This window comes from Callorhinus ursinus, unplaced genomic scaffold (genome assembly GCF_003265705.2).
Source record: "Callorhinus ursinus isolate GAN/ISIS: 27379988/994484 unplaced genomic scaffold, GSC_fseal_2.0 scaffold14, whole genome shotgun sequence".
Taxonomy (NCBI): Eukaryota; Metazoa; Chordata; class Mammalia; order Carnivora; family Otariidae; genus Callorhinus; species Callorhinus ursinus.
This window is the reverse complement of record NW_027397076.1, coordinates 8,120,714-8,237,757: the sequence shown is the minus strand read 5'-3', so window position 1 is coordinate 8,237,757 and position 117,044 is coordinate 8,120,714. Positions and strand designations below refer to the sequence as shown.

At 40.1% G+C, this 117,044-nt stretch overlaps 1 protein-coding gene and 1 pseudogene across 3 annotated transcripts; one reads left to right on the top strand and one right to left on the bottom strand.

Moving 5' to 3' along the window:
* Positions 1 to 2,739: 2,739 nt before the first annotated feature.
* GNPTAB (N-acetylglucosamine-1-phosphate transferase subunits alpha and beta) lies at positions 2,740 to 82,555 on the bottom strand. 3 transcript variants are annotated; one of them, XM_073900400.1, is made up of 21 exons: positions 82,244 to 82,555; positions 57,660 to 57,745; positions 50,599 to 50,791; positions 49,389 to 49,430; positions 47,094 to 47,299; positions 40,553 to 40,617; positions 40,041 to 40,175; positions 31,517 to 31,678; positions 30,945 to 31,124; positions 30,562 to 30,732; positions 28,967 to 29,090; positions 27,669 to 27,872; positions 25,929 to 27,034; positions 23,567 to 23,766; positions 23,108 to 23,327; positions 22,348 to 22,461; positions 21,091 to 21,176; positions 20,733 to 20,831; positions 9,891 to 10,058; positions 6,479 to 6,569; positions 2,740 to 4,474 (listed from the first exon to the last, which is right to left on the bottom strand). In XM_073900400.1, the coding sequence occupies exons 1-21, from the start codon at positions 82,306 to 82,308 to the stop codon at positions 4,397 to 4,399; spliced, it is 3,795 nt and encodes a 1,264-aa protein (XP_073756501.1). In that variant the 5' UTR covers positions 82,309 to 82,555; the 3' UTR covers positions 2,740 to 4,396. The 3 variants fall into 3 exon arrangements, with proteins under 3 accessions (XP_073756501.1, XP_025738157.2, XP_073756502.1); XM_025882372.2 differs by having other exon boundaries at positions 50,599 to 50,718; positions 82,244 to 82,554; XM_073900401.1 differs by lacking the exons at positions 47,094 to 47,299; positions 49,389 to 49,430; positions 50,599 to 50,791; positions 57,660 to 57,745; positions 82,244 to 82,555 and adding an exon at positions 44,630 to 45,297.
* Positions 42,939 to 43,435, top strand: LOC112831129 (protein S100-A10 pseudogene; annotated as a pseudogene).
* Positions 82,556 to 117,044: the final 34,489 nt, after the last annotated feature.

Here is a 117,044-nt window from a genome sequence, read left to right as displayed (position 1 = left end):
TATATATATATATATATATATATATATACCACATCATCTTTATCCATCCATCCATCAGTGGACAGTTAGGTTTCCATATCTTGGCTATTATAAATAATGCTGGAATGAACTCAGTGCTAATTCTTAGAAGACCACATTAATACTCCTCCATATTTGCCCATTTACTCTAAGTAACTGGATTTCTGACATAATGTCCTCTCATTTTCTTTAGTAAGCAGTGGTGTAGAATCTTGTCAAAGTCATTTGAAAGCCTAAATATTACATTCCTTGTTTCCTTATTCATTGTTTCAAAGAACTAAGGTGATACAGTTAGTCTCTTAGAAAACTTCCTGGTAGATGAAATATAATGATGGACTCCTACCTTGAGGTATGAGTAGGAGTTTAATGGATAGGTAAGCAAGAAAAAGACAGGTCAACCAATAAGAATAGCATCTGCAAGGATACAGAGGGATAAAAGTGTATATAACATGTTTGGGAAAATTCAATGTGGCTGGCACAGTGTGTGGCCATGGGTGAGGCAGGGGAGGAAAAGCAGAAGGAAGATTAGAGAGACAACTTGGGACCAACTGTGAACCATAATAACCATAATTGTGAACCATTTATGGAGCACTTACTATGTGACAGGTACTGTAGTGATACTTTGCAAACATTTCTTTGAATCTTTTCAATAATGAAAAATTTGTAAGATTCACTGTATTCTAATCAACAAATTTGATTTTTCTAATTTTTTTCAAGTATGGCAGCTTGCCTTCAACTTAAGTATTTAACCCAGGAACTTGGTCTTTCACATTAACCCAAACTTTATTCTGTGAAGCTAGTGTTTTTGTCAGGCAAGCACCCCTCCCCTCCTCCATTTGGTAAATGTCTCCATCTCCGTGGCTATAGAAGTGGGCACAAATCATATTAACTCATCTCCACCAGGGTTTTCTATATTGGAGCCAGAGAAGAAGCTTCCTGTCTCTCTGAGAGATGTGAGCCAGGAACTGCCACAACCCCACTGTGGGAAGTAAAGCTGACATACGGAGGCCGGGATGGGCTGTGTTGAGCAACAGTCTTGGCAGGGTATGTCTCTTCCACCCTTTATTGTTTTTTTGTCCCTTGCAATCCAAGTGTGTCTTAGTGGCTAAGAGTTAATTTTGGAGACACACAAAAGCTGGCATTGCCACTTAAATAGTTATAGACCTTGGGCAAGCCGCTTAAACTAGTTAGGCCCCAGTGGTAGAATGGGAATATGGTGAGGATGAAATGGAATTATGAGCATAAGTCATTTAGCACACACAATGTGTTCACTAAGATGTAGCTGTTATTAGGGCAAGTGGAAGAAGGAGCACTGCAGTTAGACTGACAAGAAGCCCGTTCACCTCCCCTTAACAACTGGAACTTTGTACTCCTATCTCCATGAAATTGGGATTTACTTTAAAATACATCAACAAAGAGAAAGAATAGAGCAAACAAATGTGCCAAAATCTTGATAACTGTTGAACAGATTGAAGTCATTGTGCTAGACTCTACTTTAAATTTTTTATAATCTTTTTTGAAGAAAGGTTCATTGAGATTATCATGGAATTTCTCTTTTCGGTCCTGCTGATAAAAACTGCATTGATTTTCAAATATTGGGTCAACCTTGCATTCCTGGAGTAAACTCAGTTTGATCAAGAAAGAGTTGTTTCTTTGAAGGATATCGGAATGTGGCTTGTTAGTTTTCATATGGGATTCTTGAGATAGATGGCCTGTCGTTTTCCTCTCTTACAGTAATTGTGCCAGCCTTTGGTGTGGGGCTGTGTTCACCTCAATGGATGAGTTAGATGGTGTGTTCCTTTGTTTTCTACTCTCTGGAGGAATTTTTGTGGGATTGGTGCTGTTTCTTCCTTAAGTGATTTGACCTCAGTTATAATTACACTTTCCTTTTAAATCCTTGAGCTGTTATTCATTAGACTTTGTATCCTTTTTTGAATATGTAGAAATAATTTTAAAAATACTTTCAAAGAAATAAAGTAGGCAAAAAACCACTTTTTAAAAAAATGAGAATATGTGCAACTTTCTAAGCTAAGGGCAATGCAATCATTTCATCCTAATGACAACACTAAAAACCTCACCCCTGGTCTGGATAGCAATCCTTTACATACCAACTTTTATCACTACCATCATCACCACTGACATTACCAGGCAGGAGTAATTTCCCAGGCACTGTGCTAGATGTATTACATACGTCCTTTCCTTTAATCATCACTATAAGCCTATTAGGTAGACACCAGTTATTACCTCCCACATTTTAGGAGAAAACCAAATTGTAGCAAACAATGTCCAGGATCTTGGACTCAAACCCCCAAAGTCTGACTTCAGAGAGTATGCTTTTCTCCCGCTTCTGCCTGTATGTCATGGAGAGGTAGCACGGTCTGGTGGGGATGGGAAAAGAGACATAATCAGGGCTCCAACCTACCTCTGCCTCTAACTGGCTGTGAGACCTTAGACAAATCACATAATCTTCCTGGCCCTGGTGTCCTTGATGATAAAATGCAGGGTGTAGTCCAGGGAGTTATTTTGAAACTCTGCCTGTCAGGCCTGGGAGTTTGGAGGCATCACTGGCGTCAAGCAAGACAAGGAGCTTTCCTTCTTCTGTGTTACATACTGGCCTTTGATAGGATTTCATTTGAACTAATGATTCTGAGGCTTTAAAAATTTTGAAACCATCTGACTACTCATCAACTTCTGAGATTCTTCTGTTCCAATGATTCTACACTATCCTATTACCTATTAAGCTCTAAATTAGATATGGACTATATTCATCTAACCATAGAAATGTCCAGCACACCCAAATGTTAATTTTTCTATAACTTTTCTATAATAAATTCTTCACATTTAGAATGATACCCAGAAACCTCAACTTTTACCATATGATAAATCCCATTTAGAACTTATTTTCCCCCTATAACATGACATTCGCCAGTATGTTATAGTACTACTCTCCTTACATTACTTTCCATTTATGTTCAGTTGTGTTCAGCACAGACGCTGCTACACTGTACAAACCCTCAAGTGATTGTGGAATCTGGATAACAATAAACTCATTCCTTAAAGATTTAAAAATCAAAGCATCAGACAAAATGTAAGTTTTTATGAGACTTCACATTTTGAAATACATAACACTTATAGCACAAACACAGTATTTACATTACAAGTTCTTTTTACAAAATATGTGTTGAAAGAATACTGTTGAGATCATGATCTTAAAATACCTGTTAGAGTTCAAAAAGGACTTATGGAATATAATCTCCAGAAATTCACTATAATGATATAAATAAAACACAGCTGAACATCAGGGCTTACTCGTACATAAAAATACGAATTCTCTATCCCAGTGGTCAGCAAACAATGGCCTGTGGGCCAAATCCAGGTGGTGGCCTGTTTTTGTACAGCTGCAAGCTAAACATGGTTTTTGACAGTTTTAAAGGTTAAAAAAAACCAACAACACTAAAACTGAATAGTAAGGAATATGCAACAGAGACACATGTGGCCTGCAAATATTTACTATGTGGCTTTTTACAGAAAGTTTGCTGACCCCTGCATTATATGAAAGCAGTTGAAAGAGCTAGCTACTAGAATATACTGAGTATTAAAAAAAGACACCACTGTAATGTGCCAGTACCATCAGAACTACTCATTTCTAAAATGAGGCACTTCTGTTTGAGTATGTACATTTCCAAAACATAATTACATCTGGAAGGTAGCTCTGCTACTTAACTCTAGCCCTTTGTAATTAGGCCTCTGCATGAAATCACATTCTTAGGGGCTGAAGTAAACAAGCACAAAGTACTTCAGATGACAGTCATTGATCTCATCAGTGGTTTGACCACTTATGGTCTTAAATGTTAATAAAAACCATAATTTAGGTATTGCCAATAGAAGGTGAATACTGTTGCATTATTTAAATAACATCTATAAAAACGTGTTTCGATATCCCAATTCATTATTTTCAGAAGTAAGGGTAACTAGATAACTTAGTAGCTACTTATTTTAAAAATGGGAAATGGAAAAAACAAAAACAATGGCTCCCAAGCTGGCCTAGGCTTTTTATGTGAAAGTTGGCAATGGTTGCTATGGGAACTTGGTAGCTCTCTCTTGTCAGATTTTTCATTAAAAGAATGATGGGTCCATGAGCAAATGCTTTAAAAGTAAAACCAGGTCAGAGCTACTCAACACACAAGTTTTCTGTGTCTTGGTTAAACAATTCCTGGTCAGTAGGCTATATTCATACCACAAAACAAGTATTGTACTGGATGCTTTTCCTTCTTCAGGCCAGGCTGGCTAAGCATCACATCATGAAGACATCTCTATGATGCCGAGTTTCAAAATGCTCAGTGAATGCTGAGGTAGATGATTTTCAAATGAAGATCTTCTATACCCTGATTCGATCGGGACTAGCTTCTTTCTGTATCCTCCTCCTGGGAAATATCTTCCGCTTAAGTGCAATTAACTAGATAATGAAAGAAAAAAAAATTTTAATTCTCCATGTTAACAAACTTTAGAGTCCTATGACCTTAATCATTTCCATAGTCTTCTACATTAAAAAAAAACAAAAACAAAAAAAAACAGAACAAACAAGTCTCCATCATTCCTCCCCAGAATAAAACCAACCACTACTTTTGTTATAGGGTCAATATGCCTAGATATGTGCCCACAATATATTAAACCCACAAGGATTAAAATGATTTTGGCTTATGCTTCACTTTTTTAAAGACCTATAACTACAGATTTTTACACAGTGATTACCAAGCATATTTATTTTCAAAATACCTATTTGTCAAGTCTCTTTTGAAGGAAACTGGCTCTATTTAGCTATTAAAACACTGCCCTCAATTTGAAAATGGCTACATATGTAAGACAGAACTTTAAAAACAAAAACCCATATTAACATCCTATCACCACTTCTACCCTATCTTTAAACATAGCAATAATCTTTTGAAAATACAGGTAATACCTAATTTATGAAATGGGTTGTCATGCAAAAAGTTACTTTATAATTACTAGCTTAGAACTTGGACAAACACTTCTTTCTCAAAGAAATGGTTTATCCATGACACATCTGAAGTAGGAAACCTGCCTGCCATTATAATAAAGCATCAATGAGAAAAACAAATGTGTTCTTTATGGTTTCAGTTTGGGATCATACTGTCTACTCCATCTCAGGGTGGAAGCAGGGCTTTGCCCAAGTACAGGCCACCATGGTTTGAGTCATGAGCTGGGACTCTGGGGCACAGGAAGAGGCAGTGTTGGCTGGTTTGTTGCAAGCATGGTAGAGGTTAAGGAATTTGATTCAAGTAGGTAAAGAGCAACGGGACAGAGAGAAGAGAGGATTTATTCTTCCCTTCTTTTCTCCTTCCTGCCTCTCTGGTTCCCTGTTCTCTACTGGTGTAAATGACACAGATAAAAGACTGGCCCCCCTGTTCCTTCCCACTGCCGCCTGCTGCTCCCTTCAGCCAGTGTGCCTTTTCTCCCCATTGCAGGCCGGCACACTGCTGACTCCTAGTTCCTCAGTGGACCTCTGTTCTAGGGCAGGGGCAGTTTTACCAGCCAAGAATAATGGCAATAAGAAGACTGATATTTGCTGGGAAATGGATGAAGATTAAATTGCAGTCCTGCTTGTCTGCCCAATCTCCCATTTTCTTATTTCCTTCCATTATGGCAGGAAGCCCAGGCACTGTTTATTCTAAAGTTCTCAATACTTCAGCCTCTTCCTCCTTCTCAGTTTAAGTAAACTCAGTGCAAGTTTCCCATAATTGACAGGTAAAAAGGCTCCACTCAACAGTCACCTCAAATGGAGGCTGAGGTGAGGTTTGCTTGCCCCAGTAAGTCAGGTCAGCCCAGACAGCACCGTTCCCTTTCTCTTCAGACCATTTCATGCCTACACCAAATAAGAATTCTCTGATCCTTTTCTTTCTACCTCACAAACCTCCCTTCTACTTCTGGGACTTTATCTGAAGGAGGCTGTGTGTATGTGCCTGCATGGAGAGAAATTCCTGCAATTCAAAGGAAAGGTAATTGGGAGAAATGTGAGCACAATGGGCACTGTCCACAGAAGAGTAGGAGGTCTGAAGATAAGCCACTGCGGTCACTTTTAGAAAGGTTACAAGAAAAGAAAAATTGAAAACCCATACAAAATCAGTATCAGATGAGGATTCTAGGTGGGTTTTTTGGTTAGAAATACTTAAAGAGATTTTCAGTTTTAGCTTGACATCTACAATTTAATCTACTGAGTTCCAGGTAAAAAGAATACTGGTAGTACATCTAGAAGATAAATGAATAAAAGACTATTATGTTTGCTGCCTGAACATTATGAAATATGTTTGACATATCGACACCTGATTTAGAAGTCAAAAGAAGAAATTAAAATTTTCTGGTGAATTTATATCACTTTCTAAAGAATCAGATACTCATACTAAAAAATGTTTGATCCCCACATAAAATATTTAAGACTTACCTGTTCAGCAAAAAATGAGAATATAGTAAACATAATCAATGTTGCCAGTACACAGTGAGTCCAAAACTTCAATTTGTCTCGATATGCTCTCCTGTTCAGAGAAAGAAGAAAGCAAATATGTAAAAAGTTCTGTGCATAGTTCTACTATATTAGAATTATTTATATACTAGTTTAGCAAAAAGTCGTGAAACAAAAACATTGTCTGGAGGCAATTTGAAAATGTTCATACAATGTACATTTCCAACATGAGATTGGATTTTTCATTATGTCATAGTAAATATTATATTTGAATGGTAAAAGTTACCCAGGCAAGGAGAGGACTGCAAAAGAAAATTACTTTTAGCATTTAAACAAAAGTACACTTTCATTCATATCCATTTCTTCAGTCACTTAATCAACACTTTCTGTGGATACAGACGATGAGCAAGAAGTTCTTGCCCCAGGGGCGCCTGGGTGGCTCAGTCATTAAGCGTCTGCCTTCGGCTCCGGTCATGATCCCAGAGTCCTGGGATCAAGCCCCGCCTCGGGCTCCCTGCTCAACCGGAAGCCTGCTTCTCCCCCTACCGCTCCCCCCTGCTTGTGTTCCCTCTCTCACCATGTCTCTGTCAAATAAATAAATAAAATCTTTAAAAAAAAAAAAGTTCTTGCTCTAAACTGTATAAGCCTAGGAAGTCAATGACATGCAGATGACTAGTCATCACACAAGATAGACCAAAAAAGGTACTATCAAAAAAGCAAAGTCTTGTGGAAAAACAGAGAAATGAGGAAAGCACCTGAGATTTGGTAACATTTAAGCCTTGAAGCGGGATGGGGGACCTTAAATGAAAGAATTTAGCTGAGTAAGGCAGTGAGCATCAGCAAAGAGTCAGAGGAACAAGCTGAGTCCTGCAGAACTGAAGTCTGGCCTAGAAGCATCAGGGAGAGAGCTAAAGCCATGGCAAGGCAGGTGGGCATAAACTGCAGGTATTCTGGAAAAATATGCAATAGGGTTTGGACATAATACTCTAGTGGGGAAGTGTATGAAATGGCAGGTGTGAGTGTGACAACTGGGGTAAAAATGGTGGCCATCTGAAGGATGCATGTCAGGTGACCAGGCAGTCACGTTAGTCTGGGTATGAAAACATAATGAAGGCCAGTGAGAATGAAAGAAAACAAGCAACAGAAGAGATAACCTAAGAGTAGAATCAATTGGACTTGAAGACAGGATATTGGGGTTAGAGGCAGTAGAGCAGTTTCCTCATCTGTAATGTGGAAATAATTTATTATGAAGACTAAATATATGCTTAACATAAGGCTTGGAAGATATTCTAATAACTATCAATTCAGGCCTCTGTGCTGAGTTCCAGATTCTCATTTACAGCTTGTCCTGTAGTGGATAGCTCTACTTCAAGTCCCATATTGATAATGGTACCTCTATTTTCCTCCTGAATTTCCTATGTCTCTTAATAGGATCACAACCAGCTCAGTTAGTTCTAATGTCTGTGGTGTCATTCAGAATCGATGTGTAATTTAAAGAGCTAAGAAGCCACAGGCTGTAATACAGCTAAGCTGTCCCAGCAGCCAGAGAAACTTAAAAGTTGGAGGTTCCCTCAGCCATTCATCCACTGAGCACCTACTATGTGCTAGAAAGGCACTGTGGACTCAGAGAAGAGTAAGACACCATCTCTGCCCCTGAAGAGGGCTTACAGTCTTATCAGGAGAGACCAGCACACCAGACAGACTGCTGTGCAGTGTAGAAAGTGTTATACCCAAGGAAGGGAAACAGGAAGAAAGCCTACTGAGAAACCAGAGAAAGGTGACAGGGGACTCAAGCACAGTGTCATGAAAGGAAAGAGAAAAAGTAAAGTTTCTGGAAGATAGGGTGGTGGTGGTGGTGGCCCAGCAGTGAGAGAGGGCACAGAAGCTGAGCAGGATGGAGAAAATGAAGCCTCCCAGTCAGGGAGTTATACCTGATTTATCTTATTTGTATAACACAGAAATCAAAGTCCTCTCAAACTACTCTTAAGCCCACTCCTTTCTTATTCAATTGGGCCCTTGAAGATAAATTTAGTCACAAACTGGATTTGGGGAGTTAACAACTGAAACCACCCAGGGCGCCTGGGTGGCTCAGTTGGTTAAGCGACTGCCTTCGGCTCAGGTCGTGGTCCTGGAGTCCCGGGATCGAGTCCCGCGTCGGGCTCCCTGCTTGGCAGGGAGTCCGCTTCTCCCTCTGACCCTCTGACCCTCTCGTGCTCTCTATCTCATTCTCTCTCAAATAAATAAAATCTTAAAAAAAAAAAAAAAAAAAGAAGAAACCACCCAAAGATCTTTTTCCTCTGAGCTAAAGGAAAGTGAAAATGATGAGAAACCATTTCTAGAAAATAACACCCATAATTTAATAACTTCCTTCTGAAAATAAAAATACATAGCTATTAGCAATATAAATGTTAACTGGCTCATTTACCCAACTCCAAGACACCAAAGAGTTCTAGTTGCCAAGGTTGTTAATTTCCTCTCTACAATCTCTCCCAATTCTGTCTACTGCTTTCTCTTTATTCCTTGAGCTGTGTCCTTGGCTCACACCCTGTTTCAGAGCTACTGAAATGCTTAGTACTTGTCTCCCTTGCCTCTAGTTACCAGACAACACTGTCTCACCAGTCCAACTCCATACTGTTAGTTATCTTTCCAAATCATTAAGTCTGATCACTACAAACATCTAAAAAAAATTTCTCTTGGGGAACCCCATTCTCTAAAGAAAAAAGTCTAATTCAGATACAGCCCTTCACAATCTCTCCTTTCTCTCTCCACACACTCTCTTTTATACCCCGTGCCTTGTACATGCCATTTCTTCTACCAGGAATGCTCTTTCCTACCTGGAAAAGTCCTTTTCATAATTCGAAACCAAGTCCAAATGTTGCCGTCCCCTAACAGAATTTAGCTGCTCCCTCATTCATACTCCAGTAGCATTAAACCCTGCCAGAGCACTTGATATCATAACTGTTTGCCTGCAGCTTGTTTCTCTGAAGAGACTGAGTGCCTCAGAGCCTGGTACCATACTCCTTTCATCTATATATTCCCAGCACCTGGCATGGGGTAAATAGTAGTAAAATAAGACATGAAGGAAACACTGTAAAGCAGCTTTGGATTACAGTGGAACATAGGGAAGGATGGAAATCAGGCTGGATTTACCACTTACCAGGTACTTCACCTTGAGCAAATCATGCAGCTTCTGTTACCATGTTCTCCGGCCATATATGTAACAGGTACTCAAGAAACAAGGTAGCTATTCTGATGGCAATGAATAAGACTCAATGGATGTGCTTGGCCAGTAAGTGCAATAAAAACTTCTAAGTATATTTTTACAAAGTAATTATTAAATAACACATTAAAGGAATTTCATCACTTTTAAACACACGTGAACATGAGACCTTACCACTCCTGCAGCTCATGCATGTGAAGGAAACGGTTTCGATATTCTCTTGGCAGCTCAAACTGGGATGGTATGGGGAACATGGATTCATAGAAGTCCCTGAGAACAGCTTTCACTGTCTGGGCATCTTTATGATTGTGGTCTATGTTGTCATTCAGGCAAACAAACTTCCTAGAAAAATAGAGATCCAGGGTTATTGGTTATCGTGAAAATGATCTTGACCCAATAAACAAGAAATGTAGATTCCAAATATATTTTAAATGGGCTCATGTTCCAAGTTGTTGTATGTGCTGATATGATTCTCTGGGGGAAGAATGTTCTGTAAAATTTTTCTCACCTGTAAAGCAAAGAGAACTTAGGGAAGATAATCTTAAAAGTGCCTTCTAGCTGTTGGAATAAATTAATGATTTCTGTTTAGCATGTCCCCAATTAAGAGTTTAATAAATACAGTTCACTGACTAGAGTATTTTGCTGGCAGCCAGGGGAGAAACTGATAAACACCTAAAACCAAGTTCTATCCTATTACTAAGAATAGTGGTGTGGATAAGTGAGATAGAGATGGTGCCTTACAGCTATAGATTCTATGAGTTTGATGACTTTTCTTTAATATGTCTCCAACCAAGGTGCTAGAGTTCTGGCAAAAAGCAGATGACAGTCATGCTTCCCTACTGTTTCAAGTTCCCTTCAAGGCAAAGTCACTAAACTGAGGGCCCATTAAAACAGGCAGGGCGGGGGGGGCGGAGCAAGATGGCGGAGGAGTAAGAGACCTAGATTTCGTCTGGTCTCAGGAATTCAGCTGAATAGGGATCAAACCATTCTGAACACCTACGAACTCAACAGGAGATCGAACAGGAGAGTAGCAACAACTCTCTGAACAGAAAAGTGACCACTTTCTGGAAGGTAGGACGTGCGGAGAAGTGAATCCGAGGCGATATTCGGGAGGATAGACGGCGGGGGAGGGGCCTCCGCCGGCCGCTTCTGGCAAGTGATAGAGCCGCGGAGCACAAAATCGGACCTTTTAGAAGTTGGCTCGGCGGAGGGACGTCGCTGCAGTGGCTAAGCGGGGGGTGGAATCCTCCCGGGACAGTGTGGTCTCAGGACCCTTGGGGTCACGGAGAGACCGGGGGGTGCCTGAGTGCGCCAGAGCTCCCAGGTATCAGAGCGGGGAAGCCGGCTGCAGAGATGGAGCAGAGTAGCGGGCTCTCAGCTCGGGGTTGCCATAAACTGTGATCTGCGGCCCAGTCGGGGCACGGCTCCCCCAGCAGGGACCCAACAAGCGGCAGATCCGGGGAGACTCCCCTTCCTTCCCGGGGAGGAGCGGTGCGGGAACGCACTGCAAGGATCTGCTGGGTTTGGAGACTCCGTGCGGGGTCGGGTGCCAGAGAGAGCAACGCTCGATCACAGGCCGGGTGAGCACGGAGTGCGGCCGGAGACCGGGGAGACGGGAGTGACTGCTTTTCTCTGGGGGCACAGTGAGGAGCGGGGCCCCGAGTTCTCAGCTCCTCCGGGTGGAGATTGGGAGGCCACCATTTCTGCCCTGGTCCTCCAAAGCTGTACCGAGAGCTTGCAGGGAACAAAAGCTCCTGAGAACAAACCGGAGCAGCTTCCTTAGCCCGGACCAACAAGGGCGGGGCAATTCTGCCTCTGGCAAAGACATTTGGAAACCACAGCAACAGGCCCCTCCCCCAGAAGATCAGCACAAAAAGCCAGCAAGCCAAGACCAAGTTGATCGATCAAGAAGAATGGGAGAACTCCAGCGCTAGGGGAATACTGCACATAGATTCATGGCTTTTTTTTTTTTTTTTTTTTACCATGATCCATTATTTCATCAAAGTTAATTTTTGTTGACTGTTTTTTTTTATTTTTCTTTTTCCCTTTTTCAACCAACATCTTATCAATCCCTTTTTAAAAAAAAAAAAATTTTTATTTTTCATTTTTAGAGTCATATTTTATCCCTTCATAGTAGTTACCCTTATTTTTGGCATATATATATAAGTTGTTCTCTCTTTAAAATTTTGGGGTACAGTTTCTTCTAACAGATCAAAATATACCCTGAATCACTAGTGTATGGCTTTGTTCTAGTCTCCTGCCTGATCACATTCTCTCCCTTTTTCCTTTTTTTTTTTCTTAAATCTTCCTTCTTTTTTCAAACAACTTATCTTACCAAGTCCTTTTATAAAATCTTTTATAATTTTCATCTTTACAGTCATCTTCCATCCCTTCATTGTATCAACCCTTATTTTGTACATATATGTCTTTCTTCCTTTAAAATTTTAGGAGGCACTTTTTTCTAACAGACCAAAATACGCCCAAAATCTAGTGTGTGGAACTGATCTATGCACTAGCCTGATCATATTTGATCACATTCTGCTTTTTTTTGTATTGTTCTGTTTTTGTTTTTATCCTTTTTTTTTTTTTCTCTTTCTTTTTTCTTTCTTTCCCTTTCTTTTCCCTTGGTTTCAGGTCTTTTCTGATTTGTATACAGTATATTTGCTGGGGACGTTGTAAACCTGTTAGCATTTTGTTCTCTCATTCATCTATTCTCCTCTGGACAAAATGACAAGACGAAAGAAATCACCTCAGCAAAAAGAACAAGAGGTAGTACCGTCAGCCAGGGACTTACTCAATACGGACATTAGTACGATGTCGGACCTAGAGTTCAGAATCATGACTTTAAAGATACTAGCTGGGCTTGAAAAAAGCGTGGAAGTTATTAGAGAAACCCTTTCTGGAGAAATAAAAGAACGAAAATCTAACCAAATCGAAATCAAAAAGGCTATTGATGAGGTGCAATCCAAAATGGGGGGCACTAACTGCTAGGATAAATGAGGCAGAAGAGAGAATCAGCGATATAGAAGACCAAATGATGGAAAATAAAGAGGCTGAGAAAAAGAGAGAGAAACAATTACAGGATCACGAGGGCAGAATTCGAGAGATAAGTGATACAATAAGACGAAACAACATTAGAATAATTGGGATCCCAGAAGAAGAAGAGAGAGAGAGAGGGGCAGAAGGTATATTGGAGCAAATTATAGCAGAGAACTTCCCTAATGTGAGGAAGGAAACAGGCATTAAAATCCAGGAGGCACAGAGAACCCCTCTCAAAATCAATAATAGGTCAACACCCCGACATCTAATAGTAAAACTTACGAGTCTCAGAGACAAAGAGAAAATCCTGAAAGCAGCTCGGGAGAAGAGATATGTAACCTACAATGGTAGAAACATTAGATTGGCAACAGACCTATCCACAGAGACCTGGCAGGCCAGAAAGGACTGGCAAGATATCTTCAGAGCACTAAACGAGAAAAATATGCAGCCAAGAATACTATATCCAGCTAGGCTATCATTGAAAATAGAAGGAGAGATAAAAAGCTTCCAGAACAAACAAAAACTAAAGGAATTTGCAAACACGAAACCAGCCCTCCAAGAAATATTGAGAGGGGTCCTCTAAGCAAAGAGAGAACCTAAAAGCAGCAAAGAGCAGAAACGAACACAGACAACAGACAGTTAACAGTCACCTTACAGGTAATACAATGGCACTAAATTCATACCTTTCAATAGTTACCCTGAATGTAAATGGGCTCAATGCCCCAATCAAAAGACACAGGCTATCAGATTGGATTAAAAAACAAGACCCATCAATATGCTGTCTGCAAGAGACTCATTTTAGACGCAAAGACACCCCCAGATTGAAAGTGAGGGGGTGGAAAACCATTTACCATGCTAATGGACACCAAAAGAAAGCTGGGGTGGCAATCCTTATATCAGACAAACTAGATTTTAAAACAAAGACTGTAATAAGAGATGAGGAAGGACACTATATCCTACTTAAAGGGTCTATCCAACAAGAAGATCTAACAATTGTAAATATCTATGCCCCGAACATGGGAGCAGCCAATTATATAAGGCAATTAATAACAAAAGCAAAGAAACACATTGACAACAATACAATAATAGTGGGGGACTTTAACACCCCCCTGACTGAAATGGACAGATCATCTAAGCAAAAGATCAACAAGGAAATAAAGACTTTAAATGACACACTGGACCAAATGGACTTCACAGACATATTCAGAACATTCCATCCCAAAGCAACGGAATACACATTCTTCTCTAGTGCCCATGGAACATTCTCCAGAATTGATCACATTCTAGGTCACAAATCAGGTCTCCACCGGTACCAAAAGATTGGGATCATTCCCTGCATATTTTCAGACCACAATGCTTTGAAACTAGAACTCAACCACAAGAGGAAAGTCGGAAAGAACTCAAATACATGGAGGCTAAAGAGCATCCTACTAAAGAATGAATGGGTCAACCAAGAAATTAAAGAAGAATTAAAAAAATTCATGGAAACCAATGAAAATGAAAACACAACTGTTCAAAATCTTTGGGATACAGCAAAGGCAGTCCCGAGAGGAAAGTATATAGCAATACAAGCCTTTCTCAAGAAACAAGAAAGGTCTCAAATACACAACCTAACCCTACACCTAAAGGAGCTGGAGAAAGAACAGCAAATAAAGCCTAAACCCAGCAGGAGAAGAGAAATCATAAAGATCAGAGCAGAAATCAATGAACTAGAAACCAAAAGAACAGTAGAACAGATCAACGAAACTAGGAGCTGGTTCTTTGAAAGAAGTAACAAGATTGATAAACCCCTGGCCAGACTGATCAAAAAGAAAAGAGAAAGGACCCAAATCAACAAAATCATGAATGAAAGAGGAGAGATCACAACCAACACCAAAGAAATACAAACAATTATAAGAACATATTATGAGCAACTCTATGCCAGCAAATTAGATAACCTGGAAGAAATGGGTGCATTCCTAGAGATGTATCAACTACCAAAATTGAACCAGGAAGAAATAGAAAACCTGAACAGACCTATAACCACTAAGGAAATTGAAACAGTCATCAAAAATCTCCCAAGAAACAAAAGCCCAGGGCCAGACGGCTTCCCAGGGGAATTCTATCAGACATTTCAAGAAGAATGAATACCTATTCTCCTGAAACTGTTCCAAAAAATAGAAATGGAAGGGAAACTTCCAAACTCATTTTATGAGGCCAGCATTACCTTGATCCCAAAACCAGACAAAGACCCCATCAAAAAAGAGAATTACAGACCAATATCCTTGATGAACATGGATGCAAAAATTCTCACCAAAATACTAGCCAATAGGATCCAACAGTACATTAAAAGAATTATTCACCATGACCAAGTGGGATTTATTCCTGGGCTGCAAGGCTGGTTCAACATCCGCAAATCAATCAACGTGATACAATACATTAACAAAAGAAAGAGCAAGAATCATATGATCCTCTCAATAGATGCAGAAAAAGCATTTGACAAAGTACAACATCCTTTCTTGATCAAAACTCTTCAGAGTATAGGGATAGAGGGTACATACCTCAATATCATAAAAGCCATCTATGAAAAACCTACAGTGAATATCATTCTCAATGGGGAAAGACTGAGAGCTTTTCCCCTAAGGTCAGGAATGCGGCAGGGATGTCCACTCTCACCACTGCTATTCAACATAGTATTAGAAGTCCTAGCCACAGCAATCAGACAACAAAAAGAAATCAAAGGCATCCAAATCGGCAAAGAGGAAGTCAAACTCTCACTCTTTGCAGATGATATGATACTGTATGTGGAAAACCCAAAAGACTCCACCCCAAAACTGCTAGAACTCATACAGGAATTCAGTAAAGTAGCAGGATATAAAATCAATGCACAGAAATCAGTGGCATTCCTATACACCAACAACAAGACAGAAGAGAGACAAATCAAGGAGTCGATCCCATTCACAATTGCACCCAAAACCATTAGATACCTAGGAATAAATCTAACCAAAGAGGCAAAGGATCTGTACTCAGAAAACTATAAAATACTCAGGAAAGAAATTGAAGAAGACACAAAGAAATGGAAAAACGTTCCATGCTCATGGATTGGGAGAATCAACATTGTGAAGATGTCAATGCTACCTAGAGCAATCTACACATTCAATGCAATCCCCATCAAAATACCATCCACTTTTTTCAAAGAAATGGAACAAATAATCTTAAAATTTGTATGGAACCAGAAGAGACCCAGAATAGCCAGAGGAATACTGAAAAAGAAAAGCAAAGCTGGCGGCATCACAATTCCGGACTTCCAGCTCTATTACAAAGCTGTCATCATCAAGACAGTTTGGTACTGGCACAAAAACAGACACATAGATCAATGGAACAGAACAGAGAGCCCAGAAATGGACCCTCAACTCTATGGTCAACTTATTTTTGACAAAGCAGGAAAGAATGTCCAATGGCAAAAAGACAGTCTCTTCAACAAATGGTGTTGGGAAAATTGGACAACCACATGCAGAAGAATGAAACTGGACCATTTCCTTACACCACACACAAAAATAGACTCCAAATGGTTGAAAGACCTAAACGTGAGACAGGAGTCCATCAAAATCCTAAAGGAGAACACAGGTAGCAACCTTTTCGACCTTAGCCGCAGCAACTTCTTCCTAGAAACATCGCCAAAGGCACAGGAAGCCCGGGCAAAAATGAACTATTGGGATTTCATCAAGATAAAAAGCTTTTGCACAGCAAAAGAAACAGTCCACAAAACCAAAAGACAACCGACAGAATGGGAGAAAATATTTGCAAATGACATATCAGATAAAGGGCTAGTATCCAAAATCTATAAAGAACTTATCAAACTCAACACCCAAAGAACAAATAATCCAATCAAGAAATGGGCAGAAGACATGAACAGACATTTCTCCAAAGAAGACATCCAAATGGCCAACAGGCACATGAAAAAGTGCTCAACATCTCTCGGCATCAGGGAAATCCAAATCAAAACCTCAATGAGATACCACCTCACACCCGTCAGAATGGCTAAAATTAACAAGTCAGGGAACAACAGATGTTGGCGGGGATGTGGAGAAAGGGGAACCCTTCTACACTGTTGGTGGGAATGCAAGCTGGTGCAACCCCTCTGGAAAACAGTATGGAGGTTCCTCAAACAGTTGAAATTAGAGCTACCGTTCGATCCAGCAATTGCACTACTGGGTATTTACCCCAAAGATACAAATGTAGGGACCCGAAGGGGTATGTGTACCCCAATGTTTATAGCAGCAATGTCCACAATAGCCAAACTGTGGAAAGAGCCAAGATGCCCATCGACAGATGAATGGATAAAGAAGATGTGGTATATATACACAATGGAATATTATGCAGCCATCAAAAGGAATGAGATCTTGCCATTTGCAACGACGTGGATGGAACTGGAGGGTGTTATGCTGAGTGAAATAAGTCAATCAGAGAAAGACATGTATCACATGACCTCACTGATATGAGGAATTCTTAATCTCAGGAAACAAACTGAATGTTACTGGAGTGGTTGGGGGTGGGAGGGATGGGGTGGCTGGGTGATAGACATTGGGGAGGGTATGTGCTATGGTGAGCGCTGTGAATTGTGCAAGACTGTTGAATCACAGATCTATACTTCTGAAACAAATAACGCAACATATTTTAAGAAAAAAGAAAAAGAAGAAGATAACAGGAGAGGAAGAAAAGGGGAGTATGTCAGAGGGGGAGACAAACCATGAGAGATGATGGACTCTGAAAAACAAACTGAGGGTTCTAGAGGGGAGGGGGGGAGGGGGATGGGTTATCCTGGTGATGGGTATTGAGGAGGGCACGTTTTGCATGGAGCACTGGGTGTTATGAACAAACAATGAATCATGGAACACTGCACCAAAAACTAATGATGTAATATATGGTGATTAACATAACAATAAAAAAAAGAATTAAAACAGGCAGGGCTAACACCACTTTTAAAGTACATGGCTAAAATTTAAAACAAACAGACAAAAACTCACCAAACTTAAATCTAATAAAGCCCTCAGATCCAGCTACCAATTTATAGGAAATAGACATGGGAACATGTTAAACAACTGAGACACAATCAAAGTAGTCCAAAGTATAGGGAATATACAGAATATATAATTTAATTTCTTCATACACATACAAAATTATATGGTTAAAAAAGGGAGGTTGAGGGAAAACCTATAGACATAATTGCAGTGAATTTACTTGATACCACTTCAAACCAATAAACGTAAAAAACATAAATGTTTAGAAAAGACAACTGGGGAAATGTGTACACTGACCAGATGGTTTATCATATTAAGGAATAAATAATGATATGGTGGTTATTTTGAAAGAGTTGTTATAACTTAGAGAAATCTATTTTAAAAAATCTAGAGATAAAATCATACAATTTTACATAAAAAAATGAGGAAGTGGTAGTAAAGGAGTGGATGTGTTTAGATGAAAGAACAACCATTTTAAATCACTTCTTATTGAAGATGAGTGATGGGTGAAAATTCATTATCCTCTCTACTCTCTAAACTTGGGGACTGCTTTAATTAAAGAATACTAAAGAGATATATCAACCAAATAGACTGCATGAGACTTGACTGTATCCTACATTAAAAAAAAAAAAAAAAGCTATAAAGGGCATTTGGAGGCAACTAAGGAAATTTGAATATAGATTATCTATTAGATGGTATTAATCAATGTTAAGGTTCTCAGATATGTGTTAACTGTCTTCAGTATAAAGAAGAATGATTTTGTTTTAGAAGATATGTACTAGAATAATTAGGGGTAAAATGTATGGATGTCTGGAACTAATTTTCAAATGGTTCGGCAAACAACAACAACAAAATAACGAAAACAAAACCCGTGTGTGTGTGTGTGTGTGTGTGTCTGTGTGTGTGTGTGAATCAAGCACATATGATCAAACACTGACATTTTAAAATCTGGGTTTTTATGGGATTTACTGTACTATTTTTTTCAATTTTTCTGTATCTTCAAAATTTTTCATAATGTTGGGAAAAATTAAAGAAGAAAGTAGATGCATGAGACAAAGGGTGCGTGTGGACAATAGCTAAATTACACCCTGCTGGGTGCCTAGCAGGGTTTCGCCCGTTTCTTCCAGAGAGAATTTGCATTTTGCTCAGTATTTGTCTCCCAAAGAGCTGACTCAATGGGAGGCAAGCCACCCCAGAGACAGCTTCTGACTGTGTATGTGAATCCTCTTCACAGTAACTGATGTAAGAATGAGGGGACAGGGGCACCTGGGTGGCTCAGTTGGTTAAGTGTCTGACTCTTGATTTCTGCTCAGGTCATGATCCCAGGGTCCGGGGATCGAGTCCCACATTGGGCTCCTTGCTTGGCAGGGAGCCTGCTTCTCCCTCTGCCTGCCACTCCCCTTTCTTGTGCTCTCTGACAAATAAATAAATAAAATTAAAAAAAAAAAAAAGGTTAATCATAACGGCTTACTGTTTACTTGGCTTGTGGGAAATATTTGTTATTCTATAGGAAGTAAAGTATTTTACTGAATACACTAAATAAGCATTAAAGATGTTTCCGTTTATCTTAAATTTCTAATTTCCGCCTCCCCCCCCGCCACAACAGGAATGATATTTTTAGAAAAAAATACCACGGCTTTACCTGTCTAGAAATTTTACATCTCTGCTCATTTATAATTAAAATCATAATTTAAACGAGGTGAAACTGAAGACTTACGAAAGCATTTAAAGACTGAGATGAGGGGCGCCTAAGTGGCTCAGTCGGTTAAGCGTCTGCCTTTGGTTCAGGTCCCTGTCCCGGAGTCCCGCGATCGAGCCCTGCACGGGGCTCCCTACTCAGCAGGGAGTCTGCTTCTACCTCTGCCCCTCACCCTGCTCGTGCTCTCTCTCACTCAAATAAATTTTTTTAAAAAATCTTTAAAAGACTCAGATGAAAAACATTCAATTTTTATATTCCAAGGTCTTTTTTTTTTTTAGATTTTATTTTTTTGAGAGAGAAAGAATGAGAGAGACAGCATGAGAGGGAAGAGGGTCAGCGGGAGAAGCAGACCCCCCAACGAGCAGGGAGCCCGATGCGGGGCTTGATCCAGGGACTCCAGGATCATGACCTGAGCCGAAGGCAGTCGCTTAACCAACTGAGCCACCCAGGCGGCCGCCAAGGTCTTTTTTTCCAGGAAACTGATGAAATATCATTTTCCCACTAAAGTTCAAAACTCAAAAATGCAGATTTTGACTAATTTTATCAAACTATCCAAGGCAACTGTTAGGGGACCAGGCTGGAAGTTTTCATGACTTATATAAACCTGAACATTATCAGTCCCAAGGCTGGGATCAATTTTCACATTTGTGAGAGCATTTTTTTTTCCTGAGAAGCTAATCTGAACTTTGAACTGCAAAGTCTAACCACCAAAACAACTTTTCTGGAAGCATCTTCTTAGAAATGCTATGGGAATCTCAGCTGTCTGGCCCCACTCCCCGTGATGGAGTCCACCCCTTGGCCTCACTGAATAGCTCATGTCACCAGATTCTCAGAAGTCTGTGCTAGTCCCTGTGCATAGGGGAACCCTATCTAAACTCACAACTCCTATCTCTAGCTCAAACACTACCTCACCATTAGGCACTCCACCTGCTCCAAACAAAATAAGCCACTTTCTTGAGTCTCACTGCCTTTTTTCATGTGTGCCTGGGTGGCTCAGTCAGTTAAGTGTCAGCCTTCAGCTCAGGTCATGATCCCAGGACCCTGGGATCGAGCCCTGCATCGGACTCCCTACTCAGGGGGGAGTCTGCTTCTCCCTCTGCCTCTCCCCCTCCCCCACTGGCTTGTGTGCTTGCGCTTTCTCTCTCTCAAATAAGTAAAATCTTTAAAAAAAAAGATCATTTTTTAAAGTAATGGGAATTCTCTGTATTTTCTGTTCAATTTTGCCGTGAACCTAAAAGTACTCAAAAAAGTAAAGTTTATTGATTAAGAAAAAAGTACCTGGGGTTTTTTCTTATATCATCCAACTGGCCAACCACATGAGAAACATTGGTACGAATCATTTTAAAAGCAATTTCTTCTTCTCCCATGATTTCAAACCTAATTATCAAAACATATTTAAGGAGTGTAAATATTTATGTGGAAATAAAAACAGAATTTCAATAAGAAAAGTATTTTATAAAACTTTAACAAGTCAATATCCTGAGAATGACTTACTCTTTTGGTATTACTAAAGAAAACAATCTCACATAAATTTTAAAAGAAGGCTTAAGAGATAAACTAGTGTAAAATTATGAAAATGCCAGACTATCCTACAATTATTCTTAAACTAAACAGAGAAAATGTATGTACTACTTACCTATATTTGTTTTTGTCCTTATATGCTTTGTGGATTTTATCAGTTACTGGTTTACAGTTGGTTACTAGACTCTTAGTGACTGGTGGCTATGAGAAAATACAAACATTGCATCAGGCCAAGACTAGGGTGGGACAGGTGAAGCATTGACCTCTGTGCAAAATTTAAGGGGGGACCAAAGAATCCGTGATCAAGACAAATACTTTAATGTAGTATTTGAAAAAATCAAACTGGCATGGTATGGCCTGCAGGCTAATTGCCTGTTTTTGTAAATAAATTTTTATTTTAATCACACATTACACTGTCTGTTAAAATAGTCTCAAAAGTTACCGGTAGAATTTTTTTCAGAAAGAAAATAAATTTCTAACATAAACTGTAATGAACTAGTCTATAAGCTAACTTGTCATTCTTAATCTAATTAGGAAATACTTTATCCTAGGTATAATCACAGTTAATTATAGTAATGAAGCCAACACCTTGCTAAGAGTTCACTTGAGTAATGTTAACTAATGTTGTTAGTATAATTTGTACTCATGCTCCAAGTAGTTTATTTGTATGAGCCTCAAGACTAACTTACTACCATTAGCAAGCAGCCTTTACTTACTTAATTCTTAACAAAGGATATTTGCTGATTCTAAATCTCATGCCAGAAACCTGGCAAATACTAAAATACTTTGCTAATGAAGGAAAATGTATGCATTTCAAAAGAAAACTAAAATCTCAATAATCTTTCATCATGCCTATAAGGGCAAGAAGAATAACTGTTTTCTATGTGTAAATCACCTTCCTTAGGAAAGAACACACTGCAGTTCTAATGTAAATGCAGGGGCTTGGTAACTGTAAAGTCTTACTAGGAACCAAAGTTTATAAGAAAGATACAAAAGGAGAAGAGAAAAGACAGTGAAGGACAGATATGGAAGTACAGATGAGGGGAAAGAGAAGTCTTGAGTAAGAGTGAACATAGGCCGTGCCACCAGCAAAACTCTCTGAAGTATTCTCATTGGCTATTCTCTGCTATCCTTAGTGAACAGATGTCTGGTTATAGAATATTAGCAACTAATCTCAATATTAGCTTAACATCCACTAGATAGGAGAAAAGAAAAGATATAAATGATTCTGGATTATCTGGACTTCTGCTGTCTACCAAAGATATAAATATAGAACCTGCTTCTGCTGTTTGAAATGCTATACAAAACTGGTATAAATAATACCTGATAAGGATATACTTCCTTTTTACACAAAGGAACTCATGCCACTTACCAGATTGGGATCATAGTATGCTTCCTGAGTTGGTGGAACACTGTTCAGCTGAGTGATATTAGCAGGGAGCATTTTTGAGCAATTTATTAGCATGTGTTCCAGACCTGTTAAATCCTAACAAAGCAAAATAAAAGGATAAACCTTATATGTGTAAGTAATAACTGTGGTTTTAAAAATAAAAATTATGTAAAAGTCTCCAAAATTTCTTTAAATGCTATCTTCAAAAGGAGTTTGACTATATGATTCTTAAAAACACCCCAAAAAGCACAGAATGAGATAATACACAAATATTTCATCTTCATCTCAAGTAAAACATACTGGACTATGAGGCACTATTTTACAAGAGATGGTCAGGGGGTCCCCAGATGGGAGGTCCTGCAGTTAGATTTATCTTGGCACTCTCCATTAATGAGTCTCCTACTCCTGGGACTATAGGATGCTGTGACCGAGGTTGTGCAACAACCCAGGCCTGGCTGAGACACAGCTCCAGTGGGCCACCTGAAGCTCCTGAATGAACTTGTCACGAGAATCTGATATGCAGGGATGGTTTGGCTCTTCTCCAGATAATATAATAGCAATGCCTACTTAAAGTCTAAAATGTAATCTCATAAAATATGAACCTCAAATTTGGTTTTAATTCTGGCACTAAAAATGGACTAGTTGTGAATACCTCCATTAAATATTAAGAATTATTTTTACTTGCATTACAATGAAAGATGTGAAAGAAAAGAGAAGGTTTAGGAGAAAAAAAATACAACACCTGCAAACTTAAAGGCAGGTCGTGAATTCTGGTAGCCAGTGTTCGGATTTCTCTGTCAGATAAGACACCAGATTGGTCTGTATCAACTTCATCAAAAACTTGAGATATATTCAGTGGCTGAACGGCACTCATGAGATAATAAAAATACGAAAAGGCAAACTGCATATCCTCAGAATGGCGCACTTTGTGAAATGACGTCTTGTCAAATTCTTCAGGGAACCTGTCCAAACATAACATATAGTGAACTCTGGATATTTAAAATATAGACATTAATCTACATTCAAATATATTCCAACATTTGTGGAGTTAGAATCTTTTTCTTTCCCACTTATTTAGCCGATACCTTCAACATATCAGTTGCCAAGTGTTAGAGCCATACATCAAGCACAGCAAAGATGTCCATTTAAAGCAGACAGCTCTGAGCATGTGCAAGCAACTCAAACAATAAGAAAGACTTACATATCTTGAAGTTCTTGCATAACGATTCGGTCAATCATGTGAGGCATGTGTGCAGGGACTTTCCGAGATGTGAATCCAAACTTGCTGTTTAGAATTTTATTTACATATCGAAGGGAATCTGCAAATGTATCTTTCAGTTGCCTTCCAGTGTGTTTGCTATCAGTGTAGTATGCCAGTTGTGTCTTCAATGACTCTTCTTCCTGGAAGGAGAATTCCATGTAACACAGCATTATGTTTAGTGCACAAGTGTTCTTCGTTAACAAGAAATAAGTACTATTTTATATAACTAGCCACTAACTGTGGCAAATGAAATGAGCGCTAACAGGTCACTTTAAGAATCCTAAGAGCAGGACTAAACTGGACTTCAGTGAAAGTATCACCAACATAGGCTTGTGAACAACAGTTGTGTAATGGAGGTCTATTTATAGGGTATTCTTCAAGGACTAGTCACCGAGCATGAAATTTCATAGCCAATTCAATGCAATATTTAGAAAATTTATTTAAAAAGTTTGATAGAGGGGCGCCTCGGTGGTTCAATTGGTTGAACATCTGACTCTTGATCTTGATCTCAGCGTTGTAAGTTCAGGCCCCGCATTGGAGCTTACTTTAAAAATAAAAATAAATAAATGAATTAATTAATTTGATAGCACTTTCAATTTCAAGTTATTTCTACTGGTGACATCAAAGCAGTAAGCACTTAAGTTCTGAACAAGGACCAAAAAATAGTGTTAATATTATAAAATGTAAAGAACCCTGTCAAAACTAATAAGAGGCAAAACTGAGTGAATGGGCAAAGAATATTAGCAGAATATATGAACACACTTTACAAAGATGAATTATTTTTACTTTTCAATCTGGTGAAAAAATACAGATTGATACTATTGTTGGTTAGCCTGTGGAGAAACAAGCACTCTTCTACACTGTGTAAGTGTGAAGTGGTATGGCATTCTAGAAGGACACAGTTAAATTTAACTTTAACCTAGCAATTCTACCTACAGAAGTAAAAACTTCTCAAGAGTAAGCTATATGTACAGGAATATTTATTGCAACACTATCTGTAATTGCAAAACAAACACAGCTCTTAAAAAACACAGTAACACTAGCATGGGTTTGCTTACATACTACTAGATCAAGAGGCAACCACAGAGCAGTATGTATAGTGCAATTTACCTCTTGCAAAACACATATTTATATAGTTTGTATGTTTGCATATCTATATAAAAATACTGGAAAAATACCCACCAAACTATATTCATAGTGATTATTTCAAGTAGGAAGATGAAGGAAGGAAGGGAGGGAGATCTTTCCTTTTTTATTGTATATTTTTTGGATTGCTTGCAATATCTGCCACTAATCTATAACACTTTTGTAATTTAAAGTAAGTAATGAAAGGGGGAAGAGAGGAAATCATCACAGGCAAGAACTTTGCAATCCCTCACTCAACAATTAGTAAATGACTACTGTATCAGGGATAAGATACTTTCCGAAGACAATGCGATCAGTAAGTTTCCCTCATCAACCTCTTTTTTCCCAGCCTGACACCTACTCATGGCTGCACTCTGTTCATGATCCAGCCTCACCCACAGGGTTTTTCTTGGTCTGTCAACTCCTACAAACCCTTCAAAGTCAGCTCACAGGATACTTCTTCATGGATGCCTTCCCCAATACCCCTAGGCAAAGTTAAGAAATTTTCCTTTTGGACTCTGTGCTCATACGTCAGGAGACACCTATCACGTTGCTACAATTATTTACCCACAAATCCGTCCTCCCAGCTTGCCCTTTGAGTTTCCAAAAGCTGTGTTCTAACAGTTTTGTGCTCCCTGCAGTGAACACAGTGATAGCACTTGGCAGATGTACAGATGACACCATGGCACCATGGAGACCGTGGTACAGGAGGGTGAGTGAGCACTTGAACCCTGAGGCTTGGCTCACACTGGAAGCTAATTACTTTATTTGCACCTTGGGGTTTTTTTCATCAGTAAAATTGGAAAAATAATCAGATCTGACTCACACAGCATATGCAAAAGCATTTTTTGAAATCCCAAAATGCCAAGTGAAGATAAGATACCATCCCTGTTCTATTACTTACTCAGGGCATGCCCCTGTCTAACTCCCTTACTTATTCACACTAAGGCTGTTTCCTAAACTGTGACATGGGGATCATGATAGTAGAAAACCTTATAAGGTATTTTTATTGTTAGGGGTATTAGGGCAATAAACCATGTAAGAAAAAGCATTTAGTTTAATGATTGACACAGAAAGTCCTGAATAAATGGTACCTATTATTATATAATTATCACTTACTTATAAGGTTATTTACTTTCCCAGAGCATGGGAAAGAATAAAGCTGGATGTAACTTACATCAAGAAGATCTTGGAAATACTTCTTTTTCTCCCATGGCAAAAAGCCCAGGTAACTGTCTGTATAATGCTGCAGTTTTCTTCCAGGTAGTATTTCATTATTATCTATGTAGTTGTTTGCATTTTCCTCCATTCTGTTTTTCTCTTGTTCTTTCCCTGTGATTTTCTTTTCTTTTGTAATCTGCTTTTCCAGTGGAACAATCCGAGATGAGAGTTTTTCTATTGACACGCTTCCACCTCTTACTTTTTGGGTCAGAATTTCAGATTTAAATTTTTCTTCGATTTCTAAGTCCGGGGGTGGATTCTGACTCCGGTAGTGACCATTCGCTTTCATTGTCACTGCTGGAAAAGTCGACCTCTGCAATCTTTCAGATGTTCCCAAGCTGTTCGGCAAGATGCTTTTGTGAACCTGTTTTTCCAGTGGGGCCTCTACACTGTCATTTCTTTCATCTGTTATTACAGCTTGATTTATTTTTACTTCAGTATCTGGTAAGTTACTCAGAAATGATCTCAGCAAGGCTGACTTGGACAGGTTGTATCCTTTCACAGTGATGTCTCCACGTTCTAGTTGCAAATCCAAGTTACTGAGACTCAGTTGGGCCTCTTTGGGAAGGAGTGAAATATTTACCAGGGGAATTTTCACCTCCACTTGGAATCTTCCTGTCGTGTTAATATCATGTCTCTTGAACTTTGGAAAGCGTTTTTCTTCAGGAATATCCTCAAACAGTATTTCCGCCTCTGGAAGAAGTGTTGTGGGGCTAACCAAATTTTGGTAAGACTTCTGGGTCGTAGAATTCACTTTGGGTTCCTCTCTTGTGTCAACCTCTACTGTTATCTGGATTTTGAAGTCTTCATCGTTTGTATTTTGAAATGTGAGATTAAAATGTATTGTGGTTGCATTCATTCCACTGTGCATTATGAGGTGGATGGTTTTCCACTTATTGGCAATAGAGGCATGTCGAATTATTGGATTGTCACTATAGGTGCCTTCGATTCCTCTTTTGGCTATTTCTGCAAAGCTGAAATAAGGCAGGCATTCACCTTTTGGAATAACATAGTGAGTCTGGTTTGGGAGAAGAGTTACTTTATACAATTCATGAAAATGATCTAGAGGAAAAAAGACAAACATGACTTTAAAAATGAGGCATTTTCCCCTCCTTTTCCTTTAATTCTTAGGGTTTGAGTTTTCACTTTCTAAGAATGACTTTAAATTGACTTAGGAATAAAACATTCTAATATAAGAGCTGCTGGTATAGGGCTCATTTTATTATCTGAAGCAATCACAATTATCAACATGGAATGCTGACTCTCACTACAGAGGTATGGCAAATTCCATTGATCAACTCTCATCTTTGTGTCCATTTGAAAAAATACAACCATCTGCCAAAATGACCTCCAGAGATAAGCGATCGACAAGATCTAGCATTTAAACCATTCTTACTTAGTGTATCACTGGTCTCCTTTTATTGTTTCTAAATTAAACCTTTGCCATATATTTTCAACAAAGGTATATCCACCTAGTACAAAGTCAGTGAGACTGGAATAACACGAAAAGATGCAGCTCTAGTGTCTACTGTTTTTTAAAGATCTGTGTCCTCTCTTTTCACTTACAGCTAGTTTAGATGCAAAGATGGGCAAGGGATTCATAGAGAATAATTAATAACAACAATACAAACCTCCCTCTACTTATCAAGGACTTTGATCCCCTTATTCTAAATATCTTTTTACGTGATAAATATACCTTGCCCACAGTCGCCAGCATCAAACCCACAGGACAAGACATTGCAAGCTTGGTCACAGAACTTATCAGCAAGCCAGGAATTCGCACATCCTTGATTACAGTAAGAGATACTATTTAGTCCTCCACCAAACTGCCAGGGCTGTCCAATTCCAATACTGCCGGTACCTCCGCCTCCTGCAGCATAGCGACTCCCACCACTGTTACCTGTAGAGGGAGGAGGAAGACAGAATCTTGCTGTGCTTATCATCTTGAAAAAGGACAGTTCCTTTTTTCTCAGTAGTGCTATCTAGAATGATGCCAGCATTTTGGTCAGAAAAGGTTCACCGCATTGTTTACCAGAAAATTTCATGTATCTTAAGAAGAAAACAAACTAAAAAGGGAGCATCACTTGACAGAGGACTGGGCATAAGATGACCACGCCTTGGCACTTACTAGCTGTGCAACCCTGAAGTACAAACTTGCCCACAGGGGCATGTAGAGGTGTGTGTGGAGCAGCCTGTCAGAACTGCCAAAACATGTTCTAATATGGGGTGCCAACCTCATCATCAAATGCTAATGTTCTATTAGGGGCTGATGTCTCTGGACAGGTCTCTGGACTGCACGGATCTTGGCATGTGTGTGTTCTCTCACTGAGGCTGCTTACATTTTCCAAAAGTACATCAGACAGAACATAACTTTTGTTTCTTCTAATACTCAGCACTTTTTCAAATCTGCTTCTACATATGGAATACGTGAATGATAATATCTGTGTACATACTCTGTCCTCCTTAGGTGACTAAGAAATTCAAGTGGATAATGGATAATGCTTTATAAATTTAAATGCTTTATAAACTGAAAGGCAATGAATAAATGTAAAAACATGCTATTATCAACAAATGCAGATAGAGATGTAAGAAAGAGAGCGGAGATGCTGAAGAGATTAAGATCTTTATTTCTCTTTGCCCACTGACAGCAAGCTGCTGCTGAAAGCCACCAGCCGTGAGCTCCTAGAAGAATCAGTTAAAGTGACTCTTGCTCTTGAGTTTACATAATTGAAGATATTCCTGATTTTCATATTTTAAATAATAAAAGGTATTTTCAAGTGCAGGGTCAGCCTGGGAATATGCCCTCAACAAGGGAGAATATGAAAAAACTGAGCCACATGGGGACAATAGTCATTACCTCCAGAATCTATGGATTACTGTATGTATTGTTTTCATACATGAGGAATGTTTAAGTCACTGTACTTATTCAGTGATGATTAAGAATGGAAAAAAAGTCCATAAACATAAATAAATTACATGTGAGCACATCCTTACCAGAGCAGTCACCGCCATCCCAATCACAGGCTGAATTATTACAAGCTTTGTCACAGTAGCCATCTTTAATCCAGGAACCTGGGCAGCCCTCAGCACAATTTGGCACAGGCCATGTCAAGTAAACCTATGATAGAGCCAGAAGGAAAATAAAATGGACAATTTTTAATCTCAAATTAGGATTCCTTTAAAAAAAAAAAGAAACTGAGCCTCCAATAAAGGTTACGATTCTCCCTCGGCTGGCTGACTACATCCACGTGGCATATTTTACATTGTTTGCTACAGTAGTTTAGATTCCTGCTCTGTCAATGATTCTTACGGAGCACGTTTACTCTTTTTCATTACTCAAGGAAAGCAGACAAGAACTCAACTCATTGATTAATCTATTTTAAAATAAAACAGCAACACGTCAGACTTAAGTACAAAAGCGTGCCAGAGCAGGTAGGAAGTATACTACACATTCACTGCTTTTCTGTGACAACTGTCATTAATTCCTGGATGTATTTACCTATAATCTTGTCTCATGGCTGAGAAAAGCAGCCTCAATATCCTTATCTCTGTGCATAAGGTCCTGTGATAAATTATTAGCACAGTGTTCTAAGTTGTGGACTCACCTGCTTTCCAAAATGAGTGACATGGTACATAGTTAAATTTTTTAATTAATTAAAAAAAAATACACTCCATGCCTCTGCATGCTCCATCTATGTGGAATGTCTTTCTTTATCTAGTTAACTCTTACTTGTTCTTCAAAGTTCACTTCAATTCAGATGGGAATTCTTCTCTAGCCCGGTCTGATTTCAACCTCCTGGGCCCCCACGCCTTCCCACCAAGGGCACACCTGCCAGCACAGAAATCACTATCCCTAGTTACTGATTTTGTGTGTCTCCCCTGCCAAGCCACAGCTCACCTTGGCAGCCCTACAAACACAGAGGAGGCAACTGAACAGGGGAAGGAGAGAGTGAGCACACTGGGATGGCATAAACAGCAAAAGGAAAAGTAGCTTTGTGCAATTTGCATTTCCAGTTGCAGGCTTCTGTAACTTAGAAGTTTATGGTGGTAATTCTCCAACTTTTCACTAAATCCTTCTAACAGGGCCACAGGAGTAGTCCTAGTTTCCTCAGTATGCAGACAGGAAACACACATCAAATCAATGCCCAGGACCATCCTCAACTGTTAGCTCCTAGGTCTGTGCTCATAACCACTCTCCATCATGCCTCTCAAAGCCACGATGAGACTGCTGCCTTACATAAAATTTCATACATGTCTGTAAGCAGAAAATTGAGCTCACTTTTTATCTTGGCCATTGCGCTGATGTTCTAACCATGATTTTGTATTTCATAGTGGTTTTGCTTTCTTTGCTATTGTCATAGTAGAAAATATAGAAGGTGGGTTCTGGGTGTCTGACAATGTAGGGAAGCAAATAACTACTAAGGAGCAGTTTTTGTCCTCCCAAATTGTTAACTCTCCTGAGCTCAGCACTCAAAAAATGCTTATTTGACCCAAACTGTATATACAGTAGTATGTATACTGTTTTCCTGATCTGTTTATAACTCCTAAGTGACTTCTAAGCTAGGCATCCCTTCCTCTTAGGCACTCACCTTCTGACCTTTGGAGTGACTATAAAAATCATCTGGCCAGACATCCTTCCCAAACATGACATCGTCGTTCAGATAAATAAACTTCTGGGACAGCCCTTCAATGCGATGAATGTGACTTTCAATAGCAGGTGAACTAAAGGTAGGTAAGTGGCTCAAATTTCGAAAAACATCCTTTTAAGAAAACAACAACAAAGGCAAGAGAGAAAGAGGGTGGATGAGAATTATTTCATTTTGTTTTCGGTTTTGGAAGGAAGGAAGGGAGATGAGTAGAAGAATCAAAGGGGATGGAGGTGGGGAGGGTGAGGTAAGGGGGAATGAAATGAGGGATAGGTGAAGGACAGAAAAGGAAACCAAAGCCTTGTGATATATGGAAAGTCATGGACCTGGTGTGTGACTATTGTCACTCGAGGGTTATCAAGGTTCAGCCAAGATGGAATCTGCCCATTGGTAACAATGAAAATATTCCGAACCCAAGGAGCATGCCTCTCAATGGATCGCAGTGAATATCTCAGTTCTTCATTATCTTCAAAACGGCTGGCAGAAACATCTTCGTCCTGCTTAGACTGAGAAGAACATTTCACACATGAAAATGTAAAACACCACTTAAGTCACACCTTTCCTCCTGGCTGTCCCCTCTGCCCAATATTCTTTCAGGGTGCTCTGGCAGACCAAGTCCTACATTTGAACATTACAAAAAACGCAAAACACTCGGCATATTTAAAACATAAATGCCCAACATTTCTTTTGCACTTTTTAAAAGAGAAGGTTCTTGGATCTGATTCTAGGTCACTTCAGTTAATATTAACCAGTGGCAATGCCTGGAAAATCAGAGAAGTTCCAATCAACTCATCTCTCTGTAAGTCTTCTTCCTTCTTCTAGTATAATGACCTATAAATAAATCCTTAACAATCTAAACCCTTGATCAGGGTTTAGAAAGAATCTCTGCATCCCTTACCTGGCTAATGGCACTCAGGTCCCATAATAAATATGCAGGACTTATAGTCAGTTCTTTTCCATCAATGGTCATGTTCTTCTTTGTCTGCTTGTTCAGTTCTTGGAAATCTTTGGGGTTATTCAGTTTTAGAAGTGCTACACTGGCCTCTGAATATAACTGTAACTGTAAAATAACAAAAGGGTTACATGTAGAAAAACTGAGCCTCAAAGAAGAGACATCTCTAAATTCCCAGTTTGATCTTTAACCTTTAAATGTATGTAATATATAATACATACTTAAATCTATATTATGTATGTGAACCATGAGAGATGATCAACTCTGAAAAACAAACTGAGGGTTCTAGAGGGGAGAGGGGTGGGAGGATGGGTTAGCCTGGTGATGGGTATTAAGGAGGGCACGTATTGAATGGAGCACTGGGTGGTATATGCAAACAATGAATCATGGAACACTACATCAAAAACTAATGATATAATGTATGGTGATTAACATAACACAATAAAATCTATATTATGTATGTTTAAAGATTAATTCTAGCTCTCTATATAGATTATCAACTAGTAAGCCTATGATCACCAAAAGGAGATGTAAACAGGCCAGACACACTTCCCAAATGAATGGAAGAACCCAGGTATGTAAAACAGAGGGAGTGGTGGAGTTGTGGTAAATGGGACATTTCAGGCCCCATCCAAAAGCCGCAGCCACTACTCAGTATCAACAAGTGCAGCAAGATCTCCTAAGAGGCCAGAATCCCCAAGTGTTCTATGAAATCTCCCCATTTTCAGTGCTGTCTCAAATGTTTTCAATTGTCCTGCTTTCAAACAAAACACAACTGGTAACCAATTGTGACCTTTTTTCTAGAATATTACCAATCTCCTTATACTGGAGGAAACCCTGGAATGTAACATTGCTGGGACTGGTAGAGAGCAAGCCTGCTAGCAGGGTCTCCAAACAGCTTTTGTGCCCCACACCTAAGAGGAGTGTCTTTGACAGGGCTGCTTGAACAGTTTCCATTAGGAAAAGCACCTTTTGGGGCAAAGCTTTCAAAGAAATCATCAGTCTAAGATGATCACAAACATCAGTATGTTTTACAAACAGGCTTTCCCACCACACTACCAGATCCAATTTCATGTTCTAACTCTGTATCATTCAATTTCCAATGAAAAGAGGCTTTCATAGCTTAAAAAGGTGGGGGAGAGGATTGAAATCTATTAATCTAGGACAGTGAACCCCTTCTGCTGAATTGACTCAATTAGGAAACAGGGCCAGTTTCTTAATTTATAAAGCAGAGCAAATGCAAATTATTTTGGGCTCATTCTGAGCTCTTATATATGCTACCTGACTAATTTACCTCATCTTTCAAAGTTTTCCTGAGTTTATGTCAAAAACTAGAGATTCAAGTTAGAATTTCATTTATATTTTTCCCCTTCTTACCACAAACTGCATGTGAGTGTATGGGTACACATGCACAGGTGTGTACTGCCTTCCTGACCACTTTCTTTCATCCTGACAGCACCTGGCATATACTGAGCACTCACCGAAGGTCAGCTCTCACTGCTGCTGTCACCCTGCCTCAGTATGTTGGGGGACAGGTGGGAGACAGGGTGGATATTCTTCTATCTGGCTATTTACTGAGTCTCACTGCCCGCCCCAGCCTCCTCTGCTCTATCCCTCCCCCCATAGTGGCTCCCACAGCACCTCTGAGGGCTCCCTGAAATATAAAAATCACTAAATTTTTATAAATGTAGTACTTCAATACTCTAAATTTTATTGGGCAAATACCCTTATCTTAATCTCTTCTATACAAACTGCTTTTCGTCTGGAAACCTATTTTGAAATTTCACAGACATTTTCCTGACTAGAAAGATGAAAAGTAAAGAGCTTAAAGGAATATTAATATGTAGAAAAAGCTTTTCTGCCACCATAATCAACCGAGTTGTGAGTGGTGAAAAGGGTGGGGAGAAGTATATTCTGCTAGCCACTAGGTGGCACCCTAATCCTGGACACCTTACTTCTGCAGAAAGAGAGCCAGGAGGTGGTAAGGAAAAGCAGGTGTAGTAAGTGCTGAAGGCTGGATTAGCTTGGGCAGCTGCTTCCACATTAGCTTCTTATATGAAATTATAAGTTTATCTAAATTTTTTTTCTATTTTTTTACACAGACCACAGTGACCTTCATGTGTGCAAAGTACAGTTGTTAAAAACCCAACATAAACTAAGAAAGGAGGCCATGGCCTCCATGGGGCAGTGCCAAGGCAGAGCCCCATACTCAGACCTGGGGAGAAAGGGCCCTGCACGCCAGCAGGTCTAGGGCTGGCAGGCAGGAAACTGGGGTCTCACATCAGTCCCTCGTGGTAAAGAACAGAGATCTGGTGGGCTAGAAGGAGCCTGATCAAGATGGGGCTGTGGCCTTGGCCCCCTCCTCTGAGTCAGTCCCACAGCTCTGACTGCAGGTAATCAGCGAAGAGAGCCTTGGCCCAGTGAAGGACGGGTCCCAGGCGGTGTTTTCACACAAAGTGGTCAAAGTGCATGGCCAGCACGTTGTAATCTAGCCTGTTGCACACGATGTGGTCACAGTGCTCCAGCAGGATGGCAAGGCAGAGAAAGAGCATAAATGGGTTCCCCTGGCCAAATACCTGGGGCAGGGGCAGGCCCAGTGGGGCTGGAGGTGGCAGGGACTTCCCAGGTTTTTGTGGGGAGCCCAACTCTGGCATCAAGGGGGATCCTGCAGCCACATCACCAGCGAGAGAGGCCTCTTGGGTGGATGGCGGAGATGGGGAGGATGGGGAATCAGGGCGCGAAGAGGAGAGTGGGTCTGAGATGTTCAACAAGGGCTCAGAGAGGGAGTTGGAGCTGATGAGGGCAGCTGTTCAGTTTATCTAAATTCTTTAAATTTTGAGTTTCTCAAAGAGAGAACAGCTTCTACACCCACCCACTGCAGGCCCACAACAAACAGATAACATGACTGAGAAATAAAGGTCTGCTACTTTTAAGCCAGAGATTTCCGAGTATTTGTTACTATAGCATTATCTAGTATAACGGATTGATACACCTATACATGGTAGCATAAGGTTAGGGAAAAAACATACCCACTATACAACTGAAAAACAAATCATTCCAGTAATCTGACAACTCAAAAAAGTTTTATAAAACTTAAATCAATTCCAGAGTTGCTTTAATCTACGGAAGTGTCTATTTTAGAAATAAAACCAAAACAAAGGGTACCATACTTTAAAAGAGGAGGTGCATAAGATAGTTTCAGGGAAGCCAATAAAAGGGGCATTAATACAGTTATTACTACAATTTATTGTTACCTTGAATTTGCCCTGAAGAGAGGTTTGAGGTGACAAAGTTCAGGTAGGACAGTATGCTGTTCCCATCCCACCAGCACTGTCCTTCCTGCCGGAGCAAACACTCTGGTCAGCCTTCAAGGATCTATGCAGCCTCCTTCTCTTTGGAAACTTCCCCCATGTCTCTGATCCACACAGACCTTTCCTGCCTCTAAATGCCAACTTGGAGGTCTGTACTACTCTCCTTGATAGCTCATACTATCTTATTTTGCTACTTGAATACTTCATATGCACACATACTGCCTCTAAAACGTAATTCTAGGTAGCTTGAGGACAAGCCCATGTCTTCTCTTTCTTTTGCATACCCACTTAGCAACCAGTAGTATTGAATTAAACTAAATGTGAGAACATACCTGAGAGCTTTGGGAAGATTTTTCCACGTGCTCTAACATATGTTAAAGAAGTAAACAAAAACAAAAATCAAAAACCATATGAAAACCCCACTATGAATGAAAATACAGAATGATTTAGAATGAGCTAAAAATAAAGACCAATGGATAATGTGATTTCCCAAAAGGTGAATTCTGTGTCTATCACACACAATTCTACAGATAAATTAAGGGGTTATTAATCAGATCAAACTAGAAAGCTTTCAATAGAAGACTGATTTGTAAGACTATAGTCCCCAGAAAAGTTTTATGAATTCAAATCTAACATTTTGCAAATGAAAATATTTTCAACCCCCACTTCCCTTCCTGGGGGTGAGGGGATTCTAGTTTTGCTCTAAACAGAATGATAAATGCAAAGTTGTAGTATATATACGACCACGGTACCAAAAACCAAAATGACTTCTTGGAATAATTACACTGCTCAAACATTGCCTTTATATTCCAGGACATGGTACATGGTGGTGTGTTCAGTCACAGCCTTTCTTCTTGCTCATGCCTTCCATAAGCATTTCTTGAGTGGCCCCCTAAGTACCAAGCCTGTGGTAATCACTAGGGGTACACAGGTGAACAGGCAGTTATCTGTCCTGGGTTGCCCATACGCGGGCAGGGTCTCCAGGGCAGACCTGAGCACTGGCTGGCTCAGAGGCCACAGGCCTAGGCTAAGGCCTTCTGGAGGACCCTGGGAGGGCAAAACAGTCCAGCCCATTGAAGTTCTGAAGTCCAGTGTCTAATAACCCTTTCCTCCCACATGCCACAAAGCACTTCTAACAACACACCCCGAACTGAGCTCTGAGTTTCCTTCCCAAAAAACTTGCTTCTCCTGAGGCTCCGAATGTGGTTTAAGCCATCACTTCCATCTTCACTAGTAACATCCACTTCCCCCTTTCATTTTTCCTTCCCTCTCCCCAACAGCTAATAAGTCACAGGGTCATGCTGAGTATTTCTTATAGATGTTTCTGGAACCATTCTCATTACTGGCACTGCTGCCAAGACAGTTGTTGAACCTGAACATCTTGCTGGGCTACGGCTGCAGTGGCTGAACTGGTTTTCTGCCCAGCCTCATCTTTTAATCTCTACCACCATACCTTCTTCAGCTACTATGTTCCTTAGAAACAGATCAAGTGCTCCTCCTAAGGATGCCTCCTGCCTCCAGGATAAAGTCCAGGCTCCTTACCAGATCTTTCTCAATCTGGCCTCAATCTCTTTTCCCAATCTCAGCACCAGCAAAATCCCTGCCTGGTTGCTGTCTTCCAGGAACAGCTGCCTTGGTTTTCTGGAAACGATGGACTTGCAAGCCTCCAGCCCTTTGCTCAGGCTGTTCCCTCTTGTTGGAATGGTCTTTCCCACTCCCTTCTCCGCTGGAAAAATGGCTGCTGTGTTCAGGGCCCAGCTAAAATGCCTTCTATTCTGCAAAGCCTTCCTTGTGCCAGTATACCTAAAGCCCAGGTGTTCTTACAACACTTTGTATAAACACTTACTTGGAAGTGATCATGCCCCAAAATTATTTAAATGCTTTTTATTCACTCAGTGATCCTTAGCACAGTCCCTGGCACACAACAGACATTTACTAAAAGCTCACACTCTAAATGGACTGGGAATCCAGTGACAGGAAACTTCATTCTCAAGGTATTCATAATAAAACTAGGAAGAGGAACCTACAGAAAGTCACTTGAAGAATTAGCTTCAAATGCTGATACACTCCCCTTATCTTCCCCTTTCTCTTTTTCTCTCTAACCTCCAAAAACCAGAAGTTCTAATCCCTGAAGTTGATTGTAGGTGTTGGCATCTTGAAAATGACCTGCAATGAAAGTTATGGATAATTAGCTTGACCCTCTGAGGAGGGTTTTGTGGAGGTCTGCTAGCCTCCACAAAAACAAGCCTGGGGATCCACATAAATCTCCAGCCGGGTGAATAACGGTAGAAGGGGGTATCATCGTGCACAGAGCCTGTTGGTACTACTTGTCCAAATCAAGTTATTACCCCACCTTACCTCTACCTGCATACACCACACTCCATACCACCCAAAAATAGTTTGCTGAAGGGTCAATCACTACTTGGATAGGCATTCTTCGGCAGCACACACCCATCCACCAACAGACACACCAAAAGCAATCAGCACCGGTGAGCAGCTGCAGCAGGCAAAGAGCAGTCAAACCTGACTGGAGAATGAAGATGTGTCATGAACCTTCTTTCCTTTAAAAACATATTGTAGTTGGAATCATATAAACAGATTCAAGAATGTCATTCTTGGGACACCTGGGTGGCTCAGTCACTTAAGCGGCTGCCTTCGGCTCGGGTCATGATCCCCGGGTCCTGGGATCGAGTCCTGCATTAAGCTCCCTGCTCAGCGGGGAGTCTGCTTCTCCTTCTCCCTCTGCTGCTCCCCCTGCTTGTGAGTGTGCTCTCTCTCTGACAAATAAATAAATAAAAATCTTAAAAAGAAATTTTCTGCATAAGGAATTTCAGGTAACAAAGTATAGACACACATGTCCATAATTCTAGAACCAATAGCTTGGAAGCCAAGAAGCTAAATAAACATTGGCTGTGGAGAAAATGGAACCCTTGTACAATATTGGTGGGGATATAAATTGGTCCAACCACTATAGAAAACAATATGGAGTCTCCTCAAAAAATTACAAATAAATCTACCATACAATCCAGCAACTTCACTTCTGGGTATATACCCAAAGGAAATGAAAACAGGATTTTGAAGCAATATCTGCACTCCCATGTTTACTACAGCATTATTCCCAATAGCCAAGATATGGTAACAACCTAAATGCCCATCAACAGATAAACAGATAAAAAGGATGTAGTATATATATACAATGGAATAGTATTCAGCCGTGAGAAAGGACATCCTATCATTTGCTACAACATAGTTGGATCTTATGCTTAGCACGTAACACTAGGTGAGAAAAGTCAGACACAGAAAGACAAATACTGTATATCACTTATATGTGGAATCCAAAAAAGTCAAAATCATAAAAAACATAAAGTAAAATGGTATTTACCATGGGGATAGGGTTTGGGGAGTAAGACTGACATTTTAGGGCGCCTGGGTGCCTCAGTCGTTAGGCGTCTGCCTTCAGCCCAGGTCATGGTCCCAGGGTCCTGGGATCGAGCCCCGCATCGGGCTCCCTGCTCCGCGGGAAGCCTGCTTCTCCCTCTCCCACTCCCCCTGCTTGTGTTCCTGCTCTCGCTATCTCTCTCTCTGTCAAATAAATAAATAAAATCTTTAAAAAAAAAAAAAGACTAACATTTTAAAAACACAAACTTTGCAATGAGTACTAAGTAAGCCAGAGAGACCTAATGCACAGTATAATGAATATAGATAATACTGTACTATAATTTTGTAATGTGATAAATATTGCTACAATGGCAATATTATAATACATAAATGTATTTAAAGTAGCATGTTGTACATCTTAAATTTACAGTGTTATATGTCAGATTTTTTCAATTCCTCTTCCTTAGAGGAAGGAGGAATACAATATCTATTTTTAAATAACTGAAGATAAGAAATAATTCAACCCCAATCTAGCTGTAAACTACTAGATTTCCAAGTACCATGAAAAAAACTTAAGGAAAATATGAAAAAAATGTCATTCATATTACCATCACACTTACAATGGTCACACAGTATATCTTAAAACAGTGAAACATTTATGGAAAGAAACAAGTTAAAGGGAATGTTGGGGGTGGGGCAGGGTATTAAAAAACACGGTCAAGACAGCAACTAAATAAGAACTCCACAAACACTGCTCTTCCCCATCACTGCCTCCCCATCTCCATCCTCTCACCTCCAAATTGTTAAATGACACCAACAGAAGGAAGTAAGAGTCAGGAATCTGAACACTGTGGCAGAATTTAAAGAACATTTCCTTGAAAGATCAAGAAAACCAGACCCTAAAAAATTCTGAGCCCAGAACTTTATGCCTTCTGTTCTAAGAGAAAAGTATTCATGTTTTACAACCTGGAATGTTTGACAGAACCACAGGTATCTTGACATAAGGTCAAAAGGAAAGAACACCCATACAATAGGGCAAGTGGGTCTGAAAACAATAAATGTTAAGGAAAAGGCATGTCTCAGGGCAGCCTCCAAAGTCAACTCTAACAAATGGCATCAAAGCGTGAAGAGTTAATAGGTATAAATCCCCAAATACATTAGTGGCTCAATTAGCCATTTATGAATAAAGGTTTCACATTATCAACCATTCCAAATATCTGAAGCACACTCCCTTTATGAGTGAAGGCTCTTAATAAATAGGCAGATTGCAGTCCAAGTGTTTACTTACTATATACATATATGACTTCCCCCACTCCCTCCTGTGCTTCCGTTTCCTTCCACTGTAAGTTCCATTCGGGGCTTTGTCTGTTTTGTTCACTGCTATATTCTCAGCAGGTATAAAAGCACCTGACACATAGTAGGAGCTCATTTGTTAAACAAATGAATCATGTTTCTGTCTGGGAAACCAGCAAACCAAATAAGACTCTTAAATTTTTGCCTAAATAAAGAGTAAGGGGCTCAGTGGTTAAGCATCTGCTTTCAGCTCAGGTCATGGTCCCAGGGTCCTGGGATTGAACCCCACATCAGGCTTCCCATGGAGTGGGATGAGCAGGGGCACCTGGGTAGCTGAATCGGTTAAGCGTCTGCCTTTGGCTCAGGTCATGATCCCAGGGTCCTGGGATTGAGCCTGCTCTACTATAATGAAATGGACCACAAGAGAAGAGTCATGCATTAAATGAAAATGTGCTATATACTCATTGCTCTGTTTCCTACACTCTTACCAGTTTTATTTTAGAAGAAAGATTTTCTGGCAATTTTGTTTTTAGTTGATTTGTTTCCTTGAATGTCAGTGGAAATCCACTCAGGAAAGCCAGATCTTGCATTAGCACTAACCCAGGGACTTCTTTATCTGTGGTCTAAAATAAAAGAGGGAAAAACACAACTCACTTTCCACATCATAAGGCTGGTGAAAACTTACAGCTTCAAAATCAGAATGTTAAGATTACTTAAATCAGCATTCATTAATACTTGTAAGCTAGGCTTAGTGAAAAAGTATACATTAAAAAGCCTCTCAACCGGTGATGGGTATTAAGGAGGGCACATACTGCATGGAGCACTGGGTGTTACACAAAAACAATGAATTGTGGATCACCACATCAAAAACTAATGATGTACTATATGGTGACTAACATAACATAAAAAAAAAAAAAAGCCTCTCAAGGTAAAACAGCTTTATTACTTACACTTTTATTCTAGTCTACTGCATAGATATAATTAATTTAAAATAACATACCAAATAGCCCCTCCAAACTGTCTGTTTGCTGTTTCCTTTAAACATTCCACTCTGGGCATCTTCAACTACAATAAAGAATACAATAAAAAAGCATGTTTTTAATGAATACTTACCTATGATATCTGCCAAAACACTACAAAGCATTTTGAGAGCTGTTACAGCAGTATAATACATGGTCTCAAAAACAGGTAGTTGGGGGAGACAAATTTAACCCATCCAACAAAAGGGGAATGATGTAATACCAGTGTACAACTACATGTTAAAATTTTGCAGTACTGAAGGAGAGATTCATACAGGCAGCAGAAACATGAAAATGACTGATAGAATCACAGATGTTGGAGCAAACATCAACATATTAAAAAAAAAAAAAAACCTGCTTGGCTAGAGTAAAACATTTGGGAGTGGTAGGTACAAGAAGGGTAACCAGAAGGGGGCCCTTGACAGCTAGGCCAATGGCATATAGATTAACAGCAGGGAGCCACTGTAGATCCTAGGGTTCCCCAAGGGTCACAGTGAATTCCTAAAATTCATCAGGTAAGGCTGAATAGAGCAGATTAAGTTAGAGATGGAGAGGGGGGATGACACAGCCTAACTGGGAGAGAGTTCTAAAGTGAAGGGGACAAATGAAATCAACTTGATCCTGACATTTGGGGATCCCAGGATCTTGGAAAACAGGAGAGAGGTCAGAAGACTGTAATCTGCAAAATGGGCATAGAAAGCAAGGTCCAGCCTGGCCAAGATAACTGTTGGTTCTGGGCAAGAGTCTCAGATGACCATAAAAATAGAATTGGTGAGCAATGAAAAAATGAAAGCCTTTGCGGTATATTGTTAATCTTTAAAGGAAGCACTGAGCACTAAGAGGAGTACATTATGAATAAATTTATCAGATATGCACCTCTCTCTCTTTCTCTCCCTCCCCATCGTCATGGGAGGTTCTACACTGGTAGATCAGAGAATTCTAATAGATGTGGTGTAGCTTTTTGTACATAATCTTAGCAAAGGTAACTAATGACATCTCATGTCATCTTTATGGATATAACAGAGACTTAGCCTAGATCTCAAGTTTGGTGGAATATAACCAATTCTGACTAAAGAATGAAATTATAAAGATACCATCAACCTAAAGAGAGGTTTTAGAGGTTTGCTGTAGTTTCTGTCTTGTTCAATAATCCATCAAGGTTTTGGAAGACACAGAAGGCATACTTGCAGAATGTGTGGATTTACACGAAGCAGAGAGAGAAGTGATTATCTTGTATAAAACATATTAGAGGTTCCCCAAAGTTACAATTTGGAGCAACAAGTCAAAGCTAGCAAAATGAAATCTCCTACAAAGACCTTTAACTTGTTACCAAAAACCAACTATGCAAGCATAAATTAAGAAGTATTTGAGTATTAGCATGTTTTTTTTTTTTTCTTTAAGTAGGTCTCCTTGCCCATCGTGGGGCTTGAACTCACTTCAGATCAAAACTTGAATGCTCTACCAACTGAGCCAACCAGACATCCCTATATTAAGTTTCTTTAAAAAGACTTAGGAGTTTTAGTCCAGGGCACACAAGCAGGGGGAGCAGCAGGGGGGAGAGAGAAGCAGACTCTCTGCTGAGCAGGGAGCCCAATGTGGGGCTCAATCCCAGCACCCTGGGATCATGACCTGAGCCAAAGGCAGATGCTTAACCGATTCAGCCACCCAGGTGCCCCTGCTCATCGCATTCTGAGTTAAAGCCAAAGTCCTTGCTTGTCATGGCTGCCAGGGCCAACCCCATCCATTACCCCATTACTTCTCTAGGCTCATCTCTTGCCCCTCTGCCTTGTTCACTCTATTTCAGCCACACCGGCCTCCATGCTCTTCTTCAAATATGCCAGACACACTCCTGCCTCAGGGTCTTTGCACTGGCTAGTCCACTTAACTGAATACACTCCTTGCCCATATATTCATTTTGTTAGCCCTCTCACCTTGAAATTTTCACTCAGAAGTCACCTTCTTGGTGAGTCTGCCTTTATCACCCAATTTCCCCTGCTCAATTTTTCTCTACACCACTTGTCTTCTACAAACTATATAATTGACATGTATGCTGTATTTATTGTCTGTCTCCCTCTGCCAAGATGTAAACTCTATGAGGGCAAAGATTTTTGTCCATCTCTTCACTGCTGCACCTTCAGCACTGAGAACAGTACCTGGCAAATAGTGTACACTCAACAAATACTTAACGAAGAGTCCCACTCTCTTTGCAAATGAAACACCTGAAAAAAATATTCTACTCTAGCTGACACCCTTTAAAAGTAACAGAGTCCCCCACCCCCGCCCCATACTAAGGCTTCCAGCCCGCCACGCTCCGCTCACTGGCCGTGCGTCCCAGCCAGCCGATCGTCCCAGCCGTGCCTCGGGCCGCCAAGGTTTCAACAGACCTCACCAAAATGCCATCTCAAATGGAACACGCATGGAAACCATGATGTTCACGTTTCACAACTTTGCTGGGGATAAAGGCTACTTAACAAAGGAGGACCTGAGAGTACTCATGGAAAAGGAGTTCCCTGGATTTTTGGAAAATCAAAAAGACCCTCTGGCCGGGGACAAAATAATGAAGGACCTGGACCAGTGCCGAGACGGCAAAGTGGGCTTCCAGAGCTTCTTCTCGCTAACTGCTGGGCTCACCATCGCATGCAATGACTATTTTGTAATACACATGAAGCAGAAGGGAAAGAAGTAGGCAACATGAGCAACACTCCCGCCCGCCCAATGAGAGTTCTCCCGAAGGGTCTCTAGGAATCTGTCCCACAGCTTCCCCCTGTATAAAGGATTCCATGAGCAGATTGGGACCCTCAGAAAATGTACAAATAAAATCCAACCCCCATTTGAGAAGCAAAAAAAAAAAAAAAAAAGTAACAGAAACCGTGGGGTGCCTGGGTGGTGCAGTCGGTTGAGCGTCTGACTCTTGGTTTCGGTTCAGGTTGTGATCTCCGGGTCATGACATGGAGCCCCGCATCAGGCTCCTTGCTCGGTGAGGAATCTGCTTGAGACTCTCTCTCTCTCTCCCCCTCTGCCCCTCCCCTGTGCTCACTCTCTCTCTAAATAAATTTTAAAAATAAAAAATAAATAAAAGCAACAGAAACTAAAGCTCATTCTGAGGACAACAATCTAGGACACAGACAAGCCCCTAAGAGACAGCTAAAAGAACAGGAATGAAAAGAAATGTCACATGGGAAAGAGATTATATTACATTAGTTCTGGAAGATCCCAACAGGTACAAATTTAACCAGTGTGAGAAAGCTGTAAGGAAGCACTTCATAATTCCTTGTAAAGGTCAATGTAGTCCAGAGGTAAAATGAATTATCACAGGAGAAAATTCATTTCCTATAGATCAAAGGGGATAAGCTTGACTGGAAAAACCACCTTGCTGAGAAATCCAGGCCCAGGCTACAGGGCTGGACTGCACGACTGCCGAAGTCCTGTCCACTCGGGAGAGCCTAGATGACAAGTGCAGTGGCAGAGCATTGGACGGGCAGAAATGACACATTTCACAAGGAGAAAAAAGTCAACAGTTCTTGATGATGAACTTGAAAGAAGTTAAATGAGATAAATGGAACAGCAAATGTGGATATAAATTTTTTATCTAGATCAGGGGTTGGCATTCTATGGCCAAAATTTAGCCACTGCCTGTTTTAGTATGGCCCCAAGCTAAGAACAGTTTTGACATTTTAAAATGGTTAAATATTAAATACTTATATATAAAATACCTACATAATATCCTCCATGTTGCCTATTGGCCCACAAAGCCCAAAATATTTATTATCTGGTCCTTTAAGAAAGAATTTGGCAATCCCTGATCTAGGTAATTGAGGAGAACAGAGAGTGAGTCTGCGCCCCACTAGAAATGTAAGCTCTGTGAAGGCAGGGATGCGTCTTTGTTGTTCTCTGCTGTTTCCCAGTTACCTGGAACAACATCCAACACAGAGCAGTGGCTCCACAAATCTTTACCGAACAAATGAATAAGTAGTGCAAATAGAAACCCAAGTGGGAATTCAAAAACAGTGTTTAGAAGACTATAGTTTAATACAAATTTTATTTACATCAAAACTTACAAATTCCTAAGTCTTTACTATGTTATAAAATTAGCAGAGGAAAAATTCAAGATTCTCTCCATAGATGTTATAACCAAGTTATAATTCTTAATGTCATTCCTTTTTCTCTTCGGGGAAAACATCATCAGAGTACTTTAAAACTAATTTAAAAAACAAAGTTACTTGGCCAAGGAATCATCAACAGGGTGAAAAGGCAACTTACAGAACGGGACAAAATACTTGCAAACCACCCATCTGATAAAGGATAGCTTTTTTTTTTTTTTTTGTTATTATGCTCAGTTAGCCATTGTATAGTACATAATTAGTCAAAAAAAAAAGAAAAATAGATTCTACAAAACAAAAAAGATGGCATTCTATGTAATAATTACCATCCAATAAAAGAATATAATGGGAAATGACACCTCATAAGAACACAATTTTACAATAATCATTAAGAGGACAGGCATCAAATGAAAGAGGTTAAATGCTTAGTACTGACACACATGAGGTGATAGAGCCATTACCATAAGTGTTCAATGCTGACATAGAAGTCTACAAATTGTAGAGGAAGAATACATCTTTCCACAAAACCAGATGCTCAGTATACAAACTACACACTGTAAAGACCAAAGATCAAGATAATGTCTGTATTTAAGTTATTTCAAAGAAATAATATTCACTTTATTAAAAAAATACACTTTATTGACAGTTAAAAAAAAGCTAGATTTAGCGAAACAAGAAATCAAGATAATTTGTTATAATTTGTCAAAGATTATATTTTCCTGTATATTTAAACTGTAACTTAAATACAAAAATGTTATTTATACAAAATAATTGAGAAACAAATCTGTAGTGTAAAGGCAGCGATATCTATACCTAGGTTACAATTTTCTTTCAAACTACAAATAACTTACGAAGTGCCAAGAAGACAGCACGATGTTAGACACTGTTAAGGACACAAATTGGTGAGCGATAAGGTCTCTGCTAGCTTAAGAAATTAGATGAGGACACCATAAACTACTACGTAATCAAAAACTAAGTTCTGGGGCGCCTGGCTGGTGTAGTCAGTCAAGCATCTGACTCTTGGTTTTGGCTCAGGTCATGATCTCAGGCTCATGAGATCAAGCCCCACAGCGGGCTCCGCACTCAGCATGGAGTCTGCTTGGATTCTCTCTGCCCGCTCCCTCTAAAAAATAAATAAATCTTTAAAAACAAAACAAAAAAACCCCAAAAAACTAAGTTGTGAGTCAGGTTACAAGTACTACAGGGATACAGAAAAGTAAAAAGAATTAGAATCACTGTGAATGTACTGTCCAAGATCTTCATGGAGACAGAGGTGGGGCTGAAAAGAACGGGAGGCAGGCTGGGAGAGGAGAGGACCAGGACAGCGGCACCACGTGTGTGAAGACACTGGCAGCCTCGAGGAGGGCAGGAGGGCAGGGGAAACAAAGGGCAGAATCAAGGCTGGGTCCTGAACACCAGGAAGGGGAATCTGTAACAAAGATGTATGTAACAAATACATACTACCGTATTATTGTCTTCAAAAAGGAAGCAAGCAAATAAAATCAGAACTTTCTGATTCATTCAGATTGTGTGCCGGACAGATTGGAGAGGAACTTTACAGGTAGACAGAGGAGTTAGGCAGCTATCACCGGAGCCTGTGTGAAGGAATTCAGTCTGGTGCGGAGGAAGGGAGATGAGTAAGAAAGGGGAGAATCATTTGCAAAAAACAAAAGCAAGTAATAGGGTGATGTTAATCTATTAGTGATGGATGTAAAAAGTAAGAACACATCAAAGATATTTCCAAAGATTTAAGCTGGGAGGTATGACACTGAAAGAATGGGAACTTGAGAACAGGCTCAATGTTGTAAAGGGAACATGACAGTTTTCATTTTACACAAGTGAAACACATGTAGCCTCCAAGGAGAGAGGCTCAGTGCAGAGGAAGCATGAGAGACAAGAGGCCAGAAGAGACACAGGCATAGGGCTCACCAGCTCAGTGGCCAAGTGGGAGGATGGGATCTCTAGATGTGCCTATTGTTCTACTCCAGAAATTACAATTTCAATTCTATTATCTGACCAAATCAACTGTATAATCAGATAATTCAGAATGGAAAGTAAGAATGTTCCAGGTATGTTCTGTTCAAACTGTAGAAAATAACCTTACTGAAGAGTTATATGGTAAAAAAATAATAGTAATAAGCCTCCACAATAACTCAGAGCCAAGAGAATAAGGTAAATGGAAGTATCAAATTTCAGGTCCTGACCACAGCACAGAAAGGCGAGTGTATTACATTGTAAGATATATGCAATCCCTTTCTGACATTAGGGCTGAAATACAGTGGCAGCTTTTTTGCTTCTGTTTTTATGTTTTTAGTTTATCAGGTACTTCTTTAAAACGGAATCATGTCTGTTCCATTCAGAATTTTGTTACTCAAAAAGCCAATGATGACATGATTTTAAAATATCCATAAGGAGATCTTACCATTCTTAGCACCGTCGAAAACAACAACTGAGACATTAGTGGAAGGGTTTTTTGGTTTTGCAACATTGAATATGTCACTGGCAGAATGAAAAGATGGGTAAAGAGATGGCAGGTCCTTCAGTGTGACGTTGGCTGGCAGGGCTGGGTCCAGGATGAGCATTGGCACCTTGATGCAGTGTGTCAGCAAACACTCCAACTGCTTCTCACTGGAAACAGACACCAACATGCTCAAAAACATTCTTGAAAAATTAACCAACATTGAAAAGCTCGTTGGTACTACTAAATTTTCCAGGTATTTTTCTATATCCTGTAAAAATCATATTTAATAAACAAGGAATCTTATCTCAAGAATATAAAAAGATAGCAAGTATGATATAAAATTATTTTAAACAAGTGCAGCTTCTAAAGAAAGCGCTTTCAAACTCCTATTAATATGATTGCCACTAAAATTTACTAACTCAAAGGTGCACAAGAAATTAAGCATTTCATTACTACCATTTTAGAGGTATTTTCATAATTCCAGTGAAGTCTATCATTAGGCAGATTAGGAAGTAGATAAATTCTGTTTACAGAATTTAGTCAGCCTACCAGATACAATTTACCAATTCACAATTAAATACACTGGAAAGACACTATACCGATGTAAATAAAAGCAAATGTGACAAGGTTCTAAGATGAATGCATGAGATATTTGTCTAAACATAAGGAATACCTAGAATAAACTAACTACCTAAATAAACAATGGACAAAACATAGCTGGAGAATTCACAAAGTGGGAGCTACAACTAGTTAATATATAAAATTGTCCAACCTTACTAATATTTAAAGAAATGCAAAAGAAAATGAGGTATCACATTTTGTTTACTAAATTAGCACCCCTCAAAAAATGGATTCAATGTTAGTGCAAGCAGGGTACACCTATTCCTCTCGAACACTGCAGGTGGGTATTCCCCATTTCCTCTCTGGAGAAGCAATTTTATAGCAAATGCATGTGTCCTTATTTAGACCCATAAAAACTTATACATATGCTTCTTCCTCAGTAGTTTACTTCCAGGAATCTAATCCAAGTAGGAGAAGAGAAACAAAACAGGAAAAACAAACCCACAAACAGAAAATGCGACAAACCCAAATATAAGATCACAAAATATTTACAATAGTGAAAATACAGAAGTGCCCAACATTTAGTGAATTATAGTACAGTTACTTTATGGAATATTATACAACTATTAAAACTGAGAAGAAGCATGAAGATAATTTATCAACATAGATGTACATCATATAAAATTTGAAAAGTATACAAAATTGTACATAGATTATAAATTACAAAAGATTATAAATTACAACTATAAATACATGTATGAAAAGGGAATAATAAAATGATCACAGTTGTTGAATAAGGACCATAGAATTATGTGAGCCTGTTCTTTTCAAGGTCCTTTCAACCTTTCTGTAACATGGCAGCATTACTTTGAATAATTAAAAAATCTGTTACTTAAAAATAACAGTATTTTAAAAATTAAAAATATTAACAGTGGTATTAAGAGTAGTATATTTATATTAGTATTGAAAAGTATTAACAGTAGTATTACAGTAGTATATTTATAAATAAATATATATAACATAAAGAAATGATTCAGAGGGTACTTCTAGACCTCAAAATTCCTCAGGATCACTTCTATAAAATAACTCTAATAATAAGTCTAAAAGGTTAAGTGAGGGGTGCAGTTAACAGAGACTTCCGCTGGACAGTGAGGCAGTCTTGTTTTAAGGGCCTATCAGAGTCAGTTATGATTTAAATCATGATAGGCACCATCTGATTCTTGGCATTGGGCTAAATCCTCTTCCCAAGTCCTTAAATATAAGACAGAACTAGGACAGCTTTTTAAAGGAAATATATTATGAACACACAACTGAATGATGGATATAAATTCTAGAAATGAAAACACTGGGTATAAGTCATACTTTTAAGTGGACCAAGAGAACAGAACACTAAGACAGATTAATGAAAATGACAGAGAAGAAAACCTTACCATCCAGAAACCTAACCCATCCGGAAACGATAAAGCTTTGGTTAAGTACAACCTGAATAAGAGTTCTCAATCAACTATGCCTTTGGCACTGCAAGACCTTCCATCTAAGGGAGGCACTTAATTTGGGGGTCAAAAACTAGCAGATGAGGGATTGAAGAGGAACAATAAATGCAAAATACTGTGTATCCAACAAAAACAAGTGAGAACCTGGCAGTTTCACTTCAATACTTCAACTTCTATTCCTGAGAGGAGAATCAAAACTTACCTCTTCTTAGTTGGTTCCGTTGTGTTCTTCCCAAGGATTTCTCTAATGAAAGCAAATATATTTCATTACATATGCATGGGCTAGTACTAGCCCTAAATGTGAACAAGAGGTGACTCACAACATTGATTTTCTTGGTTACTCCCCCTGGAACTAACCAGTAGGTTAGGAAATAAAATGGTTACAACATTTAAGATGCATAATAAATTTTAAGTTTCAATGAAATATGCTCAAGTTATTATCATCGCATACCTCCCAGAGTAATCAAAAAAGCTTAAAATTTAAGCTTTTACATTTTACTAGTAAAACATGGTACCAGGCTGCCAAAGTCATTTTCATGCACTGGGAAGGTATAATATTCTCTAACACAAAGCTTAAAATTTAAGCTTTCACATTTTACTAGTAAAACATGGTACCAGGCTGCCAAAGTCATTTTAATGCACTGGGAAGGTATAATATTCTCTAACACAAAGAGAAAGAGACAATTTGTTGCAGTACAACTTGGTCAATGACCTGCAACTAGGGAGCACCCATTAACATTTTACAAAGAAATGAATGGAGAAATTCTCAACAAAAACTGCTAAGGAATCATAGCTCTAAAGACTCTCCATTCAAGGGCATTGTACCTTTCTCAGATAAAAGAAATAAAATGATCAAAATTCCGTATATAAAAAAAACTAGCAAAGTTTCTAATTCCATATTGTATGATTTGATATTAAAAAGGATAAAAGGAATACACTTTGTCTTTATCAAATGGAAAAAAGTTAAGTCTGTAGGCCTGTTTTGTTTTTCAAGGGAATAACGGGTCTTACCATGAAGCTACGCTGAAAAACAAACACCTTATTTCATGAAGATATCACACCTGGGACTCAGCCTGAGTAAGCAGGAAGTCTAGGGCTTTCTTGGGACGCTCCTTTCCCTTTAGGGCCCTCGGAGAGCAAGGCATCACTAGAGTAGCACAGTCATAAAATGGCCATCTTACGAAGTAAGGCCAAGAGTCACTAAAGTGGCTGAGTTCTCCTTGGGCACTAAGAAACAAGAGTCAGACACATGACCGACAACATCTTCTAACAGCACGAATTTGAGATGGGCTAGCAATGTTGTCAGATTTTTGTTTGGATAGCATTGTGAACATCACCCTTCCCTTCTGAAATGCATCCTTACTTGTACTCAAAGAACTGTGTGTGTTTTGTTTTTAAAGAATCAGTTTTACCTCATTGCTTTCTGCTCCTCCTCCATCTGTTCTCTGACTTGCTCTAGTTCCTTCAGTAGTTCAAGATCTGTGCCATTCACCCAGGTATAAACCACGTCGATCGGCATGGGCAGACAGAGCCTAGGGCAAACCCACAGGTCTTCCAGCTTACATGCATTTTTCCAATACATTTGGGAATAAGAGTGTAACAGGGCTTAAATTCAAAGGTTATGAAAAAAAAGTCAATGAAAAGGTAATCCAACCAGCCAACCATATCATAGAATTGCATGTTTTCAAACTGGTGCTGGGAGACTATTTGTTGAGAACTTTCTCTGCAAGATGCATGCAGATCTTTATGCAGTTCTGCATCACTCCACTTTAAGACTGTCAGGAGCTCTCCGAAGCTCAGTTTACACTCCTACATGCTCAATTTAGCAAACAAGGGTGCTGTGATGCAAATGTAGCCAAACATAGAAATTAGAAGCTAAACAAAATTACCAAAAAGGAGTTATCCAACAGTTCCTAATGAAGACCCAGCCCTATTTAATGCTGCAGCCTTCCTTATTCCCTGCTGCCCCAAGTCCAGCCCCTCCCAACCCTCCTTCCCCGGCCCTGTTTTTTCTTGTTTTCATAGCACTTACCACCTTCTAACATATTAAATAATTAACATGTTACCTACATTGGAACTGTATGTGTCCCTCCCCCAGAATGTAAGCTCCAAGAAGGCAGGAAGCTTTCCTGTTTTGTTACCTAAAGTATCCAACCAATTAGAATAGTGCCCAGCGCACAGAAGCTCAGTATTTGTTAAATGAGTCAATGATATATATGAAACACTAGCACAGACCTTCCTGAAACTGCTTGATTTTTTCCTTATCATTTCCTCAAAATAAGGAATCAGACAGGCATCTAATTCGTATCTCACCTAAGTCTCGTGTTAGTGTTTTGTTCAGGTTTTACCCCTGCTGAAAGCTCTCTTCCCCTTTCTTTTACCAACTTAACCAAAATCCCCCCCATCTTTCAGGTCTACCTCAGACCTATGATACAGGAGTTCATCATGACTCACAGGCAAGTGGCATTTCAGCAAAGATGTGAAGGAATTGAGGAAGCAAGCAATGTGGGTAACTGGGGGAAGAATGGTTCAGAGAATGGGAACACCACGTGCAAATGCTCTGAAGCAGACACCTAACTGGCAATGGTCAAGGAGCTAAAGGCCAGTGTGGCAGAGACAAGGGGAGAAAAGGGAAGAGCATAAGAGAAGATGAAGGTCAGAGAGGAACCAGGGACCCAGAGCTTCATGGGAAAAATGAGGAATCACCTCATACTCGAGACATATGTGAAAGCTGAACATCTACCAACCCTCCTGACGATGGTCACTATTGTCTGCAGAATAACATCTAAACCGTGTCATAATCTGCACCTTGTGCTCTAGACACTCTGTTGCTTACCCCAACGGAGTAAGACTTGCAAGCTTTTGTGTCTTTGAACATGCCTCTCCCTCTGCCTAAAATATCCTTTTTTACATGCTTTGTTGAACCACTTCCTCCTTCCCCAATCGCCCGCTCCCCTCACCTCCCACAAAGAGAATGTACCGCTTACCATGCAGCTTCCATTGTACTCTGTACTCTTAAGGAATCCTTAGCACACTATGTTATACTAGTTTTTACATGTGTCTGTCTTCCACTAGATGGACTATCTAGGGCAGATGTGGTACCATACATTCTGTGCCCTGCCGCATTAATGACTTCCTCTCTTTCCTATACCTTCGGGTTCTCTCTCCTCACCAAAACAGTATGTGAAAGCTTCCTCAGGTCCTTTAATGCATTTATTATACCAATGGTTCTCAAACATTAGCATGCATCAGAATTACCTTAGGGCTTGTAAAACAGATTGCTGGGCTCTATCCCCAGAGTTTCTGATTCACTAGGTCTGGAGTGGGGCCCCAGAACTTGCATTTCTAAGAAGTTCCCAGGTATGGCAATGCTGCTGGTCCAGAAATCCACACTAAGAACTAATGATATCTATACAGGTTGTAGTTCACATACTTAAGTTAAAAAAAAATTTTAAAAAATAGCTTCCCCCGCTAAAATGCCAATTCTCTATGAGGTCAGTGAGTTCCTCTTGGTCATCACGAGATGCCTAGGAATAGGGCCTGGTACATGAGTGGGGTTTAACATATACTTGTTGGCTAAATTAACTCTAAGTTCATTCCCTCAACATATATATCAGTCTTTTCCATTAAAAAGAAATGTCTGGCACTGCCCACACCTAAATTATCCAAGGTCATCTCACTCCCAATAGTTCAGACCAAAAATTAATTTGAAAAAACTTCTTTGGTGACATATTTTTAAAGTTTTTTTTTTAAGATTAAAAAAAAAGAATTGCACATTCCAAAGCTATCCTGTACAAGTTATTACCTGCTATTAGAAATTTTTTAACAGAGTGAGGAGATATCTATACATGTCCAATTGGGGAAAACATTAAGTATATAATGGATTTATGTACTGGTTCTTCTAATACAGTTGTATTATATGATGAATTTAATTCTCTGATGTTAAACTAACAAACTAAGGAGATCGTGTGATCTGCCCCAGGTCAGTGAGTCAGTTGTTTTTCTACTATTAGACATGGCCACAGTGAGTCTGAGTCTTTCTTTCTAACCACGAGACCACTATATCTTAGTTTCCAGATGAGAAGAAAGTCTTTATCAAAGAGCTGAAGACTAAATAAGTCACGTATGACTCAGAACCAAAGCCATGGTGACAGTAATACAGCTTTTATTTTAATCAGTTTAGTTTAAGTAAATATACAGGCACTATGACATATAAAGGACACTATGAATGTAGTCCCTTGTTTCTACAATTCTATAAATGGTATCCAAAGAGTTGGAAGAGATTTTACACTTAATTAATCTAATACCTACATTTTAGAGATGACTAGTCCCCAGACTGACTTAATGCCTCACAATTAGTAGCAGTAGATAATTTACATATTCACTTCTTAATGACATATAGAACTTTGTTTTAAACAACATTTCAAATAAGATTAAAAAGACCTGCAGAGAAACTAGCAAAATAATGAAAACATCCTACAAATATTATGGTATTTTAAAATATATCAGAACATGTGATGTTATATATGATCCATTTACTTGTCATCATCAAAATTAGGCAGTTTTGAAATATCCCTATATAAAAATCAAACTATATTTTAGTGCAATCTAAAATTAGGAGGAGAAATATTTAACACACATACACAAAACTTTTCAGAAAGAGAACAAGAACTGCTGACCTCCATATCTGGATTTTCTAAAGCTACTTTTCCTTCTAAAGTCTTGAAGCTCCTTCAGGGCAAGGATTTCTGCAAGTGTGCACCATCAGCACAAGCACAACATAAGGCACAGGAGGTTGAGTAGGTGCTTGATAAATATTTGATTAAAAAAAAAGACAATCCATTTTGAGCTTTTCTTAGGAAAACTGGCTATAATAAAAACAAAGTAGGAAAATTTTATTTCATTAAGAATCTGTAAATGAATTGTTCTCAAAGTGTAGTCACCAGACCAGCAGCTTCAGTATCACCGGTGAACTTGTTAGAAATGAAAATTCTGTGAGCCCCTCTGAGACCTCCAGACTCAGGAACTCTGGGGGTGGGAGGAAAATGCATTTTCTCAAGTCTTCCATGGGATTCTGCTGCACACTAAGGTTCTGAGAACTGCTATGTTAAAGAACATTTAATAATTATTCACTTCACACTTAATAATTATTAAGGACCCCAAAAAGCTTGTTTATAGGTTATAACTATTTATATTTGCCATATTTGAAAATAAAACACTAAAAATATTATAATATTCATTTTAAAACAAAAAACCTCTTCACACGTTAACATGAATAACTTTTTAAATGAAAATAACAATATTTTCCAAAACAACAAAAAAATTTAGTGAGAAGAGAGGCATTGATTTACATTTCTGCCAATCTCTTTAATGACTTAGTAGAAGAGAGCAAGCACCTCAGATGTTCCGTGTTCAATCTATTCCCATGTGTTGTTTTGGTTGAACTATATATAATGAAAACCCAGGCTCATACAGATACTTAGCTGGAAAGGAGAGTTGTATTTTAATAGCCTTTTCAGGGGGCCCCTTGGGTGGCTCAGTTTGTTAAGCGTCTGCCTTTGGCTCAGGTCATGATCCCAAGCTCCTGGGATCAAGCCCCGCGTGGGACTCCCTGCTTAGAGGGGAGCCTGCTTCTCCCTCTCCCTCTGCCCCTTCCCCTTGCTCGTGCTCTCTCTTTCTCAAATAAATAAAATCTTAAAAAAAATAATAATAGCCTTTTCAGGTAATAGCGGGTTTTCCTCTCTGATCCTACACCAAAGTAACTGGTAGTTGCTTAAAAATTAGTTGCAGTGTGGAATATGAAGCCACACTAATGAACTTTTTGTGCTTTTCCACTGAAATCCACTGGTCCTTCTTGCACTTTGAATGGCTTTTTTACCCATGCAAGATTCTGTAACATCTGTAACAGTGATCCTATAACAATGTATTGGTTATCTGGAAAGTAATAGCTTACTGAGTAAATGCAGATCTGCCAAATGGTGCCCTATTTCTTTCATTTTCTTTTATAGTATTAACGAATGTGATTTTTTGGACAATGCCACAGATCTAAACAGAGAAGTCTTTATGATACTGTGAAGCTGTTAAGCCCACAGTGATAGAAACAAGGTTTCCCAAATTCTTATTTTCACCTGAAAGTTCAAATTTTATCACTGGCAACAAATACTATTACTTTTTTTTTCCTTCAAGACATAGAATTGTTCACTGTCAAGAAACATCTGCCAAACGACCAAGTCTGAGTAATAATACCATCATCTGACCTTTCAAGTTATGACAATGGTGTTCCATGAAACAGAAGGGCTAGTCTAGGTTGCAACTCAATCACACAGGGCTTTTCCTCAAGACACTCACCATAGAGTCAGGTGCATTTCAGCCCACAGAACATTAAAAAGATGTGTGGTCAAAGGGTCAAGATATTATCAAATTAATAACTTTTACTGCTTCATCATGAACATTTTTAAGTGAAACTAGCTTTTATCTTACCCCTGCAAATATGGGGTAGTGAAGAATACAGTAATTCATGCTAAGGTGTGGCAGTTTTACCAGCAATGCTTTTACACCATCAGTGCAAATGTCAACACAGTAAAAAAGACAAATAATACCTTAGTATTGTCATAAAAAATAGTTTTGATTTCACAGATCGCTGGGGTCTTTGAAAACTGTTTTTAAGAGATCCTAAGAGGGTTGCCTGGGTGGCTCAAAAATGGTTAAGTGTCTGCCTTTGGCTCAGGTCATGATCTCTGGGTCCTGGGATCAAGCCCTGTGTCAGACTCCCTACTCAGTGGGGAGTCTGCTTCTCCTTCTCCCTCTGCCTCTACCCTGCCCCCCACCCCTGCCCCGCTCATGCTCTCTCTCTCAAGTGAATAAATACAATCTTAAAAAAAAGACAGAGATCCTAAGAGAAAAGCCTAGAGTTTCCCTACTTCACCAATTATTTGCTTACATGCTATTCTCCCTACTAGACTACACAATTCTTTACTGCAAAGTTATATCTCAGTGTCTAAAACAGAGGAAGACTCAAAGACTCATTCTTTGTTAAAGGAGTAAAGTCAGGGATGTCATTCACACAAAAGACATGAAAGCAAAGAGTAAAGCTTTACGTCAACCAAAGAATCCCTGAGCCCTTCCTCCCTAAGATGTTCATGACTGTAAGAGTGCATACATCCAATCAGCATAGTAATTTAAAAAACCGCTTATTTGATAGAAACCACATAGGCACTCATGAAAAGTGAACATAGCGACAAGGAAGTGCTTCTAAGCGGGGAGCAAGGGCTCCAGAGCAATTGGTGGCGTAGTCTACAGGTCTCAGGAAACAGTCAAGGTGTGCTAACTGACACCAACTGTAGTTCCTTGTAGTTTCATTAGGTTTTCTGGTTCAGTGGGAACTATCCTCAGGGGGAAACGGACAGTCAGGATCAAGGGAAGATTTGGGTTATGGCCTCTGACATTTAGACTTTTGTGGGGTTAACTACCCTTGTTAGCTGCCCCACATTTGTTCTGGTCACCTATTGCTCCTTGCCCTGTAATGATTCGCTGTGCACCCTTACAATGGAAAAGAGTCAATAAATACTGCATAAAATGAATAAATAAAAAGAGAGAAAACTCCCATTTACTTTTTAAAGTTAGAATGATGATTACCAGAAGAATCTAAAACAAAAATTCAGTAATAATGCTTCCTCTAGATGAGGGGAAATTCAAAATGGAACAGAGAGAGGCATTACTTTTCATTTTTCGGTATTATTTGAACTGTTTTCAACCACAGACATAAACTGCTTTTATGATATAAAACAATATAAGTATTAATTAAAATAAAAGAGACTGCAGTTCATTTTAGCTGCAGGAAGAAAAGGAGGATGTGGGAAAAGGTTGATTCCACTCTGAGGCCTGTCTTATGAGTGAGGAAAAATATCTCCAAGGAAAAGGTGAAGGTAGCATCCAAGAGTGGCTGCACCAAGAAGCTTCTTGGCCTTAAAGAGAAAAAGACCCAACCTGTAGGGTTGTTTGCTCCTCCTCACAGTGAGGCAGCAAGATGTGGTGACCAGAGAGGTGAGTGGGGGCTCAGTCTGGTGGCTTTAACGGGACTGGCCCTGGTTAACAGAGTGATGTCAACAGAAGAATATGGGCCAGGGCTTGGAAAAGAATAATACTGGCCAGGGTAACCACCCAGGTTCCTCATCCTACAGGGGGATGGAATTACCTTTACCTCACAGAACTGGGGCAATGATAAAATGAGATCATGTAACTCTGCAAGGCAGGATTACTCTTTGGGAATCAGATTTTAATTAGATTTTTCAATCATAAAATGTCAGGAGGGACTACAGATTCCTTCAAATAGGAGTGGTTCTGAATAGGTTAAACCATATCTACACTTGGAAAAATCCCTTCAACTTCAACTGTTGTATTTAAAGCAAGGGTGATCTCATGACTCATCATTTAAGTCCAAATAAGCTACTCTCCAAAACTGATCTCTTCTTACCGATTCTGAAAGGACTTTCCAGCAATATTGTCTCTGTAGGAATCAAACAAAACGTGGTATTGATCCCGGCTCCATTCCAGAACCACCTAGGAAAAAAAGGGAAAAAAAAAAAAAAAAGGAAAAAATGTTTACCCTGCATCAATACTAAGAGTATAGAACTTTCATTTCATTTCATTTTAAATTCATTAAGAATCACTAAAGGAACAGGAAAAGAAATCAAAATTCATCCATTCACCCAGTGCCTACCATATATATATATTATACCAAACACTGTGCTCAGTCCAGATAAAAAAACTACAGAAGGATAGTTATACATAAAAGCTATAGTTACTGGCCTGTGTAAGGAGGGGAATCAAAGAGATTTAAAAGGATGCAATATGAGAATTAGGTCTTAGAGAATAAGTTCACAAGGTAGGGAGAAAGGGACAGCGCCGCAAGAGCATGTTCAAAGGCTGAGAAGCAGCAAGGGTGAGTGGTTTCAGGGTAACAGGGCAGCCGGCTTTGGTGGGAGCACAGCTAGTAAGTGGAGAGAATGGGCCTGGGAAGGGAAGGAAGCTGGGCGCTGATTGCTGTGCCCTGTGTACCACGGGATGCAGCGGCACTAAAGAATTTTCAGGCAGCTAGTGATCCATCCAAAACTCGGGAGACTCTCCTCATGGCACAAAACAAAGCTATAACAGAAGAGACTGACAAGATATGGGGGTGATGGCCTTACTGTCTATGAAGTTTCAGCTGATGACCTTGCTAAATAATTCAGGAGAGAAAGTTCAGATAGGAGCTCCCTCATGTCTGCACCCGAAATCTATAAGCCCACCCACACATGTGCCCCATTTTCTTCTTCACTCCCTTCACCATAGAGGAAGTGTCCCTCCTCCTTGCAAACACCCCATCTCTGTCCATTTGCTCTGGATCTCATCAACTTGTCTCAAGACCGTTGTCTGTTCTCTCTTTTCCTCTCAATAGGATTATTTCCATCAGCCTATTCCAGTAATCTCAGGAAAACCTTCCCTTCACTCCACACCCTCTGGCAGTTGGTCCCTCTATTCCAAATTCTCTCTTTCAAGGGCAAATATTTTTACACAGTCCTTTTCTACGCTCTGTTTACCCTTCAGCCACTCCAATACCACTTCTGCCCTTACCATGTCAGTGGTCTTACCAAGGGCTCCATGTTGTGGAATCCAGTGACATTTTCCCCATCTCTATCTCACTCAATTGGTAGCAGCTACCCAGTTCCTCCTAACTGAACCACTTCCCTAGCTTTCCTCCCATCACTCCCGTGACTCCTTTTCAGTTTCGTTTGCCAGGTCATCTTCTATCTGACCTTCAAATGTGTCCTTTCATTCAATTCCTCTTCCTGAAATGCCCTCCCTTCCTGCCAAGGCTTCTTTTAGCTTCCCACTGTGCAAACCCTAGGATGTGTGGCCCTGCTACATTCAGATGACCACGGGAGCCCCCATCACTTAGATTTCATTCCAGTCAGCAGAAAGGAGAGATACGGAATGATATGCCCCTCCATTAAGGAAACTTCTTGGAAGGGGCACCTACCACTTCTGCTTTCGCTGGCCAGAACACAGTCACGTGATGACATGTGGCTACAGGGGAGGCTGTGTGCACCCATGTGCCCAGCTGGAACTGCTCATTTCTTTGCACAGCATTCAGGTTTTCAATATCTGACCTCTGCCAATCTTGACAATCTTACTTCACTGGGATGCTTCATAAACACCACAAATTCAAATAATAATCCGCCCATCACTCAATGTACTGATTTAAAAACTGAGGGTCTAATGTACCTTGTACTGGATTTACAAAGAGAAGTAAGGTAAGTTCCCTGACTTGAAGGCACTACAGCCAATGATTAATAGAGAAATTTATTGCCGGCTACAACTGCACTGAAGAAGGAGCACCTCTTTCTAGGAAGACACTTAAAGACTTGACTAAAGAAGCAATGTTAGCAGACTTAAAGGATGAACAGGTCTGTTGGTACTAAAGCTGGGGTACAAAGGGTGTGTTAGAGGGATCTGCTACCAGACTGGATGAGGGAGTGAAGAAGGGGAAGAGAAGCGAGGTAATTGCTAGGTTTCTAGTATTTCTAGTATGAGCGACTGAAGAAACAGTGGGGACACTTAATGACAAAGAAGGAACAGGTGTAGTGGAGATGCATGCTGGTGGTAGTCCCATATTTTAGTCATGGTAGATTTGAAGCTGTGTATGCATACAACTGGCCGCTCCAACTGGACTGGAAATTCCAAGAGGGGAAATGAGCTCTATGGTACTATCACACATAACACCATAGGGTTCTATGGCAGGCATATAGCTATAAAATACCATCTTTGCTAAATACAGAATATATATCTCTTTTCAATAACATAATTGTATTGATTTGGATCAACTTATTGAGCTCAAACAGAAGTGATTCTTCATCAATATCCCTATGTAGCTGCAAAAGGACAACTAGTACATTACTTTTATAAAACAAACCACAAAAGATAAAGCTCAATATCACTGTTCTTGGCTCGTAGTGCTACCCAGAAGATGAGAAGATAGTATCAGAGAGGGCATACTTCACAAATGACTGAGAAACGCTGATGTGCTGTATGTTGACACAACGTGCCTTCCATCATCAGATAAATTAATCTCACCACCTCCAAACCACTTTGCTGTATTAGAAAGAAGACAGCAGCAAAGGGTCCTTATTTACCACATTTAGGAATGTTCTCCTCTCCTATCAGCGAGAGTTCTGCACACTTCAGGGAAGGTAGTAGGAATGCTGGGTTATGATTCCAGGGGACACGGAGTTTCATCCCAGCTCTGTCACTTTTATGAGATCTTATGCAAGCTCTCTGGTCTGTTTAGGCTGTTTCTTCATCTGTTTTACATTTTATAAAGGGGGTCTGACCAACTGTTCTTGAAATCCCTTCCAGCCCTAAGAGTATATGACAGAAGGAGGTGCAGGGCTGTGTGGCTGGCACCATGACCGGCATGGTTTCTTCCCTGCACCCATATGTCAACGCCACTGGGACACCATGTCTCTTTTCTTTCTGTCTTCAGCCTCCTCTGGGTCTCTTATCCCTTGTCCTAACCCATCAGCATTGAAACATGATCCTCTTCCATCATAGCCATTTCCCTTTTCTGCTGAATTCCAACTGTGAACTATACCCTATTATGGAAATCTTGCCAAACTTTTTAAGTAAATGAGTAATGTGCTATACCGGGGATCGAAAAGGAACCTTGTAAATCAAATAAAAAATCATCTGAGCACTAGTGTCAGATCATTTTCTTACACTATCAAGGACAGTGTAGGGAAAAGAGTGGAAATCTGAATGGGCAATTATGAAATTATTTATTCTGCAGTAAACTATACAAATATAAACACCTTTCAAATAACAAACAAGCCAAAATAGACCTAAGCTTGCAATTAGATCTTGTTTTCAGCCATTAGCAGCAATAAACAAAACACCAGAGGAAAAGGTTAGAGAAACACTAACTACTATAAAATCAAATTTTCATCCACAAAGCCTTTCCATATTCTTCAGCCAACCTGAACACTTCCTCCTCAGAACTTTTAACTTTCATCTCTACTGCTTATTTGGAAATCAGTTACTCATGGCCCTCTAACATTTCTTGCCTTGCATTCCTTAGCTTTTTTATCATTATTTACCTTCCCCCTCATGGAAACATCTTGTCAGACCAATTAGGTTATAAACTGCTTGAGGGTACAGAACTACTTACAATCTACTTATCGTCAACTCATGCCCAGCATGATTCATTATATACCATCTTCCTGTTCATAAATATAAATATTATCTGGTTATGGCAGGAGTAGTGTTAAGACTGGATTTGGGGGCGGGGAGCACCTGGGTAGCTCAGTTGGTTAAGCATCTGCCTTTGGCTTAAGTCATGATCCCAGGGTGCTGGGATTGAGCCGGCATCCTCTGGGCTTCCCTGTTCAGCTGGGAATCTGCTTCTCCCTCTCCTTCTGCCCCTCCCCCTGCTCATGTATGCACTTTCTCGCTCTCCTCCAAATAAATAAATAAAATCTTAAAAAAAAAAAAAAAAAGACCAGGTTTGGGGACTTGGGACACCTCCAGGGGGAGAACCTCCCAGTTCTTCCATTTAGTAACTGTGTTAACTGTGGGTACTCAATTTCCTCAACTATGAACAAAGTACAAAATGTATTTCATCAGTTTGTTGTGTTGCTGCAGTAGGACAGTGATTCTCACTTGACATGCATAAATAAAAGGTCTGAGGAAGGTACCAGGCATGTTAGAAGACATGGGTAAACAAAGCATATCTTCCTGAACCAACATTTGTAATGGCAAAATATTTAAAATATTATACTGATAGAAATGCAAAATTTTTATGGAGAAAAACAAAAAAACTGATGTGATTTTATAGACACAATGCTGGCCTTTAAAAAATCTCCTACTTGCCATTTTGCGCTATCCCCCCACCCCCTCCACACACACACCTCTCTACACTATTCTCTTCAGAGTATTTACTTTTTTCTGCCATCAAAAGTAGTTTGTTGGTAAAACTTAAGACACAATGAACTAAAATAGTATTAAAATACTATACGAGCTCTAAAATACCACACAAGCAATGTATTATTAATAAAGAATTGTAAAAATCATCTAGGGATGCCTGGGTGGCTCAGTCGTTAAGCGTCTGCCTTTGGCTCAGGTCATGATCCCAGGGTCCTGGGATCAAGTCTTGTGTCCGGCTCCTTGCTCGGCAGGAAGCCTGCTTCTCCCTCTGCTTGCGCTCGCTTTCTCTGAGAAATAAGTAAAAATCATCTAAAGGTAATTTATTCTACTAGTTTAAAATATTTATCACTTTTAAGACTCCATTTTAATAATCATGGCATTCAAGGTATTCAGGATCAATCGTTGGTCATTTTTTACAAATTGCAGCCAGCCAGTCTTAATGTGTTGATAACAGAGGGGCACGTTCCCACACTCACCAAGCACCATCATGCCCGGTGCTCCTCTCCTCCCCACTGAACCCCTGCTACAAGGTACTAGCTGTGAGGCAGGCACTTCATGGGTCATTGCCCAAAGAGAAGCCCCAGGTCACACAGCCGTGTGTAATGGGGCTGAGATGTGAATCAGCTTAACTCCAGAGCCCATGTTCCTGTTTAGCTTCGCCCAGGCTCTCAGCCTCAGCAGGCTGCCTCCTCCAATGCCTACTTACACGGAGCTAGCTTTGTCAAACATACATTTATAAATGTGGTCATTCAGACAATTCTGAAACTGGTTATGTTTATCATCCTTAATTCAACGACCCAGATCTGTTTCCCTGGCATGTTTATAAATGACCACAGTCCATAATAAATTTGTTTTGCTCCCAGTATTTTTGGAATGTCTAACAGTCCTTTAACTGGCTTGTGCACACAAATACTAAAATTTTTGGATGATAAACTTTTTAAAGTTATAAAATTGGTATGTGCTTTGGTTGAAGATTTTGAAAATCCTAGAAAAAGTTCAAATCCATGCCTGTAGAGGAATAATAGTTACTGCGACACAAGCTTCATAATCCTTTGTATCAGAAGAATTCCCCAGTTAAGGAAAAGAGGAAGGTAACTGTCCAGAAGAGAACTGGTATACAGTGCAATGATCTTAAGATTTACAATCAGAAGACATGAGTTTCAATCTGACACCTGATCTCAAGGTTGTGAGTTCAAGCTGCCATGGTGGGCTCCATGCTAGTTCTGGAGCAGAAAAAAAAAAAAAAAAAAAAATCAGATTAAAAAAAAAAAATGTGACATGGGTACCCCGTACTGTTTTACAGGGTACTGTAAAACTTAAGGTGTTGGGGCTTTCTGACCTCAAGGAGTAAGTACCCTAAATAGCAATGACAGAGCTTTTCACACACTAATAATGATATTCGAAGTTTATAATATTCCCCCCAAAAAAGTTTAAAATATTCCTAGATTACATGTTCTTCACAGTCTCCGAAAACAAAATTTATTTTTCATTAAGAGGGATTACAAGAGAGACCAAGATATCTTAAAGATATTCTAAGCTTTATCTTTTCTTGTTGGAACTGAATATAAATGATCTACTAACTCTCCTCTTCCTTGATACCAATCAGGAAGTCAATCTGCTCATCATCATGCGGCTGCTATGACAAAATATCACAGACTGGGTAGCTTGGAAACAACAGAAATGTATTTCTCACAATTCTGGAGACTGGGAAGACGAAGATCAAGGCACCAGCAGACTGGGTGTCTGCCGAGAGCCTACTATGGTTCAGACTGCCTTCTCCTTGTAGTGACCTTGCATGGCAGGAGGGGTGAGGAAGCTCTCTGGGGTCTCTTTTTATAAAGAGATCAATTTCCACCCTCGTGACCTAATTCCCTCCTAAAGGCCCCACCTACTAACACTATTACATTGGAGATAAGGTTTCAACAAATAAATTTTGAGAGCACACAACCATTCAGTCTATAGCATTTCCCAATGCAAAGTGACTAAAATAAGAGATTAACCCATTTCTTAATTAGGAGTTGAATGGTTATTAAAACTGGGTGATTTCCCCCATTTCACATAAAGGAAATGATCTAAACCCAAGATGCATGGCCACTATTTACTCAAACATTAATTAAACTCAAAAACACTTTTCTAGACCATTTCTACCTCCTTTACAGAATTAGACACACATCATGTATTTGTTGAACATTTTAAGGAGCACAAAATGGAAATCAGGCCTCGGTCCTCAAGGAGCTGACACCCCTGTTAAGGACTATTTACTAGCATAAAATGATTAAGGAATATTTACTGTTCAGCTTTTAAATGAGTACAGATTGAAACAGATGACTGACAGGAAAAATAATAGTCAAGGATAGGGTTAATCATGACAGCTTAACAAAATCTCTCTCCTTTTTTTTTTTTAAGGAAATAAAGGAGCAGAGAGAGGGAGAGGATTGTTTGCCACAGGGATGGGGATGGGAGCAAAATAGTAAAGGAAATCATATTAAAAAGTAGAATTAAAAACGTTAAACCTTTGACAGTTCATTGTAAAAAAAATCTAAAGGGGGAAAAAAACCCAAAAAAACAAAACCTCCTGCAACCACACTTAAATAAAAGGAAAAGAAAAAAAAAACAACAACCTACCAAAGATTTTTTCAAAATATATTCAAACGGACTTTCTGGGTATACGCAGATTTACTTGTTTTACTGGTCAAAGGTTATAGAATCACAGAATTGTATAAGATGGACTTTAAATACAGGGCTCAACTCTGCAAGCCAATGTCTGAGTCTCTGCTATAATGTCCTGGCAAACAGTTATTCTACCTATGAGTTTAGAACTGCACTGTCCAAAATGGTATACACTAGCCACAAATGGTTATCTAAATTAAGACTAAATGAAATTAAATAAAAAGCTCAGTACCTTAGTCACACCAGCCACATTTCAAGCACTCATAGGGTTAGTGGCTACTGTATGGGACAGCTCAGAATTACAGAATACTTCCATCGCCGCACAAACTTCCACTGGACAGTGTTATGGTTATTCAATCCTTAAAGTTAAGCAAGAGTCACACAAGGAAGCCCCAGTTTTGTGATTTTAGACAAGTCACTTAAACCTAAGTGCCAAATGTAAAATTTAAGTAATACCTTATCCTACAAGGGGTTGTTATTAAAAAACAAGTGAGCAAATATATATCCATATATTCTGACAACTATAAAGTACAATAGAAAATATAAGATATTAAGGCTATGAAAACACACTGAACTTATTTAGCCCCTCAAGGGGCTCACAGTCTGCTAGGGAGACAAATATGAGACAAATAATTACAATATATCCTGTGAAAAATATAACCAAAATATGAATGCAAGTGTAGTTGAACCTGATAAATATTTCCATTGTTAACTATTAAGCCAGGAACCAAAACTAGTCGAATTAAGGTTTCTTTTTTTACTTTATTTTGGCAAAATTTAAATAAAAATTTAATTTAAATAAAAAAGTTTAGTGAAATGAGATAAAGTTTTACAAAATATCTGCTTGTGATACTGTGCTCACTTCCATCAACAAACGAATTTTATCTCATACTATTTGCTAGCTAAAAACATTTTTTAAATACACCAAGAAGAGATCTCTTTTTATGAGTTGCAAGTGCATAAAAATCATAAATTAGTTGAAAAGTATGTTATAGATTTTTAAATAGCTGCAAGGCCATTTTAAAAAGTCACCCCCTTGGGCGCCTGGGTGGCTCAGATGGTTAAGCGTCTGCCTTTGGCTCAGGTCAGGTCCTGGGATCGAGTCCCACATCGGGCTCCCTGCTCCTTGGGAGCCTGCTTCTCCCTCTGCCTCTCTCTCTCTCTCTCTCTCTGTCTCTCATGAATAAATAAATAAAAAATCTTAAAATAGAAAAAATAAAATAAAAAAATAAAAAATCACCCCCTTTCCTGAAAGGCAATTAGCATTATGTATCATAAACCAAACAAAAAGTCTTTGTTCTGGCTAACACTACTTCTAGATATGTACATGCCAAGGAAATCATCACAGATGTACCCAAAAACCTGCATAAATATGATAATGGCCATTATTACTTATAAAAATAAAATCTGAAAATAGTATCTAATAATTAAACAACAGGGGATCAGGAAAATAAAGTACAAACAAATATTATGAAACTATTAAAAAAAAATCTTATTTTCAGGGCGCCTGGGTGGCTCAGTCAGTTAAGCGTCTTTCTTCAGCTCAGGTCATGATCCCAGGGTCCTGGGATTAAGCCCCACATCTGGCTCCTTGCTCAGCAGGGAGCCTGCTTCTCCCCCTCTCTCTCCCTCTGCCTGCCGCTCCCCCTGCTTGTGCTCTCTCTCTTGTGTCAAATAAATAAATAAGATCTTTAAAAAAAAATCTTATTTTCAAATAATTATTAAAAATTAATAACCATTCACTCAATAAATATTATATGGTACCATTCTAGACTCTGAGCACATAGCAATGGTCAAAACAAAGTATCTTCCTTTGTGGAGCATAAAGAACAAAGGATAAAGTGTTTGATAAAATATTAAGTGAAAAAAGCAATAATCAAAACTTAGCAATCTGAAGCAAGACGTCAGCAAAATGGCAGAGCTAGCAACTCCAATCTCTCATCCCCCTACCCGCCCCAGAAACACTGAAAAACAAGCAGAAACTGCCAGAACAAGTAAAGAAATATTATATGAAATGTCCATGTTATAAAATATTCAGAATGGGCAAATCCGTACAGACAGAAATTAGAGGTTACCAGGTCCCAAGAGGTGAATGGAGTTATTGCTTAATGGTTACAGAGTTTCTGCTTAGGGTGATGAAAAAAGTTTTGGAAATAGTGGTAATGGTTGCACAACAATGAAAATGTAATTAATGCCACTGAATTGTACACTTAAAAATTGTTAAAATGGTAAATTTTGTTATTTGTGTTTTACAACAATAACTCAAATGAGGAGTAAGTCACTACAATACTCCTCCCAAAAGAGTAATAAAGGAACATTATGAACAACTCTAAGACTACAGATCTGACAGCTTAAATGGACCAATTCCTTGAGAGACACAATCTACCAAAGCTCAAACGAGAAACAGATAACCTGAATAGGCACATACCTATTAAAGAATTTGACTCAATAATTAATTACTTTCCAAACAGAAAGCACCAGCCCCAGGTGGATTCACTGATAATTTCTACCAAACATTTAAAGAAGAAATAATACCAATTCTCTATGATGTCTTCGAGAAAAAAGACTTCATTCTATGAAGAAAAGTATTACAAACAATATTTCTCATGAACATAGATGTAAAAATCCTCAATAAAATGTTATCAAATCAAATCTAACAATGTATAGAAAGAATCATATACCATAAACACGTGGGATATATTCTACATACAAATTTCTGAATCCTGGTTCAACATTCCAAAATCAGTTAATGTAACCCATCACATCAATAGGCCAAAAAAAAAAAAAAAAAACCATATGATTATAATAGGTGCATAAAAAAGCATTTGACAAAAATCCAAAACCCATTTTTGATTTAAAAAAAAAAAAACTGTCAGCAAACCAGGAATAGAAGGAAACTTCCTCTCAACTTTAAAATAATATTTACAGGGTTGCCTGGGTGGCTCAGTTGGTTAAGCGGCTGCTTTCAGCTCAGGTCATGATCCCAGGATCCTGGGATCGAGCCCCATGTTGGGCTCCCTGCTCAGTGGAGAGCCTACTTCTCCCTCTCTCTGCTGCTCCCCTGCTTGTGCTTGCTCTCTCCCTCTCTCTCTCTCTCTCTCTCTCTGTGTCAAGTAAATAAATAAAATCTTTAAAACAAAAATAATATTTACAAAAAACCTACAGTTAACATTATACCAAGTGAGAAACTCAAAGCTTTCCCACTAAGCTCAGGAAAAAGGCAAGGATATCATCTCTCACTACTGCTTTTCAACAACATATTGAAGTCCTAATTAATGTAATAACACATGGGGCACCTGGGTGGCTCAGTCGTTAAGTGTCTGCCTTTGGCTCAGGTCATGATCCCAGGGTCCTAGGATCAAGCCCCACATCGGGCTCCCTGCTCAGCGGGAAACCTGCTTCTCCCTCTCCCACTCCCCCTGCTTGTGTTCCCTCTCTTGCTGTGTCTCTCTTTGTCAAATAAATAAATAAAATCTTCAAAAAAAAAGTAATAACAAAAAAAGGAAATAAAAGGTATACAGATTGGGAAGGAAGACGTAAAACTATCTTTGTTGACAGATGACATGACTATGTAGAAAATTCCACAGAATCGACCAAAACAAAACTCCTGAAACTAATGAACAGTTAGTTGCAGGATACAAGGCTGCAGCACACAAAAGTAATATACAAAAGTCAACTGCTGTCTTATACACCAGCAATGAACTATATGACATTTTGGAAAAGGCATAACTATATACACAGTTTAAAAAAAAAAAAAATCAAGGGCACCTGGGTGGCTCAGTTGGTTAAGTGTCTGACTCTTAGCTAAGGTCTTGATCTCAGGGTCATGAGTTCAAGCCCCACACTGGGCTCCACACTGGGCATGGAACCTACTTAATAAAAAAATAAAATAAAATACCCAAAATCATTGACTGCCAGTGGGGAGAGAAGCAAGGACTAGGTGTAGTGCAGGGCAAGGGTATTTTTAGGGTAATGAAACTATTTTGTGTGATACTGTAATGGCAGATACATGATCTAACAGTATGCATTTGTCAAAATTCATAGAACTATACAGTACAAAGAATGGATCCTAATGTTCAATATATTCTTGGTTAATAAAAATGTATCAATATTGGTTCATCAATTATAAAAATGTACCACACACTGATGCAAAATGTTAAAAATAGGGGAAAATATGCTGGGTGAGGGGAGGTATATGAGAAATCTCTGTACTTTCCATGCAGTTTTTTCCATAAACTTAAAGCTGCTGTAAAATAAAACCCATTAAATTTCTATGATAGTTAATTTTATGTGTCAATTTGACTAAGCCAGGGGGGTGTCCAGATATTTGATCAAACATTATTTTGGTTGTGTCACTGAAGGTGTTTCTGGATAAATTAACATTTGAAGGAATAGACTGAGTAAAGCGTTTGTCTTCCTATTGTGGATGGACCTCATTGCATTAGTTGAAAGCCTAAATAAAACAAAAAGGCTGAGTAAGAGAGAACTGCTTCTGACCTGACTGCCTTGAGCTGGAACACCAGTCTTTCCTCCCTTTGGATTCAAAACAAAACATCAGCTCTTCCTGGCTCTCAAGTCTGCCAATTTTAAGACGGGGACTATACTAAGCTCTTCTGTGTTTCAGGCCTTTAGAATTAGAGTAGAACTACACCAGTGGTTGGGGCGCCTGGGTGGCTCAGTTGGTTAAGTGTCTGCCTTTGGCTCTGGTCATGATCCCAAGGTCCTGGGATTGAGCCCCATGCCAGGCGCCCTACTCAATGGGAAGTCTGCTTCTCCCTCTCCCTTTCCGTGTGCTCTCTCTCTCAAATAAATAAATAAAATCCTAAAATAATAATAATTTTAAAAAAAGAACTACACCATTGGCTCTCCTAGGTCTCTAGCCTTGCAGATCCTGGAGACCTGTCAGCCTCCATAATCATGTGAGCCAATTCTATGTAATAAATCTATTTCCATACACACACAGATACACATCCTATTGGTTCCGTTTCTCTGAAGAACTCTAATATAATTATATATGTATATCAACTAAACTTATCTACTTTCTATTAAGGTTAAATTTAGAAACAAACTGATCACTGCAGGTGACCTTTCTATATTTAGATACTAGGACAAAGTATGTCTGCACTTAACTTCCTGGTGCCAGGTTCTATTCTAGGGGCTGAGGATACAGCAGTGAATAAGACAGAAAATCTGTTCCCAGAGCTTACTTTTTGGTGAAGCGAGAGAAGACATTAAATATATACACAGACACACATTTTCAGACTAAGTACTATTTAAAAAAAAGAAGAAAAAGGGGACTATAATAAGGAATGGCCTGCTGAAAAAGGCTACTTTAGGTTGGGTGAAAAGGTGTTACTGAGCTAAGACCTGTAAGACAAAAAGGGGCCCAAGACATGATGGGTCTGGACGCAGTGGTCTCCAGGCTGATGGGACTGATAATGCAAAGCTCCTAAGGCAGAAACAAACTTGATGGTTCAGGGAATAAAAAGACAGTGAATACACCAGTTCTAAGTCTAACCTCAGGTAGGTTTAAAGTATCCGCCTGATTTTTTATGCCTTTACCACTGTCTTGAGAAGAACATGCATAGGATGGCCCACTGGTCCCAGGAGGATGCAAGACAACCAAATCCCACCTAGATGATCCAATTCCCAAGTGTCCAGCACATCAAGGGAATAAATGTCATTTAAAAAAAGATTCCATTTATTTGAAAAAGAGAGAGAGAGAGCACAAGCAAGGGGAGGAAGCTAATCCGACACAAGGCTCAATCCCAGGACCCTGGGATCATGAACCTGAGCTGAAGGAAGACACTTAACTGACTGAGCCACCCAGGCGCCCAGAATAAATGTAATTTTAAGCCATGGGATTGGCAAATTTTTTTTCTATAAAGGCCCAAAAATAGTAATCATCTGAATAGTCTCTATTTTCTTCAGGATGAATCCAAATTCTTTCATATCATTCAACAGCCAAGTCCTAAACTGGCTACTACATGCCTCTCCAGCTTCAATCCCCAGTGTGCTGCAGCCCTTCAGAACTACTTTTGTTCCTGAGAAGTGATAATGCCTCTCAAACCCATGCCTTTACACCTATGGCATTCTTCCCTATTGAAAAGGGGTGTCTGTGTGTAGCGGGAGGGGGTCCCCTTCCTTCCCTTGGGCCATCTATCCGATTTCCTTCAAGATCCAGTTCAAATGTCACTTACGTCTGAGAAACACCTGTGCCTTGTCCTTCAACTTAATTTATCGCAATGCATTTTGTCTACATGCTTGCCCATCTCCCTGTTTAGAGTGAGCTCCTCAAGAGCAGAAAGAAACTGAAACATCTTTGTGTCTCTAGTAGGCAGCAGAGTACCTGGCCCCGAGTAGGCACCTCCATAAATCTCTGTCGAATAAACAACTTCTGAAAATTTGGTAAAGAAGTTTTATCCAATTTGGAATTAATCAGAGATAGAAATGAAGCTAATGGGGGCGCCTGTGTGGCTCAGTTGGTTGAGCATCTGCCTTCAGCTCAGGTGATGATCTCAGGGTCCTGGGATCAAGCCCCACATAGGGCTCTCTGCTCAGCAGGGAGTCTGTTTCTTCCTCTCAATCTCCCTCTGTGCTTCCTCTCTCTTCACTCTCTCAAATAAATAAAATCTTAAAAAAAAAAAAAGAAATTAATTTAATGGCATGAGGTAGTGAAGCGGGAATAAAAGGCATATGGGGAGGAGGAGATAAACTAGAACCTAAAAGAAGAAACCATTTTAGGAAGCAATTTTAAAGTGGGCAATATGGTTTTTAGTCTGATGGTAGAATGCAATAGGCTCTCCCTGCACAAGTGTGACTTAGTCTGTAACATTTTTCAAAGATCACTTTTTTCCCCTGCTTAATTTAGTGCAAGTATGAATCACACACAGGCTGACTAATCATCTGCTAAAGACACTGCATGTGGATCACAAGACTCGAACAATCAATCTAAAGGACAGTAAGAGATACTACAAGATATATTGTGAACATGCAGAACTTACTACAGCTACACTTGTTACATTTTAGAAGGAACTAGAATAACATACATTATTGTAAAGCACAGCCTGTATTAAATTAATGCACTTACTGCCTCTGTTTTCCTATCAACATAATAAATAAAGCACACTCAGGTAAAGAAATCATTGTGAACCTTTCAGCTCTGTCTCTAAGGAAAGATTAATGTACTTTTCAATGTGACCTTTGGCACCAGACCAGAAGGTTGGTCTCCGGCTGCTCTCTTCACTGAGCATCCTGGCCAAGGGAAGAACAGTCCTGGGACGGGACATGTGGCATTTATTTAGCATTTACTGAACACCTTGCACCAGGCACTATGCAAGGTGCCTTGCATACATTAGGCATGTCATTTAAACCATCTTTCCTCACTAAGGCTCAATCACAATCAATGAATAAAAATAATTTTTTTAAGTATTCATTCAACAAAGCACTTATTCGTTCACTTAACACCTATAGTTAGCATCTGGCAGAGCAAATGAACTTGTCCATCTTGCTCAGTTTTGTATCCCAAGATGTCAGCGGAGTGTCTGGCACATAATGGAACACAAAGACCAGATGATTTTGCCTCCTAAATCTCTCAAATCTATCCACTTCTCCTAACATACCCTTCTACCAGCCTAGTCCAAGGCTCCTCATTAAGTGCCTGCAGCCATTCTTGCTCTCCCTCTAACTCAGGTTTTTCCACTCTGGCACTATTGACCTTTAATACCTGAAAACCCGGTGTGGGGGCTGTCCTGTGCATTACAGAAAATTCATCAGCATCCCTGGCCTCCACTCACTAAAAGACAGTACATAATAACCTTGAATGGCATCCCATTGTTCCTAGGACAAACACCCAAATCCTGAACACCTAATCTACCAAGTGCTGGGAAGTGGGTACCACCAACTGCACCAGTCTCCCCTAGATCCTCACTTTCTCTTGCTCTCCAGCCTCCAGTCACATGGGCCTGTGTTCACCTTCTCAAATGTACCCCAACTTCAAGACCTTCACGTTGGTTCTAGAGTCTGAGCACTACTGATATTTCGGGCTTGATAATCTTTGCTGTGGGGCCTGTCCTGTGCATATGTTTAGCAGAATCTCTGGCCTCCACCCACTAAAGGCCAGTAGCACCAACCCCACCCCGTGCCCCAGCTGTGACAACCTAAAATATCTCCAGACATTGCCAAATGCCTCTGGGGGCAAAATCGCCCCTGGTTGACAACCAATGGCCTAGAGAGCACACTCGCCCTGCTCTGTCCTCTGCCCCAGCACCTGTGACCCTTCAAAGTTGAGCTGCACTTACATCAAGAAAGCCTCTCCCGACCCAGGCACCCGACAGGATGGTGAGACCACTGCTGGTCTCTTCCACAACACCCTCTCCTTCTTTGTAGCGTTTCTCACAAACTGTCATTAAGAAGCATTTAATGTCTGATTGTACAACCAGAATATAAACTCCTCGTCTGCAGGAGCAGCCTGCTTTGCTCTATGCTCTATGCTCGGGGGCCTAGCACTGTGCTCAAAGAATGTGCTGTCAGAAGAATGATTCTGGCATTCTGCTGGGCGCAGTGACCCCAAGATAAGAAAGGCAACGTCTTTGTGCTCAAGATGCTGAGTACAGAAATGGCACATAGGTTTCATCTCCTGGGCAAACTCAATTAACTGCACCAAGAAAACGTGCACGTAGAAATGTTTCTCCTGAGGCACCAAAAGACCAGATGTCACATTCCAAAGTGAAGAGTTGAAACAAGAGGCAAAGTTTCCTCAGGAGATGGTTGAAAACTCATCCAAATCATGGTAGAAAGGTCCAGGGGAGGGTTTAGGAAGCAGCTGGCATTCTGCAAATCCACTTGATCTCACTGAAAGGGGAAGGTGGAGATCTTTTTTTTTTCCATTCTCCTCAAGCCAGGGAAAGGGCTCAGTGGGACCACCAAGATAGCCCACTACAGGTCTGTGCAGGGGGATGGATGCCACATCCGTCTCACACCCAAGAAACAGAAGGGCAGGCTGGCTAACTGCTCTGAGGACAAAGGAGAGGTTGCTGCTACGCTGGAATCAGCCCACGCTACCCCACTTTGAGCTGACAGGGTTCAGGATACACTACTCCAAAATACAGCACCTTGGCTTATTGAATATTTCAAGCTGAAGAAATCTGAGAAACAGCAGATGCAGAAAGAATTTTCTGACCTTCCCCTGAAGCAGGTAATCAGACTCTCTGTGAGAGGTGCCCTCCTTACACCAGGAGGAAAGAAGCATCCTTATCTCCAAAGAACAAGTATTGCCGAAAGGAATCTGAATGAACAGGCCTTGTGTTTCCCCAGCTTACTACACTTAGCTCATTCTCTTTTTTTATCCTATCACAATTTTCCCAAACTCTCCATTCATTAAACCTTCAATAAAAATACTCAGGTTTAACTACTTTTTTGGGTCTTTATTTCCTTATGTAAGCTCCCACATCATGTAAAACTTATATTAAATAAATATGTATGCTTTTCTCTTATCAATCTGTCTTTTGTTACAGGGGCCTTAGCTAAGAACTTAGAAGAGTAGAAGAAAAAGATAAACTTCCTCTCTTACAAAGCAAAGCACATCAGTCTCCCATGCACAGATGTGTGCCACACACAAGAGAATACCTGCAGAGGGTCATCTTAGACCAGGTCCAGGGCCCCCCAAAAGAAAAGCAAAGAGACTGAGATGAGAGGCTCACAGTACTATCAGATTCCTAGGGACCAAGGAAGGAGCAAGCAACCAGCCTAAACGAAGAGGCATTTGCTCTCACCAGAGTTAAAGCAAGTCATGGCTCTCAGGTTGTGGTCTCTGAAGGAGGTCCTCTGAAAGCACTCAAGACAGAACAAGCTCTTTGGAATCTCCTGCACCTGTTTTGGAACGACTTTCCTGCCCTCGCTTCCTTTCCCTCTTCTAGGTGCTCCAACCTCCTAGGGTGCTGGCCCCTAGAAAGGGCCAGAAACAGGCTATGGAGGTGAAGAAGCATCAGATGAAGAAAGAGAAAAGTAGCCCACTGTGCCCAACCTTCCTTCCTCAATTGTAGGCTTTCTGCCTAGGGCAGGCCTGAGCAGGCCTTACGTAAAAGGCTTCAAATTCAACAGGCTTGAAGTCACTGAAATGACATTATGTTTCATAATTTGAAGTGACCACAAGACTCTTTATTACCAGGATGCTTGGGTGGCTCAGTCGCTTAAGCATCTGCTTCCAGCTCGGGTCATGATCCCAGGGTCCTGGGATCAAGTCCCACATCAGGCTCCATGCTCAGTGGGGAGCCTGCTTCTCTCTCTGCCTGCCGCTCCTCCGTTTGTGCTCTCTCTCTCTGACAAATAAAAAAAAAAATCTTAAAAAAAAAAGACTTTTTATTACCTAGCAGTGACAAGAAAAGGCTTAAGCCCATCTGAATTTTCACCGAAAGGCAGAGGTAGAACTAACCCTACAAGTTGATAAAAAGGGCCAGTGGGAGATAAAGACACTTGCTACACATCAGTTGTGCTTATTCAACATGAGAAATGCTACACATCCCACCAGTTGTGCTTACTGAACATGACACTTACAGCCATGATCTACCCAGCACCACTTACCTACTCTTTCCTAATAGAACTCCATACCCACATAACACAAATGTTCAGGAGACAGGCCCTAAGTTCAGGAATGGATCAGACTGGTCCAAAAGCAACCTCTTCCTCCTTTCAAGGGGTGTTTTTAGGAATGCCTCTATGATCCAATTCCAGGAAAGGTTTGCTGAGGTCTTGGGTCAAGTTCTTCCTCCATACTCTGGGAGAGCTCTCAGGAGCTAGAGGAATCCCACACTGTTAAAGAATTATTCTGAAGCTATGTTTGGGTGCAGTGAAGAAAAAGCACCATGATGAACGCTGCTGTCTGTCAAAGGGAGGCAGAGTGGTAAGGTCTGCACTGTAGGCAGGTAGAAGGAAGTGTGGAATTAGATCTTGTCGTCAAAGCAGCTGGAGACGGCGGAGTCACAAACGTCTGGATGGGGGTCTGAAACGCGACATCCCCCGTAAGAGGAGATGGCCAAGGAGCAAAGCCTGGAGAATCTCAACATTTAAGTCTTGAGAGAAAACAGTGGGTGGGCAAGGAGAACAGGGAGGGTAGTCTCTGTGAAGAAAGAGAGAGTGAGAATATCTCAACCAGGTGTGCCAGGTGCTGCAAGAAGGTTAAGTTTTTTCTCTCACAACATGCTAAATTGCATTAACAAAATGAACAATATTTAGACCTCATTGCTAAAACTGTAACTATCAAATCACCATACTAAAGATACACAATGAATCGCTGCTGAAAGATGTAAGGGCACATGAACTGCGTATTAACATGGCCAACAACAACAACAAAAAACACACCCAACTAAGAATACAGGTTTCACAGATAGAATAATTAGTAAGACATCCAAAACGGAAATAACTTTTTTACATCTTTTGGAAGAAGGTACAAGGCTAACAGCTATCACAGTCACAATGCCAACAGTAAGGCCCAGGAAAGGAAATGGGTTTTGGCTCGAGGCACTGTGTAGACCATGTGCTGCTCTGGCCCTTCTCTTGATAACAGCCTCGTGACTGCCCTCTGGGGAACCCCCTTCAGTTCCTGTGGTTGAGACTGACAGCACCACCCACAACCCTAGCTCTGGGGACGGTCCAGGCAGTTAACGAGGGCATAGCAAAGGCACTCGTTCCATGGCTGGGCAGGCCACCCTGGGTCTAGCTGGCACTAAGGAGAAAGAAACTCAACTGACAGACTAGAAGCTGCAGGGGCTGGCTGCAATCTCCTCCCATATGGGCAGCACTTGCCTGGGTACTAAACCAACAGAGCTAGAGACTAGGGACAAAAAGAGATTCCTGATGTCATCATTTGAGCACCTCTATCCAACCCTGTGAGAAGCTTCACCCTGTTTTTCAACAACATGAGTCAAAAAACTACCTTTTTCTTAAGGCAGGTCTGAGTTGGGTTCTGTCACTTGCAACGAAGTGCTGATGGTATCAGTTCAAACCACTAACAGTTCAAAAGCGAAAAGTTCCTGCCTCCTTGTAAAAATCTCAACTTCCTCTAGGATGTTTCAACCCCTAATTTTCTTCCTTTCCTCTGACTTTCTAAGCAATTACTGTGTACCCATTCAATTACTTACTTCCTTGTATTGTTACTCATATCTATAGCATGGCCTCACCTCAACTAGACAAACATGGCCAAAGATGACCTGTAATTCTCTGTATATCTGCTAACACCTTTTTCACCATAAAAAGTACAATCAGACCAATGGTGTCTGAGAAATCAAAGGTAGCTAGAGATGGGTCCGCATCAGGGTAGAAATCTTAACTTTTGGAAATGAACTTGAAGGGATGTTTATTAAGATCACCCAATTAACTAATGCATTCACCCATCCATATCAAGTATTTATTTGGCACCAACTGGGTACCCAGCACCTCCTAGGTGCTAAGAATATAGCAGGTACTAAGACAAGGTCCCTGCTTTGACAGTTAGCAGGGTTGTGTATCTTTCCCAAACCCCACAAAAGAAAGAGACCATTTAAAAAGGCTCTGTGTGGCCACTGGCATTTTCTCTCTAGTGCAAATGACATTACAGTTTATGCTTTCTCATATGAAGCACTCAATAAATGTATATTCACAGAACATGAAAGCTAAAATGAGGGTCTGAGAAATCTCAACTTTTTAAAACATTTTTAATTAATGAAAGCTTTCCTCACCCCTGAAAGAAATCTACACGAGATAAGGTAACAGATAAGCGTGGCTGCCCCAAACCAGGAGGCAGCTGGGAGTACCAACACAGCATGGAAAGCACTGAAGGTCACCGTTTATGCTGGAACTAGAACCAGGCCAGAGGCTGTCTCCCAATTCTCAGGCCAGGTCCCTTGGACTCCACCTATTTGTTGCCTTTGACAAAGAACACACTCAAAATATACGCTTAATGAGTGAACTAATCAAATACAAACACGGTAATTACCGTGTATTTCTTTCTTCAAATTGAGCCAGGATGAGAAACTGGTCACCAAGGCTGAGTATGACTTTGACTGGATCCAATTTTCAACCTTCTTTTTCACAGAACAGTAACATCTCATTAATCCAAAATGGCAGAAGGCAGACAAGCAAAAGGGAGCAGGGAGGCCAGGGGAAAGTTACTACCCAGTATGGGTAGATTCTACCTAAATCTGCTTCCTCGTGGAAGTTAATTTTGGCGTACTTACTTGTTTCCATACATGCAGATACACTCCTATACACCCAGCTGTGATTTACAATCCTCTATTCGCAATCCCGAAATCCAGAAAGTTCTCAACACTGAAGACCTTTTTGTACCTTATTTGACAACAAAACCTGACCACCTGAACTCATTTGGTGGCAAAACTTGGCCTACAACTGACTGGAAACTATTTACAGTATTTATTTTCCTGAGTAAAAATACTCCTATGTTTCACTGTAAAAGATACTGATGTTTAATTATAAGGTTAATTCAGTAGAATTCCTAGATAAGGGATGGTGGATTTGTATATAAATGGTTCAACTAAATACAGATGGCCCTGAAGTAATAAAATTTTACTTCAAAAGCACATGTTTTAAAGTCTACAAAATATCAACCAACAGAGGACAAATATTTAAAGTCAGAAGTTTCTGAGCTAAAAATGATCTCAGGAGCACAGTAATCTAGTGCCCGGATTTGCAGATGTGGGGATGTAGGCTCCCAGAGGCCACAGGATTTATCCAATCAACTAGTTTACATTAGATAAGCTCCTATCTGCTTCTCACCCCAAGGCAGTACACTTCCGTGGCTATTAGCACCCATCCTGAGGGCTCTCCCTGTGGTTTGGATCCAGCTCTGCTTTTGTTGAATCAGAGTTCCCAAGAGTTCTCCAGAAACTACCTGGCTCAAGTTTAAGGGAAATTTTTTTAAAAATACTATGTGTTGGGCGCCTGGGTGGCTCAGTTGGTTGAGCAACTGCCTTCGGCTCAGGTCGTGATCCTGGAGTCCCGGGATCGAGTCCCGCATCGGGCTCCCTGCTCAGCGGGGAGTCTGCTTCTCCCTCTGACCCTCCCCCACCTCATGTGCTCTCTCTCTCTCTCTCAAATAAATGAATAAATAAAATCTTTAAAAAAAAATACTATGTGTTAATACTTCCCTCCCTCAATTATATTTTTCTTCCTCAAAATTTGGATGAGTGTACAAAGGGCTTATCAAAAGGCAGCAGCCAATACCACTTACACTGAGACGGGGGAAAATTATTAATGAATTCACAGTTAACAAGGACCTTCTTAGCCCTTTTATCCACTGCAATTAGTGAAGTTGTTAACAAGTTGGTAACATTAACCGTATGATGGGAGTATTCTACTTGAAGGGTTTATTTCAAAATAAGGACTAAGAGCATAAAACAGTTGATGATAATACAGTAGCAGTACCTACTACCATTTAATGAAAGTCTGTTATGTGCCAGGAACCTCGAATGGTGCCTTGTAGAAGAGGTCTTATTTAATCCTATCAACCCTGCAATGAAGGTGTTCTTAGCTCCATTTCAAAGATAAGGAAGCTGGAGTTCAAAAAGGTTAAGTATCTTTTCCAAAATCATACAAAGGACAGCCCAGATCGTGTTGAGAGACCATGAAGAGATGTGCTTAAGAGCAGTACAGCTCTGGGACCATACAGTGTCCCGGTTGAAAGCCCAGCTCTGCTATGAACTAGCTAATCTGTGCAAATGCTTCAGTTTCATCACGTACAAAATTGGTATAATAATAGTGCCCATCTTGCAGGGGTGCTGTCATGAAGATTAAATGAGTTAATATAGGACGCCTGGGTGGCTCAGTGGGTTAAGCGTCTGCCTTCGGCTCAGGTCATGATCCCAGGGTCCTTGGATCAAGTCCTGCGTTGGGCTCCCTGCTCAGTGGGGAGCCTGCTTCTCCCTCTGCCTGCCGCTCCCCCAGCTTGTGCACACACTCTCTCTGACAAATAAATAAATAAAAATCTTTAAATAACATTTAAAAAATAAATAAAAGTTAATATATGTAAAGCAGTTAAAAGAGTGCCTAGTATCTGGTTAGCCCTATATATTAGCTATTATCATTAACACTGGCACCAGCATTCAAACCCTGATCTGCCTAATCCCATGGCTCCTCTTTTCCACCGTGCTGCCGAAATTGTACTACGGGGGTGCCTGGCTGCCTCAGTCAGTAGACTGTGCAACTCTCAGATCTCCAAGTCATCAGTTCAAGCCCCACATTGGGTGTGGAACCTATTTAAAAGAAAAAGAAAAAAGAAAGAAATTGTACTACAGGCAATATATTAGTGGCACTGAGCCAGCTGTCTCCACCTCCCATGTCATGTGTTGACATTCTTCATCTATTATTTCTTTTGTCTGTTCCAAACTTTAAGATTTGTGGCCCATTTCAAAGCTAACAAATGTCTTTCTTTTGGTAAATAAATAACCAGGCATGGAATACATAAAATGAAAAATTCTAGCAACTGCTACCTTTCAGTCACCTTCACACTGCCGAGGTGTTAGTAAACAGCTATCTTAAGTTTACTCAGGACCAAAAAAATCTTCTATCAAGACACTTAACTGTGCATAGATCTATTCACTGTATTAAATTGCAGTACATGAAACAAAGAATAGCAGTGGTATAACATTAGGCACATATTCCACACTTACATGTCTGGGGCACTTTCTCACCCTGACGTATAAGACTTATTTTCATTTGCCTCTAAAACAAGAACTATTAAAAGTGGAAAGCAATGCCACATAATTCATTCACTCATTAAACAAATATTTAGACTGCCTATGCTGGCAGTATCTGGCACAGTGCTTGGTTCAGGATTACAGTAGTTTTAAAAAGACAGCACCCTCTCTTATGAAGCTTACAATCCAGCATGGGTAGACTTTTAGCAAATGTATACTGTGGCATTTCTAAAAACCATTCTCTTAATTTTAAAACCTTCTGGTGCACTTGGGTGGCTCAGATGGTTAAGCGTCTGCCTTCAGCTCAGGTCATGATCCCAGGGTCCTGGGATCGAGTCCTGCATTGGGCTCCCTGCTCCTTGGGAGCCTATTTCTCCCTCTGCCTCTCTCTCTCTCTGTCTCTCATGAATAAATAAATAAAATCTTTTAAAAAATAAATAAATAAATAAAACCCTCTGCAACCTCCTGCCAAAAAAAGGAAATATTAAAACAAGGAAACAGATGTCTAACAATTTGAAAATACAACTTTTCTCCAAGTTGCTATACTTATTTTTAAATGTGTTCTCTAAAATCATATACGTGTACTCTTCCAGTTCTGACCTACCCAGTCTCTGCAAACTTGTTTATGATAAAGAATACCGTATTAGACTGTCAATAATACAATAACTATCCAACCTAAACCAAAGGGTTGTTTCATTCAAGGAAATGTTTAATCTACTACCCTCTCAGAGGCAAAAAATCTATTAAACCTGGGCGTCTCCACCTCCCCAAACCTGCTGTGTGGACCCTCTAAAGAGTTTACAGAGTCTAACCAAACTACTTTATTGCACATTAACTAAGAGCAGATCAAGAAAGGCCGAACTTGTGTGATCCAGAGTCTAAATTATTAGCAGAGCCCATGACCCAAGGGCTTGTACTGGCTCCCAAGAGGTTGGGTGCTGGAGTCCAAGTCAAGGCTTCCTGGTCAGGTGACGGGGCCCTAGCCTCAGCTGATCTCGAGATAGGGAAGAATGTCTGGAGCTGCCACCAGATCTCTCACATTCGTGTGTGCACATCTACCAGTAGAGCCTCTACAGGATAACTGGTGTTGTCCCCAGTAACAGAGCAAAAGTGCAAAAAAAAAAAAAAATCCCTTTCACAAGTCAGTCTTGAAATTTGGGGCCAGTACCTTGTCCTCACTGGAAATTCACGTACAAAAAAACACACACCCCTTGGAGAAAGTTTTGACATTCATAAAGAAACGCGATTATGATGACAAAGTGCCTTTGTCAAAAGCGAAAAGATGAGAAGGGTGACAACAGAGGAGAAAACCTGTAGGGGCAAGGAAGGAGAATTTTGGAGAATTTAGGAATGGGAAAAGACATCGACGCTGGGCCCCGCGAGGGGGCTTCGTGGAGGAAAACAGGCCTGAGGGAGAAAATCAAATGACTTGGGGAGCCCGAAGAAAGCACCTGGAGGCAAAGAGAACCGGCAGAACCAGCGCCTACCCTCAAACCGTCCGGAGGACGCGATCTGGATCCCAGATGTGAGCCCAGAGCTCGGGGAGATCTGAATTCTAGGAGCCTCCGGGGGAAAAGGCAGGCTCTGGGACGTGTCCCCGGAGCTTCAGCGAGGATGGGGAGGGAATAGGCAAGCACGCCTGGGCTCGGAGCGCCGCGGGGCTCGGCGAGGGCAGGGGCTCGGGGCGCCGCGGGGTCGTGCCGGTCCAAGGCGCCCGGGCCGGGGCACCCGCGCCGCTACTCACCTCTCCGAATTGGAAGGCAGAGACGATGGTGACCACGACGCCCACGAAACAGACGTAGAGCCCATACCTGTGGGACAGGCAGGTATAGGTCTGTCTCTGTAAGAGCTTAAGCAGCATCAGGCCGCCGCCACGCCACGCCACGCCACGCCCCGAGCAGCCACGGCCGCCGCCGCCTCAGAGAGCCGCCATTCAGCAGCCCCTGCCCGCCCGCCGCGCTCAGGTCACAAGAGGCGGCCGCCACGCATTGCCGCTCCGGGTGATCGTCGCCCGCTCGGCTCCGCGCCGCGGCCGCCGCTTCCGGGAGCCGGGAGCCCACGCCCTCGGCGCGGCGGAGGGCGGACCCGCGGCCCGCGAGGCGGCCGGCGCCGCCCGGGTCTAGCCCGGCGAGAGTCGGCGGCGACGGTGGCGGCGGGGCAGCCAGCGCCACCTGGCGGGCGGAGGGGAGGGGGGAGGAGCGGAGCGTAGGCGAGCGCCTTTCCCATCCGCGCGTGCGCGGGGGCCTCTCGGGTCCGCTGGGATCCGCAGAGTTGGGAACGCACGGAGACCGGACTGGACCGTGCAAGGTCGCTGTGCCACAGACGGCGTTATGAGTACCTGTGCGCACAAAACCCTTTCTGCATTTACAGTAATTGGGAAATTATGATAAATCATTTTTACAGCGCTAAGAGGAGATAGTCTGTGAGGCTCCCTTCCCCTCTGTCTTCTTGTTGTTTAAAAGAGGAAACTTTTGGGCTAAATGTGCCCAAACCCAAATTCAATTCATTCATGTAGTCACTGAATGTGTAGTGAGTGTCCGGTGCCTGGCAAGTGCTTGGTGCTGGGTATTAAAAAATGAACTTGACCTGGCGACTGTTGCCAGGGAGTCTGGCTGGGGAGATAAACCCGCAAACCACTAAGTACTAAAAAGTTAAGATAGAAATCGTGTGAAGTATCGGAGGGGAACCAAGACGGTGGTAGTGGTCAATTAATTCTACTTTGGCACCAAGTGATTTCCAGGAGGGCCTCTCCTCGGCGCCTCTTATTTGGGAGAGATTTTTATTTTCTCTCAGTATACCCTAGTTAATATGATTTTTGTTTTGGTCTAGTCACCCTGGAAAACAGTACACGTAGCCTATGTTGCCATCATTTATAGCCTTTTTAGAATCGTCTTCAGAAGCAGCTTAAGGAAATACTCAAAATATGCCCTTAATTGGATGGTGAGATAGAATGAACAGATCAGTCCAAGGTAAGGCATTTACACTTTTTAGTCAATTCTTTTAATCCTTCTTTAGGAAAAGCTGATTACATGCTCTACATGCATGACGCAAATTAGGGCAGTTGTGTGAGACACGCAGTTCTGGGGCTTTTCAAGCATGGTAACAGATATAAAATCATCTAGCATTCAACAGGACTCTGTTATACAGTGTTTGTTTCCACAATGATGGCCAGCATTTACTTAGAATCTACTGTAGACAGGGGTTCAGCTAACCCTCACAACAACCTTATGAAGGACATAGCGTTATTATCCCCATTCTACAGATGAAGAAATTGAGGTACAGTGAAGTTAAATAACTGTCTAACATCACATGACCACTAAATGACAGAATTGAGATTTGAACAGTATACTTAGGCTCTAAAACAGGGCTGGGGGTGGGGGGAAGTGAGTTGTCCTGCAAGTGCAAGGTCAAGACAGATTCTTTGTTTAAAATTTTGATATTTTGTTCTTGGTGGATATTTTGTATTAATTTTGAGCTTTTTAAGTAATAGCATTAAAATATTATTCATCTTGTTTATTCATCTTGTTTAGTGAGTTTTGGGCTTTCCCTTAAATTTTGTACCCACGGCAAATGCCTCACTCTGCTAGCCCTGGCCCCTAGTCCTGGCCCTGCCTAGAAGCTATGGGTCTAAGAAAGTTTTCTTTGCTGTTTGCTTTTTCTTTTTTTTCTGCCTCTTTATGCTCCAACCAGAGAGCTTCAAGGGTGTCAGAAGAAGTTTTTGTCAAATTCTTTCTTCTGAAGAATTTACTCTTGCTTGCTCCCTCCCTCCTAAGCCAGTGTCATTAAACTTGAGTAAAATAATTGTGGGTATAAAATGATACATCTCTAGTAGCTACCTTATAGAGACATTAGGGAGATTAAATAAGATAATGCGTGAAAGCGCTTAAGTGCCTGGGATATTTTAAGTTAAGAAAAGAAATAAAAAATAGTCAAGAAAAAGTTATAAAAGTTAGAAAAGGTAAGAATATTTAGCTTTTTTCTGATAAGCAATGAGGCTTTTCACCGTGAGAATGATCTGATTAAGTATCTTCCAGAAGATTAATCTAGCAGTATGAAATTTGTGGAAATGATTTTATTTATTTATTTATTTATTTTTAGGATTTTATTTATTTATTTATCTGTCAGAGAGAGAAAGAGTGAGCATGCACAAGCAGGGGGAGCAGCAGAGGGAGAAGGAGAAGCAGGCTCCCCGCTGAGCAAGGAGCTGGATGCGGGACTCGATCCCAGGACCCTGGGATCATGACCTGAGCCGAAGGCAGACGCCTAACTGACTGAGCCACCCAGGTGTCCCATGAAATGATTTTAAACTATCAGCTTCTGAACAGTGGAAAAAAATACACAGTGGCATCTCATTTATCTCAAAATCTTTTATCTGGCAACCTTAAAAAGCCAGAAAAAAACAAGAAAGGAAAAAGACTGCCAGGAACCCACTGAAATCCATGAGTTTTGCTTTTAAGCAAACTCCTCGGTCCTCTCAAAATCTAATAAATACAATTCTGAGAAAATTTGTTGTCTCGGTTCTCAGTCCCTGACAGATCAGGGAAAGAAAAAATTAAGAGTTCCATTTCCTGTTCTTCTCCCGAGCAAGAAGTGATTTTAACAGATGATATTACAGAAAAATGAGAGAAAAAAATATTTTTTTAAAAAAGAAGTCAAACTGATTCAAAAAACATGACCATTTTGGGGCTAATAATGTAAGTAGAGGCAAGAACAGAGACATGTAAGGGAGGCACCAGTATCTCCCAGTACAGTAGGATAATGGGTGATATAGTGGTGAACCCAATCTTTGAGAAAAGTCCAAGAAATGTTTAGTGTTTATTCATCATTTGTCAATGAATACTCTGTGCTAGACATTTTACCAGGCCCTAGGGGTACCTAGTAAAGACTCCTGGGATTTACACTCTAGAAGGACAAACAGGTATTAAGTTAGTATTGTGAGGGGAGCTAATTTAGCCTAGAAGAACAGGGAAGGCTTCCTGGAGGAGGTGCTGACACCAAGGCTTGAGGACTAAAGATGGGAGGGTGGGAAGGGAAGTGTACTCCAGGCTGGACTGGCATGTTGAAGGCTCTAATCTAAAGCTGGAGAGGGTGGAGGTGCAATGAGATGGAGATGGAGAGATTGGCAGGGACTTGAGGGCTATATTAAGAACAAAGGATTTGAGGCACCCAGCTGGCTGTCGGAAAAGTATGCGATGCTTGATCTCAGGGTTGTGAGTTCCAGCCCCACGTTGGGTGTAGAGATTACTTAAAAATAAAATCATTTAAAAAAACAAAGACTTGGGATGGCTCAGTCAGTTTAGCCTCTGCCTTCAGCTCAGGTAATGATCCTAGGGTCCTGGGATCGAGTCCTGGATCGGGTTCCTTCCTCAGCAGGGAGCCTGCTTCTCCCTCTGCCTGCAGCTTCCCCTGCTTGCATGTGCTCTCTCTCTCTCTTTTTGGCAAATAAATAAATAAAATCTTAAAAAATAAAATAAATTAAAAAATAAAAAAAACAAAGACTAAATCTTAAAGATAACAAGAAATTTTAATAAAAACCAGAAAGTGACATGATCAGGTGAGAATTTTAAGAATCATAACCATTGTGTGGAAAATGTACTGGAGGTGACCCAAGGAGTTGAAGTGAGACCAGTGGCAGTAGAGTTATCGGATAAAATACAGAACCCCTAGTTAACTTTGATTTCAGATTAACAATGAATAATTTTTTAACTGTAAGTATATCTCATCCAATATCTGGGATTGACTTATACTAAAAAAATTATTATTTGTTGTTTATCTGAAATTCAAATTACCTGGGCATCCTGTATTTTTATTTGTCAAGTCTGGCAACCCTAGGTCAGAAACTACCAGAGAGTCCAGGCAAGGGGCACTAGTGGCTGGGAGGAGGGTCAGAACAAAGACAAGGGAGGGCGCCTGGGTGGCTCAGTTGGTTAAGCGACTGCCTTCCGCTCAGGTCATGATCCTGGAGTCCCGGGATCGAGTCCCGCATCGGGCTCCCTGCTCAGCGGGGAGTCTGCTTCTCCCTCTGACCCTCTCCCCTCTCCCCTCTCATGCTCTCTCATTCTCTCTCTCAAATAAATAAATAAAATTAAAAAAAAAAGAACAAAGACAAGGGAAAGAATCCAAGCTATATTTAGGAAATGAAACTGCCAGGACTTGGTGATGAAGGGTATTTGGAAAGCAGGCAGGCAGGGATAAGAGGCCCCTCTGCCCTGGGAGGAAACCACCCTTAAAAGGATTTTACACCACCCTGGAAGGAGCCCTCCACCCTTTCCCATGTGATAGATAGGTGACAAAAACCTGACTGGATGACAGGCACAGGGAGGGTTAATCAGATGAAAACAGCCCGCAAACAAGCCCATAAAAACCCCTAGACTTAGAAGCTCCTGTGGCAGGAGTTTCCCTCTCAGGTCCCCTCCCTCCTCGGGAGCTTTGTAGTACGGCTTTACTATCGCTCAATAAACCTTACTTTGCTGCCCACTCTTCTGTTTGGTCTACCTCTTCATTCTTCAAAGTGGCATGACCAAGAACCATGGGCGCCGATGGAGAAAAAAATCCTGTAACGTTGTTGGATCGATTGGATGTGGTAGGCACCACTGACTGCTGGTTCTCCAGATTGGGAACACCAGAGGAATGGTGGGCATGCAATACATATTTTAAATATATTTCCAAAATGGAACAATTACTGATAATAGGAAAAAATTGGGGGTTTAATATTTTAATTCTGTAAACTATGAGGTTTTCAGAAATGGGTCACTTTATTCCAAAAATACTAGATAAACCATCACTGTGTTCTTTTCACTGGTGCACTTTTCCAATTTTCTAATGACAAGATCCATCACAAAATCAAGAAAGGTATTTTTCCTTTTTTTTCCCAAAGATTTTATGTATTTATTTATTAGAGAAAGAGAGCACGCACACGTGGTGGGCAAGAGCAGAGTGGGGGAGGGAAAAGGAGAGAATCTCCAGCAGACTCTGCACTGCTAATAGCCAACAGGAGGCTCGATCTCACGACCCTGAGATCTTGACCAGAGCTGACACCAAGAGTCAGTGCTTAACAAACTGACCCAGCAGGTGCTCCTCTTTTTTCTTTTCAATATGTTCTTTACCCAATAGTATTTTTGAACATTAAGATGAAAACTTCAAACATCATAAAACCCTCTCTGAATTAAAAACAACAACAACAAAAACTGGCTAATCTTTTGCTACGGCATAGGAAAGAGTAATTTAAGCACATCACATATGATCAACCTATGGCATGGTGGGTAAGGTTTATTTCACAAGCAAGTTTTTAAAAATATTTTAAAGTTGTGAGATTTCACTGACAAATCCTAATCCTATGTCTAGTTTATTTTGAATAAATGAAAAGATCTGGCCACGCTGTGGCCACATTTTTGCATGACAGTGATCAGCTGTGGCTAAGTAGGGACTGCCTGCTCCCTTTGTTTGGGGCATGTGCTCACCATGGTCCATGGCTCCCTTTCATTTCCCCAGCCCTGAGGCTCAGAGTCCGTGACGTTTATTGTAGCCCTTGCACTATAATTTATTTTACAGGTGAGAAAGATTTCTTTGCACACACATCTTTATCAAACATGGTAAACAGAAGGTAGAGCCACAAGATTCAAATAAAATGGAGAGGAGGTCTTGTGTGTGTGTAGAAATAAAGATAGTAGCCTGAGTTACCCGGTTATATTTGCTCCCTCAATGATACTACCTGCCTGGTACTTGAGTATGAGATGCCCAAATTAAGCAGTCAGACTGTTGACTAATAGTTTAGATTTTGTTAAGATTAAAACCAAGGCAAGATCAGTTACGCAAGATTTATTCTCTCCTCCCCCTATCCCTGTGTACCTGTAAGTGCCTTACTCCTAAGGGATAAATCCTGGGATGCGCAGAATCTTATCAAAATCAGTTAGAATGCTACAAGAGATCATCAGAAATGCTAATTGTTCACTTGAGACAAAGATTAAACTGTGGTAGGTCTTCAGCGCCTTTTTTAGAAAAGGGGGATTGAACAGTACCATTTGATAGAATAAAACCAAAGAGCTAATGTCTCAAGATGTTTGCAATAACTGTCTTTCATTTCAAGACATGCTTCCCCCCCCAACATTTTATTAATACTCCTGGTCTCCCTTCCCTCTCCTCACCCCAGGAGAGGAGGAATGCACCCAACTGGTGAGGTTGAAAGGAATTGAACTGATCTGCCAGAGACAAGAGTTCTGATCCACTATCTGCCAGGCATGGGAGCATCTGTGCCGGGGCCTGAGGAAGGACCTAGAAGCTCTGTCTCATTCAGGGATGAAATATGGGCTGCCCACTTGTCCACAGAGGTAAAACAACATTGTCCAATTAACTTTATCAAGTACTAAAGCTAACACTTTGATCTCTAGCTGTCTGATTTTTTTTTTTTGAGATTTTATTTATTTGAGAGAGAGCAAGAGAGAGAGAGTGCACGTGCCTGCATGCACACAAGTGGGAGAGGGGCAGAGGGGAGAGGAAGAAGCAGACGTCCCACTGAGCAGGGAGCCTGATGTGGGGCTCAATCCTAGGCCGCTGGGATCAGGAGCTGAGCTGAAGGCAGACGCTTAACAGACCGAGCCACCCAGGTGCTCTTCTAGCTGTCTGATTCTTGCACGCTTTCTCATTTGGTTCAAAATTCAGGAGACGAGAAGAATGCTTTTACATATTAAGACCTAAAAGTTCAACTATCCTTGTTTGAGTCTCCTTTGGCTTGGCCTTGATGAAAAATGAACAATAAAAGTAAATGGTCATTCACAGATAGGAACCTCTTACCCTGGGCCTACAAAACATACAGGTTGTATGTAAAGATGGTGTACTTGGAAGGCCTTACCTTGAGCTGATAAGAATATTGAACCTATGGGCGCCTGGGTGGCTCAGTTGGTTAAGCGACTGCCTTCGGCTCAGGTCATGATCCTGGAGTCCCAGGATCCAGTCCCGCATCGGGCTCCCTGCTTGGCAGGGAGTCTGCTTCTCCCTCTGACCCTCTTCCCTCTTGTGCTCTCTATCTCTCATTCTCTCTCAAATAAATAAATAAAATCTTTTAAAAAAAAAAGAATATTGAACCTAAACAAAGAGCTTTACTAGCAGATTAAGCCAAGTTAAAATAACTCCCGATAAATCTGTATTTAGCTAAGTCCTTGCCTTATTCAAGGTAAAAAAGATAAAATGTTCACATTGTGAAATGCTTTTACTTTTAAGCTTCAGACTTGAAAAACTTGCTTCTTGCCAGGAAACATTTTTATTTTTGTCCCCTTCCTCCTTTCAGGATATATGGTCTGTGTTCATAAAACATAGACCTGTTTTAAGTGACCTCATCCCTTTTTTCTTTATTCTAAAAGAGAAATCCAGGACAGTTTTTAATTTTTTGAAAAATAGAAAATAAAATAAAATTAAGAAATTTAATTGTTTCCAATAGAATTTCAAGAGCCAAAACATAACATGGCCCACTTTATTTTTTTGTGAATTCAAATACATCATCTTTATTTAAACAAATATAATTTTCACGTGTGACCATACTTTGTTCTATTTATTTGGTATTTACTTGTGGGGTTTTTTTGGTATGTTTCATCCATGGAATATAGACAACATAAAGACAAGAGACTTTCCTGTCTTGTTTATAACTATATCCCTACCCATAGCATTATGCCTTGCTGATAGTAGCCAAGTGATAAAAATTTATCAAGTGAGTCAATATACTTTGCACTGATAAAAGTACCAACTATTAAAGTTTTGATGAATTTTGTGTGCTGGCGGGCTAAGTCAGTAGAGCATATGACTCTTGATGCCAGGGTGGTGAGTTTAAGCCCCTCATAGAGCTTAAAGTTTTGATGAACCGAATCGAAGGAAACTAGAATGTTACGGAGAACGAACCTAAATTTTGAGATAGAACTCACTTTGAAACTATTTGGACCTGGATAATTTTGGTATGGGAGATTTCCAGAAATGTACTCAAATCATCTAGGTTTTAAAATCTCTGTTAGTGTTTACTGTGATTTACTTTCTGCTTGTTTCATCTTATGTATTACTTCTTTATATTTTCTAAATCTTTTCCTAATTTTTTTCACTTACTCTTTGGCTCATCCTCTCTATTTTTCTGTGGTTTTCTGTTTTATTGATTTATGCCTTTATCTTTATAATTTCCTTTCCTCTTGTTCTCTGAATTTGCTCTGTTGCTCTTGAAATAGTTTCTCAACTTTAATACTTAGCTCAATTTTTTTCAGTCTTTGTTTTTTATTAATGTTTCAAAACTATAAACTTCCCTTTAAGTACTAATTTTATTGCATCGCATTAAATGTTGGCATGGAATGCAGGTGTGCATTGGGAGTTGGGGCTCCTTTGTGGGTGCGGGCCTGGACACAGTGTCCATATCAGGAAAACCACGATAAGGTGGCTCCAGCCTGGGCCTAGGCAGTATCTGTGCTCTCTGGGCGTGCACTGCTGGGCACAGCATCACAGATGTCCTCACATATTCATAGGCTAACCCACCGTGCAACAGGTGGAGGAGAAAGCAAGAGCCCTCTTCTTCCTGCAGAATCTCTCCGACGCCCTCTGCTGGCCAGGGTTGACATCCTCATTACTTAACAGAGGTGAAAGCCTGAGTCCATCAGAGTTTGGTGATGAGGGGTGAATTTAGAATTGAGAAGCTACAATTGATACCTGGCACATCCCTGAAAGCACCGTTCCAGATGTGATTTAGATCATCCTGATCAGATGAATTCACAGAAGGTTTTACTCTGGGGAGGGACGGGGGAAGAGAGGCAGAGCAAAGGGTACCTATTTTTGCTAATGAGCTAATGGGAACGTGAGCCTGATGCAGGACTCGATCCCAGGACTCTGGGATCATGGCCTGAGCCGAAGGCAGACGCTTAACTGACTGAGCCACCCAGGCACCCCTGAGTTCTTAATTTAAAGCAATGGCATTAGGGATGCCTAGCTGGCTCAGTTGGTAGAGCATGCGACTCTTGATCTTGGGGTCATGACTTGGAGCCCCATGTTGGGTGGGGAGCCTACTTTAAAATAGATAAATACATAAAATGTTTAAAGCAATGGTACTACAATTGCAATCCAGATAAGGTAGGACAGTTTTACTCATGTTTCCCATCTCACTTTATATTGATCTAGATTCTACAGGTAAAATCATCCTTTGTTGCTTTCTTTTCACTATACACTATGCAGATTCACTGCTACTTAATTTTGAGAATTTTCCTCTAGTTAAGCTAGAAACATGCAAATTTATCTCAAACAAAAAGTCATGGTCAAAGCCTCCGTGTCTGTTGAGAAATCATGGAATAATATTTTTGTTTCTATTTCCATTCACTGCCTTAATTCTTTTTCTTTAATTTCCTTGAATCTTCCCTATTTAACTTGTTAAAGAAACCAAATTGATCATGTATAATTTACATACCATAAGATTGACCTATTTTAGGTTCAACAATGATTTTTATAAGTTTGTAGGGTGATTCAACCATCACCACAATGCAGAATTAGAATTTAGAATATTTCCGGGACACCTGGGTGGCTCAGTCGGTTAAGCATCTGCTTTCAGCTCAGGTCATGATCCCAGAGTCCCGGACTGAGTCCTGAATTGGGCTCCCTGCTCAGCAGGGAGCCTGCTTCTCCCTCTCCCTCTGCTGCTCCCACCTGCTTGTGATCTCTCACTCTCTCTGTCAAATAAATAAATAAGATCTTTAAAAAAAAAAAGGAATTTAGAGTATTTCCATTTCTGGTACCCTTTTGCAGTTAATTCTCACTCCCACCTTCAGCCCTAGGCAGCCACCAGTCTGCTTTTTATCTCTCTAAATTTGTCTTTTCTAGACATTCCTAGAAAATGAAGTGGAATCGTACAGTATCTGTGATATCTAGTCCTTGTGTCTAACTTTTATTACTGAGCATGATGTTTAGAGGTTCATCCATGTTGTAGCATGTATCAGTGGTTCATTCATTTTCACTGCTGAGTAGTAGCAGTCCATTGTATGCCTACGGCATTTTGTTTATCCATTCACTGGTTGATGGACGTTTAAATGGTTTTCAGTTCGGGGCTATCATGTGTAATACTGCTATGAACAATCAATCACATACATGTCTTTGAGTGGACCTATGTTTTCATTTCTCTTGGGTAAATATGGAGGAATGAAATTACTGGGTCATATGGTCAGTGTAGTTAACGTTTTTTAAAATTTTTATTGTTATGTTAATCACCATACATTACATCATTAGTTTTAGATGCAGTGTTCCATGAATCATTGTTTGTGCATAACACCCAGTGCTCCACGCAGATTGTGCCCTCTTTAATACCCATCACCAGACTAACCTATCCCCCCACCCTCCTCCCCTCTAGAACCCTCAGTGTGTTTTTCAGAGTCCATCATCTCTCATGGTTCGTCTCCCCTTCCCACTTACTCCCCTTCATTCTTCCCCTCCTGCTATCTTCTTCTTTTTCTTTTTTCTTAACATACGTTGCATTATTTGTTTCAGAAGTACAGATCTGTGATTCAACAGTCTTGCACAATTCACAGCACTCACCATAGCACATACCCTACCCAATGTCTATCACCCAACCACCCCATCCCTCCCACCCCCCACCACTCCAGCAACACTCAGTTTGTTTCCTGAGATTAAGAATTCCTCATATCAGTGAGGTCATATGATACATGTCTTTCTCTGATTGACTTATTTCACTCAGCATAACACCCCCAGTTCCATCCATGTCGTTGCAAATGGCAAGACCTCATTCCTTTTGATGGCTGCATAATATTCCATTGTGTATATATACCACTTCTTCTTTATCCATTCATCTGTCGATGGACATCTTGGCTCTTTCCACAGTTTGGCTATTGTGGACATTGCTGCTATAAACATTGGGGTGCACGTACCCCTTAAGATCCCTACATTTGTATCTTTGTGGTAAATACCCAGTAGTGCAATTGCTGGATCGTATGGTAGCTCTATTTTCAACTGTTTGAGGAACCTCCATACTGTTTTCCAGAGGGGTTGCACCAGCTTGCATTCCCACCAACAGTGGAGGAGGGTTCCCCTTTCTCCGCATCCCCGCCAACATCTGTTGTTTCCTGACTTGTTAATTTTAGCCATTCTGACTGGTGTGAGGTGGTATCTCATTGAGGTTTTGATTTGGATTTCCCCGATGTCGACGGATGTTGAGCACTTTTTCATGTGTCTGTTGGCCATTTGGATGTCTTCTTTGGAAAAATGTCTGTTCATGTCTTCTGCCCATTTCTTGATTGGATTATTTGTTCTTTGGGTGTTGAGTTTGATAAGTTCTTTATAGATTTTGGATACTAGCCCTTTATCTGATATGTCATTTGCAAATATTTTCTCCCATTCTGTCGGTTGTCTTTTGGTTTTGTGGACTGTTTCTTTCGCTGTGCAAAAGCTTTTTATCTTGATGAAATCCCAATAGTTCATTTGTGCCCTTGCTTCCCTTGCCTTTGGCGATGTTTCTAGGAAGAAGTTGCTGCGGCTGAGGTCGAAGAGGTTGCTGCCTGTGTTCTCCTTTAGGATTTTGATGGACTCCTGTCTCACGTTTAGGTCTTTCAACCATTTTGAGTCTATTTTTGTGTGTGGCATAAGGAAATGGTCCAGTTTCATTCTTCTGCATGTGGCTGTCCAATTTTCCCAACACCATTTGTTGAAGAGACTGTCTTTTTTCCATTGGACATTCTTTCCTGCTTTGTCGAAGATGAGTTGACCATAGAGTTGAGGGTCCATTTCTGGACTCTCTATTGTGTTCCATTGATCTATGTGTCTGTTTTTGTGCCACTACCATACTGTCTTGATGATGACAGCTTTGTAATGGAGCTGGAAGTCCGAAATTGTGATGCCGCCAGCTTTGCTTTTCTTTTTCAAGATTCCTCTGGCTATTCGGGGTCTCTTCTGGTTCCATACAAATTTTAGGATTATTTGTTCGTTTCTTTGAAAAAAGTGGATGGTATTTTGATGGGGATTGCATTGAATGTGTAGATCGCTCTAGGTAGCATTGACATCTTCACAATGTTTGTTCTTCCAATCCATGAGCATGGAACGTTTTTCCATTTCTTTTTTTTTTTTAATTAATTTATTTATTTGAGAGAGAGAGAGTACATGAGAGGGGGGAGGGTCAGAGGGAGAAGCAGACTCCCTGCTGAGCAGGGAGCCTGATGTGGGACTCAATCCCGGGACTCCGGGATCACGACCTGAGCCGAAGGCAGTCACTTAACCAACTGAGCCACCCAGGCGCCCCGTTTTTCCATTTCTTTGTGTCTTCTTCAATTTCTTTCATGAGTATTTTATAGTTTTCTGAGTACAAATCCTTTGCCTCTTTGGTTAAATTTATTCCTAGGTATCTTATGCTTTTGGATGCCATTGTAAATGGGATTGACTCCTTGATTTGTCTCTCTTCTGTCTTGTTGTTGGTGTATAGGAATGCCACTGATTTCTGTGCATTGATTTTATATCCTGCTACTTTACTGGATTCCTGTATGAGTTCTAGCAGCTTTGGGGTGGAGTCTTTTGAGTTTTCCACATACAGTATCATATCATCTGCAAAGAGTGAGAGTTTGACTTCCTCCTTGCTTACTCAGATGCCTTTGATTTCTTTTTGTTGTCTGATTGCTGTGGCTAGGACTTCTAATACTATGTTGAATAGCAGTGGTGATAGTGGACATCCCTGCCGTGTTCCTGACCTTAGGGGGAAAGCTCTCAGTTTTTCCTCATTGAGAATGATATTCGCTGTGGGTTTTACATAGATGGCTTTTATGATATTGAGGTATGTACCCTCTATCCCTATACTCTGAAGAGCTTTGATCAAGAAAGGATGCTGTACTTTGTCAAATGCTTTTTCTGCATCTATTGAGAGGATCATATGATTCTTGTTCTTTCTTTTGTTAATGTATTGTATCATGTTGATTGATTTGCGGATGTTGAACCAACCTTGCAGCCCAGGGATAAATCCCACTTGGTCATGGTGAATAATCCTTTTAATGTACTGTTGGATCCTATTGGCTAGTAATTTGGTGAGAATTTTTGCGTCCATGTTCATCAAGGATATTGGTCTGTAGTTCTCCTTTTTGATGGGGTCTTTGTCTGGTTTTGGGATCAAGGTAATGCTGGCCTCATAAAATGAGTTTGGAAGTTTTCCTTCCATTTCTATTTTTTGGAACAGTTTCAGGAGAATAGGTATTAATTCTTCTTTAAATGTCTGATAGAATTCCCCTGGGAAGCCATCTGGCCCTGGGCTTTTGTTTGTTGGGAGATTTTTGATGACTGCTTCAATTTCCTTAGTGGTTATAGGTCTGTTCAGGTTTTCTATTTCTTCCTGGTTCAATTTTGGTAGTTGATACATCTCTAGGAATGCACCCATTTCTTCCAGGTTATCTAATTTGCTGGCATATAGCTGCTCATAATATGTTCTTATAATTGTTTGTATTTCTTTGGTGTTGGTTGTGATCTCTCCTCTTTCATTCATGATTTTGTTGATTTGGGTCATTTCTCTTTTCTTTTTGATAAGTCTGGCCAGGGGTTTATGAATCTTGTTAATTCTTTCAAAGAACCAGCTCCTAGTTTCATTGATCTGTTCTACTGTTCTTTTGGTTTCTATTTCATTGATTTCTGCTCTGATCTTTATTATTTCTCTTCTCCTGCTGGATTTAGGCTTTCTTTGCTGTTCTTTCTCCAGCTCCTTTAGGTGTAGGGTTAGGTTGTGTATTTGAGACCTTTCTTGTTTGTTGAGAAAGGCTTGTATTGCTATATACTTTCCTCTCAGGACTGCCTTTGCTGTATTCCAAAGATTTTGAACAGTTGTGTTTTCATTTTCATTGGTTTCCATGAATTTTTTTAAATTCTTTAATTTCCTGGTTGACCCAATCTTTCTTCAGTAGGATGCTCTTTAGCCTCCATGCATTTGAGTTCTTTCCGACTTTCCTCTTGTGATTGAGTTCTAGTTTCAAAGCATTGTGGTCTGAAAATATACAGGGAATGATCCCAATCTTTTGGTACCGGTTGAGACCTGATTTGTGACCTAGGATGTGATCAATTCTGGAGAATGTTCCATGGGCACTAGAGAAGAATGTGTATTCCGTTGCTTTGGGATGGAATGTTCTGAATATGTCTGTGAAGTCCATTTGGCCCAGTGTGTCATTTAAAGTCTTTATTTCCTTGTTGATCTTTTGCTTAGATGATCTGTCCATTTCAGTCAGGGGGGTGTTAAAGTCCCCCACTATTACTGTATTGTTGTCAATGTGTTTCTTCGCTTTTGTTATTAATTGCCTTATATAATTGGCTGCTCCCATGTTCGGGGCATAGATATTTACAATTGTTAGATCTTCTTGTTGGATAGACCCTTTAAGTAGGATATAGTGTCCTTCTTCATCTCTTATTACAGTCTTTGTTTTAAAATCTAATTTGTCTGATATAAGGATTGCCACCCCAACTTTCTTTTGGTGTCCATTAGCATGGTACATGGTTTTCCACCCCCTCACTTTCAATGTGGGGGTGTCTTTGGGTCTAAAATGAGTCTCTTGCAGAAAGCATATGGATGGGTCTTGTTTTTTAATCCAATCTGATAGCCTGTGTCTTTTGATTGGGGCATTGAGCCCATTTACATTCAGGGTAACTATTGAAAGGTATGAATTTAGTGCCATTGTATTGCCTGTAAGGTGACTGTGACTGTATATTGTCTGTCTTCCTTTCTGATCTATGCTGCTTTTAGGCTCTCTCTTTGCTTAGAGGAGCCCTTTCAATATTTCTTGTAGGGCTGGTTTCATGTTTGCAAATTCCTTTAGTTTTTGTTTGTCCTGGAAGCTTTTTATTTCTTCTTCTATTTTCAATGACAGCCTAGCTGGATATAGTATTCTTGGCTGCATATTTTTCTCGTTTAGTGCTCTGAAGATATCATGCCAGTCCTTTCTGGCCTGCCAGGTCTCTGTGGATAGGTCTGTTGCCAATCTAATGTTTCTACCATTGTAGGTTACATATCTCTTCTCCCAAGCTGCTTTCAGAATTTTCTCTTTGTCTCTGAGACTCATAAGTTTTACTATTAGATGTCGGGGTGTTGACCCATTTTTATTGATTTTGAGAGGGATTCTCTGTGCCTCCTGGATGTTAATGCCTGTTTCCTTCCCCACATTAGGGAAGTTCTCTGCTATTATTTGCTCCAATATACCTTCTGCCCCTCTCTCTCTCTCTTCTTCTTCTGGGATCCCAATTATTCTAATGTTGTTTCGTCTTATCGTATCACTTATCTCTCAAATTCTGCCCTCGTGATCCTGTAATTGTTTCTCTCTTTTTCTCAGCCTCTTTATTTTCCATCATTTGGTCTTCTATATCGCTGATTCTCTCTTCTGCCTCATTTATCCTAGCAGTTAGTGCCCCCATTTTTGATTGCACCTCATTAATAGCCTTTTTGATTTTGACTTGGTTAGATTTTAGTTCTTTTATTTCTCCTGAAAGGGTGTCTCTAATAACTTCCATGCTTTTTTCAAGCCCAGCTAGTATCTTTAAAGTCATGATTCTGAACTCTAGGTCCGACATTGTACTATTGTCCGTATTGAGTAGGTCCCTGGCTTACGGTACTACCTCTTGTTCTTTTTGCTGAGGTGATTTTTTTCGTCTTGTCATTTTGTTCAGAGGAGAACAGATGAATGAGAGAACAAAATGCTAACAGGTTAACAACGTCCCCAGCAAATATACTCTATACAAATCAGAAAAGACCTGAAACCAGGGGACAAGAAAGGGAAAGAAAGAAAAACGAAAGAAAAAAAAAAGAAAAAGATAAAAACAAAAACAGAACAATACAAAAAAAAACAGAATATGATCAGATATGATCAGGCTAGTGCATAGATCAGTGCCACACACTAGATTTTGGGCATATTTTGGTCTGTTAGAAAAAAAAAGTGCCTCCTAAAATTTTAAAGGAAGAAATACATATATGTACAAAATAAGGGTTGATACAATGAAGGGATGGAAGATGACTGTAAAGATGAAAATTATAAAAGATTTTATAAAAGGAATTGATAAGATAAGTTGTTTGAAAAAGAAAGAAGATTTAAAAAAAAAAGAAAAAAAAGGGAGAGAATGTGATCAGGCAGGAGACTAGAACAAAGGCATACACTAGTGATTTAGGGTATATTTTGATCTGTTAGAAGAAACTGTATCTCAAAATTTTAAAGAGAGAACAACTTTTATTTCTATATGCCAAAAATAAGGGTAACTACTATGAAGGGATAAAATATGACTCTGAAAATGAAAAATAAATGTTTTTTTAAAAAAGGGATTGATAAGATGTTGGTTTAAAAAGGGAAAAAGAAAAATTAAAAAAAAAAACAGTTAAAATAAATTAACTTTGAAAAACTAATGAATCATGGTAAAAAAGCCATGAATTCTTGTGCAGTATTCCCCTAGGGCTGGAGTTCTCCCGTTCTCCTTGATCCGTAACCTTGGTCTTGGTTTGCTGGCTGTTTGTGTTGATCTTCTGGGGGAGGGGCCTGTTGCTGTGGTTCCCAAATGTCTTTGCCGGAGTCGGAATTGCCCCGCCCTTGTCGGTCCGGGCTAAGCAATCTGCTCGGCTTTGCTCTCGGGAGCTTTTGTTCCCTGCAAACTCTCCGTAAAGCTTTGGAGGACCAGGTTGAAAATGGTGGCCTCCCAATCTCCACCCGGAGGAGCTGAGAACTCGGGGCCCCGCTCCTCAGTGCGCCCCCAGAGAAAAGCGGTCACTCCCGTCTCCCCGGTCTCCGGCCGCTCTCCGTGCTCACCCGGCCTGTGACCGAGTGTTTCTATCCCTGGCACCTGACCCCGTGTGGAGTCTCCAAACCCAGCAGATACCTGCGATGCACTCCGGCGCCGCTCCTCCCCGGGAAGGAAGGGGAGTCTCCCCAGATCTGCCGCTTGTTGGGTCCCTGCTGGAGGAGCAGTGGCCCAACTGGGCTGCAGATCATGGTTTATGGCAACCCCGAGCTGAGACCTGCGCCTCGGCTCCGTCTCTGCAGCTGGCTTCCCTGCTCCGATACCTGGGAGCTCTGCCACCCTCAGGCACCCCCGGTCTTTCTGTGACCCCGAGGGTCCTGAGACCACACTGTCCCGTGAGGGTTCCATCCTCTGCTTAGCCACTGCAGCGACGTCCCTCCACCGAGCCAACTTCTAAAAGGTCCGATTTTGTGCTCCGCGGCTCTAGCACTTGCCAGAAGCGGCCGGCGGAGGCCCCTCCCCCGCCGTCTATCCTCCCGAATATTGCCTCGGATTCACTTCTCCGCACGTCCTACCTTCCAGTAAGTGGTCGCTTCTCTGTTCAGAGAGTTGTTGCTACGCTCTTCTTCGATCTCCTGTTGAGTTCGTAGGTGTTCAGAATGGTTTGATCCCTATTCAGCTGAATTCCTGAGACCAGACGAAATCCAGGTCTCCTACTCCTCCGCCATCTTGCTCCGAAAAGTGTAGTTAACTTTTTAAGAAACTGCCAAGCCATTTTCCAAAGTGGCTGTACCATTTTATATTCCCACCAGCAAAGCAGGAACGTTCCAGTTTTTTCTCATCCTTTCCAACACTTGGCACTGTCTTGTCATTTTAATTTTAATCACTCAGTATAGTTTTGATTTGCATTTCTTTGCATTTCCCTGATGACCAATGATGTTAGCATCTTTTCCCATTGTTAATTAGCCATTTGTATATCATCTTTGGCGAATTTTATTTTTTACATAGGCTCCATGCCCAGCTCGTGGGGCTCGAACTCATGAGAGTTGCACACACTGCCAACAAGGCACCCCTCTTTGGTAAAATTTCTATTTAAGCCCTTTGCCCATTTTTATTTTATTTTATTTATTTTTTTAAAGTAAGTTCTCCTGCCCAATGTGGGACTTGAACTCATGAACCTCAGATCAGGAGTGACATGCTCTACTGACTGAGCCAGTCAGACGTCCTCCCTTTGCCTGTTTTTAAATTGGGTTTCCTCTTTAACCTTTGACAACCTGGTTTCTATTCTTATTCTTATTAAAACTGCCCTCTGAAATAATATAATACCACTGAGATAATAAGTCCTTACAGATCCAGTAGTGTTTTTAAATTTGTCTTCTCCTTGACCCTACTGCAGTATTTGATAGTATCTTCATTAAACCCTTCTCTCTTTTTTTAAGATTTATTTATTGGGGGGGGCAGGAGCGGGGGGGAAAGAATCTTACAAGCAGACTTCCTACTGAGCATGGAGCCTGATGCAGGACTCCATCCCACGACCCATGAGATCATGACCTGAGCTAAAACCAAGAGTCAGATGCTTAACCAACTGAGCCACGCAGGTGCCCCCATTAATCCCTTCTTGAAATGTTGTCTTACTCTGGTGTTCAGGACCAGATACTTTCCTGATTCTTCTTTGATAACTCTCTTTTTTGGGTAATAGTTCTCCTCCTGCCCTCTCTAAGCGGTCCAGTCCATAGACTAGAACTACGCCCTCTGCTCTTCTCCTTTTACATTTTATTCAATGGCAAATTATATCTTTAAGGAAATGTCTAAAAGGAAATGAGATATTTAACAATGTCTTTAAGGAAATGGAGTTATCAGAATCTGTGAGAGCTGGAGCTGTGGAAGGGGGGCTGTCTGACAGGAGATGTAGTAGTAGACTGATCAGAAATGCAGCCATTGTGAGACTGGATGCAGCCAGGGAGTGAGGCAGCAGAAAGGAAGTACCCCAAACTTAATCTGTTTCCACCGTTCAGCCTCATACTTGTGCCTCCCATTGGTTGAATCCTTAGGTTAGGAGAGGCTGGGTAAAGCTATCTATGGGGTCAGCAAAGGGTGTGGGAATGAATCTGGGAAAAAATGGAGATTAGGCAACATGATGTCTTATTGTTCCTCCACATTCAGAGTCTATAACAGATGTCATCATCTTAGTGCCCAAATCATCTCCCTGTTTTAACCTCTGTGACTCTGTCAGGGGTACCATTACTCTCCTGGTCTCTCAGGCTGGAACCTCAGAAAACACTACAACCCTCAGTCAATGATCTCTTCTGCTCATAAATTCTCTATCCCGTATTTGGCATTAATCATCTCATTGGGTTGAACCAGATGCCTGTTAAGATCCTCTATGAATGTGAGACTCTACGGTTTTATGGTACTCAATATTGCATCATGATTTTATTGAAATTCTCAAGTATGTATTTGTGTCTTGAACAGATGATAAGCATTTTTAGGGCAGAATCTGTTCTTGATACTTCTTCAAGTATCGACTACTCTCCATGCTTATTAGTGTTCTATTGACTCAGCAGATGTTTGTAAAATGAATAAATGAATGGTTCAGACATGGTCCTAAAACTTCTAAATCCCTTGTCCAAATTACAGATTTTGACAACAAATAGTCAACACATTTCACCACTAAGTGGCAGCATCCACAATGATAATTTCCAAAATGGCCCAATTCCAGCAAGCACATCACGGAGATTTCAATGATCATAACAAGAGTATGATAAGAACATAAACTATTAGTCAAACTATAATCTTTCTGGTGAAAAATTACCAATGAATTAATGTCCGTACAGATAATTTCCTTTTTTTAAGAAGTAATTTTATTTTTTTTAAGATTTTATTTATTTGTCAGAGAGAGAGAGAGCGAGCGAGCATAAGCAGGGGGAGGGGCAGGCAAAGGGAAAAGCAGGCTCCCCCCTGAGCAAGGAGCCTGATGTGGGACTTGATCCCAGGGTCCTGACCTCAGCTGAAGGCAGAGGCTTAACTGGCTGAGCCACCCAGGCGCCCTGTACAGATAATTTCTAACAAATATGGTTAAGAACCAAGAGTGTCTGTCTGCTTCACAAATATTTACGTTCATGCATTTTTCTATGAATTTTAACATTCTTTTTGTTTTAACTAAATTTCATTTTTCTTATGAAAGTGTTATATTCTTAGTATAGAATAGGCCAAAGAAGACAAAATCTCTTATAGCTCTTCCTGTTGTTTTTCTCAGTAAATGTTTCAACTAGCTTTCTTCTTATTTCAAATTGACCTTCACATTTTATTGTTCCAGATAATTCATGCTTATAAAAATAAAAATAATAAAAGTATTTATAGTGAAAAGTTAGACTTCATTCCCTTCCAGGTCCTGCTGCTACTCCCAAGGGGTAATCACTGTTAACAAAGTGATGCATATTCTTCCAGACAATTATTTTTTGCAGATTTAATTGATTTTTTAAGTTTTAGCATATTTTCTTAAAATTATAATACAAGTAATATTTTCTACCTTGTCCCTCTCACTCCATCCCCCTCTTAAATGAAACTGCAAAGAAATAATCATGATATGGATTCTGGTTGTCAACATTTAGGCATTTGGAAATATGTGAGAATGTTTGTGGTTATCATAGTGATTAGGAAGCTCTGTGGCCCTGGGGGCAGAGTGCTCAGATGTTAACAACTCTGGAATGCCTAGGAGGGTCCTACAAGAAAGAACATTTTTCCACTTGGAATGTCAGTAGCATTCCTGCTTAGAAAACCTAAAGATCTCTTCCATACCGAATATAAACACACACACAGCCTTTAATCATTCAACATAAAAGATGAAAGAATTGTACAGTAAAACACTCATGTACCTACCACCTATTAACATGTTACCTTCATTGTTTTTCCACATATCTATTCAAATATGGGCCAATATCTATGCCAGTTACCATTCAACTATCCATCTTTTTTTAAAATGTACTTCAAAATAAGTTGCAGAGATCAGTACACATCATCCCTAAACACTTCACCATCAAATTGTCTTTTATCTTTTTTATTGAAGTTTGGTTGACACACTATGTTACATTAGTAAATTGTCTTTTAAAAACCTCTTATACATGTTGATCTACAGCTTGCTTTATAAATCTATCATCTTTCATTCAACAAGTCACCATTTTTCACTGAGGGTTCACTATGTACCAGATACTTTCCGAGGTGCTGGGGTTACAGTGATGAGCAGGACAAATGCAGTTCCTGAATCATGGAGCTTACTCTAATAGAGATTTTAAACTCTTTCTATAGTCGTAGTCATAATAATAATAAGTGGTATAACAATACTATGACAACAATATGTGACAACTTTAACAAAATAATTATTATTGTAACAATAAAATCTAGTATTTGTTGTATCTACTATATTCTTGACATTGCTCTAAGTATTTTAAATATATTAACTAGTTGAACCCTGTAAAGTGAGAACAATTATAATCTTCACTTTTCAGATGATAAGATGAGACACAGAGAAAGTAAGTATCTTGCCCAGGATCACAAAGCCAGGAAATGACAGAGCTGGGGGATAAGCCCAGAGTCCACAGGCTACACCATGATACCACTGCCTCTCTTCTGTGTTATCACCATGTTAATAGTATATGATTGACCCTATTCTTTTTTACAGGTGCCTAATATTCCACAGAATTAATTTAATGAAATGTATTTCACGAATCCCTTACTTTCAAAATAATTTTTCACTGTTATATCCAATGACACTGTGAATATCCTTGTTTTTAAATTTTTGTGCATCTGTATAAATATGTCTGCCAAAAATGTTCTAGAAGTAGATTTGCTGAGTCAAAAGGTATGCACATTTTAATAGATATTGGCTAACTGCCTCAAAAAATGTTACACCAATCAGTACTCCTCCAACAGAGTAGGAAGGTATCAGATTTCCTACATCTCTCACAACACTCTTTTTTTAAAGTTTTGTACATCTGATGCAAATAAAACTATATAAAATCATTTCTCATTTTTTCATCTATTTATTTAACAAATACTCATTGAGAACCTATAATGTTCCAATCACCATGCTAGGCCACAAGAACAATCCAGGAGCAATCAAGGCCTAATTCTTTCCCTTGTGGGCATGTAATCGCTAAGGGCAGGCAAGCAATAAAGAAATAGGCAGGTTAATATACGATATAGTGTTAGGTGGTGATAAATGTGATGAAGAAAAACAAAGCATAATAAGGAACTAGAGAATGATGGCATTAGGGGGCTAGCATCATCAAGAAGGGTCAGCAGGGAGGTGACTTTTAGCACAGATATGAACAAAGTGAGGGGCAACCCTGTGAAAATCTAGGGAAAGGCCATTTTAGGCAGCAGGTGCAAAAGCCCTGAGGTGCGAACCTCATTGGTGTTCTAATTTGTACTTCTTTTTTTTTAAGATTTTTATTTATTTATTTGACAGAGAGAGACAATGAGAGAGGGAACACAAGCAGGGGGAGTGGAAGAGGGAGAAGCAGGCTTCCTGCTGAGCAGGGAGCCTGATGCGGGGCTCCATCCCAGGACCCTGGAATCAAGACCTGAGCCGAAGGCAGACGCTTAACTACTGAGCTGCCCAGGCGCCCCTTAATTTGTACTTCTGTAATAACTGTAGGGATGGAGCAAGTCTCTCCTTTCTGTCACCTAGTCTATAAAATATATATGAGCATAACATTTTATGCACTTCCAAATTCCCTGCGATCACTAAATGTTAGCCTGTGACTTTGATATATGTTATGCTTTAGAATTAAGCCAATGGTAAGGGTGTTTTTCTTTCTTTTCTTTTCTTTCTTTTTCTTTTTGGCCAGGCCTATTGAAGTATAATTTACATACGACGAAACTCACCCTTTTAAAAGTTCAATGAATTTGATAAAGTATACATTTGTGTAAGCATCAGCACAATCATGGTGGAGAATATTCCAATGGCCCTTTGAGGTCAGTCCCTGCTTTTACCTCCAGCCTGTGAACATCACTGATCTATTTTTTTGTACCTGTAGTTTTACCTTTTCTAGGATGTCATATAAATGGACTCATATGGTAAATAGCTTTTTTGTCTTTTTGTGCTTTTAAGGTACATTCGTGTTGTTTCATCTCTCAGTAGTTATGTCATGTTTATTGCTGAGTGGCTTTCCATTGTGTAGTTGTACTGCAATTTGTTTCTCCACTCGTCAGTTTGTGAACATTTCAGTTCGCATATATGTGTTTTACAAATATTACCTTCTAGTGTATGGCTTATCTTTTCATTTCTTAACAGTGTCTTACAAAAAGGAAAAGGTTTTGGTAAAGCCCAATTTATCAATTTTTTTTCCTTTTGTGGTTCATATTTTTGTGTCTGTCTTAAGAAACCCTTGCTGGGGTTTCTCAACCTCAGCACTCTTAACATTTTGTGATGGATAATTCTGTTGTGTATGAGGGGTGCCTTGTGCACTGTACAATGTTTACCAACATTCCTGACCTCTACTCATTAGATGCTAGTAGCAACTCCCCATCCAAAGTTGTAATTACCAAAAATATATCCAAACATTGCCAAGTGTTCCCTGGCACCAAAATCACCCCTGATTAAGAGCCATTGGTCCCTTCCAAAATCATAAATATTTTTCATCTAGACTTCTAGAATTTTTTTTAGTTTTAGCTCTTATATTGAAGTCTATGATAATTCTGAGTTAATTTTTGTATATGGTGTGAAGCCAAGTAATTTTTTCTTCTTCTTCTTCTTTTTTTTTTTTTGTGGTATATCATTACAGCACATTTTGCAGAGAAGACTTTGCTTTGTCCATTGAATTGACACCTTTTCAAAAATCACCTGACCTTTATTTGTGGGTCTATTTCTGGATTCTCTCTTCTATTCCATCAAACTTCATGTCTTTCCTCACACTGATACCACACTCTCTTAATTACCGTAACTTTATACAACATCTTGAAATTTGATAATTTGAGTCCTCTAATTTTTTTCTTTTAAAAAATGTTTTGACTATTTAGATCTTTTGATTTGCCATAAATTTTATCAACTTGTCGATTTCTATCAAAAAAAAGGTCATTGGGATTTTGGTTGAGATTACATTAAATCCTTAGGTCCTTTTGGAGAGAATTATACCTTGATACTAGTGAATCTTCCAATTCCTGCACATGATGTTTTTTTCCAGTTATACAGACTTCTTTTGTTTTGAGTTATATACATATTATACAATTTCCATCTTCTCCATTCTTTTTTGAATCTCAGATCTTTCTTCTGTAATAATTATTCTTCCCAAAATATAGTCTTTAGATGTTGCCTTGGTGAGAAAGTCTCTTGGTGATAAACATTCTCAGTTTTTGTTTATCTGAAACATCTTCAGTTTGCCGTCCTTCTCAAAAGATAGTTTTCTGTGAAGACTCTGGATCTATCATTCCACACTCATCTAGTTTCCATTGTTGCTGTTGAGAAATCAGTAGTTAATTATAGGTGATCTGTCTTTTCTCCCTGGCTGCTTTTAAGTTCTTTCCTTCTTTTTTGGTGTTCTGCAGTTCCAAAGCTGACTGTGGCATCTCTAAGGCATTTAGTATTCCCACGCAAAAACATGGCATGTTCCTCTGCGTATTCATTGCTCTTCTTTAAAGAATTAGTTAGGGGCATGTGGGTGTCTCAGTGGGTTAAGTGTCTGCCTTCAGCTCAGGTCATGATCCCAGGGTCTTGGGATCAAGCCCCACATTAGGCTCCCTGCTCTGCCGGGAGTCTGCTTCTCCCTCTCCCACTGCCTGCCACTCCCCTTGCTTGTGTTCATGCTCTCTCTGTCAAATAAATACATAAAATCTTTTAAAAAAATAAAAATTATTTATCTTGACATTTTACACACATCTACCACCCAAACCACTCTTGTCATTGTGTCAGCTATTCCCTTATGAAAGATAATGCTTATGAAGTATTATCTTCTACTGGGCTCAGCCTGTCACCAAATTGGTCTCCTCAAGGAAATCTAAAACCAATAAAAACCTATTTTGACATATGATACATTATATAACATCAAAGAAATCGAGATTCTAAGAAAAAATATTTGCAAGGCATATATGTTAAATGTGTGCCATAACCTATTTTTTTTTTTTTTGGCTGGGTTTTTTTTTTCCTTAAGATTTCATTTATTTGAGAGAGAGAGAGAGAGAGAGAGAGAGAGAATGAGCAGGAGGAGAGGTAGATGGAGAGGGAGAGGCAGACTTCCCCACTGAGCAGGGAGCTTGATTGTTTCAGGGCTCAATCTCAGGACACTGGGATCATGACCTGAGCTGAAGGCACAGACACTTAACTGACTGAGTCACCCAGGCGCCCCCATACCTATTATTAAATTAAAGCCTAAAATGCAGAGAAAAACATCCTATGGTGATGCTTCAGGTGTCCAAATATCAGTATCCACTCAACCCCTGTATTTGAGAGCCATCGAGTACCTTTCAGAATTCCTCTTTCTCCAGTACGCGCCGCCATGGTAGATGGCCATATGTCCCCTTGAGGAAGGACTGGGAGAATCATTACAGAATACTCTTACGATGGGGTTCCTTTGCCTGGTGACCTGGCCACATCTTCAGTCAACCAGTATGAGTCTGAAAACTGACTCAGGCTCAAGAACTGGGCAAGAGATCCTGAATTCCTATTGGGTGACCACCCCAATTTTATCAAATGCAGTTTCTTGACTAGTATACATCTAGCATTAAGCACAGGGATTGACACAAAGTAAGCCCTCAAAAAATATTTGGTGTATGGGATTTCCTAGATATAAAGGTTTAGGGTGGTATACATAACCTCAACTAATCATTTGATTACTGAAACTTTTAACTTTCATTAAGGTATTCTATTTGACTTGTAGGGAGAAAACAGAAATCTGCTTAAGAGAACAGTCTCTGGAATCAATCAGTGTAGATTTGATAACTGGTCCCCTCTTACTACTTCTAAGCCTTGTCTTCTCATCTATAAAGTAGGTAAAATAATCTGTTTTATAAGGCTGTTGTGAGGATTAAATGAGATAATTTGCATCAAGGTCATAGAATTATGAGGTTAAAAATTTCAATACCACAACCCATAGTAGTAGGTCCTTTTTATTTATAATCCATCTAAACATTCTCACTAAGCTCCACCCCACTTGGTTGGAGGGAGAAGGGAGACAGTAAAATGGGATGCCGTCAGAGTCAAATTTGCCAAGTAAAGGTATTTTAGTGTGTGCTGGTTAATACTGTCTCTTGCTGGGTAAATATTCAATAATTTAACCTGTAACTCCACATCAAAGCCATTTCATCCTCCTTCCCCCTCTTAGTTTTCAAGGTGTCTACGTTCCACGGGAGAAGCCATGCATGGACCCTCTTGGCAGGAAGAAGGAGTCCTTATATACAAAAGGGGATCTCTCTGTAGGCTTTGAAACTCTTGTGGGCCTCAGGGACCCTCCTCAACTTAGTACTGATGTCCCAGAAATGTCTGTCACTGGGGACCCTGGGGACATTTACTGCTGGAATGTGCAGAATTAAGACTATTGGCCTGCACTCCTGGCTGGACTGGGGCCCAGTGATCCACAAATGCTGACTTGGCCCCTTGGCCCCAACTTAGAGAACTCGGGCATCACCTCTGTCAGACCAGTGGCCGAGGCTGCCAAGTCACTTCTAGCTCCTCTACCTCCTTCCTCACCATGACCCCAAGGCAGGTTACCACTCAATTACCTTCCACTCCTCCTGAAAGTGTGTGGGGCGGGGAGAGGGTGGGGATTTGGCTCCATCCAAGACAACTATTGTTGCATCCCTGCAGCCACTCTGAGTAGGCCTGAGGGCACTCTGTTGAGTGGCGTTTTCTCCTTTCAAAACAAGAAGCCAGGCCCCCTTTGCGTTTGGTTTAGCTCTTCACTGCAAACCATGGTTTCCCCCTTGTTAAAGAACAAAATTCACCTGAGTAAATCTGAAGATTAATTGGCCTAATTAAGTGATTCATGAATGTACTAGGAAGTCTTCAAATTCTCCCTTGGATAGGATTCTGTCCTAACCCATAAATATAAGCATCTCCCCATTCTGTATTTGTGTAATTCTCAACCTATCATCTTGGAATGGAAGTCTGAACCTACTGCTTTTACTCCTTAGTCCAATGCAGTCCAACTTTTATTTATACCACTGTGGTGAATTTTTTTCTATAGAGATTGTCAATCATTATCTGCCCAAACCAATTTCTGCTCTTCTTGTGCTGGATTTCACTGCAGCATATACTCCCTTGATGATCTCACATATTTTGGGGGTGTACCACCCCCTATCCACTGATGCCTCCCAACTCAATTTTCAACTACCTATCAGTTGTCTTCACCTAGGTCTCCTACAAGCATCTTATTCATTAAACTGTTGTATATCTAAAACTGAACTCATAATCCTCTGTACTCCTTGTGTTCCCTGGCTCAATTAATGTTTAATATGCCCTGAGCCTCTCCAGCAGGAAACCAACTCCATCTCATCTTCAGTTTTTCTCTCTTATTCCACTCATCCAATTGTCCATCAACTAGCTTTTCTCCATGTACAATCTGCCGCCTTACATTCGTTTTTTGCATTTCTTAGAAAGACCCACCTGTCATTAATCCCCAGTGCTATCTCTGGTCCATGTACCCAAAGCCTGCTGCAGTTTTCACCAGAGAAAACAAATCTGATAATGATAGCACCCTACTTATGAACTTTCACTTTCTCCTCAAAGCTTGCTTCCAGGTTGTGTCCAAACTCCTCAGCATATCGATGGAAAGCCCTTCACAATGTCATCACCACAATCTCCCCAGCCTTATCTTCATGTGTTCCAGTCCCAGTGGACCTCTTTTTATCCCCTAAGCAAACCAAGTTCATTTGAACTCTGTGACTCAGACTCCAGGCACGGAGTGTTCTCTTTATCCTTCATTCCAAAGCACAACATCTGACAGTCGTACATCTTCAATCAATGTTTGTTGAATGAATTAAGCTCAAATCCTGGATGGTTGGTTCTTTAGTAAGACATTAAGTATTAAGTAAGTAAGTAAAATAATTATAAAAGAAATGCCTCCTTCAAGGGGTGGAAATCGGAGGGGGAGACGAACCATGAGAGACTATGGACTCTGAGAAACAAACTGAGGGTTCTAGAGGGGAGGGGGGTGGGGGGATGGGTTAGCCTGGTGATGGGTATTAAAGAGGGCATGTTCTGCATGGAGCACTGGGTGTTATATGCAAACAAGGAATCATGGAACACTACATCAAAAACTAATGATGTAATGTATGGTGATTAACATAACAATAAAAAATTTAAAGAAAAAAAATGCCTCCTTCAAGGAAATTATTATTATTATTTTTTTTTAGATGGAGAGGCAAATAATTGCCTGGTGTCCTGCTCTTTCTGTCATTATTCTAGGCTTTTTCAAATCTTGTCTAATTTATGCAAGACTCTCAAGAGAAGAACAGCTGACAAAACCTTCCTCATTCTTCTGTAATATCTTCACTGTGTAGAGAAATTAATTAATAAAATCATTGTAAACATAAGCATCAGACCTCAGTTTTTCCATAGATAATTGTCACTAAAGTATGAACTGCTCCTCATAATAAACCCTACGTGGGACTGTTGCCACAAATAGAGATTTAAGATTAGTTAAACTGAGAAAACCAGATCATATGAGTTCCTATATTTGCAAGTTAATTTAGAAAGTATCATAAGGGGAAGGGGAAAAAAACCTCTTAAAATTTACAAGAAATTCTCACTCTCATTATCAAAATGGAAATTCCCAAATTTCTCAGATGTGTACTTTCTTCTTTAACTCTGGTAGAGATAAAAACATCTGCCAGAAATATTATGAAACTGAACAAGTATCTGGTACTGTTGCCCAAATGTGTAGTAACTTGTCATGATCAGTTTATCTTCACTAACAAGTATCACTTTCATGAAGGGCTCTGGTTTCTCTCCCATCGAGTAACCAAAATTTCTAAACCTTTGCTGCATCTTTGATTTCTGTACTCAGTGATATGGGATTAACAGTGCCTCTTGGGCGCCTGGGTGGCTCAGTTGGTTAAGCGACTGCCTTCGGCTCAGGTCATGATCCTGGAGTCCGGGGATCGAGTCCCGCATCGGGCTTCCTGCTCAGCAGGGAGTCTGCTTCTCCCTCTGACCCTCTTCCCTCTCATGCTTTCTATCTCTCATTCTCTCTGTCTCTGAAATAAATAAATAAAATCTTAAAAAAAAACAAAAAAAAAACAAAACAAAACAGTGCCTCTTAAGAGATGCGAATATGCTGATGGTCTGTACCATTGTATAAAGAACAGATTCTCCAGGTAATACTATTAAACTAGGAGAAAGCATTTATCTACATATTTTTTTCAGTAAACACTTATTAGCCATTTATTTTGTGCCAGTGCTTGGCATTGGAGATACAAGTATAGGAGCTTTATTTCCTGCTCATAAAGAGTTTAGAACCTAGTGGGTAGGCTGATAAGTTAACATTGTGAACATGTAATAAAATATATAATAGAAGTAGCCCAGGATGCTTTGGGATGCACAAGAGTGGCACAGAGGTCAGACCTTGGGAATATTAGGGAAGACTTCCAGAAGCAGGTCATTGCTCAGGTGAATACATACATCAGATATTTATGAAGCTACCTGTGTCAAGCACTGCTCCAAGCCTGGGAATATATCAGTGAAAAGTCCTGTCCTTGTGGAATGTACATTTTAGGAGAATACCCTGAAGGAAGTTTGCCAGATGAGCAATCTAAAAAGAAAATGAACAATATATCTTTAAAGGATAATTATGTACAAGTGAGTATAGTTCAGGCACCAGAAAAATCTGGCTCACTTTGTAATCTCGGTCCTATTCAAAATGTGTTGAGAACATGTTGAAATTTACTGCTTTTGTATACAGAGAGCTAACCACTTTCCACACCTGGGAACAGAGCACAAAATCCACTCACAACTCGAGGATTCCTGCCGTAATAAAGACACCCCCCCCCATACACACAGGGTGGGCCATTCACACAATGACCAATACCCTGTATCATGACATCCCCATGGTGACAATGTCCCTTTGCCAGAAGCAGGAATACAAGGAAGGGATTCCACTTAACCCCTCCCCCAAGAGCATATTTTAAATTTCTTCCTGGTCATAAAAAGGAGAGAACTTACATACAATGGTTTTAAAAGAGATGGTACACATTAGTATGTGTGCCCTTTTTTTTCAGAGCTATGGTAACACACATTCACTCAGATAAATTTACTTGACTTTTTCAAAGGACTCTTCGAAGAAGGAGGGTGACATGCGACTTGGGTGGAAAGATCCCTGTGACCCTGCCATTCATTGAAAAATACACTATTTTAATTCTAAATGAATTGAATTGCAATAATCTTTATTCACTTGAGTTCTCCTGTATGTGTTTCTTGTTCATAACAATGTTTGTTTACCTCTGCCCGACTCTCTCTGTAAATCTAGAAATACTGTGTAAGGTCAGCCTAGTTAAGATAGTCAGGGAAGGTAGGAGACTCAAGTGAAGTAGATGTACATACTAGTTAAGATAATGTGAGTTGCTGGAGCAGAAAGACCCAGAAATCATAAAGGCTCAGTTTCTCAACTATATAAAGACCCAAAGGAGTGTTTCTTAATGGTGGTGTGGGGGGTGGCGGGGGTGGAGTGCATTGTTTCAGAAAGTTGTTCAGGAACCTTGGTTGATGGTCTCCATTCATAACATGTGGCTTCCAAGGTCATCAGGAGCACTGGCATCCAGCCAGCTGATGGGGGAAGAAAGTAGATACTGACTTTTTTACCACCTACACTGGCCAGTGACACATCTTTCACTGGCAAGAACTAGTATGATCCCACCAGGAGGAAATGAAGTCCCTGTCTGAGAAATTCCTTTCTAGCAAGAAAAAGGAGCAGGAACCTTCATTCTAGGTGAACATCTAATCATTTCTGCTACAATGTATGTTTAGTTTCAACAGTATCATTTTTTTTTAAAGATTTTATGTATTTATTTGTCAGAGAGAGAGCTAGCAAGTGAGCACAAGCAGGGGGAGCTGCAGGCAGAGGGAGAAGCAGGCTCCCTGCTGAGCAAGGAGCCCAATGTGGGACTCGAGTCCAGGACCCTGGGATCATGACCTGAGCTGAAGGCAGATGCTTAACGGACTGAGCCCCCCAGGCACTCCTAAATTACTGTAACCTTTAAAAGCAAACTTATTTTGGAATAATTTGATTTATAGAAAACTTGCAAAGATGTCACGGAAATGGAGATACATGACCCAGTTGCCCCTAATGGTAACATCTCGCATTAGCATCAGCTAAGCTAAAGGCTTTGTCCAGACATCACCAGTTTTTCCACTAAGGTTCCACTGAGGTTTTCTGTTCCAGGATCCAATCTGGGACTGGATCACAATTTTGTAATTTTACATATTACATTTTGTCATCATGTCACCTTTGTCCTCTCTAATCTGTCAACAGTTTTTCAATCTTCTGTTTTTCATAACCTTGACACTTTTAAGTTACTAATCAGATATTTTATAGATTGGCCTTCAATTAAACCACAGTGCAGGTATGGGTTTTGGGGGAAATACCACACAGGTAATGTACATTCTCATTATATCCTATTATTGTATCTTATTTTATGAATATATGGAGTATCAGTTTATTAGGGTGATATTAACCTCGATCATCTGATTACGGTGGTGGCTGCCAGGTATCTCCTCTGTAGAGATACTTTATTTCCCTCCCATACTCTAGGCTTCAAAAGCACATCCCTAAGTTCAGTCCACATTCAAGGAGAGGGGATACTGCAACTTTTAGAATGGAGAAATAATTCAAGTTTTTGCTGCCTGTAGATAAAAACATATACAGTAAGTAAAGACATGATGAAAGAAACGGAATTAGCAGTGCTAATTTTTATATTCTTTGATTTAGTATTAAAGAGCTGAGTAATGACAGGTGACCAAACTGCTGAACTGTGAATTTTTTAAAGTTGCTTTTACAGGAAATATGGTGTATTCCTAGTAAAATAAATGGCCTTTTTTTTTTTTTAAGATTTTATTTATTTGACAGAGAGAGAGAGAGACAGCAAGAGAGGAAACACAAACAGAGGGAGTGGGAGAGGAAGAAGCAGACTCCCCGCCGAGCAGGGAGCCGATGCTGGGCTGGATCCCAGGACCCTGGGATCATGACCTGAACTGAAGGCAGACGCTTAACGACTGAGCCACCGAGGCGCCCCCGTAAATGGCCTTAATGTGGTGCCCCAGCTTCTGCCTCAAATAATGACGGACTAGGAAATTCAGACAAATGAAAAATGTGGGGAAGTATAAAAACATCTTCCTAAAAGCATCAAAGATTTAACCAAATTATAAGTTTTTGGGCCAAGATTCCCCCAAAAGAATAGAAATCCAGAGGAGTGAGCCCAGCTCTGGGATTGTGTTTGCTTAGGGACTTTCGTTAATCAGGAGAGGCCCCAGAACAGAGCTTTCAACTACCTTATAGGTTATGGTCAGGACAATGAGTATTGGAGGCCAGGGCTATGGGGCTGAAGGAAGGGTGAATAAGAAACAACCAGCCCTCACACACACCGCACGTCTGGCTTCAAGGTATCTGGGTGGATAGAAAACCTCAAGCTCTAAAATGGGGTTCAGATAATGCTGAATAGCAAGTTTCCCTGGTATGGGCAAGAAATAAACGAAATGCTCACTGGAGAAAGCCAGTAGCATTCAAGACCTAAAATTATTTCTAAAAATATTTCTAAAATTATTCTTAAAAATAACTTTTCAAAAAAATTATATCTAATATTCAACAAGGATAACATAATATAGTGCCTTAAGATAAAAGCACACTTTAAGAGGGAAACAGAAAGACTGCAGTTTGAGTTTGTAAATTATCATTACTTGGTAGAAGAAATAAACAAGCCTCTTAAGCAAATTTAGCATATGCAAATCCAGGCTTACAAAGGGATACATAATGGAGTAATTTACAAGAGGATTCATTATAGTATTTCAAAGGTGGTATGTAGAAAATGAATTTATGCTCAGTTTTCTAGGAATATGACCCATCAAACAAATGGGTACCCGAGATTGAGAGACATCATAAAGAGGATGTGATAACCAATATAGGAAGTATAAGTTGTGGCTACATGTAAGAGAAAATCCCTCAAATAATAGTGTTTAAGTAAGATGGAAGTTTACTTCTCTTTCACATAAAAGAAGCCCAGAGCTAGACAATCCAGGGTCATACCTCAGCAGCTCCATAATGTCAGCAGGGACTATGGCACCCATCTTTTGCTCCACTGTTTTCACTGTGGGCTTCTCTTGGCAGTATTGACTGCCTACTCCAAGTTGGCGGCTGGAGTCCAGCCATCCCATTATGTTGCAAGTCAGCTTCCTTTAAGCAACCTTCTTATATCACATAACACTTACTACATGCCATAGGACAGAACCAAGTCACATGGCCACCCCTGGCTGCAAGGGAAGCTGAGAAATCGAATCCCTTTGTGTGAGGCAAATTGTGTCCATTTCAAAGTGAGGGTTTATTACTAAGGAGAAAAGAAAAAAATGGATGCTGCACTGGGTAGCTAGTGGTCTCTATCCCAACAATGAAATAAGGGATCAATAACTTTAAAAGGAGGTATGCTAAAATCTCAAGGAGTATTTCACAGCTATTATAGAACATTAAAAATACATAGAGCTTGGTGATGGGTATTAAACAGGGCATGTATTGCATGGAGCACTGGGTGTTATATGCAAACAATGAATCATGGAACACTACATCAAAAACTACATAATGATGTAGTGTATGGTGATTAACATAATAAAATAAAATTTAAAAAAATACATAGAGGGGTGACTGGCTGGCTCAGTTGGTAAAGCATGCAACTCTTGATCTTGGGGTCATGAGTTGAAGCCCCACATTGGGCCCAGAGATTACTTAAAAATAAATAAATAAATAAATAAATAAATAAATAAATAAATAAATAATCTTAAAAAAATACATAGAGGTGATATATAATGAAACTGAAACACTCAGGTTATTAGAAGCAATGAAACTGATACAATACTTTCAAATAATTTAGGATGTTTACAGATTTTAAAATGTTCATATTGTCCTTTGGCACAGAAATCCCACTCATGGAGATTTACCTAAAGGAAAAAGAAAACAGAAACAACTGAGATGTTAGCAGAATGTTGCTTAAAATAGGGAAGTACCTGGATTAACATAACTGTTTGGCACTGGGGGCAGTGAAGTAAATTATAATTCATTAATTCAATGGATGAATGTAGAGTAATGAAAAGCAGTAACTCAAAGAGTATAACAACATGGAGTAGATATTTAATACATAAAAATAATAAAGCGGGGTGCCTGGGTGGCTCCGTGGGTTAAGCGTCTCACCCTTGATTTTGTTTCAGGTCATGATTTTGGGGTCCTGGGGTAGAGCTCTGAGTTGGGCCCCAAGCTCTGCTTGTCCCTCTGCTCCTTCCCCTGTCCATGCTCTCTCTTTCTTAAATATATTTTAAAAATCTTTAAAAAAAAATAAAGCTACAAGTTTGTAATTACAATTTGATTTTCAATATTTCTATGAGTAAGAAGCAAATGGAAATTAGGAAATTGAGAAAGTTGACTTGTTGGCAGAGAATTATAGATGCTTCTCTATTGTTTTTATTGTTAGATTATACTGCATAAGTTTTTGAAATTTTTTCAAATCCTAATGTATTCATAAACACATGTATAAAAATAAAAGATAACTGCATATATTTTAAGGAGTTTTCTTCTGAAATTCTGGAGTTCTGGAATTCGAAGAGTGAGACAGTTCCTCACAATGGTTGGGGTTATAGGCTTTTGAGCCACATAGACCTGGATTCAAAT

Coding starts and splice junctions, on each gene's coding strand:
- GNPTAB (XM_073900400.1), bottom strand. CDS start 82,308: ATGGGCTCTACGTCTGTTTCGTGGGCGTCGTGGTCACCATCGTCTCTG. Junction 40,176..40,552: donor CAGTTTGGAGGGGCTATTTG/GTATGTTATTTT, acceptor CTTTTATTTTAG/ACCACAGATAAAGAAGTCCC. Junction 21,177..22,347: donor CATACTATGATCCCAATCTG/GTAAGTGGCATG, acceptor ATTTTCTCATAG/CCACCAGTCACTAAGAGTCT.